The sequence below is a fragment of the Pantherophis guttatus genome, chromosome 1 (genome assembly GCF_059756535.1).
Source record: "Pantherophis guttatus breed Tessera chromosome 1, ASM5975653v1, whole genome shotgun sequence".
NCBI classification, from domain to species: domain Eukaryota; kingdom Metazoa; phylum Chordata; class Lepidosauria; order Squamata; family Colubridae; genus Pantherophis; species Pantherophis guttatus.
This window is the reverse complement of record NC_142063.1, coordinates 237,179,681-237,323,859: the sequence shown is the minus strand read 5'-3', so window position 1 is coordinate 237,323,859 and position 144,179 is coordinate 237,179,681. Positions and strand designations below refer to the sequence as shown.

The following is a 144,179-nucleotide window of genomic DNA, read 5'->3' as shown; positions in this document are numbered from 1 at the left end:
ATAAAAAGCAATAACAGAACCCACACTCTTGACATGCAAGAATAAAAGATGCTCAAAAATGCTACTTAGGGGATTTATAAAGGAATTCTAAAGCAACCTAAGGATGAAATTGAAAAAAATAGAACACTCTTTTATAGAGAAAGAAAGGAAAGCTTCAGGAAATTGTAGCACACTTCGGTATATTATCATCTGGGGAAAGTGTGGAGTAGGATTTGATTGAGCTTTTTTATCCTGAAGCAATTTCTGAGGTTGTTAAACTGATAGCGCTATTATGAACTGAAAGTTACAAAGGCAAGTCAATAGCCATGCCAATCTTTTCATAATACATTTTGATTAGCAAAGTGCAATGCTCATGGCGCAAGTATGGCTATTCACAAGCAACCCAAAATTTGACAGGAAGTGTTCTGCCAAGATAAATGTTTGCAAAGGTTTGCAATGTGAACATCCTACTCAGTTTTACTGTATTTTGATTTTTTTTTTTTTGCAACATGTTGTTTACTATTAGGCTTGTCTAATCTGTTTGTTTAGATTGGAAAGCGGTTATTTGGCAAAGTACTGCATGCTGTAAACATCCCAGTGACAAACAAGTTCTTAAATAAACGCATTTTGTAATCAGAAGAGTCCAATGCATCTTATCACTTCCCCTTCTGCCTGCCAGATTGGGTATGTTTAGCAACTTAACTACTAGATGTTTCAGCTGTATCCGATTAGTTCTCTTGCTATTGCCAGAAGGCTGGCAGATGATATATCCAGCATCTGCACATTGAAAGACCTATTCTTCCTGGAACCAGTTTGTAAGATAAGAACAGGCAACTGGTACTTCAGATGCCTACAATGACCTTCAAGATATTTTTTCCCCAGACTTACATATGTCTTGATTCCAAATGGTTGTCCTTGCTTTTCCAACATCTTAATTTCTTTTCCAAAACTGAGATGCTGACCCACCCACTTAGTGGTCTTTGCTCCTCCCTCAAAAGGAATAGTCCTTTGTCCAGTGGAGCCAACCAAGCTTTACATTCAATTGATTACTTTGTTATGCATTCTGATGTAACTGTGTTGCAGAAAAAAGAGTGTGATCCCTAGGCCACCTGAGATAAGAATACAGTTGAGGAAGAAAACCTTTCTTTCAGGTTATTTGCAGGACTGTATTAAAACATGTTGAGAAATAAATGCTTACTTGGTGGTACTTATGGAGCCCTATCCCCCTGGTTTAGAATCACTATTCTTGGATGGTTATTGGGATTCTAGCAGGATTTATCAATGACCCCTTCCTCTTGAGTCATATTTCCAGGTTTGAGCATCAATTTTTTTTATATACAAAGGTCCCCAGTCTATTCTACAGAACTTTTAAAACAGAGTCCTGTTTGATACCTAGAGATCTATTGTCAACACAGCACATAATGTAAGAGATGACAAGACCTAGCCCGAGAAAGGGGTCAAATGCATCATCAGTCAGAAGTCCCTGTGCACACATAAGAGCCCAGCCTACCATGAATTCCTTTCTATTCTTAATTCCCACTAATTTCCCTTGACTGTCGGTAGTTCAGATTCTTGTAGAGAGCTTACGCTTGCAATAAATCTTTATACTCATCTGAACTGCCTGAATCTCCTGATTTCCTCACTTTTGACATATAATGAGCTCACAGATCCATGATCTGACTTGCTAAAATTCAGCTTTCTATATTCCTAAATCATTTTGAATCCCATAATGCCCCAAAACAGTTCTACATTGGAGATATGGGAACTATACAGTAGGTGAAAATTACTTGGTGCTAATCAAACAAATGTCCATTAAGTCATATCACCAGCATACTACAGGACACCAGAAGCTATTATGTCAGGGAACTTTTTGGGTCTGGAGTTGTTTTTATTTTCCCCATGGCCAACTAGAATGCATAAATCAATTTTTTCTTATCAACCCAAGAGGTGCTGGAGGCCACAGACATAGACAGCCATGGAATCAGAGGTGGTATTCAGCCGGTTTGGACCAGTTTGCCCAAACCGGTAGCTCCAATGATCAGCTAAGAGCAAATTGGTTCTCTCCACCCACCTGTTCCTGCACTATACTCACCTATATTTCCTTTGTTTGAAGCCTAGCTGATTGGCGTGGCAGAGCGGATTGCTGCACCTCAGCTGTTTTACTCACCGGGGCTGCAGTTTTAGAGCTGTTTTCAAGCACGGAACGCACATGTGGCACACATATGAGCAAAGCAAACAAGTGCGCGCAAAGCACACACTCAGCGAACCAGTTGTTACACCGGTTGAATCCCACCACTGCATGGAATTGAGTAGTCATTTAATTATGGTCTCAGTCTACTGTAGAGGCATTGGGTTCTCCAGTTTAGCTTTCCTTTCCTTTCAGTCTTGACTAGCACTGGTCAATAGTTTAGAAAAATTGTAGTCCACAATATCTTCAGGGCATCGGGTGTCATTTCCTAGTTAAAAGCAATCGAAAACTGAATTATTTCCATGCTGTGAATCACTCATGTTGGTCTTGACTATCTGTACTACAAATCTGAGGAACTCTGAGAAACTAATGAAAGCTGCATTGATCTCTAACAGTCTAACACAAAAGTTGATGGAGCATCACCAGGAGAAGAAAGTTACTTTTGGGGGGGCACATAGGAAAGAATTTTTTTTTCCATGGAGAGCCCCTGTAGGAATTTATTGGTTTTATACACTTATTTATTCTGCAAATTCACGTGGTTGCCCATTTTAAAATAATTCTGGAGTGCTAACAAAAAATGTATTTATTTATTTAGAAAATGTTTATGGTTATCCATCTTAAATATATACAGTAACTCTGAGCAGCTAACAAATCATAAGCAAACAATGTTAAAAATAATCCTATTCAAAGAAAAAGAAAACAAAACATCAAATAACCAATTCACGAACAAATAAATGAATTAATAAAACACAGCATAAATAACCATCGACAACAATCAGCTTTAGAAAAGAATTATGAAAGGTTCCTACAGATTGTTTGAAAATAAAATTCACATATTGGTCTCCACTCGTACCAGGTATTCAAGGCTAGAGATGGATTTAAACAGATCTGACATTGCTCAGCCATCGTGACTTTGGGTAGTTTTCAGATATCTTAATCTAGTTAATCTAATTCTCTCAAATTCTCTTTTTTTTGAAGTGGGGGAGTGAAAGAAAAATAACAAGCATAAAAAAAGATGTTGAGACTCTAGATAAAGTGCAGAGGAGAGCAACAGGATGATTAGGGGACTGGAGACTAAAACATATGAAGAACGGTTACATGAACTGGGCATGGCTAGTCTAGTGAAGAGAAGGATCAGGGGAGACATGATAGCAGAGTCCCAATATTTGAGGGGCTGCCACAGAGAGGAAGAGGTCAAGCTATTTTCCAAAGCACCTGAAGGACAGACAAAGAATAATGGATGGAAACTGACCAAGGAAGATTCAACCTAGAAATGAGGATGAACTTTCTGACAGTGAGAACAATCAACCAATGGAACAGCTTGCCTTCAGAAGTTGTGGGAGCTTCATCACTTGAGACTTTCAAGAAAACTTTTCTTGACTGCCATTTGTCAGAAATTGTATAGGGTCTCCTGCTTGAGTGGGTGGTTGGACTAGATGACCTATAAGGTCCCTTCCAACTCTGTTAATCTGTTAAGTGTTGCAGCCAATGGGGGAGCAGAGGCAATTATGACTCTGCATTGCCCCACTAAAAAAAACATATGTTATCTGTTATCTCTGTTATCTGTAGTGCAAAACAGTAAAACAGTGTTTCTCAACCTTGAAGAATGAGTGGACTTCAAATCCCAGAATTCCCCGGCCAGGATAGCTGGGGAGATGAAGTCCACACATCTTCAAACTGCCAAGGTTGAGAAACACTGGTGTAAAACATTTCTAATTTGCCAAACAGAAACCTGTGATGGACATAAAGTAATCCAATACATTTCTTTCTCCTGCCACTTGGCTAGCGAACAAATGTGCAGTCCTCATTATTCAACTAATGCAACAAATGCAAAGAAATAACATACAATTTCTTATCTACATAGATTTCTTGCAGACTTTTTATACTATATAAACACCATGGAACATCCAAATGATTTAATCGTTGGCATATGAAACTGTGTAATTTTCTTGGCAATGATACAAAAGTAGTTTGTTGTGGCCAACTTCTGGGATTTTGTTTCCAGTTTCTCAATTTAGCTAAAGTCCTATGATTTCGGGGGGGGGGTTCTATCCAAGTATTAACTAGTCCAATCCCATTTAGCTTTTTCCAAGCTTGGCTAGATAGTTTGAATTCTCACACACTAGCTCATTGGGTAATTTTGATGAGCCACCATCTCTCAGCAAACCCTGCTAAAATACAAATTTCATAAGTAATTTATCGAAACATGTAAATGAAGATTCAATCATCCAGACCAAAAGTCTCTTAAAAGTTTAAATCATGGCAACTTGATTACTTGGATGTCTAACAGAATGTCTCGATTTTAATAAACTTTAATGCAGTTGCCATGATTTAACCTTTTTAGAGACTTTTGGCCTGGAAGATTGAGTCTTCATTTACATGCTGGTTTTCATTTTGGGGAGAAACCCCCTGCAGACTGTATGGCAAGAGCTGGTTCATTCCAATAACTCTCTGACTTTCTGCCTACCCAAAATTTTCATTTTGACTGAAGAAGTTACTTGGATGCAATGGTGAAATCCAAATTTTTTTACTACCGGTTCCGTGGAATTGGATTTTTATCTCTTCAAAGTTACTTTTCAAAGTCTTCTTTGCCCCCATGCTCCTTAGCCGCTATTACCTCATTAGGGGTCTTATAATTGTAAGATGTTTCTCTTGTTGTTATTCAAGCCTGAGTTGGCTGTCACTCACCCAGCTTCAAAAAGACTCCGTTCCATTCCTCTCTTCCCTCCAGCTCTACACTTAGTCCGCTTGTCCCAGCTTTGTGGCAGCCGCCATGGCTGCCGTCCCCCGCCACCGACTCACAGAGAGTTTCCTCTGACCTCCGAGGAACTTGCCTGTTCCTCTTGGTTGTCCGAAGTGCCTCTCTTTCTTCCCCGTCCCTACAGGATGGTTCCAGTCCGAAGACCCATTGGCAGTGGTTCGTCAGCCGGGGTTTTCGCAGCACTTATCGGAGCCTGCTAATTCCCCAACTGTCTCATCAAGATGCCAAACCGGAAGTCTCTGAGGCATAAAAATGTTGAATTCAGTCTGATTTCAGAAAGTTGTGCCTTTTCCGCAGCATTGCAAATTTCATCAAGCTGCACCATCTACATACAGTAGACAAATATGACCTTTGATACATCTAATGCAACCAAGAAAGCCAGGAGAAAAATCATACAGATACCTAGTCTCAAGCTTTTTTTTTTTAATAATTGCTCAGATAAGGCAGGCTAGAACATGATCACAACAGTGGAATCCTACCAACAGCCTCCTGAAAGCTGACTGCAAAGTTTGATTAGCAGTTTATGTTCCTTGATATGCTTTCAGAGTTATTTTAGGCTTGTATATCTGTTCAGCATCCCAAAAAAGAAGACTAAAACACCTGCTTCCTGCACAAGATATTTGCAGTCTCTGAAACAAAAGCCAGGATTAAAATAGATGAGAAAAGCAAACTGGTGTGTAGCAATTCACACAGTAAACATTGAGGTACAGATATTTTTAGACTTTCCTGTGATGGCTTATAGGAGCATAGGATTTTTTTAAAAAATGGAGCCTCTAAAGCAGCAGTCCCCAACCTTTGCAGTTTGGTGCGAAGGAAGGGGAACTGGGCAGTGGTGGGTTTCAGCAGGTTCTGAATGGTTCTGGAGAACTGGTAGTGGAAATTTTTAGTAGTTTGGAGAACCGGTAGTAAAAATTCTGACTGATCCCACCCCCATCTATTCTCTGCCTTCCGAATCCCAGCTGATCGGGAGGAAATGGGGATTTTCAGTAACCTCCCCCTGGAGTGGGGTGGGAATGGAGATTTTACAGTATCCTTCCCCTGCCATGCCCACCAAGCCACGCCCACCAAGCCATGCCATGCCACCAAGCCACACCCACAGAACCAGTAGTAAAAATTTTTGAAACCCACCCCTGGAACCGGGCCATGTGAGTGGTGGGCCAGCGCATGCACATGCACATGTAGCTTGATTTGCATGAGCAGTGGGACCAGCGCCCATTCGCATGCTTGCACAGCTCAATTAGCTCGCTGCTGACGCAAGTCAAGCTGTGTGCACATGCATGGGGGCTGGCCCACCACTCACACCGCCCAGTTCCAAATAGGCCATGGCCCAGTAGTGGGTCGCAGGCCAGGGGTTGAGGACCCCTGCTCTAAACTGAAGTTATATAATGTGCTATTCTGGTGGATTTTTTTCTCAAGCGATACTATTCACGAACTGGAAAGAAACCAAAAGACCTTTTTAAAACATATCACTAGCAGTAAAGTTAGGGCTATTGGTTAACAAATAATAATACTAAGCATGTATTAAGCCTGCAAAAATAAGTTAGCTTTCTTTCACATCAACACTACACATTTGTTTGTGTCCTCTGTCCCCAATTGACTGTATGGCTGGAAAATGAAAACGAGGCCTGTGGAAATTATTCTTTTCTGCTTTCTTGGACACAAAAACCATCAATAGGGGAGGAGAAGAGCAAAGAAGAAAGCTTGAAGAAATGGCACTTCCGTCTTCCATTACCATCACCTTATAGCAGAGCAGACATAGGCAAGCATCCAATTATACATACTGCTGGCAATAATTCCTATCTCTACAGTAATGTTTTTTCTGCTTTGTTATATTAGACTTACATTTTACTGATATCGCCTTGGGACTGATAAATGAAAACTTTACAAAACTGATGCCTATCAGCCTCTTTGCTGTCAGCTCCATCCCGTCGGGCTGTCACTTGCGGGGGGAGAGAGAACCAGCCGCAGGAAAAGACACTCAGAGCATGACGCCAATGTAGTCGCTGCATTCCAGCCACAGATGAGACCAGACTCATCCCTGAAACCCCGATACCATCTCGCTAGGCTGTGAAGTGCCACAGACCCATGACAAAATGGAATGCAGCCATTTCTTCTGCCGATTCATTGTTGGGAGGCGGCCAGCTGGCATTCGGTGCAATATGCAAATGACATTGATGATGCAGCCTCAGGAAATTGAGATGGCAAACCACCATTGCTGGCTGACACGAGGAGGCTGCGAGCAGGGGATGGCTGGAGGGCGGAGCCATGGGGGGAGCTGAGAAGGGAAGCGGGAACCTTTAAAAGGTGGTGGGGAGCACAGAGCAAACAGAGCTGACAATGTTTTCATCTTCACGGGTTGTTTGTCAGAGCGTGCCGGAGCACTATATAAAGAATCATCACAGCAAGCCTGTTTGAATTGTTTTCTTTACTGGAGCGTGCCGGAACCTGACATTTGCATCTTCTTCTATTTATTTGGCAATTCCAATATGAAGGGTAAAAACACAGCCATCACCAAAAAAATAAAATAAAAAGATGTTCAGACCCGAGGAAGAATGCAGAGAAGAGCACCAAAGATGATAAGGGGTCTGGAGGCTAAACCATATGATGATGGTTGAGAGAACTAGGTATGTCTAATCCAGGGGTGGGTTCTAAATTTTTTACTACCGGTTCTGTGGGTGTGGCTTATTTTGTGGGTGTGGCTTGGAGGTCATGTGACTAGGTGGGCGTGGCTAGCTGGTCAGAGTCATTTCTGGAAGGTCCTCATACTTACGACCAGTCCTCGCACTTATGATCTGACTCATTTGTTTGCTTTTAACACTGATCAGCTGTAGGACGGCCCTTTGAAGCCCAGTGGCAAGAGTTTAAACAGTTTTTTTCCCTCTAGTCATCAGCTGGGACTCAGGAGGCAGCAATAGATTGGGGGTGGGACCAAATAAAAGGTAAGAATAACGTGGGGGGGTCGGGGTGGGAGGGCGGGGGGGAAACCAGTTCGGTGACGTCATATCATCACCGTTACCGGCTCGGCCGAACCAGACCGAACCGGGAGGAACCCACCACTGGTCTAGTCTAATGAAGAGAAGGAGCATGATAATAGTATTTCATTATTTATAGGCCTGTCACAGACCTATTCTCCAAAACAACTGAGGGCAGGACAGGAGATAACGGGTGGAAGTTCGTTAAAGAGAGATCCAAGAAATCCTAGAAATAAGGAGAAATTTCCTGTCAGTGGAAGCAATTAATTAGTGGAATGACTTGCCTTCAGAAGTTGTGGGTGCTCCATCATTTGAGGTTTTCAAGAAGATTTTCAAGAAGAAACTGGACAGCCATTTATCTGGTATGGTGTAGGGTTCCTGCTTAAGCAGGAGGTTGGACTAGAAGACCTTTCATTCCAGTCCTGTTATGCTCTATTCCATAACTCCTTTTCTGTCTCTTTGAAGTTGCAGCTGGACTTGCAGGTCTCTTCTGTCCACTACCATCACTGCCTCCCTGTGCCATGAGGCACATGTGAATCAAATTGTAAATATTTAAAAAGTGCAGTTTTCCTGGGTGTTAATCAGCTGGATCCCAGGCAGTTTGTTGGAACCCACATGATTAAGGGCCTGAAGACTAGAACATATGATGAACAGTTGCAGAAATTAGGTATAATTTGTCTAGTGAAAAGAATGACCAGGGGTGACATAATGGCAGTGTTCCAATATCTGAAGGGCTGCCACAGAGAAAAAGGGGGTCAACTTATTCTCCAAAGAACCTGAAGGCAAGACAAGAAACAATAGATGGAAGCTAATCAAAAAGAGAAGAACTAAGGAGAAATTTCCTGATGGTGAGAACAATCAATCAGTGGAACCACTTGCCTTCAAAGGTTGTGGGTGCTACATCATTGGAGACTGGACAACCACCTATATGAAATGGTATAGAGTCTCCTGCTTGAGCAAGGAGTTGGACTAGAAGACCTACAAGGTCCCTTACAACTCTGATATTCTATAACATGCAGAAAGGTTTATCCTAACATCATAACGATGCAGTAATACTATATATTTTTCTGCTAGAAATATAGCTTTTAACAAAACTACATTAAAAAGAGAGAGAGAGAGAGAGAGCTGCTCTAGGCTCTTGTACAGCAGGCACTTTATCTGCTGAATTGTACCAAACTGTTTGGATTCATTCCCTATTCTGAACAATAGGAATTCCAAAATGTCTTTCTTCTTTCATCCACGGGCCTCCTCACGGGGTTACTGAAACATTATTCCATTCTGACTGTTCTTGGGAGGCATATTTTATTTGGATCATGGCTAGTTTAAAGAACAGTCTGCTGTAGGCTCATTCAAGCAAGTTGACTTGGCATTGCTGGAAAACTAGTGATTTCATTTTGAGGTCAGAGAGAGAAAGCCCTCCAAGCTGGTCTCTGTTTCCTCAAGTACTTGTCACGGCAACGCACAAAATCTTTGCACTGCTGTTTGTTCAGAATATAGTTCACATGGGATTTTATTGCTATATAAATGCACCCAGAAATACAGCCAGGAAGGAAGTTGGAAAGTGGACTGTGCAAATTTGGGTATACAAGAAGAAAAAAGGTCTGCCTGCCAGAGTTGTGTGCGCACACACATAGATGTACACAATACTGTACATATGCACACATATATCCACAGAGAGAGGAATTTGCTGACTCTCTGCTTGCAAGAAAAAAAGCTCTAGGTATGTAACAGAACGTAAACATTGCTTATACACATGCGGACATGTAATTTGAGAGAATAATGTTTGCTAAAGGACATGGGGAAGGAGGTGCTAGCCAGAGAAAATGCCTATTTTTTTCCTTTTAAAAAATTGTAATCCACAAGGGGAAATTATCTCCCATAATTATCTCTCCTCCTATTACCTGTCCTACTACTTCTTAGCATTCTTTTCTATAAACAAGTCCTAAAACCGGGTTTCAGAATTTCTGTTTTCATCCTTGAATGCAAATGTTGTATTGTGTGTGTTTGTGTGTGTCTGTGTGTGTAGATTCACATATTGCTTTTAATATCATAATTAGACTTCACAGTGCAATTAGAAATGGGGAATGTTGTTCTCACAGCTGTACACCCAGTTCAGGAGTTAACCCCATATACAAAACATCAGCAAATTGAGTCATTAAAATGTAATAATTCATAATATTAAAAATTAGGTCGTTTGCAATTTGAAATTTTAAATATCTGAAGTTTATCAAGCCAACTTAGCCACAGAACAGAAATGGATTTTCCAGTCACCCTCCCATGTCTTTCTCGCTCTCTGTCACACACAACCCCACACATGAGTGAGAGGCTCCAATGTCATCAGGGAATATCTTTTCCTACTTATAGAATTTTCATATAGTGTATATCATTTTCAGCTCCTCCATTTTCCCAGGAAGGAATGTGTGCTGTTGCTTAGCAACATCATTTCCTTTACTGTCTAATATACAGGAAAAATACTAAATATGTTTATCTATTTTGTCACCGATTGGTGGCAGCAGCATTTAGAGCAGCAGCATCAGATGGTGTTAAAGATTATGGACAATCCTTTTATGGTAGATGCCTATCATTTCTGGTCAAACTATATTAGTGGGGTGCAGACCCTGAGATATCACCAGTAGGCTTTTGGGTGAGAGATGGTTTAGGAGGAAAACAAATGCAGGAGAATTGCTACTGCAGCTTGGAAGCTCACAAGTACATCTCCAAGATCTTGGGATCTTGGGAGCCATCTTCCTAAAGACATTGAAAGCAACAGTCACTAGCTTTAAGAGGGCAGGTTCAACAAAGTGTGCCATCTGCATGGCATGCATATGAAAAGGGGAGGATCTCTACTTGCATGCCCACCATTTTGAACTCAGTGACTGTCATTGAGTTTCCAATTAAGCAACACATAGGCAAAAGCAGACTATAAATGTGCAGATCTGGTCAGAATCTTTGGGTCGCTGTATTGAATCATCACATCCTGTGGATTTAATTCAAATGTCAAATCAGTTCATCCCCACCAAAAAGCTATTAAGTCACTGAACAGATTCAGAAGGAAATGATTTCATCTATTGAGTCAATCCAAATCAATCATCTAATTCAGAAAGTCAGTTTCAAGATTCAGATCAAATATTTAGATAGATCTATATTTGTAGCTGACATTTACATTCTTCCTGCTATATGCCTCTTGCACAGATTCAAGCTCCATTAGCTTTTAGGATAGTTGGGTGGATGAACAAAATAGTAGATAAGGTAAGATCATATACATTGGCAAAACTGACATTTTTCTAGGAATTCATAATTCATAATTTTTAATTTTTTAACTATCTTAAGGAACTTTAGATGTACAGTACATTATAGATTTGGGGGTGATTTTGTATCTCAAAATCAACCAGGATCTGGAAGTTCCCAGGGTCAAGATAGAGCAAAATAAAATAAACTCAAAATCCCTCCAAGGCCATGCAGCTTTACATCAAGAGAAATATAGGAAAATCTGCCCCAGAAGTCACTGTCGGATTGCATTTCCCTCAAAGGAGTTGGCTAATAATTCAGAGGTCTTCTTCCTTCAGCAGATGAAGGCTTTTTATCTGGTGCTCCAGTTGCAACCATCCATGGTCCAGAGTATTTGAGTCATCATCCCTTGATGATTACCTGGCTGGATTACTTTAATGCACTCTGCACAGAGATAGCCTGGAAGCTGCAGCTAATCAAAGTCTAATGGCAAGATTATTGGCAATTTAACTCCACATTGAGAGCACTCTACTTTTACTGGAACCATGAATCATGATATTCTCTAAAGCAGTCAAAATTACCCCTTCCATTGAGCAATTAACCATCTCATTGCTAGAGGTGTCCATCTTGGGATAAGTATTTAGAGTTCATATATTGTTTTCTGTTTTTACTTTGTTGGAAGAAATCTCCTGTGTTCGTTCCCAGCTGGGACACACCACAGATGCTGAGAAGAAATGGATGCAGAAGCCAGCTGCCAGAAAGTGGAATTCTTTTAATGTAGGAAGGCAAGAAGGAAAAAGTGACATGGCTCGAGTATTCCTGGCTTGCAAGCCAACTTGGGAGTGTGACTTTGAGCCTTTTATGCTTAATTCCCCTTTGAAGCTCCTGCAGCTTGATGGGTTTTTATGTGTTTCTGATTGCCCTGGGTTTTGTTTTCCTGTTTTCCTGGGTTAGTCTTGGTCCCAGGTCTTTTGTTTTTCCTGTTTTGGGGTTTAATCCTGTCAGGGGAAGGGAAAAGGGAATTTCGGGTTACCTTGGAGAGTTTATTTTTAGCCTGATTCCCCTTATCTTAATGGCTCTACTTAAGTGTTTATCTGGTCAGCTTTTTTACTTTTGTAACAGCTGTTAGCAGGCTACTCTGAGTTTTCCTTTCAGCTGGTGCTTCTTAGTTTTCTTAAAGGGGAAGGGCTGGCTTAAGTCTTTTGGCACTGCTTTAGTGGTTCCTGGCAGTGTCCTTTGGGGTGCACTTCCCACAACTTTGTTGCAACCTACCCAGAGTTTTCTGACTGGAGAGGACTATAAAAAATAACAAATAACAAATCCTAATGTAGAATATAAAACCCCCAGAGAGCCCAATATATCTTACAAGAATGTTGTAGAAGAAAAACATTGAGAAAGCTCTAAATATTTCAAAAGAAATTTGGGGTGTCAATATAACAAATAAATAAAGGATTACTTTAAGATTCAGCCTAGGGCAGAAATTAATAAAAACGTAAGTAATGCCCTGCTGGAGCAGATCTCTTGCCCATCTAATCCAGCAGTCTGTTTCACAATGGCCAATCAACTGCTCAAGGAATTCCAGTAGATAACTAATAAACATTTATCTCCAGAACTTCCATGAATTGGTCCAACCCGAATCAAAGCTGGTAGCCAGCACCAAATCCCATGATGAAGAATTCCCAAGATTAATTTTAGCATTTTGGAAAGAAAGAAAGAAAGAAAGAAATAGCTTCTCTTTATCCACTTCATTCACACCATGCATACTTTTACACATGTCAATAAAGTCACCTCTCATTTGCCTCCTTGTTTACTCCTATTCTTGGCAATTATTTCAATTTACAAATTAAGTCATCATGGCCACCTAGAACAGCCAATTCCTTCCATTGAGCTAGTTATAACTATTATTATTCTTTACTATTGATTATTAATTAATATTATTAACAGTTATATTCTGTATTCGTAGAAGCGTTGACTGATGAAGGCTGACCATGTCTATGTAGGCCATTTTCTCCATTGTTTTGTCTCTCTACTTCTGTGCTTGTTTTTCTCTTAAAATATTGATTAATGAAGACATTTTGAGGCCTGCTGTTCCATTTGATTTTAGGATTCCAAGGAAGGGGGAAGCACATTTAGACTTGCAAGATTCTGTTGCTATAGCTGTTATGATAAAAGTACTCCTACTCTACATGGAATTGCTTTTTTAGTTTGATCTACCTGATACAGATCTAATTATAAATATATTTATATAAATGTATTTATTATGTTGGTGTTTATAACAAATGTAGATAAATTCAGAAAATCCGTGCCTGACGTTTGTGCATTGTATGGAAATGGGAAATGCTCAGATGGGTGCAGTGAGTGCCTCTGCTTTGTACTGCTTATCAGGCAAAATCTCATCAACTTGCATGCTGTAAAATGGCTGTTGTCAAGACTGATTCGGACTTTCGCCTACATTTTTCCTTTGCTCGCAGCTTAACAATAACAGGGAGGGGGAGGGATGGAATGCAGGGGTGGGAGAATGGTATTCAAGCATCTGTCAGCTTCCGTGAGACATTGCTGGCATCTCAAGAACACACTGAACAAATGTCCCAGCGTGGTTGGCTGTTTCCCATAACAAAACAAACAGAAGAGATTGGTGGATGTTTTGGACCAGGGCTGTCAAACTCCCAGCCTGCGGCCAGATGCGTCTTGTGTTGGCCGCGCCCATGCCTTAGTGAAGAGGAAAAAAGTCCCAATACATCACAGGACGCTGCTGTGACGACATGAGTTTAACACCCCTGTTTCGGACTGTGGGTTGCCTGTAGGGAAAAAGGGAATTAAGTATGCTTGCTTTTGCATAGGAAACCCAGAGCTGGTTTTGCTTCTTCTGTGCCAATGTGGTTTATTCAGTAAAGTTTTATACCCTTGGTAAAATAAGGTTCCAGGAGTTCCTTTTTCTAGATTCACTGACTGAACAGTTGACATCTATTAAATTAAAGAATTATAGATTTAAAAAAGATTTGGGGCAGGGTTGGAATTCTGATCACACTATTATCTTGCATTTAGTTTCCAATGTATTTAAAATATTTATATAAGCATACCTTTCTAGCAAAAGCAAATGTGCAGTTTAGTAAGTCAGTTAAAACATAGGGCATGCCTTTAAAACCAAGTTTCCAAAAAGGACAATATATTCCTCAGTATTGATTCTTTGATTCTATCTCATAGATCAGGGGTGTCAAAGTCACGTCGTCACGGTGGCGTCACATGACATATAGGGACTTTTTTCCCCTTTGCTAAACCGGGCATGGGTGTGGCCAGTACATGATGCATCCGGCCCATGGGACGGGAGTTTGACAGCCCTGTCATAGATGATCATTTGTGATCTGGTTACGCCCAGTGTGGCATTCATTTTTGTGAATAGCCAAGCCATTTCAACAGCTACTATTTTGTTAGAACACATATAAAGGTAAAGGTTCTCCTCGCACATATGTGCTAGTCGTTCCCGACTCTAGGGGGTGGTGCTCATCTCCGTTTCAAAGCCAAAGAGCCAGCATTGTCCGAAGACATCTCCATGGTCATGTGGCCGGCATAACTAAATGCCAAAGGCGCACGGAACACTCTTACCTTCCCACCAAAGGTGGCCCCTATTTTTCTGCTTGCATTTTTTATGTGCTTTCGAACTTCTAGGTTGGCAGAAGCTGGACAAGTAACGAGAGCTCACCCCGTTATGCGGCACTAGGGATTCGAACTGCTGAACTGCTGATCTTTCTGATTGACAAGCTCAGCGTCTTAGCCACTGAGCCACTAGGTCCCTTTTTAGAACACATATACCAAACTCAAAATTCAAAAGTAGCTGCTACATGAGTCAACAGAGTTTTTTCTTGAATTCTTGCAAAATTAGGGCTATTTTCATATAAAAGATACTGCCTAAGTGCAAAAGACCAGGAAAAATTACCTTCCTTAACATTTTATTATTCTAAATCAAACCACTTATCTGTGAGGGAAAAGAGCATGAAGGAAAGATAAAACTGAATATGTCAACCTTAAGATCAATCCACTGGGTTTTGACATTTATCTCATTTACATTCAAGAATACCAAAATTATAGTACAAAAGTACAAAGGAAAATACTATAAAAGTCTCTCCTACCTTAATATCTAGCTCCATTATTTGAGGCAGCAATAAACAGATCTTTTATGGAAGAACTTGAAGGCTATGAAAGACATAAAATGCCCTAATAGATCTTTGAGCAGAAATTCAACCTTTATTGAAGAACTTTAGTGTCTACAATAATGACTTGTCATTTGTCTCATTAAGCTTGTCTAGAGATTTATCCTGCTGGACAAGATCAGTGGCCTTCTGCTTCGTGGGAGATAAAATAAAGTTGTTGAACTGATCGCAGTGCTGTAGTTGGAGGAATTGATAAAAAAAAAACCTCCCAACTGAGACTAGAGCAAGCAAGGCAGATGCACCCAGGATCAGGGGTGGGTTCTACTTACCTTTACTAGCATTTCGCAGCGGGGCATGCGCAGAAGCGTTTTTATGACGTCGGGGTTGGTGGGCGGAGCCTCCCACCAGTTTTACTACCGGTTCTATAGAACCGGTGTGAACCGGGAGCAACTCACCACTGGCCAGGACTCTAGTGGTTGCCAAATGGAATTCAGCTCACCATAATAATAGAACACAATCATCCAATCATCTAATCATATGGGGAGGAAATGCCCTTTAATTTTAGTTCAACCTTAAGGCTATATCCCAAATTACATTTAATCCTGGCTCAGACATTCCTTGGCAGCTTTCTTCTACAAAGTACCTTCATCTTATCTCCAAACCATGATTGAAGCACTACCCCAGTTGTCCCTAGGAATACTGGGATTAAGATAGTATTTCCTTTCTCACTCCAGCATTCCTAGCAGCAAATGTTCAAAAACCATTACATTTTACCTACTCTTGATATTGCAGGGGAAAGTATGTGACTGGCAGTCAGAGTGACCAAAGAGGTACCAATTTAGGTATTTCTGGAAGAGGGACTTGACGCCTCTTCCCTCTGGTTCCCAGTCAGCATTTTCTACTATCTTTCCGCTCATCACTCCATGAAGTCCTGGACCCAGCAGCACATGACATGTTAAGAAAAGTACTTCGTATATTATATTGCAAGAATTTGAACTAGCTTAAGAGTGAAATAGTGAAATAGCACAGCCATCACCTGCCCTGCCTCGAGACCACGACACAAACCAATCCACAGGTTAGCAACTGGTGACAATACAGAAAAAGGGAAAGTGACAATAATAAATAAAAAGCTTATTCTTCAAGAATTATTGCTAGCAAACTAATTTTGTTTTGGATTATTTTTTACTCCCTTCCTTCCTTCCTTCCTTCCTTCCTGACTTACTTATACTGTATACTTCATTGTCCTACAGCAGGAGTGTCAAAACCTGCATGGTGAAGGCATCATCACATGACGTATCACAACTTTTTTCTCCTTCACTGAACTGGGTGTGGGCGTGGCCAGCACATGACACATCCGGCCCGCAGGCTGCGAGTTTGATAGCAACCCTCTGCTAGTGAAAACGGAGCTCAGGAGGACTGCATGCGGCCTTCCCGAGCTCAATTTTCACTGGCAGAAGCACCGCGGACCAGTCCTTTGCTGTTTCCAGGGCAACCCCATGGGCCAGATCTAAGTACCTCACAGGCCAGATCCCACCCCCGGGCCTTCAGTTTGACACCCTTGGTCTACAGTACTAGTTTCCATCTTGGTATCTTAACTTCTACACCAAAAGGCTCTCCTCTATTTACCATGAAGTAAATTCACAAGACCTCATTATTAGGCATATTTAAGATAGCCCTGATGGATTGCTGTAATTGTAGGGGAGATGCTTTACTTTCTTCCAATGAAACTTCTCTATAAATACCTCTATTAATACCTCCTCCTCTTGATGCCTTGTCTGGAGAAGGACTGTTTTTCTGAGTGGGCTGCCACTTTTTGGTAGGCTCTTTAACTGTTTCCCTGGGTTTTTGCTCTTTTTTCTCTTCTTTATCCTGAGTTTGGGATTTACCCAAGTCTGCTGTACGGACTTTAGTGGGCGTGCCTGTAGCCTGATGTTGTGCTTGCAGAAAAACAGCTATATCTTTTTTCAGTGTCTCTACATCATGTTGGATGGTTATTAGTTGCTCAAATATTGAAATCACCGTTTGTACTGTAAGAAGGCATTGCTTTGCCATAAACTCTGTTGTATTCTCCCACGATAAACTCTCCACACTCTAGTGGAGTTAGTTAACAACAAACTAATCCAAACTTTTTAGACTTTATCTCAGTCTCCATACCAACTGTAGCTGGACTCGTTGTTTGTGAGAACAGCTGGCTGTCATTTTGCTCCCCTCCCCCAAGATTGAGAAAGTCTAGTATCTGCTGTTTTGTCAAATCTCTTTGCCAGTCCCCTTCTAACCTCTCCAGATTGTTGGAAATGGAGGGGGGGATATTTTTATTTACAAATCTCTTGTCAGCAAAGTGGTCATCAATTTTTGGTTGTTTTGCATTCTTCATTGGTGGGAGGGCTCCCGGGCTGGTGCCATGGCGCTTCTTTCTTTTCCCCATGCCTTATTAGTCCTCATCAGGTGTTGTGGGCTATGCTGTTATCGTCTCCAAAAAATATTATTTAAATAAAAGGTATACTAAAAATTGATAAAATAAAACCAAGAGGAGCTGCTGCAAACATGTTCCGGCAGCAGCAGCAGCCCCCCGATAGCCCAGGTGATATCTGATTCTCCTCAAAATAGGATGACTTTTAAATGCTTGATTTTAATTTTGGCAGGAAAATGCTCTTTAATTTGAAATTTTGGAAATGTTCTGACACAAAGCTTGTCAATTGAATGGAATTGCTGGAATTTCATATTTATAGTTGGATTTACATGGAAAAATATGAGGGTGCTTCAATCCAGGTTATTAAATAGCAGCTAATAAAGCAGAACAGAGAAGCATTTATTAATCTGGTACCCTCCTATTGCATTGGACACTGGCATTCACATTACCGTTCAGCATGCCTGTAGCATTGAGAGTTTCTTCCAACATATATAAATCTCATCAATTTAAAATGTAGGAGAGTCTAATATCTCAGTGCCTGGAAATACACTATATAAAGATATAGATTACCTAAAATTGAGAGGATCTCTGCATAGTAGTTTGTAGCTACTTATGATGATGCCAAAGTTCTGAACAGTGTGTGTTAATGTCAAGTGCTACTATGTCATACTTGTGTTGCAATGCCCTATACAAGGACATAAGTGGTGTATTTACATCACAATATTGTAGCACCCAATTTAGCCATCCCCCTCTCCTCCAAGTGTAGAAGCCTTATAAAGGTGTTTTTCTAAAGCCGAAAAAATACAATATTTCATTTCACATTTTTGTGAATTCTGCAGTTTGATCATCAGAATATAAATTTGTTTGTTTCTAAAAAACAAACAAACCCTAAACTCTCCTCTCTTCACACATCTTTATTTTATTTTCTTAATTTTTCTATGTCTTAAATTAGGAAGACTTGACCCCAGTCCCATGGAAACTGCAATATTAATTTACTTTGAAATATATATTAGAGCTGTGCAGTGTTTTGGACTTAGAGGTAAAAAGGTGCTTTGGATTGTATGGAGGCACAATATAGAATCCGTCTGCGACTCCTTTAAGTAGCTGTATCTGTTCTCCAGATCACCCAACTGCCCTGCACTCTTGTATAACTATAGAAAAAATGAGCTTGGTTTAGAGTTAAGAATAGAATAGAATAGAAAGTTTTAATATTTATTTCCTAGTTTTCTTCTGAGGGGCACATATAAGTATATTCTCACTCTCCCATACAAAAGTCTGGAAATAAATTAGGTTGAGAGATAGTAAGCATCCAAAGGTCTGCTTGTAAGCTTCTTATGAGGGTTGTCATAGGTCAAACAAAACTTAGTCAAACAGACATTCTGATCAAGATAGTGCAGAATCTTATAACACTGACCTCTTAACTAATCTGCAATCAATCATCCAATTGAGTATAAAATGCCCTTTGGGAGATCAAATCAAGGTTCATTTAGTCCAGCATTTATTGGAGGATCTCAAGAAATAAGTAGACATTATATGGTCTACCAGAAGGCCTTCAAAGTTGCCCCAATTGACAAAATGAGAGTGTTGTGATGGTACAGGTATGTGGTCAGAGCTAATGTAGAATCCATCACTGGACAGGTACTTGCACTTGGCTGGTGGCTCCAAAGATGCCTGAAAAAGTGAAGAATGGGCTGTATGAAGACATGAGAGCCATAGGCATATGCCTAGTGAAATGCAGGCCGTATGAATAACACAAAGAACAACAAAAAGAAGATATGATCTACCAGTGATACGCTGCCATTCCTGGGTTTTTTACTTGATGAATTATTGATTGATGACATGTTAATGCTCAGGGTTACAGGTAGTCCTCAACTTAGAAACGTTCATTTAGCAGCTAAAGTTACAATATCACTGGAAAAAAGTGATTTAGAACCAATCCTCACACTCATGACCACTGTAGCAAGCCACAGACACATAATCAAAATTTGGGATCTTGGCAACCAGCATGTATTTATGACAGGTAAAGCATCCTTGTGTCATGTAATTACCATTTGCTACCTCCCCGGGTCTTCTAGCAACCAAAGTCAATGGCAGAAAATTGGATTTGCTTAAGGACCACGCAATTCCCTAAACAACTGCAGTGATTTGCTTCAAGGAGCAAAAAAAAGATCATACAATTGGCTGCAACTCCTCTAACGATCACCTTACTTAACAACAGAAATTCTGCTCCCGACTGTGGTTGTAAATCGGCTGCCATCTCCCAGGCAGGGACTTCTTAGATCCCATTCTAGACAAATGCTTCTGGGTTCTTCAAGTATAGAAGATGACAGTTCTGTGAGAAATGTCCCAAGAGCAACAATCCTTCCGAAGCAGCCTGGGATTCAGACTGAAAGTAAATCAAAGTAACTGCAAAACAACTTCTTGGCTAACTGAGAGCGCAAAGACATCCTGATCATAGATTTAGTACCCAATTTATATAGAAAATATTGGAGTATAAAGGCAGTGCACAAAGCAGAATGTGCCATATGGTCTACTGCAATCTTGAAGAATTCCCATATGCTCATTCTCCTGCTAACAAAGGCATCCCATGTGTTTGCAATAAGCTGGAATTAACTTTGACTTTCCCTTTTTTACATCTTTTTTTTAAAAAAAGAAGCCTCAGAAATCCAAGTAAGATGAGGGAGAAAATAAATACTTGAAACGCGTGCACTTTGAAGAAATAAATATCAAGGAGGTTGAATCTATAATTTCACACCAGGATAGGTTTATTGTATTAGATCTTTTAAAAGCCTGTCTTCACTTAAAGGTGCTAACTATCCTGCAGTTGGTTAAAACCCATTTTTGTGGCTTCCTATGGCAGCAGCTGCGAGAAGACCTCCTGCCATCTGGATCAATAAAGCTTACTTTAATAGCACTTTTCACTCCCTACCTCATAACCTCAAAAATTATTTTGTGCCACGATGATCGCTACTGGGTAGGAAATAAAAGGGTGTTGAAATCCATCAAAGTTTTCCTAGGAAGACAGGATTAGTTCAGAGCTACTCCGCATGCTAGCTAACATTGACAACTTGCAGTGTTCTCTCCAGCACTGCCTCTTTTTGGTTCGGCCTTATTTCATTTAATGAAGAAACAAAAGAGCACGTACTGGAAACAAAAAAAAGCTACATGGTGTTTTCAAGAGTCTGTGGGTATTCAAAATGAAACTAATAATTTAGCCTAGGAAACCTTGCCTCATAGTGGTGACATTAGAAATATTTCCAGCACAAAGGGGAAAGTGTTATTTTAAAGGAGCCCCTGCTAAACAGTGCCCTACAATCAGTGCGCTTGTCAGAAATCCTGACAGCCATTCAAAAAAGCATTTGCAGTAGAATTCCTTTTCATGCTCTCAACACTATTCCTTATGCAACCAACCTAAACAGATCAGGGCCGTGATCTCTGTATTATTTACTTCTGCATGTTTACATTGCTAGATACCAACGGGGCAAATGAGACTCCCGGACTTACCAAGTTGAAGGAATGAAAGATTCAAGCTCAGAAAGAATTTAAAAGAATGGAATTAAAAGAAGGCAAGGGGTGAGATGTTCCATTTGAAAGGGAGAAATTGAAGAGGAGAACATGTCTTCTTCTGTAACTTATACAACAGCCACAGCTCTTGGGCCATCGGTAGCAGGGAACTAGTCAGTGGTGAAATCCAATTTTTTTTACTACTGGTTCTGTGGGTGTGGCTTGGTGGGTGTGGTGTGGCTTGGTGGGTGTGGCAGGGGAAGGATACTGCAAAATCTCTGTTCCCATCCAACTCTGGGACCAGCCAGAGGTGGTATTTGTTGGTTCTCCGAACTACTCAAAATTTCCGCTACCGGTTCTCCAGAATCTATCTGAACCTGCTGGATTTCACCCCTGGAACTAGTTAAATGTAACCTCGTTTATTGAGCCTCCCCCATCTCGTATCTTTGGATGTATTTTCAAAAGTATCTGGGAAAGTATCAATTTCTAGATATTCTGGAAAGGTGTATTTTTCCACAGATGCTGTTGAGAAGGTTGGGCTAGCTGTGGTAGAAAACATTCCACTTTTCCACTTTTCCTTTTTTAATTTATTTCTTTCTTCCAGGTCCAACCTTTTTAAACTTCTCACTGGTTCCAACTCACTTTTTCTCTCGTCCTTCAGTAATTCCAGCTCCATTCTTTTAAGATCTCCCTGAGCTTAGAACCTCAGTTTCTTTAATTCAGGTGGCTCAAAGGAATCCAACACTGGGTGCTTGTGTTGGCTGTTCTTGACCACGATGGTCTTGGAGTCTGTTGCCCCCTGAGATATTTTCTGAGGGCTGGACTGGTGAGATGTTTTCTCATTTCTCAAGAACGTACAGGAAAACATGGCCCTGAATACTATTCTACCTATCATCTTTATAACCCTGAATCTAGACATAAAAATAACCGTTGTGTACATAAGTTTATTTAGGTTTCTGCTAAAAAAAAAAGAATATGAGAAAAAGAAAAAAGGGGAGAAATATTCCTCTTCTATCTGTTCAAAATAATCAGGCACAAAACAGTCATTTAAAAAAAAAAATCTTAACGGCTACAGTTTTATGTTCTGGGATGACCAAAAGAGCTGGCATGCTTAGGCCCTCTCAAATCTTATCCTCATTAGCCTCAGAGCAGGCGTGCCAGAGAATGAAATGAAAACTGGCTTGTCCTTGTGAAGTGCAGTAGATTGACAGGGGCTAAATACAACTGATATACAAATATACATAGTCAAATACAAAAAAAAAAAAAAAACCCATTCCATTTTTTAGCAGTAAAGCAGATTTTAACCAATCCATGGGTTTCCATTTCATAGCAATACAAGTAGTCTTCAGTGGTTCAAAGTTACACACAGTCTCAGAAAAAAGTGACTTATGACCCATCTTCTAAGTTAAGACCATTGCACCATTGCCATTGTGATTGCAATTCAGGCACTTGGCAACTGGATCCCACTTAGAACTGTTGCAGTGTCTTGCAGTCATATGGTTGTGCTTTATAACCTTCCCAGCAAGTTTCCAGCAAGCAAATCCATTGGGAAAGCTGGATATGCTTAATGATTGTGGTGATTCAGATAATGACCTTGGTCTGGTCATGTGATAAGTCACTTTACAACTGTACCGACTTATAATGGAACTTCTGATTCCGATTATGAGGACCCGGATTGTGGGAGCAATAAGATGACTTTGTATAAAAAAGAACACTGCTGAGGGGGGGGCAAAGCCCTACTAAGCAGGTATATACAAAAGTATGAAGGCTATTGCTTAATGCATTGTAAGCCTCCCTGAGTCTCCGGAGAAGGGTGGCATATAAATCGAACTAATAAATAAATAAGGACTGCTGTAATCTTTATCTTTTTTGACAAAACACTCCCATCTTAACTTTACCCAATTTGGAGAGACAAGGATCAGAATGCTCTATTCCTACTTAAATGATAATAAGCTATTAGTCTCTGCAGTTTCTATACAATCTGAAAAAAAGATCGTCATTCCTCTCCTGCATCTGTGTCTTTATTTTTTATTTTTTAAAAAAAGAACAAAAAATTTAAACTCTGTGGCCATAAGGGACCACTACCTCTTATTTCAGATCTATTAGATCACCTTCAGAAGGCATTCATTTTCACTAAATTGGGCTTGAGAGAAGCTTTTAATTTGATTCAGATGAAAGAACATAAATGCTTAATTGCCTTTGTTGCTCACTATGGCAATAATTATGTAATAATGCCCTATAGTTTCATTAACTGCCTTGCTGTGTACTCCGGATTTATAAATAAGATCTTCTCTGATACTTTGGGCAAATACGTTGTTTACCTAGAGGATATTTTGGTTTTTACAGAAAGTCCTTCCCGAACCATGTCAGGAATTTGTTGCAGCATCTACACAAAAAGAAACTCTGTGCTAAATTGGAAACACATACCTTTGATCTTCCTAAATTAAACTATTTGGAGTAGGGAATTTCTACCCAAAGGTATGTAGATAATTCCTGCAGATATTTATATGGCAGGTGGCTAGAAATGTTAAGAATCTTCAGTTTTTTTGAACTTTGACAATTATTTTGGATTTTGCCAATTATCAACCCTGACTGCTCTTTAGAAGGCCAGATCCTGAAGATGAAACTCAAATACTTTGGCCACCTAATGAGAAGGAAAGATTCACTGGAGAAGAACCTAATGCTGGGAAAGATTGAGGGCAAAAGAAGAAGGGGACGACAGAGAATGAGGTGGCTGGTTGGAGTCATTGAAGCAGTAGGCATGAGCTTAAATGGACTCCAGAGGATGGTAGAGGACAGGAAGGCCTGGAAGAACGTTGCCCATGGGGCCGCGATGGGTTGGACATGACTTCACAACTAACAACAACAATAACAATTATTATTGTTGTTGTTGTTGTTGTTGTTGTTGTTGTTGTTGTTATTTAGCATATGATGGGAACATGACAGAAGAGAAGTAAACATATACAGGTAGTCATTGACTTACAATAGTTCATTTAGTGACCATTCAAAGTTACAACGGCACTGAAAAAAGTGACTTATTTTCATACTTACAACCGTTGCAGCATCTTCATGGTCATGTAAACAAAATTTGGATGGTTGGCAACTGACTCATATTTATGATCGTTGCAGTCTCCCTGGGTCATGTGATCAACTTTTGCAACCTCCTTACAAGCAAAGTCAATGGAGAAGCCAGATTCACTTAATAACCATGTTACCAGCTTAATAACTGCAGTGATTCACTTAACCATTATGGCAAAAAAGGTCATAAAATGGGCAAAATTCATTTAACAAATGTTTCACTTAGCAACAGAACTTTTGAGTTCAGTTGTGGTCATAAGTAGAAGACTACCTGTATATACAGTCCATGTAATTATTAATAAAGCATCTACAGGGGTATGGCAATGGCCACATAAATTGGATGATCAATTCAACTGCTTATCTCTGGCATTGCTTCATGCAGATCTTTTAGGGAACCAGAAAAAGCATGTCATGGGAAAAGTTTGCCCAAGTTTATAGAGGATCCCCAATCCCCCATCCCCAATTTTCCATAGCACACTAGGCTGTGGAATTCAACTTCTGAGAAAAAGAATATAAATTTAAATGGACTATTCAGGAACAAGCTGCTTTTCAGAGCTTGAAGAGAGGTTTTTTGGGTGGGGGTCATCCCAGCTGCTACTCATATATGTAGATCTCAGCTATCCCTTTATTGTGCAAATTGATGTCTCAAATTTTGCTTGGAATCTGTTCTTTTTCAGGTTTTGCAGGTGGCAATGAGGGAAGGGCTTGCTGCCATGTTCCTTTCGCTCTAGAGTCCTTTTTGCAACTAAATGGTATTCTGATATCTTCAAGAAAGAGTTGCCTGCAATAAAAGCAGTAACAATTCAACAATGGAAACTTTCTTAGCAAGAATAATCCATCCAGTATGGATGGTTATGGACAGAAAACAAGAATTTGGAGCACCAACAGAAGGAATCTCATTCACTGTCATACTAGATAGGTACAATTTTCTTCCCAATATATATATCACCTACATTCCTAGTTCACAAAATAAACTACCAGATATTCAATCACATACAAGCCTAAATTTGACATTTCCTGCTCTTCCCCATCCATCTTTCTCTGTGACTGAAGGGCAACTGTTTCATGACAGTCGTATTTATAGTCCTTTTCCTATCAGGAAATGCATATTGCAACTTTGCTATAACAATAAAAGTGCAGGACATAGGAGAGAGTTCAAAAAGTTGCAGCTTTTGCTCAGAGAGCAAATGCCAAAGACTGCAGCATCCTGTAATGTCTATTGCTAGGCGAAGACCATTATTGCTAAACTGGCCAGTTCGCTCACTCCCTTTTCTTTCAGGTCAATGGAGCACAATTTTCCTGTATTTTATTATTGATTTTCCAGGACATGACCCTTTTGATGGTAGTAGAACTATTTAGGAAAAGAGCTCATTTTATTCCATACAAGTGCCATCTGTTCCAGAAGCTGCACAGCTTTGTTTAGACTATGTTTTTCAGTAGAGGAGCTTAGTCAATCATGTTAGATCAGAGTTTTCAATTCACATCCCAGTTCTGGATAGACTTCTTCCACCTGTTGGATATTTGCATTCATATCTTGTCATTTCATCCCTCAGAATCAAATGGGTAGTCAAAGAAGACTGGAACAATATAGAATAGAATAGAATAGAATAGAATAGAATAGAATAGAATAGAATAGAATAGAATAGAATAGAATAGAATAGAATAGAATAAATACATAAAAAGACAAGATACATTTGTCAAGAATCATAAGCTACAACACTTAATGATAGTCATAGGGTACAAATACGCAATCAAATCATACTAGGAAACAATCAATATAAATATCGTAAGGATACAAGCAACAAAGTTACAGTAATGCAGTCATAAGTGGGAGGACATGGGTGATAGGAACGATGAGAAAACTAATAGTAATAGTAATGCAGACTTAGTGAATAATTTGACAGTATTGAGGGAATTATTTGTTGAGCAGAGTGATGGCGTTCGGGAAAAAACTGTTCTTGTGTGTAGTTGTTTTGGTGTGCAGTGCTCTATACTGTTGTTTTGAGGGCAGGAGTTAAACAATTTATGTCCAGGATGCGAGGGGTCTGTAAATATTTTCACAACCCTCTTTTTGACTCATGCAGTATACAGGTCCTCAATGGAAGGCAGGTTGGTAGTAATTGCTTTTTCTGCAGTTCTAATTATCCTCTGAAGTCTGTGTCTGTCTTGTTGACCAAACCAGACAGTTATAGAGGTGCAGATGACAGACTCAATAATTCCTCTGTAGAATTGTATCAGCAGCTCCCTGGGCAGTTTGAGCTTCCTGAGTAGGCGGAGAAAGAACATTCTTTGTTGTGCTTTTTTCATGACATTTTTGATGTTAGGTGTCCATTTTAGTTCTTGAGATATGGTAGAACCTAAAAATTTGAAGGTCTCTACTGTTGATACTGTGTTGTCTAGTATTGTAAGAGATGGTAGTATGGGAGGGTTTATATCTGTTGTTATGTTTCCTATCAATATGACAATTGGCCTGATTTATTATCATTTGCATCTAACCACTCTCTGTATTCCTCAAGTGGTATGTTTTCTTTTTAAATAGTGTATAGATATAATCTTCACTGTATGCTCTTTAAAACTCTTGCTTCTATGGTTCCTTAAGACTCTTATTTTCTCCAGGAGAGACAGGCAGCACAATTCCTTGTAAAGCAACCATTAGATTTGGCCAAGTCTGCATACAAAAATGCAGCAGATGTACATAGGCAGAAAAGTGCCAAGATTGCTATTGGGGATTTAGTATGTCTTTCCACTGAATTTTTATTCTCCTCCCATCCATCCAAGAAATAGACTTGCAGTTCATTGGCCCCTTTCCTATCAGAGATCAGATCAGCCCATGGACTTTTGCTTGCAATTTCACACCTCAGTGAATATGCATCCAGTGTTTCACTACTCTCTCTCTCTCTCTCTCTCTCTCTCTCTCTCTCTCTCTCTCTCTCTCTCTCTCTCTCTCTCTCTCTCTCTCCCTCTCCCTCTCCCTCTCCCTCTCCCTCTCCCTCTCTCTCTCTCTCTCTCTCTCTCTCTCTCCCTCTCTCTGTGAGGGAGGGGACTTCTTGTGCTTTATGTTCAAGACCTTTTCCTTCCCTACCATTTCTCATTGATGGGAAAGAAGAATACAAGATGGAATGTATTTGGATTCTAGACAGAGGGAAAAGTTCAAATGTAGCAAAGTAATCATGTTATCAAGTAATCACAATCATGTAGGAACTGTTTGTGGAATCAAACAATTATCGTATTTAGTTCAACCCCACACTGTCACAAATGTAAAGCTACATACATATGAATGTATGTCTGTATTATCATAGCAGAATTAGTATTCCGGAATCCAATTTGTATAGAATATATGCAACATAAAGATTACTGTTTCTTGATTCTTCATATTTATGGAACAAGGGGGAAACTTCTGGATGGGGTATTTATCATTTTAGTCTTCTGAATTAATCAAAATGTATCCCAACACACTCCCCCCCTCTCTCTCTCCCTCCCTCCCTCCCTCTCCCCCTCCGTCTCTCTCTTCCATATTTATTTATTTATTTTATTTCAATCACCTCCTAACTTAAAATCCTAAAGTAAATTGGTTTCTATATCATAGCAATTATAATGATTTGACGGAAATTAAATATAGAAATTAAATATTCTTTCCTCATAAAGCTCAAAGGCATATTTACCTTTGTAGGTAAGAAAAAGGCAATTTAAACAACTTATGATTTATTAACATGAAAAAGGGGGAAAATGCCCGACTTTTGACTTTAGGATAGCATATCAGACCAGTTTTTGCCTCCATCTCATACATCCATCTTCAGGACAATTAATTGCAAATTTGCCATATTTGATGGATGTCAGTGCCTTGTCTCCAGATGTTTTCATGCTTCATGTAATTGCTCTTATGTCCCCTACATTCTGTACCACTTTTCCCAGCAATTGTGTATTGCCAAACTCTATGGCCACTTTCATTAAAGTTTTGTTTATTTATTTAGAAAAAAAGTTACAGCCACCCATTTTATCTATGAGCTTGGATTACTAATAACAAAAAAATGAAGACAATATAATAAAACCTCTAATAATCAAACAAGAAACACTGAATTAAAATTGTCCTAATACAGTAAGCAAGGCACTATGAATTCATTCAACACACCACAACTATGGTGTCAGTTTTGCCCCTTGTTTAGATTAGTATTATTTTGTCTGAAAGTTCTTGTTGCTTAATGTGAGCATTTGAAAGTGGACAGCACAGAAATAATCAGCCATTTTTAAAAAGTCTGTGACCAGCATTAGAAAGCAATTATGAAAATCTGTAAACTTGGGTTGATGTATGCTAAATCAGTGCAAATTTACTCCTGCACTAAACATGATCCAAGCTATTTTTCTGCCAAAACTCCAAGGACTACATCTATCTCTTCCTCTTAAGAGGAAAAGATGAATGCTTTTAACCTAGGAAAATATCAGTGACAGAAAATCCTTGAGATACTATAAAGGCTAAATGAAATGTGTCTAGTAGAATTTATCCTGTTCAATTTTTTTTAAGTAGATAGAGACAGACAAGCAGATGAAGGTATCATCAAGGTTACTCCTTGTGGCTCTTTACAACTGACAAGGAGAAAATCCCATTGGGCCAAGGACAAAGTTCTTACAAACCACAGCAAGCATCATCAAGTAAGTGGCAGGCAATCCCAGACAGAAAAAAGACATAGCACTGTTGTGCTCTTCTGCCAAGGCTTTTGCAAGAAAGAAGATAACAATGAAGAATCTGGGACATTTCTACACATTTAAGAAAGGTTCTGAACACTGATTGTCATAGATTTCAATTGGCTCAAGCAGAAAATAGGGTGGCAAATTTGCTGAAAGCAATTCAAAGAGGGTATGTCTGTGAATGAATGAAATACATTTTTTTCATTTGTTATCATCGTAATGTTTGCCATTACCAAAGAAGCAAACATAATTGTTGTATAGTGCCTTTCCTTATAATGCTAAGCACTTTTTGTCTGGAAACTCCTATTGTTACATCACTTACAGAGTTATAGAAGCAAAAAGGAATTAATTGTACCAAGGACTTTTTTGTTCTATGGATGAATTACTTCCATTGAATCCAACCTATTGAGTCTTGGAAAGAACATAGTGTGACCGTCCCAAAGGTGCTTTTTCAAGAGGCAACTGGACTTTCTGATTTTTCTTTAAAGATATTTTGCTTCTCATCCAAGAAGCTTCTTCAGCTCTGACTGAATGGTGGGGAATGGAATGATTTATACTCCTTGCAGACAGCTTGGTTATTTGCATCCTTTTAGTGAGTCGTTAAGGTCACCTGGAGGTTTATCTGTTTCATCAGGGTCACCTGAGTGGTGCAAATGGGTGTTCCTTAATGACTTGCTAAAAAAATGCAAATGACCAGCTGTCTTCAAGGAATATACTGTAAATCCTTCCATTCCCCACCATCCAGTCAGAGCTGAAGAAGCTTCTTGGATGAGAAGTGAAATGTCTTCAAAGAAAAATCAGAAAGTCCAGATGCCTCTTGAAAAAGCACCTTTGGAACAACCATGACCTGGATGATTGAGAATCTCCATAGACATATAAGGTGGCTATTGTTGTGGATGTGCTTCTGAGCTGCTTTTGGATAGTGTACCAGTGGGTTGCTCCCGGTTCAGTCTGGTTCTTGCAAACCAGTAGTAACGGCGGTGGGAAGCTCCACCCACCCACCCAGATGTCATCATGAATGATCTGTACATGCTCAGAAGGGCATGCGCGCGCTCCCGTTGTGAACCGGTAGAACCCACCCTTGTATTGTACATCAGATGAGGACTGGAGATATATATACTGAGTATCTGGTTATGGGCTTTGTTTTAATGAAGGATGATTTTCATCTAAGATTCTGCCTCAGTACTAGAAATTGGGGCAAAACAGGCTTCAATTCAATCATTATAAGACTGAGTGGCTTTGGATTTTACAGACCCCTGCACATTCCAAGGACTTTCTCTTATGTGTCAGAATAACATAATAACAGAGTTGGAAGAGAGATTGGAGGCCTTCTAGTCCATCCCACTGCTCAAGCAGGAAACCTATGCCATTTCAGATAAATGAATCTCTTCTTAAAAACCTCCAGTGTTGGAGCACCCACAACTTCTGGAGGCAAGTCATTCCACTGATTAATTGTGTTAGGATATGGTATAAGCCTAACAAGTTGTCCAGGCAATATATGTGTTCTATCACTTTAAATGTATTCTGTAACTGTAAGATGTAATGCTGAGTAATTGTACTGCTGAGTCATTGTAATGACTAATGACTGCTGACTGACTGCTGACTGCAATTATCCTAATCGTACTGTGAGTCATTGCACTGCTGACTTCACTTATCTTAAGTGGATAATTACTCGTGTAAACTGTATATAAGAAGGAAGCCGAGCTATAGACATTGTTGGACCTGCTCTCATCATTGCTTGACTTCTTGCTTGACTTGTTGGTTGGAACTGTTATCGCCGTGTGAAGAAGTGGATGGATATGCTATCATCGTGATTTGTTACCAGCGTTGAATTGCTGTTTATTACCTACTGCTGTTTGTATGGTAAGAAAATATCTGTAACTTCGGACTGATTTAAACGGCTAAAGACTTGGATTGACTAAAAGATTATGCAATTGTTTTTCACTACAAAGTAAAAGCTTTGTTAAACCAGTTTGTTTGTATTGTATTCATTGCTCTCAGTACCGTTTCTCTGTGCACTTACTCTGCTGGTTGGTAACACAACAATATCCTTAACAAATTGTACTAACTGTCAGGAAATTTCTTCTTAGTTCTAGGTTGGTTCTCTCCTTGATTAGTTTCCATTCATTGCTTCTTGATCTTCAGGTGCTTTGGAGAATAGGTTGACCCCATCTTCTTTGTGGTGCCCCTTAGATATTGGAACACTGCTATCATGTCACCCTTAGTCCTTCTTTTCATTAAACTAGACTTATTCAATTCCTGCAACCTTTCTTCATATGTTTTAGCCTCCAGTCTTCTAATCATGTCACTACTTTACAATCTGGATTGGTTTCTGGTATTCTTCCAATTTCAGTTCAAATGTGCTGAGGAATCACCTACTAAGCCCTTTGTGACACGAGGTCATGTTACTTGTGAGATTGCCTCTCTCCAATTATGTCTACCCAACCCATCAGATCTAGCAGGAGAAGCATATTATGGGTCCCATCCACTAAGAAGTTTTGGGGACCCAGGAAGCCAATCTTTTCTGTCATGGGACCTGCTCTATGGAATATAATCCCCACAGAGATTAGATTGGTCCCAACTTTGTTGGCCTTTCACTAGACCCTGAAAGCATGACTGTGTTCTCAGTTGTGAGGCCTGCTGTGTCAGATGCACTCTGTGAAATTGTTGTACTGATGGTTGTTGTTTTATGTCAGTTGCCATTTGTATATCTCTTTTGTGCTTTTTCCTGGTTTTTAACTGTTGTTAATTGCCCAAGATCACTTGTTTGAGATGGGTGGTCATATGAGTCTAAATAAATCAAGGAAGAAAGTTAAATACTCATTTGAATCAAACTTCCTTGACAACAAATGGGAAGTGGTTGTTGTTTACTGAAAGCCACTGTTTTCCAGTAAACTGTTTCTTCAACTTCCCAACCTAGTTTCTAGACCTGAGATTTCCTGATGGCCTCCCATACTAATACTAACCAAGTCAAACTTTGTTTTATTTTTATGATAACAACCAAGATCAGTTAGGCAATGACACTGAAACACAAACACTGATATTTCTTTCAATGCCCATGAAAGGTTTTGAGATTTCTATTTATCTCAAAAGGAAAGGAATTCTGTAACTGGGATGGAGCAACCATCCAGATCTTTGCAAACTTATCATATAAATTGTTGATAGCAAGGAAACATCCACTTCTGTTCCTTTTTGGTATATGAATTTTTATATCAAAGCATTCAGACGGTTCAAGCAGACAAATGCTATCACCCACAAAATGATCTCTGCACTTCGTCACTAGAATTCCATGTTGGCTGCACATTTAGTTCCCCAAAGCCCTAAAACCTATTGATTTGTTCATATTGGCATCCTATTTAAGGACTTTTCATATGAATTTCACAGACCACTGTAGGAAAAAGCATCCTAGGAAGAATCTCAACTAACAGAACTCTTGAGCTTATGTTCATATAAAAATGGGCAACATTGGATCATGTCTCTTACATGGAGTGGTTCTAGCCTGATAGATAAGAGTATATGAAAGGATACTTTAATGAACATAAATTGCTAGTGGGAGGCTGATTCAGAAGAAATGCAGTAATGCAGCATGTTTTCAACTCTCCAACTTTGCAACCCACCTATATATTTTAATTAGTTGTGAGTTTTCTTTCTCCTGGACAGATGTGCTTTGTACCTGAGAAAATATAAACATTTAAAAAGCTAACTCATGACCCGATTCAAATGCTCCTAGGACTACCAGCAAATTCGCCATTTGAGCTCATTTGTTTCCATGTTACTAGAATTGTAGAATTGTACAAAATGTTTATTGTCTCAACCATGAACCTGTTAATAAATAGCAGAATGGAATGGAATGGAATGGAATGGAACGGAACGGAACAGAATAGAATAGAACCGTGGAGGTCTTCTAGTCCAGCCCCCTGCTTAAGCAGGAGAACCTATACCATCTCAGACAAGTGACTCTCCAGTCTCTTCTTAAAAACCTCCAGCGATGGAGCGCCCACGATTCCTGAAAACAAGCTGTTCCACTAGTTAATTGTCCTCATTGTTAGGAAGTTTCTCCTTAATTCCAGGTTGCTTCTCTCTTTGATTAGATTCAAACCATTATTTCTTGTCCTACACTCTGGTGCTTTGGAGAATAATTTGACCGCCTTTTTTTTGTGGCAGCCCCTCAAATACTGGAATACTGCTATCATGCCACCCCTAATTCTTCTTTTCTTTAGGGTTATATTCTATATGAACTAAATTGGGTTAGAAGGCTAGCAACTTGATCTCCTCCCCATGAATCAGTAACCAAAGCAGGACTTACATTTCACTTTGTTCCTTGGAAGCAATACTTGTGGCCATCCAGATGTTGCTAATAGACAGACAATTAAACTACAACTCTTAGCGATCCTTGCTTTTAGTCATGCTGGCTTATTTACCCAGCTAATCTAACTTGATGAAGTTTTGAATTTGTCCAAGCAGGAAACCAAAATCAGGGTTTACTTCAACTCAGCTGTTCAGGAAATGTGCATTTATGCAAAATGCTATAATTTTTTTGTAGGTGCAGATTTCAATTGAACAGATGCATAATTTTTCCTGGAATGTAAGATCTTAATAAAATACTGAAAAACTTTCACTTTTATATATAGCTTGATGTCAGTTTTGTTTGCTTTAATTTGTAGTAAATCATACTTTGGAAAGTAGACATTTATAGCACTGTTCAGGAAAGGTATTTCAAGCCCATTCTTTTTGGTTGCGGCAAAGTAATCAGGGCTAGAACAAAAACTGATTTAATTTCTAATTTAATATAATACAATTAATGTGATCAATCACTGTATATTTCAGGGTTTTATCCTACCGCCCTTTAAATAATAGCACTTGGTGGCAACTTTTACATGGCCTAAAGGGGCCATATGAAGGATTTTAGAGTCCCCACCAGAATCCCAACAAAAAGCATGAGAAATAAATGAAGATAAATAAATGTAGTCCTTTGGGGTAGACTTCAGCATTTATCTGTGCCACCAATTTATTTCTGCATTGAGGATAAAATTGATTGTCATTTTAACAACGTTTTTCCACCTGATTCAGCAAAACTTGAATGCCCCCCTTTTTTTATATGCCCAACAGGTGTGCAATTAAATCTGCACTTCTTCTAGGACACTCCTTATTTATGATTCTTGAATTAAAACAAAAAAAAACCCCTTATCAATGCTCTTTTTCTTGCTTTTTTAAACCTTTAATTCTGCTGGCAAAAGATGATGACATGCTGGAAAGACTCCAGCTGGAATGCAGTAGATTTATTAGATGGTTCATAACCTGGTAACCAATTTGCATTCCAGTGATGATTCCCATTAAGTATTAAAACGCCCTCCATGTGCTTTTTTTCAAAATAGCCCGGTAATTGCTCCTCCAGATTCTATTTTCATCTTTTCTTTTTCCCAGATGAAGTGAAAGAGCTATAATTGCTATTGAACAATCTGTGTCCTAAATATGCTTTATATTAAAAAAATAAATTCTGGATATTTAATTCATCTGCATTCCAAAAATGGAGAGCTGAACTTAAAAAGTAGCAAACTCTTATTGCTACAGAGCAACTTTCTCAATCCATAGGCTTTCAGCATCGTTGAGAAGTCCCAGACTGCAGTGCCATTCAAGTTGGTAGGAAATTCTGGATGGACACAGTCCCAACATATTGTACTGTAGGGCATCAGTTGATCAAGGCTACTAGAAAACATCATATAGCCATCATCAGATTCCTGCACCAGATTCTAGGAAATCAAAAACTTGATTGGTATTTAAATGTATACATTGTGATGAAATTAATCAAATCAGTATGATTTTTAAGCCATGGTCTATGGAATAGCATTTTGCATTAATTAAACCATAGTGCATTATTTGGAAAATCACAATAGTACAATCATGTCTTAGCATGATGCTTATGGATACAACATTCCCAGAGCTCTATCCTAGATAGGTTTGATCCTATCAAAAAAGACATGTTCCTTTTATTAGGAAATAAAAATTTACACAGGACTATTGTAGAAGACTCTGGGATGAGGTTTTGTTCTTGATGAAAATTGTTACCAAATTAATGTATATAGCTGGGATGCTCCCTGCCTGATGAGAATTCTTATTTCACTTACTGTATATGAGGTTTCTGTTGAAAAGGTAAAGACTGAGTAAGATCTAAAGTTAAAACAATATAGAAATGTTGTAAACTTTCTCAAATACCTCTAAAATTCAACCTCTCTAAATTATACAAATTATAGCCTTTAAAGTTATTTCCCCTTCCTTGTCTCTTTTACCAAAGAGAGTCAAGGAGGAATTATCTTGAGTTTCTTCCTCATACTGTCCTAAATTAAGCTAATGTTTTACTATTGGTCGCCACATATTTTCTCTAAGATCATTTCTGTACTCCTCTATGGGGAGCTATATAGGATCAAATCACTATGGACGTACTGTGCATGTGTTTTCACTTTGTGGCATGTTATACTGTATGTGTTCCTTCCAGTGGTGGGTTGCTACCTGTTCTCCCCGGTTCACAAGAACCGGTAGTGGAAATTTTGAGTAGTTCAGAGAACCGGTAAATACCACCTCTGCCTGCCCCTGCCCCCAATCTATTCCCTGCCTCCTGACTCCCAGCTGATCAGCTAGAATGAAAAAATCAGGGCTCACTTGAAAAAAGAAGAGGGAAAAAAAACTAGACACCCTTGCTTTAAATTGAGAAGCCTCCCAACTGATCAGCTAGAAGGAAAAAATCAGGATGCTTCTCAGCTAGGAGATCACTTGGCAAAGAAGAAGGGGAAAAAAAAGACACCATCGCTTTAAATTGACAAGCCAAGAAGCAGCTGCTGGAAGAAGGTTCTTACCTGCAGAAGCGAAGTGACATTCAGCAGTTCATTTCTGGGTCAGCTGAACAACAAACTGGATAAGAGGAGGGATTCTTATATGGTTCTATGTTTTTGAAGTTTGGGGGTTTGTGCCACATGGGCTTTGTGTTTCTAAAAAGGTTTGGGCGATTTCCATTGTGAAATAACTTGTCTTGAATGAGTTTTCTGCCTGCTTGTAAATGGAGCCGAACTTCCGGCTTCCACTTTCTATTATCTTTAAGCACCGGTAGCTGTTTTCTTCTTACAAAGTTTCCTTTATGCAGCTGGCAGAAATGTGGAATGAGTATCAGGCTGGTTCCTTCTTAGCAGCTTGATTTTTTATTTATTTATTTATTTATTTATATGCCGCCCTTCTCCGGAGACTCAGGGCGGCTTACAGTGCATTAAGCAATTTTCCTTGCTTTTCTTATGAGTAATATTTTATTTGGGGAAATGAAGAGGGGGGAGTTTGATTCCTTCCCAGAGCAGGTTAATGGGGTGGGGAGGGAATGGGGATTTTGAAGTAACCTTCCCCTGGAGTGGGGAGGGAATGGGGATTTTGCAGTAATCTTCCCCTGTCACGCCACGCCATGCCCACTAAGCCACATCCACAGAACCAGTAATAAAAAATTTGAAATCTACCACTGCATAACTCCATCTTAATATGCTTGTAAGCACTCTTGTAATCTTTGACTTTTAGGCTTGCTGTCAAACATCAGCAATAATACTAATGACTGTTTTGAACAATAGGCAGGTTGTATTATATGAATGGCTATTTTATATGTGAAATTATGACCGAAATATTTCTGCACCTATATTGGTTCACACTGTCAGGAAGTTTCTCCTTAGTTTTAGGTTGCTTCTCTCTTTGATCAGCTTCCATCCATTGCTTCTTGTTTTGCCTTCTGGTGCTTTGGAAAATACATTGCCCCCCCCCTTCTTTCTGGCAGCCCCTTAAAAAAGCCTGTTGCCTATTACACTCTTGGGCAAAGCATGTGAACCATTTCCTCCTTTCAGTGGTCCATGAAAGTGCATCTATAGTATGTAGATAATAAAGTTGAAAAAAGGTGAACAACATTTTTACAGAACTATAGATACGTTGAGGCTGGGTGTGACAAGGAATGGCTGGGAGGGGAGGGGCCAGGCAAGGTACCCGTTGATGTGAGTGACTTGAGTTGACCACGCCTATGCAGTCACATGACCATCAAGCCACGCCTACTGTCACATGACCATCAAGCCATGCCCACAAAATAAGCCATGCCCATAGAACCCGTAGTAAAAAAAATTAGAACCCACCCCTGGTTCCTTCTCTCCCTTCACATTGTGTCTGTGTGCTTTGTATATAAGTGTGCATTAGGAAACAGACTGGAAAATTCAGATATACCTCAACTTACAACATTTGTTCAGTGACCATTCAAAGTTACAATGGAACTGAAAAAAGTGATTTATGACTGTTTTTCACACATACAACCATTGAAACTGCATTATGATCACATGATCAAAATTTGTATGCTTGGCAACTGGCATGTATTTAGGAAGATTGCAAAGTCCTGGAGTCATGTGATCACTTTTATGAACTACTGGCAAGCAAAGATAATGGGGAAGCCAGATTTACTTAACAACGGTGTTACTAACCTAACAATTGCAGTGATTCACTTAACAACTGTGGCAAGATAAGTCACAAAAATGGGCAAAATTCACTTAACAACTGCCTTACTTAGCAATGGAAATTTTGGGCTCAGTTGTGGTTGTAAGTCAAGAACTACCTGTTTATGTCACCTCTGGGTCCCACCACCAAGAGGGCTTAAAAAGAAGAAATCAGAAAGATGCCAATCACCAGCCAATTGGATGTACTGTATATGTGTTCTGCAGAGGTGCAATGGGTTGATTTCTCCTGGATTTTTTTAAAATCCATGGTGCCTGGTCGGATTTTGCTTCTCTCCAATTCAATTTGGTCCCGGTTCTATGTTTTTTCCACAGAATTAGCCTGCTAGTGGACAGAATCCTGAGCCATTTCACTTTAGTTAGTTAATAGCATTTGTACAGCACTCTAATCTGAGTGACTACAGGAATAATTCCTACCCAACATTTTGTTAGGTTCTCTTGGTTGAAAACATTCTATTAGAATCCTGAAAAATCAAGGAATCGACAGGTTTATTATAAGGGGAAGTCCCAAACACTGACTTTTTAAAATAAAGAAAATGGAACTTGTCATTCTGAGAGGCTGTATTCCATGCCTGTTATCATAACATATTTATGCTTTAATATGTTCCCATTTAATTGTAAAAGAGAATGTCATCATTGGCATCCTTCAGTCTCAAAAGACTATGGTATCGTGCTCTGGAAAGAGGTCCTAAAACAGCATCTAGTTGCTTCAGCCTGCTGAACAAGTGTCTCTTCGAATTGGAGAAGGCCATGCTGTGTCTTTAGCCTCCAAGCTGAATGATAAGAGGTCAAGGTTTCCCAGTTGTTAATGTCCATTCCCAGGGCCTTTAGGTCCTTCTTGTAGATATCCTTATATCGCAGCTGTGGTCTCCCTCTGAGGCGCTTTCCAGGGGTGAAATGTAAAATTTGTTACTACTGGTTCTGTGGGCGTGGCTTGGTGGGGGAGGATAATGTGACTGGGTGGGCGTGGCCATTTTTTTTTTTTTTTACTTTTCAAAGCATTTTTTCTAATGCTTTGAAAAGCCTCTGCCGATCAGGCAACTCAGCTGGGATCATCAGAGACTTTCCAAAGCATTTTTTTACCACCTCTTCAGCCAAGAGGTTGCAGAAAAAAATGCTTTGAAAAGCCTCTGACGATCCCAGCTGAGCCGCGCGATCATCAGAGGCTTTTTTTTTTTTACTTTTAAAAGCATTTTTTCATCGGAAGAATATCATATGAAAGGTGTTCAACTTTCTCTCCTGCCATGCGTACAGGGTCCAAGACTTACTGCAGTTCAAGAGTGTACTCAGGACGCGGGCTCTATAGACCTGGAAAGAGAATGTATACTGAAGTGGAAAATATTTCCTTTTATAGCCTCCTTTTCTGCCATATAACTTCATAGGAAATTGTTACAAATTACCTTCTATCCAGGAAGGGTCTGTTCTGTGGTTCAATTTTTTTAAAAAAAAAAAATTAAAAGCCCATTTTGGCTTAGGAACCATGTATCAGAATGTTCAGTAAATGTAGTTTTTGAGTTACTTGATCATGATCAAACATGTTTTCTGCCCTTAGAGTAGGGGAAGACAAATGGATGTGCCTTGAATATTCATTTTGTATGGCAAAATATTAATCTGAATTGTGTGTTCATCTTCCATCATGAAGACACACATATACTTCGCTCTCATCAGTCAAGGTACCTGTTTTTAATGGGTTTTTTAAAAAAAGCTGCATAGATGAATAAAAAAATGATATTATTTGTTTCCCTTTTATTATTTGGCACTTCTGTTAATGTTGTGCAACCATGATAAAAGGAGAGGTCTCTACTGTAAAAGGGGATAGAAAATGCTGCATTTAAACTAATAGTCTGTTCCAAGGGTGGGTTCTACTTACCTTTACTATCGGTTTGCAATGGGCCGCTTCCGCATGCGCAGAAGCATTCTGATGACGTCGGGGTCAGTGGGCGGAGCCTCCCACCGGTTTTACTACCGGTTCTATAGAACCAGTGTGAACCGGGGGCAACCCACCACTGGTCTGTTCTCATTGTAAAGAAAACAATCGAAAGCAAAGAAAAATTTCAAAGAAATTTTGAAACCCTCTGGCATCTGCAGCATAGAGGGGATTTTAATGGTTTTTATAGTTTTATTGGGTATTTTTAAAAAAATGAACTTTGTGTGTTTTATTGTTGTGAGCCGCCCTGAGTCCTTTCGGAGATAGGGTGGCATATAAATCCAACTAATAAATAAATAAATAATAAACACAATGAGTCAACATGGCAACACCTTAAAAGAAGGACCACCGTGAGTTAATTGTGTCCTGATGCTCATCATAAAGACATCGGATCATGACATTGGCGTGATAAAATTGTCATGCAAGCTTCATCATTGGCTCCTTTCATCCCCTTCCCCATACAGGTAGTCCTTGATTTACAACAGTCCATTTAGTGTCTGTTCAAAGTTACAACCTTTGCAGCATCCCCATGTTCATGTGATCAAAATTCATATGCTTGGTAACCGGTTCATACTTAAGACCGTTGCTGTGTCCCAAGGCCATGTGATTCCCTTTTGCGACCTTTTGACAAGCAAAGTCAATGGGGAAGCCAGATTCACTTAACAATTGAGTTACTAACTTATCAACTTCAGTGATTCACTTAACAACTGTAGCAGGAAAGGCCATAAAATGGGGCAAAACTCACTTCATAAATGTCTCACTTAACAGCAGAAATGTTGGGCTCAATTGTGGTTGTAAGTCCTCCAGGCATTAAAAGTTCATTTTTCCTGACAAGCTGGTCATTTTCCTTTTTCCATCTCAGTGTTATTGTGTGGAAGAAATGTAAAACTTGGCGGCATATTCATTTAGTTGAAATTTCATTGGCAGTGTCAAATAGTAAAGCCCAGGCATGTGTCTCTCAGCTCAATAAGCAATAAGCTCCAAATTACTTTATTTTTATCTGTATCATTTAAAATAAGTTATGCTACATTTCATGGATGTGGAAAGTGACACGCAATTTTAAAAAATGAATTTAAATGAAATAATATAACCTACTTCATATAAATGGAAAAACTGGGGATCAATTAAGACTTCAAAGCTATCAGGCAAAGATCATTCAACTAAAAGAGAAATATAAAGTAAAAAAACAAAAACAAAGGCAGGTCGGAGTCAGAATGAAATCTGGAAATAATAATGGAGAGCAACCTCTAAAACCCAGTGCAGTGACCACAACCCAAAATAATCATCAGTCTTAAGATTTTTCTCAGAAAACGTGTCCCTTATATTTCAGTCCTTTGGGGACCTTCACTTATAATGTGTCACTATCCTTTAAATCAGTAACATACCTGAATTAACAAGGATTTGCAGCACAGCGTTTTTTTCCAGAAACATTTCTAGTTAAAATGGTGATTGATATGTTTGTATTTTCCGTGAGGGTGTTTGAATGCATCTGAGTGAATACATGTGGGAGAGGAGCCCCCAGAGGTGCTTCTTTTCAAGAGGCAACTGGACTTATTTGTTTTCTTTGAAAATGCTTTGCTTCTCATCCAAGTAGCTGCTTCAGCTCTGACAGGATAGTGGGGAATGGAAGGATGTCCACTATCCTGTCAGAGCTGAAGAAGCGTCTTGGATGAGAAACAAAACGTCTTCAAAGGAAAAATAAGAAAATCCAGTTGCCTCCTGAAAAAGCACCTTTGGGACAAACCATGATCTGGATGACTGAGACTCTTTACAGACTTTTAGTGTTGGTGGCGGATCAGCAAAGGGGAACAGAATGGAAGATGGCAATTGGGATTATGTTAGAGTGACAGAACTAGAATATAGAACAGGAATATAGTAGAGCGCCCATTGTAATATTTTCTGAGGTAATGACTTATGAGGATGCTGCTACTAATTAAGGTCATTAGCTTGGAAAAGCCAAACATGTGTTTTCTAAGACCCTATAGAACAGAATTTGTGGCTACAGGTCACAAGTTTCTCATGTTGTTGAGAATGAATTGAAAAGCAACTATCAAAACATCAAGAATTGGAAGACAGCAAAACTGGATATCAGAACAGATGATGGAAATTGCCAAGAAGAGAAGTCAAAGCTAGGAAAGACAAAGTTATCAGGAAGGAATGTAATGAAGAGTTTCAGAGACTAATTATAAGAGACAGGCAATAGTATTACAATCACATCTGTAAAAATGATGAACATGGAAACAGATATGAAAAAGATTTCCAAAAGTTCTCTAAACTCATGCAATATCCCTAATTTCACACCATAGCAAGATACTGCTTAGGAACATCCATACTAGAGTCTTACATAGAAAAAAAATGTCCAGATGTTCAAGCTAGCTTTAGATAAGTTTGAGGAACACAAAACATTATTGCTGATGTATGCTGGATAATTGAGAAAGCCAGAAAATATCAAAGGGAAATTAGTATGTGCTTTATTTATTATAGAAATGTCTTTGATTGTGTTGACCACCTCAGGCAGTGGAATGTCCTTAAAAATATATAAATCCTAGAACATCTTCATACCATGATACAGTGATACCTACAAATATTAAAATTATGCAAACAATGGTTTTCCCAATGAAGCTGTATAGAAGTGAAAGTTGGAAGTGATAGTAAAGAATACCCAAAAGCTTACACCCTGCTGCAAAATGTAGCTTCCTGCAGACTGACGAGAACAATTATCACCAAATAATATGTATATTGTGAGAACTGCAGGTTTGCCACTTTTCTTCCAAATGGATTTAGATTTTCCAAATATTCTCTCTAAAGTTCTATAGCACTTGGATGTTATCTGTCCATTCAAAATAAAATCTGGCCATCTCAGGCAGATTGGATAAATGGTATATTGAGAGGTAAAGGCAGAGGTGAAATTCAGCAGGTTCTAACAGAGAATCGGTAGCAGAAATTTTGAGTAGTTTGGAGAACCAGCAAATACCACTTCTGGCTGGCCCCATGGGGGGTGGGAATGAAGATTTTGCAATATCCTTTCCCTGCCACACCCACCAAGCCACGCTCACAGAACCAGTAGGGAAAAAAATTGAATTTCACCCGTGGGTAAAGGGATGGAAATCAGAAACAATCCTTTTCTGCCAGATTCCCCTTTGGGAACTATCTCAGACGAAAAGAACCCTCACTCCATATTGATATTTGGGAAGTCTTTTAAATTATTTCATAGAGTTTTTATCATAGAGTTTGTATTGTTCTATTGCATTGTACACTAGCTGTCTAAAAGTTAGGACTGAGGTGACATACAAACAGTAAGTAATTAAAGAAAATTATGAACTTTACAAAGTGAGATGTTTTTTTTCTGAAAACATTTAGAAAAAAAATAGTCCTCAGGGAAAATATCCTGACGTGGTCTACCACCCAATTTGTTTTCAGCATGGAAGGTATTTTTGTGGCATGCATCTAAGAGTGGATTACAAATTAAGAAAAAGAAGTAATGGTATGGAAAGTATTTTTGTGAGCCTCAACTGCAGTCTAAAGAAGTACTTTACTGGCTTAATAGAGCTGTCAAATCCTTCAAAAGGGAAGCTTTTGAATGTGCAGGAGTATATACAAAACCCATCTTCCTAAACTATAACAGCCATATCATTATCCGTCTTTCTGTGCTTTGAATGCTTCATTCCCAGTTCCACACAGCTGGGCAGCATCAGGAAAGCAAAACATTGCACAGACTTCAATCAGGTATCTTTAATTCTAGTCTTTGGATAAATATAGAATCTTGAAACTGTAAGAGGACTTTCCGATTCTAATTTGGAGTGAATTTATTTGAGATTTGAAATACTTATTTCCAAATTCCATACCATCTGGACTGATGTGCCATTTACAACATAAGCTGCCTTCTTTTCTCTTTAATGTTTTATGTTTCTTCTCTCTTCGGTTATTTTCTCAGCCTCTCTGTGGCTCTTTTAATGATTTCATAGATGACCTTCATATCAGGGGTGAAATGCTCCCAGTTTGGACCGGCTCAGGCAAGTAGGTAGCGATGGCAGCGGGCAGTTCGGAGAACCAGTAGCAAAAATCCCTGTCCCCGCCTGCCATGCCCAGCTGAGCCATGTGATCATCAGAGGCTTTTTTTCTTTTAAATGGCTCTGGCGATCCAAGCTCTGATGATCCCAGCTGAGTTGCCTGATCAGCAGAAGGTTTTTTTAAAACCCTCTGATGATCAGGCAACTCAGCTGGGATCGTCAGAGCCTTTTGAAAGCATTTTTTTACATGGTTTTACATGTAAAAAATGGTTTTAAAAGTTAAAAAATTGGCCACGCCCACCCAGTCACATTACCCCACCACCACCAAGCCACGCCCACAGAACCGGTAGTAACAAATTTTAGATTTCACCACTGCTTCATATGCATCCCAATGCATTCCAATGCTCCTTGTTTAAGAATTTTGCATAGCCCTGATATTAATATCTTCCCCATTGTGGATTTCAACCTTACTGTCTTTTCTCGTGCAATATCATTATGTTCAACCTAGTCCTGCGACTCTGAAGTCTCAGTCCAGCTGGCTCAGCTATTCTGATTGGGAATAATAGTTATACTCCCAGCATATCTTCAGAATATCAGATTGGAAAAAAATATATATTTGAGCATTACAGGGTAAACTCCACAATTTAATGGAAGCTGCTCATGTTAATCTGAGGAACCTGAGGCAAGGAATCCAATCATAGAAGTTGAGAATGTGAGGCTACAGTTCATCCCCTTGTGTCAGCTTGTCCCTGATACAACATCTAGCCTTGACACAGTTGTGTATTAGAATATTCTTTTTTTCTGTAGACAATAAGACACCATCTCTTCTTATTTACTTATGTAGACTATTTTCCCTAAGAACAGGAGAGGGGGGGAGAAATGAGGCATGAGTACAGTTTTTGTGCATAGTAAAAGTTACCTTCTCATTTATTACACTCTTATTTTGATAGATTTTTGCACACATGCTTGGACAATTTTTAGAAGTGTCATCAATCTAAGACTGCAGAGCAGTTGCTCCCTCACCCTCTGTTCAGCCTGTAACTGAAATGCTGCTGCTAATAAATGAGGAACACAGCTGAGAGTCACCAACCTGCTGTAACATTTAATAGATATTCATAACATGCATTAATCATAGAGCGTTCTGAAGGGCAGTCATCCTGCAAGGTACTAGACACCTTCAGCTCCCACTTGTGTTGGAGGGGGGGACCTTAAATATGAAAGAGAGGGACCTCCTGAAATTATATTCTTCTTACTTACTTCTGTTGGCAATGTCATATTATAAATAATTCCAAACAGAAGGCAATGGGCACACTCTGAGCTATAAATAGTATTCAGGTGAGACTGCACTGATAGAAATTTTGTTCAAACATTTCTGGTCACTTGTTTTCCTATTTGGACTAGATAAATTGTTGTGGGGGGGAGAATCCATATTGTATTTGATTCCATTGCACAAGGTAGAAAGATTGGGAGAGAGGATCTTCTTATCTTTGTCTGAAACTATTTGTGTCTAGCCTTCCTGTAATGCAGAACAGGCAACCTCTTTGTGGTCACATACCTTTTGGAAGAAGGAGCAGAAAAGTGAAGTTTATGTTTTGCTGCTTTGTTGGAAAATTACTGCAGGTAATCTTCACTGCTGGTGTCAAGTAGCTTGCCCTGCCAGTGTTGGGTGTATGGTTTTCTCCATGTTAGTTCCTTGATTATGATATTGTTTTTTGCTTGATTGCTTGCCTTGAGTTAATGCCTGCTTATCTGGATGTTGGCTGCTGGAGAGGATGTAATGGTATATAAATACGGTTTATGTGTCTATTAATGTCTGATAAAGACTAACAAGGAGAAAATAGGGAGCAAACCCCACACTCACCAATATTGAAGAAGGTACTAAGTCAAGTAATGAAACATCTGCAAGAACACCCAAGCGAACAAGAACTCCACTTTGAGTTACAGATAATACTCTTCTATTGGTATCATTTGTCTGTCTACCTACTTATGTCTGTCTGTCTGTCTGTCTATCATCTATCATTTCTATCTATCTATCTATCTATCTATCTATCTATCTATCTATCTATCTATCTATTGGCACAAAATTTCAGACTTTTCCAAGGCCAACGGAAATTAGGATGAATAATTGCTAGTCAGAAAAAGTGGTAACAGACTCTGGGTTTTTTTGCTGACTAACGCCGCTAGCCTCCTATAAAGTCCCAAATGGGATGCCATTTGGTTATAGTTTAATCTTTTTATGTACAATTTGTACATTACAATGTGTTATGTTGTACAGCAATTTTATGTACAAAATTATGTACAAATACAAGCAGACTAGAGAGGGAAAGTGGGATACCTGGTGACATCTACTCTGCACACGAAGAAAACAATTTATAGACAGGGATGATGTATTCACTACACATTCCAATATGGGTAAAAATAGGGTTTGGAGGGGGGTGTTAAATTGTTTTTCATTATGATTTCCCTATTTTGGTGGTCACAATGAACCTCACTTCAATAGAAAACACCAGTCCATTGATCTTAGCATGGACAGAGTAGTTTTGCAGATCAATGAAGGCCATTCTAGAGGTAACATCTACCTCCATACCACTCTATGCTTTACATCTATGGATCCATAGATTATTCACCACTGTTATAATATAAAAATAGAGGTGAGGTATGGAGTAAAACATATGTCATCCACTGGGAATTCACAACCTTCCATTTTAGTGCTCAGAACTTACAGATACACTCCAGTGGTGGGTTCCTCCCAGTTCGGTCCGGTTCGGCCGAGCCGGTAGCGGTGACGATATGACGTCACCAAACCGGTTCTCCCCCCCTGCCCTCCCACCCACCCCCATCCACCCATGTTATTCTTACCTTTTATTTGGTCCCACCCCCAATCTATTGCTGCCTCCTGAGTCCCAGCTGATGACTAGAGGGAAAAAAACTGTTTAAACTCTTGCCACTGGGCTTCAAAGGGCCGTCCTACAGCTGATCAGTGTTAAAAGCACACAAATGAGTCGGGTTGTAAGTGCGAGGACTGGTCGTAAGTATGAGGACCTTCCAGAAATGACTCCGACCAGCTAGCCACGCCCACCTAGTCACATGACCTCCAAGCCGCACCCACAAAATAAGTCACGCCCACAGAACCGGTAGTAAAAAAATTTAGAACCCACCCCTGATACACTCCCAAAATGCTTCTTATTTTTTAAGAAGGTCACTGCCCTTTTGTTCCACATTCCATTGCTACCATTCTGAAAATTGCAGTATGTATGTTGTTGCCCTGCCACTTTGAATATTATCAATAAAGCATAGCAGCTTAAAACTGCAGAAGGGCAGACTAAAAGAACATTGATTCAAAAAGTAGAATAGCCTCTTGTTTCTATTTTGTAACTGATAAAACTACCACAAAGCCAATTTCAAAAGCAGGTCATCTGATTGTTCTTGTAATATAGTAAGATTTGTAAGAACAATAGCAAAACATATCCAATTAAAGTAAAATATTACAGTATAATTAAGATTAATGGGGGAAGGCTAGACTGAATTGTAACAGTTCTGCATTGCAGATAATATGGCCATTCTAACTATCAAGGTAAATTATACATTTTCAGGTGATTAATTTTGTTTCTTTCTTCACCTTATCTTTTAGAAAACAAAGTACAGATTTTTTTTCCCAAGGCTAGAAAGCAAAACATGCAAGATTCACTTTTAAATACTTTTAAATGACGTCATTACTTTTTTTTCTTACTTGCTTATGATGGATTTCTCTTGAAGCTCAACATATGATGGAGAGCAGAGCCTGGAGAACCATAAAACTCACCAAAGTCTGGATATATTTCTTAGGGCCCCTCAAAAATTTTCACTGAACTGTATGAGGTTTTCTTCTGACATAAATATTAAATAAATAGGGAGCAATGTGTTAACTGTATTTAATTAATGTAAACTTAATTTGTTTAAGACAATTTTTTGTCCTATCCCTGTTTACTTTTTTTATCTGACCTGTCTACTTTAAATTGTGACTCGCAGTGTGCTACTCATATACTTTTAAAAATAAACCCTTAGTCATAAAAAGCTTGACTTAAAAGTGGGACTTAAAAGCTAAATAGGGTCTTGCTTGCTTAGTCCTTGTTTAGGAATATATTTGAGAAAATCTATTGTCATTAGTTTAGTCCTTTTTATTTACAATAATTATATTTTTTTTACTGATTTTCATTACTAGAGTTTTTAGATCATTTTGTATTTTCAGTTTCAGAGTAGTATCAGCCACATAGCACAGATTACTGATGTTTCTTCTTCCAGTTTTAAAACCATGTTCTTTTCTTCCAATCTACTCTCTCTCAACTATATATAGTCCTTAACATATGATCACAATTTAGCCGAAAATTTCTGTGGCTAAGTGAGACATTTGTTAATGCTCCATTTTACTACCTTTCTTGCCACAATTGTTAAGGGAATCACTGCAGTTGTTAAATTAGTTACCCAGTTGTTAAGTGAATCTGGCTTCCCCATTAACTTTACTTGTCAGAAATGTGATCACATGATTCTGGGATACTGCGGGTCCTATCAGCCCAATTATTCGGTCTGGTGGGATACAGGAGCCTTCTCTGCCGTTGCACTTGCCCTGTGGAACATCTTACAATCTGGTATAGGTCAGCCTCAACCTCCTGACCTTCCAGAAGAACTTAAGACCTGGTTGTGCTAGTTAGCTTGGGGGCCCAATGGGAACTATCACTGTGGAGGTGATTGATCGATTAACAACAGATCCAAACTCCCCTTATTCTGTTCCCACTCTCCCCGACTTTTAATTGGGCCATGGTGTTCTAGATTTTATATTTATTTTTTTTTATGTTTTTAATTGATACGATTTTTATTTTTTATGATTGTAAGCCACCCAGAAGTATCTTGAGTTAGATGGGCAGCCTATAAATTTTATAAATAAATAAATATTGCTTCTATCTCTTACAGAAGTTCTTTGAAATTCTTTTAAGTTCCTTCTTGAGATCTTTGTCTTTCTTGGATTTGGCTTCTTTAATTTCCACCATCTATTTTGACATCCAGTTTACTTTCAACAAACATCCAATCTATTTCTTAGCTTTTGGCAATCTCTTTTCACATTCCTCCTTAACATCCTTTAATTCATCTTTAAAAATCTTTTTATTCTACAGTTCTTCCAATTCCCTATCAATGAAATTCAGGACATCATGTTCTTCTTGATATACTGGTCCATGACCATAATAAAAAATTGATTTGAGTTGACATTCTCCTTGAAAGTGGTGTGTATATCCTCAAAATTTTATCATAGAAACTATGATAACTTTACATTTTGGAACTGTGCACAGTCTAATTAATATTATTTGGTCATTACCCAAGTTTTACCTTGCTATACCCTCCTCATCAATGAAAACAATCCTGTTCCTTCTTTGTAGTTCATATCCTGAGTAGTAAAATATACGATTCAGATTTAAATTGTCCAATTCTAGTCCATTTCAATTCTTTGATGCCTAAGATGTCCTTGAATACTCAGTTCATTTCATCTTTTATTGTGTTAAGTTTTCCAATATTCATGCTTATGTTCCACTTTCCCACTGTAATTCTGTTTTTGCAGCTTCAGATGTTCTATTCCTGCCTAGTACCATCAGCAAGTAGACATCCCCAAAGCTTTAATCTAACTTTGTCGTAAACACCATTACTACAATGCAGACTCAGCTTTCCCTCAGTAGCATGCTGAATTCCTCCCAACCTGAGGGGCTCATCATCCAACACTGTATTATCATTCATTTTTCTATTGTGTGGCTTTTTGATCAAATACAGGAGTAATTTAGCACTGTCTTGTCCCATAAGTACAAAATGATGTTTTCCTACTCACATTTGGGTGATAATCCACCTCCAATATCTGAGGATTTTTGTCTGTTGCTTGTTTGTTTCAAAAATGCTGCTCAATTCGCCAGACTCTAGGAAACTTACACAGGTGAAAACAAAACTATAACAACACTCAATAATATATAATGCAAAAAAAAAGGTCACATCTAATATGACATATCAGTACTTAAAACTCTCACCAACTATTCTACAGATGATAACAGCTCCCAAGGAAAGTCAGGCAGGTGATATTCTAACTTCCAGGGAAAAGCTATTCCACAATAAGAGGACTACTGCAGCAAAGGTCAATTATTTGAATGTAGCCATAAATCAAGATAGATTGTCGGCTGTCAGTCTGAGATGCAGGGAGAGCTGTTTTTACGAGTTATAAATCAGTTTAGTCCGCATTATGTTGTTGCTGATACCTGGTTTAGGTTCCTTACATTGCAGCCTGAACTTTAAGAAACTAAAGATAAAGACACTAGGGAGATGTGAAATTCGTTTTTATCCAAACAGAATAAAGAAACATATCATATTTAATACAGAGATTTTTAAAAAAATGTCTGGCCCACTAATTTCATCTTTGTGTTAACTTGGCCAAAGCAAAGATAAATGTTTCTCATTCCCACTCTTCAATGAGTAGTTTGGAGAGCAGAAAATACGCATAAATAAATACAAGTAAAGTCAGTAACGTTCAGAAAAAGGGATTCCTGCATCAGTGGAGTTCTCAAGAGATAGAGATATATAACCATAAGGATTTTTTTGGTCATTGTTTTTCTGCTCTATGTTTGCATCTTTGTGGGACACGACGGTCATTCAAATTAATGCAAGAAAATGTGTTTTGGAGCCAACTCAACAGTATAAAAATCCATATTTGTTAAGTGATCTGTAAGTAACTTTCCTAAGATTCTCAGGGAAACAGAACACCCAACGCTCCTCAAATGAAATAAAAATAACTGAAACGAAGGATTTTTGAGTGAAGTGAGAAATTTACCGTAATAATGAGAACAATTTTCAGACAACTTTTAAAATACCCTTGCTTTTTACCTTTCAATGTTTCTGTTCTGAATTTACATGCATGATCATATATTAATCCTGTTTATCACTATCATAAAATGTCACATTTGATCCTACCATGCTTGCACCATGATCAAAGATTGGTTCTAAACAACTTAAAGACAGTTATTCTCTCATTGCGTACAGCTTTACGATGTAATTAAATAGGAAAATACCATATTTTTTAATCTGTTTTAGTTTCATCATGCAAATCGTCAGTGTTACACATCGACAATAACCGTGAGATAAGGAAGCCATGCAGCTTATAATAAAATATTAAAGACATTATATTATTTTTTAAAAAACACATACACTAAATGAAGGAACCTTGATATTTAAATGTATTTTTTATTTATTAAATAAATAAAAATTGCGGCCGATCTTGTCTAGCAGTGAGATCAGTGGTGAAATTCAATTTTTTTTACTACCAGTTCTATGGGTGTGGTGTGGCTTGTTGGGTGTGGCTGGGTTGGCGTGGCAGGGGACGGATACTGCAAAATCTCCATTCCCTCCACACTCCAGGGGAAGGATATTGCAAAATCTCCATTCCCATCCCACTCTGGGGCCAGCCAGAGGTGGCATTTGCTGGTTCTCCAAACTACTAAAAATTTCCACTACCGGTTCTCCAGAACCTGTCAGAACCTGCTGGATTTCACCCCTGAGTGAGATCCTCCATACTTAAAAGAAGATTTCTAATTATAAATAAATAAATTTATTTTAAAAATTACTTTAAATTTTAAGATTTTTATAAAACCTGTTCTTTTCAGAACACAATTAGGACTTTAAAGTTTTGGTTGCCACAATATATTTATGTCCAGTTTTGGTTGCCACAATATTAAAAAGATGTTGAGACTCTAGAAAGAGTAAAGAGAAAAGCAACAAAGATAATTAGGGGACTTGGAAGCTAAAACATACGAAGAACAGTTGCAGCAAATGGATAAGTCTAGTTTAATGAAAAGAAGAAATTAGGGGTAGCATGATAGCTATGTTCCAATATCTAAGGGGCTGCCACAAATAAGAAAGGGTCAACTTATTTTCCAAAGCACCTGAAGGCAGGACAAGAAGCAATGGATGGAAACTGATTAAGGAGAGAACCAACCTAGAACTAAGGAGAAATTTCCTGACAATTAGTACAATTACTAATCAATTAGTACAATTGTACACTACAAATCAGTGGAATGATTTGCCTCCAGATGTTGCAGGTGCTCCAACACTGAGGGGTTTTTAAGAAGAAATTGGACAACCATTTGTCTGTAATGGTATAGAGTTTCCTGCCTAAGCAGGGAGTTGGACTAGAAGATTTCCAAGGTCCCTCTGTTGTTCTGTTAAGTCCACTCCTATTCAAAATCATCTGAAAACAAGCCAAGTTATATTGGACTGTGGGCTAAATTTACCAAGCTACAACTCAGGGAAATAATCTATATGAGACCATGGATGTTTTCTTAGTTTTAATTAGGCCACCTATCTTGCTACTGTGATTCTGAGTGACTGATAATACATTAAAATAAAAAAGCAACCAAAAATACCCTCCTCAAATTTATTGCAAAAGAAATTACAATATCAGCCAGTAAATGATGTGCTAGCAATCCAAATAAATCATTTCATCTTAATAATTGATAAGAAGCAATAAAAGCTTGTACTTTCATTTAATTTTGAATCAGTCTTGACTCCTGGTGATTGCCTGGACAAGTTCCTGCAGTTTTCTTGGCAAGGTTTTACAGTGTTTTCCCATTGCTTTCTTCCTAGAGCTGGCCCAAGATCATCCGGTTGTCTTCATGCCTAAATCAGGATTAGAATTTCTGGTCTCCCAATTTCTAGATTGATGCCTTCAACCATTACACCAAAAACATTTATCATTTATACAGAATTTAATGACATAATTTTGGTAGAGCATTATATTACATAATTTATATAACCCTGTCATAAAAGTATTTATTACAGTATACCATATTTGCCACTATTGCATACAAAATCTTTGTTAAGTAAATGTCTTTATCAAGGGTGGATGTTTAGAAAAACTATCATATCACATTGAAAGCAACCTGCTAAAATCAGTGCAGAATAAGAAACCAAACTGGTGAGTTAAAGCTAATCATCCATTCTCGACCCACATGCTGCAAAGCTTTTTACAAGCAAAGATCAAATGGATTCAGTGTGTAACCACTGCAAATCTTATAGGCAGTACTAAATGAAATATACGAAAAATAGGGTACAGAGTAGTTCTGTGCTGAATTTTCTCAGGGCCTGAATTTTAGCATGAATTAAAATGAAAGTTTCCTGAATGCAAATACATCCACATCATCTTTTTGTGCAGCTACATAAAGCTTCATTGAGATATTATGTCAGTGCCTTTTTTTTTTAAAAGTATATCTTTCCTCTGGAATCAGTGAGGTCCTAGCAAATGATATTTTTTGTTACATAGTGAAAACTTCTAAAACTAAAATCCAGAGTCAAAATGGCAGAGATCCTGCCAGCCAATTTGCCAGACCAGATTTCTTAGATGTTTTTGAATTTGTGCTTCCAAATTCAGTTAATTCCATTTCAGTGGCTTCATATCACTTATTTGAAATCCCATGAGAAAAAAACCCAAAAAAAGTTTTCACTAGTTTGATACTTCTTTTCCTTGAAGCTGCAAAGCAACTGATCTCATGCCTGTAAAATGAGGTAGAAAATATCATATCTTGCTAGTTGAACCTCTCAGCATCCCTTACTATTTGCTGGCTGTGGCTGCTGGGATTCATTGTTCAGCATTATCTGGAAGACCAGAAACTGCCCACCAATGGATTATAGCAGGGGTGGGCAAATGTGGCCCTTTTACAACCTGTGGACTTCAGCTCCCAGAATTCCTGTGACGGCTGTCTCAGGAATTCTGGGAGTTGAAATCCACAGGTTGTAAAAGGGCCACATTTGCCCACCCCTGGATTATAGCAATGTCCTCACTGTTTCCCACAAATGGATGAAGTGAGCTTCTTTCATATTGCTTCTTTTTCTTTCAAATGTCATTATTCTCCGTTATATCATGTTGGCATTTTCATTTGCCTCCTGCTAACATGAAACTGTGATCTAAATCTACCCAAACAAAATGTAGGTGGGTTATTAGTTTGTGCTTTGTATTTAATGAATTCATAATTTGCCATTTGCAAAATTCTTTTAACTTATTCCTTTAGCATTAATTTAGTTGGATTTGATTGTGAGAGTACACTGATTTATTAAAGTTAATGACCCAGTGGTTTACAACACAAGACATACATCAGTCAAATTGATGATACTAATTGTTTTATTGAATAATATCAGCAAAATGTATATTTGCAATATCCTCAAGCAAAGCCTGTGATTTTATTAATGGTGAAAAGTGTGACGAAATTCATTTTGTATGTAACACTTTTTGTTTATAAATGTCGCTATAAGGGCAAAATTCAAGCTTCAAAGAAATACATATATCACATTATTCACATTGTGTCTCATGTTGCATTGAGAGGTTCATATAACTCCTGCATGCAAATTCATTTGCTGTGGCAAATAGAATTTCTGTGTTCAGTCTTCCAAAACTGAAAAATAAAATGAAACCTAAATATCAGGCCTCCTAAAATGGATACAGTGTTATAAATATTGAGAAAAGGCTACATGGAAATTCATAATAATGAATTGTTCGCTCTAAAAAAGAAAAGTTATTTATTTTTTTAATATTAGATTGGCAATTATAAATAATAAATATATATTTAGTCATGACATTTTATTATATTGCAATGACTTGACCTCAGTCAATGGTTATTAAGAAAATTATTGCTTTGAATCAGCAAAGTTGTTGGGTTAATCAAACAGAAATCAAAGGATAGGCTCATTAACACAAGAACAAGGAGAGAAATCTCCTTAATTGGCCAAATAAATATGCAATATGCAGTAAATAACAGATGAAATAATAACTAACTGATCATTAAAAATAATTTTGACAAAGTTAGAATGAGTGGGTGATAAATTAAATCCTTCTGGGTCAGAATGAAAATTCAGTTTCGTGTTCTTAATAAATAATAGTATGGTTAAATGTTTTTACGTCAGTCTAAGAGATGGAAAATGGTAAAGAATGGGGAAGGAGCTGGGAAGCAACAGACAATTATGAAAAACCAGGAAACATTGATTTCAGACCTGCCTGGGTAAACATGTCTCAGCAAAAACAAGAGTTGTGCAAAAAAATGGAACATCCATCTTCCTTTCCAACCAATCTAACCAGGAGAACTCAAACCATAGCTTCCTACTTCATGTGGAGCAGAAAATTGTTGTTTACTAGTTTTGGAATCAATTAAGAATGTAAACAAATTTAAAACTATGATTCAACAAAGTTTTGCAGCCTGTGTCAGGGGTGAACTCCAGCAGGTTCTGACAGGTTCTGACAGGTTCTGGAGAACCGGTAGCGGACATTTTGAGCACTTCAGAGAACCGGTAGCGGAAATTTTGAGTAGATTGGAGAACCGGCAAATACCACCTCTGGCTAGCCCCAGAGTGGGGTGGGAATGGAGATTTTGCAGTATCCTTCCCCTGCCATGCCCACTAAGCCACACCCACCAAACCACACCATGCCCACCAAGCCACGCCCACAGAACCGGTAGTAAAAAAATTTGGATTTCACCACTGGCCTGTGTTACATTGGAGAAAGAGATACCTCATTAACTATGCATTTCCTGGGCTAACTCCAGACTGCAAAAGAATGGAAAACAAGTCTAGATGTACAAATAATAAGGTAGTCATTCAAGTTCAAAGACACATTGTTGCACAGTTCACCTGTGGACATGAAGTGGCTCTCCAGTCCCTGTCTGGAAGCACAGAGTCTAGTACAATGGGGCACTGAAAGTCCATTGTGGTAATCAGGTGTTAGTCTGTGATGCCACTCATGGTTTTCTATCACTTTTGATTCTGTCAGCAGTACAGCTTCTAGTTCCCTTAACTGGATGTCACAGTGGTATAGGATTTCTTTGTAAGTGCTTATAAGATCAGCCTCAAGGCAGTGGTGAAATTCAATTTTTTTTTACTACCGGTTCTGTGGGCGTGGCTTGGTGGGCTTGGTGTGGCTTGGTGGGCATGGCAGAGGAAGGATACTGCAAAATCTCCATTCCCACCCCACTCTGGGACCAGCCAGAGATGGTATTTGCCAGTTCTCCAAACAACTCAAAATTTCCTCTACCGGTTCTCCAAACTACTCAAAATTTCCACTACCGGTTCTCCGAACTAGTCAAAATTTCTGCTCCCGGTTCTCCAGAACCTGTCAGAACCTGCTGGATTTCACCCCTGCCTCAAGGTCTTTTCCCTAATTCCAGTACACCATAGAACAACTGGTGGCATACCACAGGCATACAGCAATCATCCATTCTGATGATGTGTCCCACCCATCTATCTGGGCTCTGATAATCAGGGACTTAATGCTAGTAGACGTCCAAATCAAGACCTCCAGGTTGAAGACACAGTCTTGCCAATGAATGGAACAGGGAGGGCACATGTAAAATTTCTCCAGTTGTTTAATGTAACTTTGCTATAGATTCCATATTCATAAAGGAGGAAGGGATAACCTCAGCTCTATAGATTTTTAGCTTTGTGGAAATACAGATTGTGTTGATTGAATACTCTAGCACCCAGCAACTCCTTGCCATGCCAAAAAAAAAAAAAAAAGACTTGCAGTTTTTCACAGCCAATTTTTAAATGCCTGAATTTCAACTGCCATAATGGTCATTGCTGAAAACACTGGGATTTGAAATCCACACATCTGGAAGTTGCCAAGATTGAGTTTTGGGCTTGGGGAATCATTCATATGATAATATCTTAAAAAATAAAGTTGCATGAAAGCCATCTGTGTGAATCTCTCAGCCCAATTCATCTCCCAGGATTGTTGTTGTGGGGAAAATAGGAGGTATGTTGGAGTTATTTATTTAAAAAAGAATAAAATCAGGATTTAAAAAAACAGAATACTGGTAATTGGTACAGGGATTACAGAACAATAATGAAAATAGTTTCATCTCCTGCTTATGAAACTCTCAAAATTATCTATGAAAAAATAGAACACTGGACCAAGATGGTCTTTGGCCTAATCTAGCAACGCTAATCTTATGTTCCTATGGTATCTTTAAGATGTATGCTTCACCTTAATTTTGTGTGAAATATATACATAAAAGAATACATTGCAGACCATGTGTACATCATATGCTGTAAGGAAACCCATTAAAATGTTTGTCATTTTTAAAACCAAACCTCTTATTTCCCCATTTGGCAATTTGCTATGTTCTTTCTGTATGCTTATTAGTGCTTTTTATACCAAGCTTAAACAGATAGAGTCATGTCAGCTATAAATATTCTCATTACCTGTGAAGTCTTTGGAAGCTCCATTCCTTTGTAATTTACAAAGAAACAATAATCAGGGGGTTTATCCACATCCCCATTTCAAAGCCACAATAAACAGTGGCTCACTCTGTAGGACACTGGCAGGGTGTCAGGGGTAACACATCATGCATCATAACACCACACAGTAAGAATGTAGGAAGCACAGCATTTTCTTCCATACCAACTGTGTCTACCTCATGTTGATAGTCTAGTTGCAAAAGCCCAAGTAAAATTACTCCAAAAAGTTATAGCGACATGTATCATTTGCAAATATGATGTAATGGATGAGAGGGGGTGGGGAGAGAGAGAGAATGAATGAGAATTACATGAGAGCATGACTGAGAATCTCCATAGACAAGATGTCAGGTTAGCAGCATGCATGGAGCTTAGGAGAAAATATTTGAGTTACTCTGAACACAAAGACCTTCAGATAAAAATTAACCTTCATAGATACCTGGTATCTGGTAACTATGAAACTAAAAATAGAACTGTAATCCTACTCAATTGTGCTGAAAGAAAATCTGTGTACAAATGTTATACAACAAGCATGAAACTAGTCACTTCAAAACAGTGTTCATGAGATGTCAGCCATAGTTTTGCTATTCATTCCAGGGAAGCCTCCATACCCATAATCTATTTTGACATGGCATTATCTCTCTACCAGATAAATTAAGAAAACCATGTATAGTATCTATGTTGACCAGGCTCCACAATCTAGGAATCATTGCTCTGCATGCAGTCCAGGGTTCATAAATTTGTGTTCTGCTAGATGTCAACTTCCTTGTTGAAACAGATAATTAGATAAACCCAAGGTGGTTGTCATACATGACTATGAATTCCACAACTCAACTTTCTCACCCTAGGCTGGACTGTGTATATTGACTTGGAATTATGGAAGGCACTACATTGGGGAAATCTGCTGTAATCTAGCAGAAATGGCATGTGTACATGCTTGAAAATAGTAATTAATTCTCTTACCAGTTCCCTTCAGTAGCTTCTCATTTCTCTTGTTGACCAGAAATTGGTTCTAGTAATGTTCAACAGAGAAAAACTCAACCATTCGTAATGATGTACTGGATTTTGGAGGGAATTCAAAACAACTAATTTGGGAGAAAAAAGAAAGGAGTGTAATGGATTATTTTTTTAAAAAAAACACAGGACCATAGAACACAAACATCAGCTTGTGATCTCAAAATCCATCTCAGATAATTGACATTTATTTGATTGAAACAGCAGGGTGTCCTCCATCACCAAGGGAAAGGAACATATGGAAGAACAGTGTGAGTGAAAATAATGCCTGTCTGTTGAGTGTGTCAATGTGTTTGGAGATTATTCATAGGGCTCCAGGGATTCCTCTATGGTAATGTTGCAGCTCAATTAGAATCAAATTAATTGCTCTAATCTAATTGAAAGACAATGTTTATCAAATTATTGCTCATTCACTGCATGATATTGCAGAGTCATTATTCCTTGAGCTGGATTTTTTTTAAAAAAAATAATAATGAAAAGGATTTCTCACAGCACATCTGGTCAAGAGTATTGGAAGATTACTGAGCCCTACACATGAGCCTTAATGCGGCTTGTAACTCTGTGAAGTAACAAATTAGAGCCAAAGGTTTGTGGATGATAAATCTGCCGTCATAATGGGAAACTGCTTGTTGTTGCATAATGCAGCCCCAAGTTAATTAAAATGTTTTTGCAGAGCTAAGTTTCATTTCATTTTAAGTAAAGAATATTTCTTCACTGAAAATTAGATGTTTTTTTCCCAAGGTTAATAGCATTTGGGGGAAAAAAACCCTCTAAATTAAAAAAAATATTTTTGTTCTGCTACATTTAGTTTTATCCTGCTTTAATTTTTTTTCCCCCGCACCAAATGAAACTTTCCAATTTTACTTGGTAGATTGCTTCTGAAATTTTGCAACAGATCAACGGTGTTAGGGTTTTCAACGGAGGTGAGAAAACTGGTTGTTCAGATCAAACTGCCAGCTATCTGAAAATCTGTCCTAAGCCAAACAAAATTGCTTCTCTGAGGCTGCTGTTTGCATTTCAAGTCAAGCCAGGGCAAGGTTGATACTTGTGGGAAAATACCTTTAAATACAAGTAGTAGCTTGTGAGGTTCATTAAGGAAGTATGGGGAGAATACATACAGAGGGATAATCTACAAGTATAAACAAATATACTTATATATGTGCTGAGTTCTAGAGTACTGTGGAGGGTCAGCAGCAGGCAGAGGAAGGGATTTAGAAAATCTGTTCCTGCCTGAGTACTAGAAATTTACTTCAGGGCTTCATTCTTAGCTACGTGATTGATCTCCAGTCAAAAATATGCTTCTGAGTCTGTCAAGACTCTCTTATAGGTTGCGAAGATACACAGTGAAAGCTACCCTATTCTTTACTCTAGAGGTGGGTTTCAGCAGGTTCTGACCAGTTCTGGAGAACCGGTAGTAGAACTTTTGAGGAGTTCGGAGAACCGGCAAATACCACCTCTGCCACCCGAGTCCCAGCTGATCGGAAGGAAATGGGGATTTTGCAGTATCCTTCCCCTGAAGTGGGGAGGGAATGGAGATTTTACAGTATCCTTCTCCTGCCACACTCAGCAAGCCACGCTCACCAAGCCACACCCACAGAACCAGTAGTAAAAAAATTTGAAACCCACCACTGCTTTACTCCCCAAACATGTATGTCCCTCAGTCCAATTTTATACAGTATTTAAGCAATGGACATACAAGAACCTAGTACTATTTCATTGTGATTTTAAAAAAATTATTTCTGCTAAGCAAATATATCTTCTCTTCTCAATAACTTTCCCCTAGAGAATGAGGCCACCCTTCTAGCCATTTCCAATTGAGTATAATAGGTGTTTCATGAGAAATTTCCTCAGCTTCTTTTATTTACTAAAACTCTTACACAATAATTCCTGCATCTAATATCAAGAGCTAGATTTTGTAATAGACTTCATATGTATCAATTCCAATTCTGATGTTCCCCGCATATGTTGTGTTGTAATTCTCTTCACGTTTGCATTAGGATAGAACCACGTGTACAGCTTCTCACAGCTTTCCCATTTCCTCTTTCTCTTAATTGAATGCAGCCTCCCCAGACAGTTTACATGCAAAGACCAGACTGATCGACAATTATGGATGATATTAAGCTACTAGATATGGGCTCCAAAAATCCAGGCAGACACCAAATAGCACCAAAGCATTACAGTTTTTGATATCCCTTTGCTGCCATGATCTCAGGGTGATCCAGGTTTTGCAGCCCCCAGTGCAGTAGCTCTACAATGGTTCCCAAACCATTTGAAGGGTACTAGGTTAGGGAAGGTTCCTAGGATACTGTCTTTGATATGATGAGTCATTTCATTGAAGAAATGTTCTCCCCATCTCTTATTCATGAGAATAGCAATAATACCATTCCTTTCCATCTTGATTCTCCAGTCCCAAGCTGGGACATAGTATTTGTACAAGTATTTGTATCCTAATAAGGTAAGAACCCCTACCTGCTTTGGCTGCTTATACAGAAAGCTCCCAAGAAATTGCTTCCATTAGAAAAGTAGAAGTTACAGTGACAAGATCATTCTGAGGGAGGCTTGTGTTGTGTTTTTAATTTGCATTTCTCATTTTTATGATGCACTCGGTTAACTTAAATATCTCATTTAAATATACTTTATTATTTGCATTCTTTACATTCTTCACTGCAGTTATTTGGAAATGAATCTGAGTGGCTGCAAGAATATCTAGAGAATTGTAACAGATGGCAGGATAGGGAAAACACATAGAAAGCCCATTTATAAGGGGAATATATAGCTTCATCTTTTGTCAACACCAAGAAAAGAAATATGCTGCTGTGCAGGTGACTTTGTCAGGCATCAAATTAAAAGATTTGCAAACTAACATCAAAAGTGGCCTTTCGGAAGGAAAGGATTACTTGAAACTTATTACTTATTTTAAATTGCTTTTTTGTGTCATAAATGCACAGTGAGCTTTTCAGGCCTGTGAAGCAATAAAGGGTAGTTCCTGATGCAAGAAGCTTTTGCCACAATTGTGATTTCTGATTTTTAAAAAAAAAAAAGCACTCTGCCATACGGGTTGGGTCAAACAGTTTTAGGAGCAAGCCTTCAAATGCCAACAGTCAGGTCAACCAAGCTGTACCCCATTTTCAGTTAAAGGTCAGTTGTTATAATTCTACTTCCAGCAGTACTAAATTTAACCTTTGATAAAGGCTACTGTTGTCCAGCTTATCTTTGGATATTTTTACATCACTGGTCTTACCTCTCCACATTGCATAGATTGATAAAACGTTATAGATGAAATGAAGCATCAAGGCTGCAACCCTGTGCTCCCACTTACCTGGAAATAAATGCCATAAAATTACCTTTACGTAGAAGTGTAAAGGACTGTACTCGTTAGTGCAGAAAAAGTTAGCTTTCAAAGATGGAAGCCTGCCTCTGTTCATAGACAGTAACATTTGTGCCTATATATTCAGATATTATGAATCTCTACCATTTTTCCATGAAATGTGAGAAGCTGAGCATTATTATTTTTAATCTCTTTTTTTACTCTATTCTATTACCTTTTACATAAACAAGAGTTGTATACCACTCAGAGTCCATATGGATTTGAGTACCCTGCAAATGTTGTTAATTAAATGAATCACTGAAAATGTGATATGACCTTGCTCCAAAACTTTCAGCTGAACCTGAATTTTTATTGCTTTGAGGAGATGGACAATTTCTGGACAAAACCACAGGAAATCCCATTTCTGGAAATCATGAATGCAAGCCTCAATACTTCAGTCGTAATGCAAGGAAATTATAACCACACTGGAATTATTCTATACAGATAAATCACATCAAAGCCTATAGTGTTATACATATTATTGTAATTATGGGACTCGTGGAAAAGAAGACACCTGTGTATCCCATCTGTGTATCTTGTACAGAATAAAAAACTGAAATAAAACCTATTCCTGTATCGATTTGTTCTTTATCACTGCCACAGATATGTTTTCCTTATTATGAGAGGTAATTGTAATTCTATTATCAGCTTATCAGCTTCCCTATGAAATCAATCTATGATGAGCTAGCCAGGACTTCTTAAAGGGACTAATTTATAGCTCCTGTAGATTTTTTTATTTTATTTTTTTATGGAAGGAAAAGAAGTCATTCTTCCTCCCTCGTGATATCGTAAATATCAAAGCTATGTATGAAAATGAGTAACTTTAGTCTCAAAGTTGGTCATTTTAATGGCAGATGAGCTATGACCTTCGGCTTGCTGATGCTGGCATGTATGAATGATTGTCAATTTCTTTTATTAATTTACCTCCTGATCCCCTGTATAAACTAGAATATTTCCTTTGCTCCCTCTTCTCCTGCACTTTCCACCTTAAATGTCTTCTGCATCAGTCCATCACGTTTGCCTAATTTGCAATTTTGCATCATGCTTTACAAGAGAACTGTAGAAAATGTATTTTAGTTCCTGTCCTTTCCTGCATATTATAAATGAGGGCACATAGGTGAGTTTTCAGTTAACAGCACTTTAGTTAAGGTCATGGAAGGAGGTTATCATAACACTTCTATTTATTGAGTGGCATCAAGAGGAAGGTGATGAATCATTGTGGCATAAAAGCAGCCTCTGGATTCTAAAAGGTCACAACTAGCATTGCATTAATTAATTATATTCTAAGACATCAAGCAAATCATTCAGGGTTTTGGATAGGCAGCAAGCAAATTCTACATCTCTAATATCTTCTAGATACAGCTCTCCTTATAGGCGAAATATTCACAAGGATCAATATAATTTTATAGCTGTAGTATACAAATGCAATTAACAATAGCAATAGCACTTAGACTTATATACTGCTTCACAATGCTTTTACAGCCCATTCTAAGCGGTTTACAGAATCAGCATATTGCCCCCAACAATCTGGGTCCTCATTTTACCCGCCTCGGAAGGATGGAAGGCTGAGTCAACCTTGAACCTGGTGAGATTCGAACTGCTGAACTGAAGCTAGCAGTCAGCTGAAGTAGCCTGCAGTACTGCACTCTAACCACTGCGCCACCTCGGCTTAGCATAAAATCTATGAGTTTTTCTTGGCCAAAATTTCATCTTGGCATGTAATTCTTTCAATGAAAGAAAATAGAACTCATAAATACAAGTATTCACGCATAATATTTTGCCATTGGAGCCAGTTATACTATTTTGAAAGCCTATTTTTCAGTGTGCATGAAAAATGCACTAACTAATGTTCCATTGGATCAACTGATTTTCAACAAATCTTTAAATAGACAAATTTCTCTGAAAAGTTCTTAACACCAGAAAACTGGAAGAAAGAAGAGCTGAATATAGCCATATGGTCACAGGCATAATCCACATCAATTCAGAAAAAAATATTACTATTATTTCTCTCAGCCAAGCAATGCAAATCAATATCATTGATAAATAGACATTATAGAATGTGTGTGTTTGCACATAGATGTTAGATATTTATAAATATATAGTTACTTATATGAAAGAAGTTTTATCAGCTCTAGTCTGTTCTATTTCCAATGGAATACTAGCTTTGTCTGTTCAGAATTATATTAAGAATTCAGAAACATATTGCTTTTAGATCATTGCTGACAGATAGATAGATAGATGATAGATAGATAGATAGATAGATAGATAGATAGATAGATAGATAGATAGATAGATAGATAGATAGATGATGGATGGATGATAGAATTCTTTATTGGCCAAATGGGATTGAACGAGAACACAACAGCAATCAGACCTATTCTTCATGAATATATGTTATGCCAATATCTGTGACAGCAAAATCTTTAGGTTGACATAGGTAACCCCTAAACATCTGAATTTTATATTTATTCATAAATTGCTTACCAGAGGAATATGGAACATCTTAATGTTCACTACCTCACACATAGTCATATATAGTAGTCCTCTATAGTAGTCCATGACTTACGACCATTTGTTTAGTGACTATCTGAAGTTACAATGGTGCTGAAAGAAGTCCAGTTCTCACACTTAACAACAGATCCTTATACCACCCACACATGGTCATGTGATCACAATTCAACCTCCTGGCATATTTATGACCAGTTGCAGTGTTTTGCACTCTTGTGATCACAATCTGCAATTTTTTTTTGTTAGTTTCCAATAAAAATGTCCAATTGGAAGATCAGGTTCACACTTAGGACCCCAATGTGCACTTAATAACTGTGATGATTCACTTAGCTGCCATTGTAAAAAAAATGGTTGCAAAATCAGATTTGACTTTACCTGCAAATGCAACACTTTACAATGGAAATTCTGGTCCTAAATTGAGAAGTGCCTAAGCTGAGTGTATTATGAACACTAATAACAATACAATAAGAGAATGTCTACATCAGAAGAACAGAAACATTGATCTTTCTGATATTAATGAACTACAACTCCTATCAGTCCCCACATTTCTGGCTGGGCATATGGATTGATGAAAGTTGGGGTTTCAAGAGTATCTGAAAAGGCACAATTCCTTTCCCCCAAATTTATTACATAAAGCTCTGAAAAAGATTTTTTTTTTTACAAAATCAAAAAAAAAGGTGAAAAATCATCTATCTCAACTCCAATGTTACTTCTGCAAGTTTAATGGTATAATTTAAATAATTTGTCCATTCAAGAGACTATACAATTCACAACAAATGTAACAAATACTAGGAACAAGCCCTTCTTCTCAAAATCTGAAGAGCTTGTGTACCAGTCTTTGCAACTTAGAGACTTGTGCGTTAGAATCCAACCTGTCAGTTCTGAAGTGGCCCTGTGTCCATTTTATTTAATTTTATCTAAAAGGGTTTCTCTTTCCTTCACACGTGAGAGAACTCACTATATGTTCATCTCTGTGATCTTAGTTAGACTGCAGCTCTGGGGTCTTTAAGAAAAACATGCATCAGCATTAAAGTCACAAATTTAAGGCTTTACTGCAACCATTTTATATATCACAATAGCACAAATGGGTCATTAAACCAGCTTAATCAGCCAACAGATAATTTACCCAGCCTAGGGAATCCTCAAATTGCATTGGGGCAATATGGGATCTGGTTGTTTAACTCAAATTTATGATCCATTTTCATTGGCTTCAACAAGGGCAAGCATCTTGGTCACTCATGTTAAGTTAGCATAAAGTGCACCGCATTTGTTCTCCTAAAAAATTACTGAATAATCAACTTCTAAAAGTGTTAATCCCACAGGAAAAAGACTGATAGAGCTTAACAAGCATAGCATTCTTCAATATGAACCCCAAAATCTACAGAGTATCTAGAGGAAATCTCTTAATTAAGTGAATTGTTAATTCGGTTCCTCTTTTTTAGGTCTTTCCTCATGGGAGTGATTGTTACTGTCATTGAACATAAGGAAAAGAGTTACACAAAACTTGAAAACCTTCTACATCGTAACGATTTGATACAAACGCATACTACAACTACTTCAAGAACATTCAGAAGGGATGTAGGTAATTTTAAACTCTGGATTTAATTGTACTTGGGGAAAAGGAGGGAATGTTCTTTAGATGATAATGTGTTATTGCTTCATTTTCTTCAAAAGGGAAATCCTATTGCATTGGGGATTCTCCAGCTCATTTGCTGAATGATGCTTTAGAGATCTAGCCCAAAGTCTTGCTGTGATAGCATCGCTGAAAATACTGAGTATTACACAGTTCTGGTAATCACATCTCAGGAAGGACATTATAGAACTGGGACAAGAGCAGAAAAATGTCAGCCAAAATGATTAGAGGCCTGGAACAACTCTCTTTTGAGGAAAAATTATAATACAGAAGGTCATTCAAAAGTAAGGAAAAAAGTAAGTCATATAGAGTTATCTTACAGGACCATGAAATGATGAATAGCTTAAAGAAAATCAAGTGAAGCTGAATGGTAAGAGATTGATGTGGATGAAAAAGAAGGCCTTCACAAAAAAGGGAGAGTTACCCCAATTATAAAAAGGAATTGGACCCCAGCCATACACAGTATGGCTATCACAGTCTTTCCAAGTTCAGGACTATACTAAATTATATTATATAATTATAATTATAGTACAGATAGTCCTCGACTTACAACAGTTCATTTAGTGACTACTCAAACGTATAACGGCAGTTTAAAAAAGTGACTTATGACCATTTTTCACACTTACAACCATTGTAGCATCCCCATGATCACATGATCAAAATACAGATGTTTGGCAACTGCTTCATATTTATGATGGATGCAGGGTTCCGGGATCACATGATCCCCTTTTGCGATCTTTTTACAAGCAAGGTGAATGGAGAAGCCAGGTTTACTTAACGACAGGGTTATTAGCTTATCAACTGCAGTGTTTCACTTAAAAACTGTGGTGAGAAAGGTCGTAAAATAGGGTAAAATTCATTTAACAAATGTTTCGCTTAGCCACAGAAATTTTGGGCTCAACTGAGGTTGCAAGTTGAGGACTACTTGTATATGCATTATATCATTGCCCTCACCCAATCTTTTGGGGACCAGGGACCGATTCCATGGAGAGTTTTACTTTCGGACCAAAAGGGATGTGTTTTCATATGCTGCCTGCATCCCACAGATGGGGCTTTGCTTGTTTGGGTGGCCCAGTTTCTGGCATGCCATGGACCAGTGCCGGTCCACAGGCCGAGGGTTGGGGACCCCTGCATTATATACTAAATGTACAAAAGTAGGAATGACTATTGCCAAGATGCCCCATTTTTGATCTGGTTGGTCTCACTTAAGTAATGGGATTCTGAACTAGGGGTTTTTAGCTTAACTTAACACAACTCGATCTCTTGTTCTTCCATGGAGCATCATCTCCTACAAGTTAAACAAATTCAGTCTTAAAAGCATATTAATGAGCAAAATTATCTAGTCGTCCTTGCATGTTGCTGTCTTCATGAAAAATGAGTGGGTTGAGTCCCAGGCTGATGAAAATCTCACGCCCTGGTGAGATTATACTCTGAGTAGCCTGAGTAAAAGAAATATCAGCAGAATCAAAGCACTCGTTTCTATCAAAATACCCTCCTTAGAAGCAAATTATAATTCAGATTGTAACTGGGGCTTAATTATACTATCTGTTTTTATTAATTTAATATCTGCAAGGTGCACACCTAAGCAAATATTACACTGAACTATTAGTTGTCAAGCAAAACAACATAATTAAGTTGTATAAGAAACAGCCCACATTGTGAGTAAATATTTTCTTTTTAATTATATTATTACCTGGTTTTATGCTACTAATTACCGGAATTTGTTGTATAATTGACTCAGCAAGGAGAAAAAAAATTATCCAACCAGCTCTGCTTCAAAACAGCATGAACATGGTAATAGATTTCAGTAATTTTAATCTAACAACTCTGGTCTGAATAAAATTTACTATAGTCACAAGTTTAGTTTATCATATTCAAATTAAGTATTAAATCGATGCCTGGCTCCTTTGGGAGAGTGTTACAGAAAAGGGTAAAGCAACTTAGCCTTTATAATAGATTCTGAACATGTACAGGAAATTTGGTATCAGGGAAACCATGAACAAACAATGTAACTTTGACACCTGCATGTTGCCTTAGTTCCTTTAAGGTGCTTAGTTTCTCAAGCAGCAAAACCATCCTTATTGGAAGCAGATACAGAGCAGCCTAGCTCAACCTAGTTTCCCTTCCAAACATGTGGATTACATTTCCCAGAATTCCCCAATTATGATTGAGAATGCTGCTGGCTTTCCTCAACCCAGATCTAGTGGCTCTATTTTTGGAGAGCTGACAGCTGCATTTAACTTTCAGGGGGACCCCAAGAGCTACAGTGAATGGGATTACGATACATGCAAGTAAGGCTGGGGTTTTTGTTTTAGTTCTCCTGGGCTTGCAGATTTTTATTTCTTTTAGGGGAGTTGTGGCATATTAATTCTATGGCTTATATTATGTTTTTCAGATATTTCTTGTCTGAAAATTACATATAACACATCATAATCAAAATTTAAATATCATAATCACAGGGACAAAAAGAAGTTTGGAGGTAATACAAAATTGGGGAGTGAACCTTGGCGGTTTCAAAGTCTAATTCTAACTTTAAAATGCTCTCGAGGACTATTATCCTATAATAGAGATCAAATCAAAGTAGGAGAGCCTAAAATCAGTGGTGGGATTCAAGTAAATTAACAACCCGTTCTCTGCCCTAACGATTTCTTCCAACAATCACTTTGCCAAACTGCTCAGAAAGTTAACAACCGGTTCTCCCGAAGTGGTGCGAACTGGCTGAATCCCACCACTGCCTAAAATCAATATTTAACCCAATTCTTAAGCATAGTTATTTAGAAATAAAAGTAATGTTCTTAACAAACTCCAGATTTTCAGTATGTTTACATATAGCAAGTAACGAGGCACTGTTTAAAATTCACCCTAAGGCATGATTATTCAAAAGGAATGGAAAGCATCCAAAGCTCAAGACCTCAGTATCTACTCTGGAGATCAAAGGACTTTTTAGAATTCAATGAAAGGAAAGTTGCTTCAGATAAAAGGGCTCACTCCAAATGCTATCAAAGGCACAACAATTGATTGAAAGTGTCTGAAGTGCTTCAGTGCACCCAGAAATGTCCTGAAGGTGTACAAAAATAAATGCATTTGTTTAATTCACAGAATGAAGTCAAAACCTGATGGAAAAGACTTTCAGTATAAAAAGTGAAATTGACTGGATGAGGTGATCTTCACAACCCTTATAATATAATTCATCTATTTAGGCCCCATGGAGGAATACTACAAAAGCCAGCAGGATTTTTAAAAAAGAAAAATCTGGCTCATTGCCTGAACGTTGAAAGACCTACCAATGGAATACAGTATCACTAACTTCAGCCAGAACGTGATATTATAGAAACATTGTAAATATTCATGGAAATAAAGAATAAAAGAAGATGTCTGGCAACAAGATGGATGGGATTGAGTTAGAGTGGTGATAAATGCACCGTTGGAAGTCCTGAAAGACCAGATTAGGAACAGATCATCCTGGAGAACATCTATCTCTGTGATCGCTAACAGTCAAAAATAACTTCATGGCACGTAATCAATCAATACTCAGTTTCCAGCACTATTCCAGGAAGACCAACCTTGAAGGTCTACTAAGAATCCCTTATACAGGAACAACCAAGTGGCCAAGTCTGGTTTCCACGTTTCACCCTCCAGTTTTTATACAGATTGCCATGTATGACAGGAGGAAAAAACTAACAAGCCCAAGCTTTCCCCTTTCCTGAAATTCCATCCCTGCCTATCATTAAATGGTTCTGAAAACAGAGACTAAGTCAGGAAACAAGGCAGCTAATTTAGCCTTTAAGAAGTCATGCATGGGGAAAGGAGGAGAGATCCCATCAAGCTAGAAGTGGGTTTCAGCAGGTTCTGACCAGTTCTGGAGAACCAGTAGCAGAAATTTTGAGTAGTTCAGAGAACCGGTAGTAAAAATTCTGACTGGCCCTGCCCCCATCTATTCTCTGCCTCTCAAGTCCCAGCTGATCAGGAGGAAATGGGGATTTTGCAGTAACCTTCCTGTGGAGTGGAGTGGGAATGGAGATTTTACAGTATCCTTCCCCTGCCATGCGTGCCAAGCCACACCCACCAAGCCATACCCACAGAACCAGTAGTAAAAATTTTTGAAACCCACCACTGCATCAGGCTAATGAGAATTGGGGGGAAATATGATCTCTCTCTTCAAATCATACTTATCTTTTGCCCCCTAGGAGTCAGTTATATGTTTTTATCTGAGAGGAAAAAAAAGTTAGGTCTGAATTTCGATTCATTCCATGTCAGTATATAACCACCCAGTAATAACAGGAACATTTAGGATTCAATAGCTGAAAAAAGATATTGCAAAAGATCCAGACAATTAATATAAGGCAGTGAAAGGGTAAGGGTTAGCATTGCATATCCATAGCCTTCCTATCTAGAATCCATAGTCAACCCATGACCCATTGGGCCACCCTTATTGCCACATATAATATAGCATTGTTTCTCCTCCCTCAAAGCCTTCAGCAAAGCCCCACTGAAGCCTATTCCTTCTCCTCTTCCACTGACACATGGAACTGTCTGACCCATGGAACTTTGTTTCAGGAAAGAACGACTAAGGGAGCTACAGACCACCAGAAAAACTGCACCCCAACTCCCCATCACAGCATGTTCCCAAGAGCTCTCTCCCTTCAGAGAGAAAAAAAAAGGCTCACTTGTCAATCAATGATGCTCCTCAGCCGACCCTAGCTGGCCATCTGGAATCCAGGTCACTTCCTCATCCTTCCCTTGCTACCCACCACCATTAAGAGGTTTCAGACTTTAGCCTTGGTTCCAAAGCAGCCAATTGACACTCACCCATCAGGCCTTGCTGCCAGCTGATTGAGCCCAGAAGCCAGATGCATGGGGAAAGAGGACAAGGATGCACCCTTCCCAACTTCCATTGAGCCATACAAAAAAAGGTTTCTTGGGAGTGCGGTTGGAAATCACAATCATGTGAGCATGGCTAACCACAGTAGCACTACTTGGCAAATACAACCAGTGTGAATATCCTTGAAATTTCAGTTACACGGGAGTAAATGGATGCAGGATTTTTGATGCATTCTTTAAGTTAACCCATTTTAGGTGCTGTACCTTGATTCAAAAAATGTTGCCCTGTTTTTCCCAACTGAAGGTTTGAACAAGCAGACACACAGAAAGCTTTTAGTACTATATAGACTAATTATTTAGATCAGACTTCCTGACCTGAACTGTGCAGGTTCACAGCCAGCATGGCCACTGCTTGGAAATTTACATATCTCAAAAGTTCCAGTTTGGGGAAGGAATATGTGGTTCATAAACTATCAGTTAAAAGAAAACACTGGAATCAAATGATTCACAACTGCTTTCTGGCATAACATTTGGCCGAATCTTTTCAAAATTAGTGCTAGATATGTAGAAAGCCTAGTGAGACATAAGCAGACTGAAAGTAAAGGTGTTGTGTTCACATAACAGGCAGTACCAAAATAAGAAAATTATATTACAGCCTAACATAATGGCCTGGTTCACACAATATGCTAAATAGCATTGACCTTTCTAAAAGGCTATGAGCTACAAACTTCCCAATTCCAGTTTAACCTACTTTAGCTTTATGTGTAAATCCAGTCCCAGTGTAATTAGTTACTTTTCCCATTTGAACTGGTTGATTCCCCAGCTTTGGGATCCTCCAGATATGTCAACTTCCATTTCACAATGCTGAGAATTTTTGGTATCTGGGGTTCACACATCTGGATGGCCCCAAGATTGGCAGACCAACCATATGGAATACATCCACAATCCTTGTCTCCTCACTGCTTTCATTAGAATGATAAAAGCAGTATCATGCCACCAGCTCTGCTCATTTTTGTGTGTATATGATTTCATAATGCACATAGAAAAAGGGCAGAGGTTGCATTGCAATGCTGCTTTCATCAGTTTAACCTCTATCGCCTGCCTAGCAGATGCCACTATAGAACATTTTAATGTGAGACACCTTCAACTCCCAACATTTTTTAAAAATTTTGTATTTAACATTCTTAACATACATAGTTAACCCAAACAATTTTCAAACTGGAAAGAAAAAAAAAACTAAGAGAAAGCTGTAAACAAATCAAGCATACAAACTAAAAACAAAAGAAAAAGAAACTATATTTTATACATTAATAGTCACTGGTTTAGTAATAAACTACTGTAATACAATGAATAAAGAATATTATTGTAAAATTTCACAAAAATCTCTGCCATGGTACACAGATTGCTGCATCCTTTGACTACTGAAAGTACTATCTTAAATTAATTAATTTAAGACAAATGGAATACTCATGAGTCTGATTATCAAAACCAAATTGATGCCTTAATATAGCCCAAAGATATTTCACCATATATATTTCCTGCAAATAAAATATATTTTCTACTATGTGTTGTTTCAACTACATGTGATTATTATAAAGGAAATAAAGAATAACTTTCCAATATAGTGCATAAAGGGTAGTATTCAACTATGTCTTCATTCCACATGCTAGTAGATGATAAAATGTTGACTCAATGATATGTTTGCAAGTCGGATAAATTTAAAACACCTTTCTCATCATCATAATTTCAATTTAGCTAAGGAAAACCTTGGTGGTCTACTGTCCCAAATAAATTTCCTAAATAACTTATCAATCTGAGGGAAATACCTATTTGGCACTAACATAGGAATACTACTAAGAACATACATCAGATGAGGTAGAATATTTGTTTTATTAACATTAATTTTAAACCACAATTTTAAAGGAATTTTGACCCACCTGTTAACACCCAGTTCAACTTTCTAGAAATTTTCTAAAAGTTTCAGCATATTTCATTCCACATGTGTACGTATATTTTGGGGCTATATAAAGTCCCAGATATTTAATCAATAGAAATCACAAAACCCATTTTTTACTTAGCTGCATTGATATGTTATGCCCCAAGGGATGTAAACAACATACATCCCAATTTATCTTATAACCACAATACTTTTCAAAACACAATATATTACTTTTATAATATTAGCAGAGAGGTAGAGTACTGCTAAAATATCATCAGCATACAAAAATAATTTATATTCACATCCCACCTAATATCCTTAATATCCAAACAGTATGTGGCGACCAAAGTTTCAAGGATCAAATTAAATAGCAACGGGAAAAGTGCACTGTCCGACTATTATCACACTATAGGTCAAAAGAGCCTGAAATCATTCAATTTGTTATATTCAAGTCCAACTTGATTGTAGTGAAGTAGCAGTTGACTGTACATCCTAGCGAACTCCTTAGCTTTTTGCCAGTTCAGTTAAAAGTTGTCTTTGAAGAAGCTGGATAAAAATTGGGTTCTGATATGACATGGAAATGGCTTAGCGACAATATGAAGCTTAATTCACTTTTCAGGCTGTCATATTTTATATTATATTAACATGACTACATGTTAAGCTCTCAAGTTAATTTACCTTTCAAAAAAAAAAAAGTGCTCCGAGAACAATTTGAGCTTGTTCCTGGCTAGTACATGACAGCAGAAAATAAGACAGATTCGCACTATTTTTATTGTATTGCAGGATTTTTTTTAATGCTAGTAGAGCTGCTTGTCCCCGTGCACATGACAAAATGAACATGTGAGCTGGTGATTTCGAAGCCAAGCAGCAAAAACCCCAACAAACATGATGGCTTTATAAATTCCTTGGCGCCAAGGGCAATTGCTGCCAAGGAAATCAAAGCCAGCCATATATTCAGCACAATCTATCCCCTGCTGCACACATGCAGAGCTCCCCTCTCCAATATTCTGAATTGCTGAAGGACTGTGGTACTTGGTAGCATGTATTGTTTAATCGATAAAACAAAACAAATAAATATGGAGCTTGTCTACTGTGAAGGAAATGACATGAGTATGAGTCTTCCTGTTACTGGTCTGCACTTCCTCAGTGTCAGAAATGCTACCGTGTATTCAGTCCTTGGTGGATCACATGCATTGTCAACTACTGTATTCTTGTCAAGCTCCACAGGCAGCATTCCTGCTGTTTGTTGAAATAATCTGAGCAACACTGACTGGAAAAAAAGTTATTATTGGATAATTTAGGTCTGGGGGAAGAATGCTTATGTTACCTGAATCTGGTATACAGAGTTAAGAGTTGGTATCAGTGGTGGATTTTGAAATTTTTTACTACCGGTTCTGTGGGTGTGGCTTGATGGGCGTGGCATGGCTTGGTGGGCGTGACTAGGTGGGCGTGGCAGGGGAAGGATACTGTAAAATCTCCAGGGAAAATCTTCCCTTCCCAATCCAGGGAAAGGTTAAAGGTTACTGCAAAATCTCCATTCCTTCCGATCACCTGGGACTCGGGAGGCAGAGAATAGATGGGGCAGGGCCAGTCAGAGGTGCTATTTACCAGTTCTCCGAACTACTCAAAATTTCCGCTACCGGTTCTCCAGAACTGGTCAGAACCTGCTGAAACCCACCTCTGGTTGGTATGCAGCAGAGGTGAGGTCAGGCAAGTGATTAGGGTAATCCATTTAATGGTCTTAGAGCTGTACACATCAAGGAAATTTCAAGTAAAAAAAGACATGGAGATAGATAAATAGACAGACAGACATATACATAATGTGTGTGTGAGGGGGGAGGGAGAGAGGGAGAGGAGGAGGATTGAATATATTGTGTGTTTGTGTAATATTAATGGCTACAGCTCTCAAGCAGCAACCATCCCAAAATGTGTTAAAAGCATAATGCCAATGGAAATCATCTATTCCTTTCATATTTCCTCTCGATTTTGCTTCTTATGAAGACATACAATAAATCATTCAGAGTGTTTGGTTAATTGCTGCTCATAATCATACAAATAAATTCAAGACAACACATACAAATTCATAACACATCTGTATTAAAATCCTCAGAGTAATGAGCTGAGGCACATTCCCTCAATAACCCTTCAGGTTGCCCTGTAGAAGCATTGATGGGTTCATTTAGTATTTCCTTCACTGCAAAGGAACTATTCCATCAGAAAATCTTGCTGATCTCCTGCAACAATTCTGGCTCGTGCTTGAAACTAAATGACCTCTAATTTCTCAAGAAAAACAAAGTTTTATATTATCCTTCTCTCAGAGACTGGTTTACTGGATATAAATCCTTTAATTTTGAGGGTAACTCCAAACATGAGGGTATGAGAGGCTCCAACAGCAGATTCATTTCAGATAATACATCAATCCCCCAGTCTTAAGTTTTTCAATGTGTGATTATAAATTTAACATCTTATTTAACATTTATCTCACTGATGTCTGTTATTGTAAACTAATGAAGTGTGGGACACTCTTGAGCAACAGATTTCCAATTTAATTGAGCTATAGCCAGATGCTGCCATCATAAGAGTGGGAAACTTTATCAGGAGACTTGGAAGAAAGGGTGAAAAGCTACTTGTATTATTATTGTTGTTTATTATTATAAGTAGTCCTTGGCTTGTGATGGCAACTGAGCCTGGAATTGTTGTCCTTAAGTGACACAGTTGCAAAATGTGGTGTCACGCGACCATGCTGCTTAGCGACAGCCACTTTGGCAGTCCCTGGGCCATTGTTAAGTGAGGCCTCACATGACCACCTTCCTGTTGGCTTCCTCGTTGATTTTCCTTGTAGGATGCTAGTAGGGAATGTTGAAAATCACGATCATACAATCATGGGAATGCTGCAACAATCAGAATTCCAAGGACCAGTCATAACTACCACTCATTCAGCACTATTGTAAGATTAAGCACTTGCAGAACAAGTCATAAACTGAGGACTACTTGTGTTATTATATTTTTATCCCACATTTTTTTTAAAAAAAAATGATCCACTAAAGGCGGCAAACATACCTCCTTCCTCCTATTTTCCCCACAACATCTCGGTGAAGTGAGGATTGGCCTAAGAGAGAGTAACTGGCTCAAAGTCACCGAATCATCTTTCATTCCTAAGGGAGGCGTAGAATTCACACTCTTCTGCTTTCCAGCTAGCACCTTCACTACTCGCTCTCCACATGTATGCTACAGCAGCTTCCATTTGTCCGAAAATTACAATACCAATTTTTATTCTTACAATTCCCCCCAAAATATTGCAAAAATTTGGGGAGCTCAGCAATTGTTCAGATTACAATCTGATAATAGAACAGAACAGAACAGAACAGAACAGAACAGAACAGAACAGAACAGAACAGAACAGAACAGAACAGAATAGAATAGAATAGAATAGAATAGAATTTTTTTATTGGCCAAATGTGATTGGACACACAAGGAATTTGTCTTGGTGCATACGCTCTCAGTGTACATAAAAGAAAAGATATATTTGTCAAGAATCATATGATACAACATTTAATGGTAGTCATAGGGTACAAATAAGCAATCAGGAAACAAGAGCAATATAAATCTTAAGGATACAAGCAACAAAGGTAGAGTCATGCAGTCATAAGTGGAAGGAGATTGGTGGTGGTTATGATGAGAAGATTAATAGTAATGCAGACTTAGTAACTAGTTTGACAGTGTTGAGGGAATTATTTGTTTAGCAGAGTGATGGTGTTTGAGAAAAAAACTCTTCTTGTGTCTAGTTGTTCTGGTCTAGTGCTCTATAGCGTCGATTTGAGGGTAGGAGTTGAAACAGTTTATGTCCAGGATGTGAACTTATGTGTAAATATTTTCACAGCCCTCTTTTTGACTCGTGCAGTATACAGGTCCTCAATGGAAGGCATGTTGGTAGCAATTGTTTTTTTCTTGTTATTTTGATGAGTGTTTAATGAACATCTAACTTCCAAGAGTGCAGAGGAAAGCTTTCTTTCTTTATAGTTCAACCAACCCTCTCAACTCCACTACTACCCATTCAGTGAGTACTCAGCCATAGCCACTATTAATGTTTGCAAACACAAATATTAAATATCCAGGGTGTCTTGCTTAAAACTTCATCCAAACAGAAACCACACACACGCATGCAGAGACGGAGAGGGAGGGAGAGAAATGGAGGAAGGGAGAGGGACAAACATAATTCCAAATTCTAGTTCAACTATAAAGGTGTAAATGTTATGGAAAAACAAATTAATCTCAGACATACAGAACCAATATTTCGGGCTCCCTCAAACTTACTATAATTGATGAAAAAGTAATCTAAGTTACCTTTAAAGAAAAAAATGGGGATGCAGAAAACCAATTGGCCGAAACATGTCCCAATGATTAAACAAAATAATTCTGCAGAATTGGGCATTCTATTTTGTACTTTTTCAAAACAGGCTTGAACAGACTATTTTAAAACTTAGTTTAGAGAAGACTCCAGATCTAGCTATAAAACAGTCTTCATAGCACTCCAAAGACTTAGCAGGCTGAGTTGTGGTGTCTGATTTTGAGATTGCTAAATTTATTATGCAGTTAAAACAAGACAAATTTTAGAGGCTACCTAATCCCTGCTGAATTATTGAAGGCAAGTATCAACTCATGATACCAGTTCTAGCAAATCTGTTTAGGGCTGTATTGTACATTATATGTCTCAGAGTCCAAAAACGTATTTCTCACTGTTCCACCATATAAAAAAGAAGACAAAGCTACTTCTTCAAATTACCTTCCTATGAGCCTGTCAAAAGGTTAAGCTATATGCCAAAAATTGAGTGCCTGGCTGCAGTAAAACAATATTATGATGGAGGAACATGCTGGCTTTAGTGAAGAACATTCAACAGTCCTTCAACATTCACCAGAAAAGTACACCACAAATCTAATCTATGTGGTAAATATTATGGGGCCTTTAAAGAAACTGTTCAATCAAAATTTCTAAAGGCCTAATTCTTCATGTCCAAATGCTTCTTAATATTTTTTTTATTTTAACTGATCTATGCATTATATTGTTTTTATTGATGTTTTTTTAATTGTTGATTGAGAGCCACCTAGACTTCAATATAAGATAAGCAGCTATATACATCTTTTAAATAAATGAAATAAATAAAATCTTCACATCTTTATTAAGCGTAGACATAAGCTTATCTTTGTTAAAATCCGACACTGACACTCAATTGGCCCATACTAGATTTCTTTGAAAATCCTCCAATTTCTTTGATTCTACAAGTTATTTTTATTCGTTCGTTAATTGAAATGGAACTCAGTTTAAAACTCTGTGGATTTTTCGTGCAATTTCTGTTTTGGCCAACTTTAAAAGTTCTGTCAGAAATAAAGCAGTGGATTCTTGATTTATATAAGCTATATTCAAAAATGGTATAATTTAAGCAGGGTAAGGAGACTACATACCAGTGGTGGGATTCAAAATTTTTTACTACCGGTTCTGTGGGCATGGCTTGGTGGGCGTGGCATGGCATGGCTTGGTGGGGGTGGCTTGGTGGGGGTGGCAGGGGAAGGATACTGTAAAATATCCATTCCCTCCCCACTCCAGGGGAAGATTACTGCAAAATCCCCATTTCCTCCTGAGCAGCTGGGACTCAGGAGGCAGAGAATAGATGGGGCAGGGCCAGTCAGAGGTGGTATTTACCGGTTCTCTGAATTCTCAAAAATTTCCGCTACCGGTTCTCCAGAACTGGTCAGAACCTACTGAATACCACCTCTGCTACATACAGCAGCCAGATCTCCTGTTAGTATTTTGTACCAAACACAGAGAAGAGCTTTTATACTAGCCAAACTTCATGCCTTAACTTCAGCTGTTCACTGTCCCTTTTATATAAATTGGCTTAAAGATATAATTACACTTCTTTTAACTATCAGAAACAGAAAAACAGTCATTCTTCTCCCAGAAGAATATTATAGCTAAATTCTACTTAAATACTATTTTAGTTTATCATATGATCATCTGCCCCATTTAGAAGCTTGTGGACCCTCAGTACACAATTTTAAAACTTTCATTTTATGGTTTTACAAACTTGACTAATAGTGAATTTACATTTGTTTATTAATGCTTATCTACTTAGAGCTATCACTTAAACAGCCTAAAATTTTAATTACTACTGAATTAAAATTTGAGTATTTTACTACACTTATTTTTAGAAATAACGTATGTAACTTAATAATTTAGTTCTTTGTCTTTCAGTTTTATTTTTATCTTGGACAGAAGGGTGGTGCAGTGGCTCAGCAGTTAAGAGATGTGAGCATGATGGGGTGAGCTCCTGTCCTTGTCCCTTGTCTTTGTCCTTGTCCCAACTCTTGCCAACCTAGCCATTTGAAAGCACACAAATGCAAATAGATAAATAGGTACCACTTTGGTGGGAAAGTAATAGAGCTCTGTGACGCCATGCTGATCACATGACTTTGGAAACAGTGAGGGCTCAATAGCTTTGAAACAGAGATGAACACTGCCCCATATAGTCAGCAACAACTAGCAGAGTAAAATCTGTAAGACCCCTTATTGTTCACAAGGTTTTTATGTTGAATTTATTCTTTGAGTCAGTGTTGAACATTCCTGGCAATTGGCTGGACAGGTCCTTGCAGTTTTCTTTGCAAGTGTTTGGAATAGATTTGCCATTACCTTCTTCCTGGGGCTAAGAAAGATGACTGCTCCAAGGTCACCCAATTGGCTTTGTGTCTAAGCCAGGACTAGAAATTATGGTCTCCCAGTTCCTGGCTTAGTGCCTTTAACCACTACACTAGAAGATTCAGTCTTAAAACTATACTCAACTTTAATCACTGACCATAGTAATACACTATTTTCAAAATGGGAAACTAGCAAGTACAAGACAACAATAGATTCAGTATAGTCATGTATGTGAAAAATAAATCCATTTAGGCATCCATTCTAATATGCAGAAGATGCACTATGTACTACATTCCCTGTAAAAATTAAAAGGAAGTATATAATATAAACAAAGGAAGTTATTCCTGAAAGAGACATGTTTTCAGAATTCATACAGAACAAGCTTAAATGATATATTTTAACAATAAAGTCTTTCCAGTGAAATCTTCATATCTTGGGCCAAGTCCTGCTGTCCATATATGAATGAACAAACATTTTATTACAATCAAGACCAGATCACAAAAGTTAAACCAACTAAATTCTCCAGATATAATTAGTATGACATTTTAAACATTACATTTTTAGAAAGACGCATCTATTGATTATGAAGATATATGTAAAAATCAAGCACATCTGTCCAGTGACATGCTTTCACTGGAAAGCCATATAGCATATTTTTGCCAAAACACATATAATCTTCCTATAACTGCTATCCTGTTTATGCTGCATCATAATTCAAACCAACCTGCGAGTTCAAAGAAAGACGTAACTGCTGACTGATGCCATCCTGTATTTATGTTTATTTATGGGCAGCACTTGGTTACTGCTTTTCATTAAATAATGATTAAAGCAGTTTATTTGGAGGAAAAAATATTCAGGAGCCCTGATGTGTTTATACTTACAAAAATCAGAAAAATGCAAGCAATGGTATTCCCTGTAACCTTCAATAGAAGTAAATGTTATACTTTGAAAAAGAAACAGGATAAGAAGAATATTGACATTTTTGAAATTTGTTTCTGTAGAAGACTCCTGGGACTACCTTGGGCAGCCAGTAAAACAAATACAGATAGTCCTTGACTTACAACATTTACATAATTTTGAACGTTTAGTGAACGTTCAAAGTTATGGCGTCACTGAAAAAAATGCCTTATGACCATTTTTCACACTTATGACAGTTGCATCATCCCCCTGGTTATGTGATCAAAATTCAGATGCTTGGCACCTCACTCATATTTCTGACGGTTGCTAGGGCCGTGGCATCATCTTTTGCAACCTTCTGAGAAGCAAAGTCAATGAGGAAGCCAGGTTCCCTTAACAACCTTGTTACTACATAACAACTGCAGTTATTCACTTAACAAACGTGGCAAGAAAGGTTGTAAAATCAGACAAAACTCACTTAACAACTTTCTCGCTTAACAACAGAAATTTTGGGCTCAGTTGTGATTATACAATTGAGGACTACCTGTAAATGGATCATGAAATAAATGAACACAGAGTTCTCCCTTGAGGCACAAATAACCAGGCTTAAATTTTGTTTTGAACATGTCATCTGAAGACCTAGCTCTCTGGAGAAGGCTAGGAAGAAGGAAGAAGGATGAGCAGAAGGATGGAATCAGTTACAGTGGTGATGGATATACTTTTGGAAGATTGAAGAACCAGGTTAAGATACAGATTGTCATAGAGAAAATCTATGTATTTTTGAACAGACAACACTGATTTGCTAGCACATACATTAGAATTTCAACCATAAGAAATTGATAAACAAAATACAAAAAGATGAAAACCATGAAGCCCCAGTCTTCCCATATGCCCCATTATAAATCAGACAGCAGCAGAGAGACACAGACCCTTCTAAGTCTTTTACTCTTCAGTCAAATTCAGACAGTTTATTTTAAAAATGTATATTTATTATTGAGTCTTTCAAGCAATATCTCACACAATGTTGCATGCTATCTGAACAAAAGCATTTTCAAAACTAGCCATTTTTACAGAGAAGATCAATATTTTAAACCCTCAATTAAAAAAAAAAGCTAAATACAAATCTATATTTATGATCCCTTTCTGTTTTTAGGTGTATTTCTTAATGTGTCCTCATGAATAAGATATTAAGTCTGCTTTTTATTAAAGGCAGTACTTGAGGATAATGCCAGTTTAATTGCCTGCCCTTGAAGATAAGAGGATGCTTTTGTATTTTACTAATTTTTATTCATAACTATACAAAAGGAAAAATTAGTTACTCATTTGTTGATATGATTTCATGGTTTAGAAGATCTGAATGAAAGCCATCTGGTAGAAATCCTTATGTATTTCTATAAATGTGTACAAAAACAGACACAATGATTTGAAGAAAAAGATTCTTTTAAGATTTATGAAAATAAAACTGGGCGCATTCAGTGTCAGTAAATTTAATTTGAATTTTTGCACTCTAGGCGGTGTTGAAAATCATTTTTTTAAGCTGTTGACTAGAAATAGAACTGAGCAAATCACAAATTCTGTTCTGTATAAATGTTGTCATATGCACTCTGCCATGCTGTTACAGTATTGCCAATTATGAATGTGGTCTTTTTCTTATAAGGATCTGCATTAACTTTGTCAAAATTTACAGGATTCTACATGTGTATAGAGAGAGACCAAAAATGGAAAAATTAAAGATATGGCTTCAATCTTGATTCAGAATGTATTTTTAAAGACATTTGTAAAAGATTGTTCTTCCTCAACCTTAGCACAAAGGATAGGTGGCAGTATGATGTGGTGGTTAGTGTTTGACTGGTACTAGGAAGACAAGGGTCAAATCCAACCTCAGACATGGAAGTAATCTTTGGTCCAATCACTCTTGTTCATATCATACCTCAGAAAGTTGTGGTAAAGACTGGAAAGCGGGAGTGCTAAGAAGAGGTGAGATATAAATCCAATCAATCCATCTATACGTAAAAATAATTGCAATAATAGTAGTGGTGGAAGTAGGGTTCCCATCTTGTGACCATATTTATTTATTATTTATTTATTCGTTCGATTTATATGCCGCCCTTCCCCGGAGACTCGGGGCAGCTTACAATGCATTAAGCAATAGCCTTCATACTTTTGTATAATCCTGCTTATTAGGGCTTTCGGCCCCCCCAAGCGGTGTTCTTTTTTATACAAAGTCAGCTTATTGCCCCCACAAACCAGGTCCTCATTTTAACTACCTCGAAAGGATGGAAGGCTGAGTCAACCTTGAGCCTGGTGAGATTTGAACTTGCAGTAATTGCAGGCAGCTGGCAACTAAGTGCTACTTTAACAGCACTTAGTCCACTATGCCACCAGGCTCTTAATTATACTACATGAGCATCCTGAACACATATAGGCTTTTCTTTCAATTAGGGCAGGAGCAGCTATGATTGGTTGATCACCAAGAGCAATCCCAGTCTTCCTATAAGCATGCATGAGGCATTTAGTCTGTTTTCAGACATTCCTAACCCTGCAATGCCTTACAGAACACTTGTACACCTAACCAGAGGTTTCTGTTTTGTAGAAAAGTACCCAAAATTATCATTACTCTTGTGGTGCTGAAATCTTGTTTTATAAATTTGAATTGTTTTTATCTCATGATTCTTGTCATTTTATTTCTACTGCTTTGGTTTTAGGTCATGATTTTAAATGCACATTGAAAACTGACCTGAAAAATAAATTCTTTTAAGAGCAGATATGAAATATAAATAATCTACAACAATACCCAATTATCCCCAATATGCTATTTTCATTAAATAGGGAAAGGTGAAGGATCCCTCAGGTTAAGCTTAACTTCTTGTGGGCAGAAATATGCAATGTCTTGCCATTTTCATAATTCAGTGATAAGTAGATGCTGAACTAGAAGCTGGTTGATATCAAGTCAATGAACATAAAAATGTTAAAAGTACAAAATGTAATGTTCTCAGGGCAACTGTAATTTTGCCATATGGAGTATCATGTTTGACAGAAGCTTCACTTTGGACTAGCCTGTTGTATTGAGATAATGAATACCTTTATTAGCAGATATAAGAGCTCTTGATGGAAAGCACATAGGAGGATTTGTGTTTAGAAGTAAGGCTTCAATTGTACCATCCTTGCACTGGGCTTTTGAGAATGAAAGAAAAGAAACCAGAGCCAAAGCATTAACATTAGGCAAGAGTGAAGAACAAATACTGACTCCCTCAGGACAAAGAAAACTAAGGTTAAGATTTTTAATTTATATCACAAAAGGAATGTCAGATTATATAGCTGAGATATTATCCAAAACAAATAACTTCAGATTATATACTGGGAAATAAATATGTTATACAATTCTGTTGTTGACTTCCAGGAACTTCCTTATTTTGAGGTGATAGTAAAGAAGTGGTAAGTGAAAAAAATGCAATTCACAAACACAACCTTCTAAGGGTACCAATATCTCAATAGCAGAGAGATTATCCTAAACATTTTGATCAAGCATAAGATTTCTCTAGATAATGATTTTCCTTGAAATGGATTAGAAACCAAGTTCTATTCAGCCAGAGGTTTTTTTTTTTAAATCTCTCTAGTTTTAAACAGCTTTCACATTCTGTTTATAATCTGCAAGGGATCCATTCTCCCAAATTGGGTTCTATTTTATTACTGCATTGAAAAATACTCTCCAAAAACAAATACTTCCTAAACTTTTATTTGTACGAAAAATCAATATTGGCATGGTCTTTCTAGTTGACATTCACTGTTCATGGGTTTTTTTAAAAAAATGATTAGTAGTGTAACTTTTATTCACATATTGTTGTGGCCCGCCAGCAGCCTGCGCAGATCGTGGCTGATCCCGACGACGAGGAGGCTGGTGTGGTGTCGTGCCAGCAGCCTGCACAGCCGGCGCTCGCATCAGACAGCGAGGAGGCTGAAGAGGATGTGGTGCCAGAGGCAGAGACTCAGCCAGGGCCTTCAGAACCTCCAGAGGCTCCTTCAAGTGGAGAGAGCGAAGTGGAGGAGCCTCTTCTCAATGCTGGAGCATGCAGGGCTGCCAAAAGGTAGGAGTGGCTACTCAGGAGGAGGAAGTCTCCTCGAGAGTAAGGCTTGAGGATAATTGGCCACTCCCTTAGCCTATTTAAGTCACACACCGTTAGTAAGTTTCTTGCTAGAAACAACTTGTAATTATCATCAGAGCATTTTTGAAAAAGTCTTATCTTGCTTTCTGGGCTGGTTGCCAACCTTTGCCTGACTTTGGTTTATTCTTGCTACTGTACTTAATAAATTTGATAAGGACCGTTGGTGTGTGTCTATATCCTCGGGAATCTGGAGCTGGGGCAGAACACATATATATGCTACACAACAATGGCCATGCTTTACTTTCTCCGAAGAATTGGTATTTAAATAATCTGATCATCCAGCTCTGCCTACAGTTTGAATAATTCTAAGGGTTGTTCACAATTTTAATCCATTTGAAGTTGCTCCACTTGAAGGTGTTTCATCTTCTATGAGCAATGTGCAAAAAACACATTGCTTTCTGGGCTGTTAACTGCGTGTGTGTGAGTGCTCTATAGGATGATAAACAGGTTTTCCTATCAATAGGTATTCTAACAGTGTTAAGTGTCCATAATCCAATTGCCTGTCTAGTTCTATGTTTTTATTTTTAGAGGCATTTAAACTGTCTACATAGTCCCATCCTCTAAAGAAAAGTATAATTATAAAGTATAAGGAAAAGACTCAGGCAAAACAAACTTGAAGGTTTTAAAAGCCATTGAAAATTCAAGATGCCATTAACCAAAATACATCTTAATAAGATGGGATTCCTATTGTGTGTGTTGAATTAATTCTGATAAAACAAAAACAGGAAAGGCAGGAAACTGATATAAACAATTTTTATTAATAAAATGTTTATTTTGATTTAAATTTTATATTTTCTTATGAACATCAATACTTTCATTTATACTGCTGCAGATGTATGGAAATAGATTCTTTGCAGAAAGCCAGATGCAATATTTAATTAATAATCTCTGTCCAAAAGTGTGATATATATATTTCAAACAGTATTCCAAAACATAGCAGCCAATCATCTAAATAAGCAATTTAAATATTCTCATGTGGAAATTATGTATAGCTTCGGTATCAGCTTTTTGAAAGTTTAGGATTTTATTTTACACCTAAAGTTGACATTTCATGACATATGAACATCAATATTTTTAATGACAGATTTTTTTATATACATTATTTTGTGATCTTTGAACTCTTCATATATTGAAGAACATGAGCAAAGTATTATCCTGGAAAATTTGGAAAGGAAACCATATTTAGGATCTGGTTTTTCAGAAACAGACTTGACCCATCCATAATGTTATGCCTGCAGGACTTGAACCTGGAAATCATCAACATGCTTCATACAAACACATACCTTCATGCATAGATAGGTCCATAACCCATCTGGATTCAAGCATCAGAATGCTCCTCATAAGGCACCAAGACATAACAAAGAGTATATGCTGAGACCAATTTCCTGGAGATAATTTTCCCAGGTGAATAACTGCCTCCATGAATCCAACATTAATTGTTTCATTACTGGAAGATAATGGATCCAAACAATCAAAATTCCCAGGTGGTTATCTATAGACAGGGTTATATTTGGGAGGTTTAATCTATTAAATGAGAGAACTTCCAAAATGTGCTCACCATTATTTTCTTGTACTCCTGAAATCCCTTTGGGTAGGTATTGATGGAACTCAAGACAATGTAGTCCTTTCACATTAATCGCTGTATGAAATGAATCAGGCTGTCATGTACCAGTGATTATAATCATGCTAACCAAGTATAAATGAACTTTAACATATTTTTATAGATTAATTACATTCTGATGAGTTAAGTGTCATTGGATTACAGTGGGATATAAATGCAACAAAGAAACTCAAATTTAGGATTTCACTCTGCAGTCTAACATTAGAGAATGTTGTGTAACTGAATTTATTTAGTTACAAGTGGCACAATTTCTACTCAGTCTGGAGAATTATTATCCTCACAATCTCACTACCACTGCTTCAGAATTATAAACTGAAAAATTCTAATACAGAAGTTTTCTTCTTTAATATTGCTTCTTGTCTAGGAAATTTAGTATCTCAATATGGAAGACAGGCTGATTTTATTTTACTTTATTTCTCATCTAATATAATGAACAATTTACGTTGGGTGCTGGTGGTGTTGACTCCTGGTGACTGCCTAAATAAATTCCACATTTTTTTTACAATAATTATCTTCTTTCATGGGCTGAGAGTGAGTGAGTGACTGGCCCAAAGTCACTCTGCTGGTTTAGGCATAAGGCAGGATTAGCACTCAAATTTCCCCACTCATAATCCAATATCTTAATCCCTAGACCACAGGTCTTGTTCAACTTTTCCTTTCTTAGCTTCCTGGATTCCTCTGATATCAAAAAAGATGCAAGGCAAGATTCCCTCCCAACCAGAGGCGGGCATCACACACTGTAACAACCAGTTCACCCAGCACCGGAAATGTGAGCGCACGCCATCCATGCATTCATGTGGCATCACAAAACATAGCAATTTGCGCGCATGCACCATCCACACAGGCACGCGATGTCAAACACAGTGATATAGGACAGGATTGTGCCCAGACAGGTGGGCAGGTCACAACAACCGGTTTACCCAAACTGGTCCGAACCAGCAGCAGCCCACCATTGTTCCCAACCATCCATTCCTATCTCCTTGGCTGATTTTCATTTTCTGCCTCCAACTCTGCTCTTTTTCTTCCTTCCTCTCCCCCATAACTATTTCTTCTGCTTACACTTTGCTTTTTAGGGCAGATGCAAACAAATGTCTTCTTTGTTTTAAAGAGAAACTTGTTCTGTGATGGCTGTGAAAATATTTACGGACCCCTCGCATCCTGGACATAAACTGTTTCAACTCCTACCCTCAAAATAACGCTATAGAGCTCTGCACACCAGAACAACTAGACACAAGAACAGTTTTTTCCCGAAAGCCATCACTCTGCTAAACAAATAATTCCCTCAACACTGTCAAACTATTCACTAAGTCTGCACTACTATTCTTCTCACGTTCCCATCACCCATCTCCTTCCACTTACGACTGTATGACTGTAACTTTGTTGCTTGTATCCTTATGATTTATATTGATATTGATTGTTTCCTGATTGCTTATTTGTACCCTATGACTATTATTAAGTGTTGTACCTCATGATTCTTGACGAATGTATCTTTTCTTTTATGTACACTGAGAGTGTATGCACCAAGACAAATTCCTTGTGTGTCCAGGCCAATAAAAAAGTCTATTCTATTCTATTCTACTCTACTCTACTCTACTCTACTCTACTCTACTCTACTCTACTCTACTCTACTCTACTCTACTCTACTCTACTCTACTCTATTCTATTGTTGCCCATCTCCATTCCTGTCCCTTTTCAGACTCAGCAAGAAGGCCTATTGAAAACAACTACAGTACATCTGACCCAATATTGAATTTGGAAGGGAAAGGGAAAGGTTTGAGCAATAGTTCCCATCGGTTCCTTAAAGGTTCCCTTTGAAGAAGTGAATCTTGAACGGGCCTTAGCTGGATAGTCCTCAGTTGACATATGCAGCTGTGCAGGTCCAGTTCAAAGATCCTTCACTTGAATTCAGGACCATGGCTAGCAACCCTATAGTGAGTATACGGTAATAATAGGTACTGGTAACATCATAATAGGTAAGAGACAGTCAATTAGTAATAGCACTTAGACTTATATATCACTTCACAGTGCTTTACAGCCCTTTCTGAGTATCAGCATATTGCCCCCAACAATCATTTTACTGACCTCAGAATGATGGAAGGCTAAGTCAACCTTCAGCCAATCAAGATTGAAGGAATCAAATTCCTGGCAATGTGAGCAGAGTTAGCCTGCAATACAGCATTCTAACAACTGCGCTACCACAGCTCTTGATAGGTAAGGTTCCAAATTCAACCCAAGACCTTCCTGAAGCTCCAGAACTCCAGTAGCTTTTTCTCCATCTTCTTTTATGAGAACATAAAATTAGGTCAGAAAATTCTCCAGAATCTTCCTCTCTGTTCTAGGAATCCTTAAACAAATATATCTGAATTCAAGTTCCAAGCTAAAAGGCTCAACATAATGATTAATAATTTTCTTATAGTTACTGAAGAGCAATGTGAAAATTTTTGATCCTGAGCAAATAACAAATGTGTGATATGTGTGATGGAATAACTATGAATATAGGTAGTCCTCGATTTATTACCACAATCGAGTCCAAAGTTTATGTTGTTAAGTGAGACATTTGTTAAATGAGTTTTGTCTCATTTTACGACCTTTCTTGTATCAGTTGTTTAGTAAATCACTGCAGTTGATACAGTAAGTTAGTTACCCGGTCATTAAGTGAATTTGGCTTCCCCATGGACTTTGCTTGTTAGAAAGCTGCAAAAGGGAATCACAAGACCTTGGGACACATAAATATGAACCAGTTGCCAAGCATCTGAATTTTGATCACATGATCATAGAGGTGCTGCAAAGATCGTAACTTTGAAAAACAATCATAAGTCGCTTGTTTCAGTGCCGTTTCAACTCACTAAATGAACTGTTATAAGTCAAGGACTACCTGTATATTGGTGCCATCTTTGCCCTGAGGAGAAGAGTTGAAAGTACATCTGTGACTTTTTGCCTTCTCTAATTTAGGCTTCAAAAATGCAGGACATTTTATGCTGCTGAGTGTAACTGAGCTGTGATTGTTCCTGTCAGAAGTACTCCTGAATATCTAACCAACTAAACAAAGAATGGATACACCTTTGACAGGTCAGTAATCTCAGAAAAAAACAAAATTGAAATGTGAAGCATACAGTACTTGTTTATTACTAATCCGTGTGAGGTATTCTGTGCTGACAGCCCAATTTGTAGGGGACAAAATGGTGTTGGCTAATTGTCCAGAATCCAAAACTGAGAATTGAGAATATTATAAACATTTCAGTGTAACAATGTTCCTTTCTTCCTATTCCCATCACCAGAATTCTCCCTTGTGATTTTTATAATTGTGTTGTCTATCCTTAATCCACTTGCCCCTATCAAAAGTTGTGTTTTTCTTGATCCATATAGTAACAATACAAGTAGTCTTCGGTTTACAAACCATTTATTTAGTGACCATTCAAAGTTAAAACAGCACTGAAAAAAGCGACTTATGAACGGTTTTCACTTATGATTGTTGCAGCATTCTACACAAACAGAATTCGGGCACTTGACAACTGGCATGTATTTATGACAATTGCACTGTTGCACGGTTGTGCGACCACCATTTGTAGCCTTTCCAGGTGGCTTCTGACAAACAAAGTCAATGGGGGAAGCCAGACTCACTTAACAACCGTATGATTTACTTAATTGCACTGATTCCCTGAACGACTTGTGGCACAAGAGGTCATAAAATGGGGCACAACTAACAATAGTCTTGCTTAGCAATGGAAATTTCGGACTCAATTGAGGTCATAAATCAAGGACTACTTGTATCATATGATTTAGTAGTATTTTGATATATATATATACTGTACATTTATCACCACATTTTATAATACCGTAGTGCTTTATAGCACTCTCTGGCTGGTTTACAGTGTCAGCTTTTGCCCCAGTGATCTGGGTCCTCATTTTACTAACCTCAGAAGATGGAAGGCTGAGTTATCCTTGAGCTCGTCAGGATTGAACTCCAGACTGTGGGCAGCATTTGCCTGCAATCCTGCATTCTAACCACTGCAACACCATATGTACGCCAGGACAAATTGAAACCTTGCCTTTGCATTTGGTGAATTACTCTTCAAAACTTCTGATGCAGGACGTACAACTAACAATCACAATGAATTCAGTTACACCCCTTCCCAATAAGCATTTTCAGAATTTCAATCCATATTTCCAGCAAATATTGACTGCATTTTTAAAAAAATCTTTTCCACAAAGAAACCTCTGCAAATGAAAGTTTTAAAAATTAAAAAAAAAAGTATAAGAAAGTGTTGCAAAAGGCTTGTAACAGAATCTATAATCAATTTACAAAATAAAAACAGCAACATGGTGATCACAGTATTTTTCAGAAATGATTAATTTTTCAAATGCTCTCATTTAAGAGTCTAAAAATGGGTTTCAGAACAAATGAATCTACAAGAAGTAAAAAGTTAAGTAATCATGGTACCACAGTACCACCTTGTGGGGAAAATAATGAGCTATTTCCCACTCAAAAAGAAAATGGAAATCAATGCAATTTCTGTTTGTTATATTTTATTTAGATAATAATAATGTAGTGTAGTACATTATCTGAAATGCCTATTTTATTTGAAAAGTCAAATTTAAAGGAAAACTAGAAGCCTAAACACATAGGCATTCCCTTTAATTAAACATATAAAACCCAGGGGTGATCTCTTTTTTAAACAACTATGTTTCTTACCATGAAAGATTTATTAGATTGCAAAACTTGCTATATGAGATGAGAATGTGAAAGGAAAATTTATATTATTCTTGTTTTCAATATGTTTTATTAGAGTCTGCAGGACCTTTTAGAAGTCTCGCTCTGCCAGTAATGCTTGATGCAATGGAATCAGATATGCCAGTGCACAAATATTCAAGCAGCAAGACTAAAATGGTTACAGGTGGAACGTGGGCCCCACAGAGAAGGAACATGTTTGTGTACATCGTGAAAACTTGCCACTTTTACTCTCTATTGGCATGGAAGGGGATATTTTCTACCTCCTCACAGAGATGATTGCAGCCAACTACCCTTTGAGAAAGAGTAGCAAGACCATCTGCTCTAGAAGTAGGATAATAGAGGTCATCTGGGCTTCCATCCATGAGTGATTCATGTCTATCATGGCTGTTCCCAGTAAAGATCTTAGCCATCAAAACTCAGAGGTTTTCTTTGCCTTCCTTTCCTTTTTCTCTCCTATCTCCTCTCAGATTAGGGGCAATTTTTTAAATTTTCTGATGCAGAGGTGGGTTTCAGCAGGTTCTGACCAGTTCTGGAGAACCGGTAGCGGAAATTTTGAGTAGTTCAGAGAACTGATAAATACCACGTCTGACTGGCCCCACCCCCATCTATTCTCTGCCTCCCGAGTCCCAGCTGATCGAGAGGAAATGGGGATTTTGCAGTAACCTTCCCCTGGAGTGGGGAGGGAATAGAGATTTTACAATATCCTTCCCCTGCCATGCCCACCAAGCCACGCCCACCAAGCCACACCCACAGAACCGGTAGTAAAAATTTTTGAAACCCACCACTGTTCTGATGGCTCATGAGTCTCCACAGCAACCCTCTAGAATGACAAATTTCAGAACCTTTGTTGCTTGTTTGTTTCTGGTATTAAGCAATAAACTGGGTGCTTATCTTTGCAGACGTCCTGGAAAAAACCCAATACATACATACTTGGGCTGAATTCTCAAAAATGTTTACACACAAGGAATCAATTTTCTCCTGAAGCTCATTCCAAAAGCACAAATTCTTAAACAAAAGACCTAAAGTTTAGGCCCACACATTTCACTGACCACATTTCACTGCAGGCTTGAGGAGGAGGAGGAGGAGGAGGAGGAGGAGGAGGACAAATTCTACTTTTCTACTGTTTCTACTGTTTTTATATACTGTTGGAGGTTATAGAGAGCTTTAAGGCTATGTGAGAACTGCTCTTTCTTTAACGAAATAAATAACCCAGTCATGGCCAATTAATGACTTTCCTTAATAAAACTCCAGATATTGGGTAAGATCTAGAAATTATTCTGCCATTGACATAAATGAGAAGAAAAATAACTGTCTACATAACATAATCCAATATAGTATAACGTGGCATTATGATGTGCAGCAAGACCTATACTAAGAAACTATATGTCAGTTAGAAGGTACACAGCATGGGGGTTTGTTATTTTAGGTTCAGGTCATACTTTGTTTCAATCTCACAAGGCAGAAAAGTATATTACTGTGGCTCTAGCAATTTGAATGGAACAATTCTATGTTCTAGAACAGGGGTGTCAAACTCACGTCGTCACAGTGGCATCACATGACGTAGCAGGACTTCTTCCCCCTTTGCTAAACCGGGCGTGGGCAGCATGTGACACATCTGGACTGCGGGCCGGGAGTTTTACAGCCCTGTTTTAGAATGTGACCCATGGTCACTCTGACACATATGGACATTCTGACACATATGGATAAAATTCTGGTAACGGTGCAGTGTAGTGAATTTTCTCAAGGACCACACATACAATTTCTCAAAACATAAAATAAACGATTTAATTAACACATGCAAATAGAAAAGTGCATAAGAATCAAAGTATTCAAATGTTCTCTTTGGGGAAAATTAGCAAACAGATTTTCTTCTGGAGTCAGCTCATTCCAAATAAACATTCAAAAGAAGAAGAAGTATGCAAATAAAAACAAACAGATAAAACTAACAAATAAAGACAGAGTCTATGTTTGAATTAGATTACTTGGGGTTCAAGAATCAAAATCCTGATCTTGTAGTAGGATCATAAACTGAGCAAGGCTTGCTATAATCAGAAGTGTCAGTCACTGTAATGGCCATTTCTCATTTTGAGACATAAATCTGAGGAAATAATCTTAGCTACTGAAGAGACGTTCCACCCCCCCGCAAAAAAAGAGGGGGGTGTTTCTGCATTAGTCATCTTCATCTTGCCCCTTAGGAGCTAGTTTTGTTGAATTTTTTTTTTTTAAATTGCCTTGTGAAGGGATATAAAAAATTTCCTCCAAACCAGATTCTATTACTTGATGAATCAGAATCAAGCAAAACAGAAGTTCTGGGTCCTCTGACAGCAACTGCACATACAAAAGGTCAAACTTATATAAAAGGGCTTTATGATGGCTACACATCTCATAACTCTGTAGGAATGCAAGAATTCAAGGGGAAAAAAGCTTTATTCCCCCACCCCCAAGAGCCAGAAATGAGAAGCAGTGCATGCTTAGCCTCAACTTTGGAACATTGTTTATCAATCTTCTCCTTCATCACACTGACTCAGGGACCCTTGTTTTCTTGAATCTTGCCTCTTTTCTTTCAGGATTTTTATTGTTTTTTTTATTTTTATTCTACTCTCTTGATGTTGCCACCCAAGTGAGGAACTTTTCCTGTTTAACCTCTAAGTCAGGTGGCTCAATTTCCTTCTCTGCATCCACAGCTGGCTGATGATTTGAGAGCTCCAAACCTCCAGCTTTCAACCTCCAATAAGTTTTGCTTTTTCTGAGCTCCATCTGCAACTATCCAAGGCCCACTTGCTTCTAAATGTTGAAGTCAAAACTTCTTAAGACCTGCTCCTTTAATTCAGAACGTCACTCAATAGACCCAAAACTGTCTATAAATTGGTATGTTGGGGAACATGACAAGGAAATATTGTTCAGTTTCCACTATGGTCCAATAAACAAGTTTGCCAGGTTTGTCTGTCAGTAACTGCTTCTTTGAGTTCTTTTAAGCTGACATTTATGATCATAATAGGATCTACCCCTTTAGTCTTTGCTAATTTTTATATTGTCTTTGATTATTGTGCATGTTTGCAAAAATAGTTAACTAAATTTTCTTTAACTTTCTTAAATATATTGCCATTCTAAATCAATTGTATCCTCAATTTCTTTAAACTGCTTAATTGGATATATCTCCATCGTTTCTTTTTACTCTTCTTTGAAAATTAGCTAGATAGTTTTTCCTGTCACCATTTCATTTTGTTTTTTGCCTTTCCTCAGCTCTTTTCACATTCAAGAGATGAGCTACAGTCAGTACTGGACCTTGGTTTTCTTGAATGAATTGAGCTCCACATCTTTGTTTGCAAAATATGTAGTCAAATGAAGTTGCTCCTGATGATGTCCATATGGAGAGTAATACTTAAGGCTGTTCAAAAAAGGTATTTTCTATAATCATGTAAGCATCCTGATAAAAGAGTAGTATATTATCTGGTTTGTTTTGTATGCCAAGATCACATTTGCCCAATTCCAGATTCTATTTAATTTCCATTAAATTAAATATTCCATTAAATTATTAAATTAAATAATTTAATTTATTTAGGATAAATATAACATCTTTGATATTTACCTTTCAAACAAAAATTGTTACAATTGTTACAATATTACAAATAATATTCATCCCATCAATCCCGTGGTTCTACGAAAGCATTGACTTTAGTATTTATTTGTTAACAATTATGGCTACTCCATTTATTCTATTATTTTCTTGTCCACAGTAAAAGATTTAGATGTCACCATTCATTTTTAACGTTTTTGTTCTGACAACATCAAATTTACCTTGATTCATGATTCTGATATTCAACTTATCAATTGTATATATAACTCTGAAGAACTGGATTTTCCTTTTGCCTCTTAGCATATCAGTAGTTGGATTCTCTTCTGGATTTAGCCCAGAAATGTCAGTTTTGGTCCCTATTTTTTTAGATTCCTTCTTGCCTTAATTTAGTGTTTCTCAATCTCAACCTTGGTAACTTTAAGATGTGTGGCTTTCAATTCCCAGGATTCCCTAGCCAGCAAAGTTGGCTGAGAAATTCTGTGAGTTGAAATCCATATATCTTAAAGTTGTGAAGGTTGAAAAATATTGCCTTAGCTGTTATCTTCCACTATTTTAGTTGTAAATATTCATTTTAATTTTTGCCACCATACTGAAGTGGATGGCCATTTTCTCCTCCAGTAAGAAGGAACACCCTCCCCTCCAAAAAAATGGCAATTTTAAAATATGTAACCTTGTGATGAATTTGTCAGTTTGGCAGGAGTTCAGCTTCAATTTGCTTATCTTTGACTAGGATCATTAATAAGTCACTCATGAAACTGTGTTCAAGTTTGCTTAAATTAGTTAACTTCAGAGATAAGTCAGAGATAACCCTGCATATATTTTATACTTTTCACAATCTTTGATTAAATAGGGAAATTATTCAGGCAATGCACTGACAAAAAATCCTTTGTGTCAGGACATAAGCAATCTATTACCCAGCAAGTACTCTATGACATTACACACACACACACACACACACACACACACACACACACACATATAAAGTATATTTAGAAGAATGCATTTATCTACCATTACTTTCATTCCTATGGAACCACAAATTCAAATTTAGTATAATATAATATATATGTTTTTAAAAAGAATTCAAATAAAGTAATCTATAATTAAGTACGGGGAATATTTCTCTCCATTAGTTACTCTTTAGTCTTATAATTTAAATTTTACAGTCTTTTTCCCAACTCAATTTACAAGACCAACCTCCCCGGCTGTGTTTTGTAAATGAGTATATTTTGAAAGCAAATCTTTCTTCCTTGACATCCGAAGTCCAGCATGTTGACAGATGTCTCCTTATTAGGCAAATATGTTGAGGCAAGTTCTCATCTTCATAGGAACAAGAAATCTCTAAGAAACTGTGATCTGCTCCATATTTTATTTGAAGTTTCAGTGAATTTCAACATCAGGTGGTTATTATATTCTAACATATAGGAATAATGTTGATATTGAAATCATAAACAACCCATATAGTATCTGTGCAATAAACTAGCTTTTAAATTTGAGAGAGAACCAGAAAATGCTAAAACAATTTTACATGGATATTCTACAGCAGGATCACACAATTACATCTACTAAGTATTTAAACAGCAGGACACCTGCCAATGATGGTGCAGGAACATATAAAATCCATTAATTATTAAATAAGAAATCCCATGGATATATAAACAATAACCAACTCAACATTGAGCTCACTAGAAGACTTTAGCTCAATTAATTTCTTTCAATTAATCTGCCTCTCAGTATTGCTACTGTGTGGATAATATGAGGAAAGACCCCTATTTATTCCTCTTTGAAAATTCAGAGAAAGGCATTATTTGTGTAGGTATTTATTTATTTATTCATGCATTCATTCAATCATTCATTTTTCAAATTTCTTAACCACCCATCTCCTCATGGTATGAAAGAGAGAGTGCATGTGTGCATGGAGAAGCAGCATTTGGAGCTCTTCAAATGAGTTAAAATTACAATCCCTATGCCTTTCTAGTCGGCATTAATCCTAGAACAAACTGATTGATGGAATGTGGGATTTGTGACTCAACACATTTGAATGGTAGCAGATTCAGGTCAATTATTATAAACATTAGCAGCTAAAGTTACTGAAACTTTACTCCTAATTTTCCATTCCTCTCCTCCATAGGAGCCTAAATGTTTTTCTCTAGTTCTCTGCCGCTTCATTTGACTGTGGAAGGTAAAGAAACCAACAGCTACTTAGCAGGGATGACTTAATCTACATTTCTACATTGAGCAGATGGTTAGACTCAGAAGCCTAGTGGTCCATCCAGCTCTGAGACAATGAAATAATTCTACGTGTTCTTAAATTATTTAATAGTGAATACAAGGAGGCTCTGCAGCTATTCGACTTTCCTGGTAGAAGCACAACCAGGAGTACTAGCTCTATTTTTATTTTAAGTGTTAGAAATTCTATATATAGCCCTACAGAACAGACAGTGCACAGTCCATATGTGCTTTTCTGCTTAACTGCACAAGGAAGCAGGAAACTTTTATTCAGAGAAAAGAGAGTATACCATAGATGCAATTGCAAACTTATAAACACTGCCATCTACTGGTTGAAGAATATACTGAATATATTCTACTGGATACTGCTGTAGTTATACAAAATACATGAAAACTGTATTCCAATATTAAGACAGAACTTTACATTAACACAATTTTGCATGACTTTGCATTTCTCATCCTCCTTTAACTTTCTGGAAAACTAGATAGGATCCCTTCTAAAACACTTCCAATGCTCCCTTCTCTTTCTGTAAGGATATATCTCTGATATATTTTATCTGATGGTGAGTCTGCAACTCTTCTTCCTATCTCCCAAGGTCATTCCCACTTTCCACTTACCATTACAGCAGCTAAGAAAGTTTGATTAGGATTTAATGGGAGAACTCCAGGAAATACAATGGTTGAAAGCTACAGTGGAAAAATAAAAAATAACTAGAACAAAGCAGTAACAACCACTTTCTAAGAGCATGCTTGAGTCCCATATAGAGAGTAAGAGTTAAATTCCATTTGAAGGAAGCTTTAGAGTACAGTGGAATGAAAGATGCAGTCTTTTCTAATCATACATAGCTGCTTATGCCAACTTACTGCACCCAATGTTAACAGCAAGCATAACCATTAAAGTTTGAGTTATCTTCAGAATTATATGACTATGATGGGAGTGCTTTCAAGTTAAGCATTTATAATTGTACAGCCTCATTAATTGTACAGAAGATCCAGGTAACACAGATTTTTCTGTCTTTTTTTCCCCTTACCACAGTATTAAAGTGAATTGTCAACAGAAGAAAAGGTGGAAGAATTTTTGGTTAGCAGTCCTAGGAATTTTTCCATCAGAAAGAATGGAGGCTTATAGTTTTATCACAGAATCTCAGTATTATTTATCTGGTACTACTGACACTACTGCATTTTAAAAATGAAAGAATAAAGAAAAAGCTATTGTGTTACAGACTGACTGGGCAACACAATTATATGTTTGTGTGTGTGAATTGCTTAGAAAACAACTTCAAAGATATCGTGAGCCTAAATCATAAGTCATGACATGGCAATTTTGTTGGTTCAAACCAATTATCTCTTTCACAGCAGAATGGAAGTTGTTGAAATTCTCTGCTACCACCAAAGATGATATTTTACTCACAAACCAAGAGAGCGCATTTTCAAGCAGTTAGTAATCTCTCTGGAGGCCAATTGTTGGTTTTTAAGCACTCAGCACTTTGTGGCTCTTATTGACCATTATGCTTAAAGGTGAGTTTTGTTTGTTTGTCTGACATATAACCCTCAACAATTCAACCCACTTGTCCACAAAGGATGCCCTGTGTAAAAGCTCTCCTTCACTGATATAAAGTGCTGACTCCGTGATTTCCAGCTGTATAAAAAGATATTACAAACAGCATGTCAAATAAGTCTTTACAAGAACCACTGAGAATAGGGCATAAGGCCACTTTTTTTTAATCAGCCTATCCAATAAATACACATAGGCTACTACCAGTAGCATAAACAAAAAACCCTTTTTGTTCTACCCAATGTCATGGTTAAGATGAAAAGGGAAAACATTGTAAAATGTATGAACATGACCATACATCCTGTTTGTACTAGTACATAAAGAATCACTGTTGAGCAGCAGCAAGAATGGCATTTGCTCAACTGTGGAAAGATGCAGATACGCCCCCTGACCATCTGATAATAAACAAGATTCTCCGATGTGCTGAGATGGACAGGCTAACGTATATCTTAAAAGACAAGAAAGATTCAGTATATAATAGAAGTTGGGACAGATGCTTTGTCTGGCTCAAAAGAAGGTTAAACCTAGAAGGGTGATAAGATCGTCTAATTAGATTAACTAGATATTTACTAGCAGGGTGGATAAAAATCAATGATTTTTTTAAAAAAATCAAAAAAATCAGATTTTTTTATTTAAATCGGATTTTTTTGATTTAAATCGAATTTATTTTAATAAAAAACTTTTGGGGTAAAAATCTATCGTAAGATAGTTTTCTATTTAAGATACATAAATAATTGAGTTTATTCAGCATGAAATGGAGCTTAGTTATGTAGCATGAGGCTGTATATTCTGCAACACTGGGACTATCGGTGAGTCAACAGTGGGTCAAAGGAGTAGCAGAGATGACAGTTGCTCTTTAAAAATTATGATTTAAATCGAGTTGATTTAAATCAAGCCTTTTTACTAGTGATTTAAATCATGATTTAAATTGTGATTTAAATCAACTCGATTTAAATCAAATCCACCCTGTTTACTAGGCTATATAATTCTTTATAATTTTGATAATAACAGGCCAATTGTTTTGTAGATAGTTAAAAGAACTTGATTGCATTGAAATGTTTGGCTAGGATGATTAGTTAATATTAATTGGAGAGTGAGTTTAACTCTCGGTTAGTCATGTTTGTTGTCTCGTTTTAGTCTTGTGTTTATGTGTTTCTATATTTCACTTCTTATATTGCTTTCCAATCATTATTGTGTGTTAATTTTACTGTAAAAATTTAATAAAGATATTTTTTAAAAAACAAAAAGAATCACTGTTGAGGACTTTGGCACATAGTGCTAGCCTCAACCCATCCCCTCAGCTTACCAAAATATAACTTCTGCCCGTTTTTCTTCCTCTTTAAAAGGGTTTCAGCTTCTGCCACTGCAAGCCAATCTGTTGCAAATCATTCTGAGTTGAGGAGGGCTGCCCTGTGCCATCTCACACTATGACAAATATGTCCCCTCCAGGTCTTTGTCCACAAATTTTTAATGTTGTCTGCCTTTTGGCAGTGAAGAACAGTTAGGGCTCTTCCATTATGGCAAAGCACCATGACTTCCACCTCCATGGCCAGTCCTTGAAGCAAGGAGAGGAAGACAAGCTTTTGTGCCACTTTGCCCCACTTCTCTTCCCACAAGAAAATGGAAGTAGTGTGGACACAGCTTCACATTATTCTAACACAAAGACAGGCATTGTTCTTTACTAGGATACAATTAAGTAATATGCAGTGAATTCCAACTGAATGGAAGATTTGGGCAAGGTGAATCAATCCAGATATTACTTTGTTTTTCATACTCCTCTTGGAAGATCTGCCAGTGCAGCAGAGTAGATAATATATTGCATTAGGACTGGGAAAGCCCATACCATCATACTAACTCCCCAGTTGGTCAATGGATATAGCCCTCTATTTTGACTTGGGCTACGATACCTTTTGCTTACACAGGGGCATCTGCCTGAATATCTGACCCTTGAGAAATGATACTATCGTGAACTCTTCTTGCACACAAATCTACCAATCTTCTTTTAAAACCCTGCCTTTTTATTCAGCTATCTTCCAAAAAAACCAATATCTCTGAACAAAATCAAACTCTGGAGGTGGTTAGTAAACTAAGAAGATCCCACCTCCATTTTGTTTATATATTGGTTCCTTTCTTAGCTAGGGTTTTTTTTTTTTTTGTTAATTTTAATGTTTTAACTTTTAATGTTTTATAATGTTGTAAGTCGAAGTCATTCTATAGTAAAAAAGAAAAGGAAAGGAAACAAAGAAAGGGGAAAAGGGGAAAGGAAAGGCTAATACTGGGGAAAAGATCTTGCAGTACAAATTTTTCACTTGTTGCGAGGAGGTTCCCTAAGACCATTCTCATACCAATTTTATTATTCATTGGTGATGGGACCAACACCATTTGGGCTTCTCCAATTTTGGCACAAAAGTACATTGAGTTGCCAGCTCCATCTTTCAATTCTATTGCCACAGGTCTCAAAGTGCAGTTGAATCTTTGCTACATAGTAATGTATTTCGTAAGATTGATAAATCAATGTCAAAAATGTTAAAATAGTTGGGGCATGGGAGGGATGTGGAAAGCAGCAGGATAAAACCCTGAAAATAGGTTTGCAAACCCTTCCCACTCGATAGGTTACTTTTCCCTTTTTTTATTACAGGGAATATTGATGTTAATGCAGGTATAGTGTGATCTTCAGAAGGTTCCTATTCCTGGAACAATTTATCTCCTGGCTTCCTTGTCAAGAGAGATGCAGCAGGGATTTGGGTGTGATGGGAGGAAGGGGCTCTGCTCTTAAGCCTACAATCCATCTTTTGCTCCATTTTACACTCTCTTTCCTGTCCAGGGCCATCCCTACTCGTCTTTAATTCAGCAACTGTAAAGGTTACTACAGTACACTTTTTGTCTCAGGCGCACGTCCACAGTCCCCAAGCAATAGAAAGCAGTCGACCCTTTTTGCTATTGGCGGTCGATACAGGGAGGGCGGGAAATGAAACCAGGGCCTCAGCCAATCACTGCACTGAAACCCTCCCACGTTGAATCTGTAGGGGACTGCTCTCCTCAAGGCTGCGATGGCCGCGTGGTTTAAGTTGATGCGCTTTCTGCCAGCTCAGCAGCTGGCGGGAAGGACCAACAACGGAGCAAGAGCGAAAAGGCCTTAAAAGTTTCATCTCCCTCGACCAGGGACCTTTGAGCTCTCTTTCCCTATCAGTCTCCCCGTCTTTTTTTCCCCACCGCATAACGTTGTTGCCGGGAGGTTCAACGTCCACAAAAAAGCCTCTCTCCTAGCTTTTTAAGTGAAATGCAATACAGAAAATAAAGCCGTTTGATTGCCATTTCCGACTGGGGGGAAGAGAGAGGCAGCGAAAGAGGCGGGAGGATTTTTTTTTCTTTTTTTCCTTCTCCTGGCAGCCTGGGAGGAGTGAAAAGTGAAAAGCCACGAGAATGGAGCACGGAAATGGGAGCTTTCATTTCTGCATTGCATTCCTCGGAAAGTTCCTTTTCCCTGCACAACCTCGTGGCTTTTCATCCCTCCCCGGCTGCCAGCAAAAAAAAAAAAAATTCCTTCTGCCTCTTTTCGCTGCCTCTCTTCCCCTCCAAACAAATGGAGCTTTCATTTCTGCATTGCATTTCTCCGAAAGCTCCTTTTCCGTGCTTTTTCCATTATCGTGGCTTTTCACTTCTCCCCGGCTGCCAGGAGAAAAAAAAAAATCCCTTACGCTCCCCAGTTCGGAAATGGCAAACAAGCGAAAACCGAGACTCTCGTCCAAAGAGGTGTTGGAAAAGCGGCAGACCCTCGCCAAGTCTCTCCCCTCCCGAGCCAACCCGCCGAACAGCGGCGACGGCTTCTCTTTTCTGCCGCCTCTCGCTTTTCGCAGCCTTCGCTACCGCCGAAATGGAGCCTCCCCGGCTTCTTTTCCAGAGCGAGGGAGCGGCTCCGGGTATTCACAATCGCGTTTCCCGCTCCCGACTTCCCTCGGCGGCCTTCTGGGAGGTTTCGCAAAGGAGGAAGGCGGCGCAGTTTCAGGAAGAGGGAGGCGGGGAGGGAGGAAGAGGCGGGCCGCCGCTTCTGCTACCAGGCCGCGGTCCTGGTCGGGCCTTTTGCTGGCGGAACAAGAAGGGGGACCGGAGCCCCAAGAGTGAAGAGAATAGCCGGCCCTTTCCCATGCAACTTCCCCAATGTCAGACGCGGCGGCAACGGCGGCGGCTCAGCTCTGAGCGGCGGCTCCCATCCTCCCCATTCAACTCTCCCTCTTGGTCTCTCTTTTTTTTCCCCCCTGCTACAGGGGCGCGACTCCCAAACTGCGACCCCGGCCTGCCCGGTTAAAAAAAAAAAAAAAGAGGGGGAAAGAAGAGGATCCGTGGGTGGTTTCCAGCGCGAGTCGCAAAAATGACGAGCCGGGGTCCCCCGGCCTGGGCTTCCCGGCGGCCCCAATAAAGCCCGGGCGGAACAGCCTCGTATGAGGCTATTCCGCGGCCCAGGGGGTGCCTCCGCCAGGCTGCTGTGGTGGTGGTTGCTGAGCAGAGGAGCCGGAGACCCAGGCTGGCGAGGGGAGCCCCTCGAGATCCGCCTGGGTCTCTTCCGCCCAGTCCCCTGTCAGACGCGCCCCCCTTCTTGCACCCCGTGGGAAGGGAAGGCATGTCTTCTCCCAGCTCCGTGGACATGATTGAAAACCCCCCGGTGCTCAACTTCGAAGAAATCGACTACAAAGAGATAGAGGTGGAAGAGGTGAGAGGGTCTGCAATGGTGGGAGGGAGGAGGAAACCGCGTCCCTGGGGTCCTAAGCGTAACTCTTTTGGAGAAACTCCTGTATTTCGAAGAAACTTCCTCGGATGTCTGTGTGTATCTCTGATCCTGATTTGGAAGAAATGTCTACACGGGATATTGGGGAGAAAGGTAGCATTGAAAAAGTGCCACGGCTCAAGTCAAGATGCCTTCTTGACTTGAGTTTTTTTCTCAGTTATTCCGAGATGGGAGCAAACCAATTGTTTCCATTGGTGAAGAAAAGATAAGTCAGGATAAGGGCACTGCCTACGGTGCAAAATGTTGACCGCAAGAGGAAAAGATCAAGGTATAAATTCACACTTGGGAAACTCACTGGGTAATAGTGAGCCTCTGTTTCTCAGTTTGACAGAAAAAAATGGAGTTTTTTTTTTCTAATGCGACAAAACCACATGTCTAATGGTTTTTATTTAAGTGCTTAGGGCCAGGCTTTTATCCTAAAATCTAGTTTTAAAGTTCACCTGTTGCAAATTGATATGACTGAACAGACAACAACATATTGCAGTTGCAGCTCCTATCATGAAAATTGCTTCATCTTGCAGTTACAGCATATATCTAAAACTTATAATTTTTAAAGAAAAGTCTGTTACATTTAATATAATAAGAACAAAACAGATGTTTGCTTTTAAAGAAGAAAAACTTCTGGATCTAAATGGCCAACCAAATGTATAGATCATACATTACCAGTAGAAGTTATATGTACATAGAATTTTGAAAATCACCCAGGATAATAAACTCATTACTAAGACAGTACTTGTATGTCCTACAGAAATAAGTGACAACTACTTAAAAATATATCTGCATGCTGGTTTTAGCCAATTTAAAATGATTCCAAAACTATGAGTAGATGTTTTTTCAGACAGATCTAATCAATATCTCCAAATCTATTTTCTACAAGGAAAGTGATGCCAAGGAAAATCTTAGTAATAGCATAAGTGAAGTCACACTTATAGATAAGCTGTATTATACGTATCTGATAGTAAATCTTTTAAACAGTGTACAATATTGTGGAATTAACAAATGACATAAGAAAAGCTTGTAAAGCTTTTTTATATAATGTTTTGAAAGGTGCAGATTTGACTGGTTTTAACACTTAAAATTTGCAATTTATAGTGTTACTCTACAATATTAACATTGTTAAAATTGTATGTTTATATTATAAACCACTTTCAGAAGTTCAGAATAACTCAGCTTCAGAAGTTAACTAAGAAATGTTTTAAATAAATTAATGCATATATATGCACAGCCCTATAACTTGTTTGCCGGTTGTGTTACCTTCTCTATATTGAATTTGGAAATGTTAGAATCATCTAAGCCCATATGAAGAAATAATAACCATGCAGTTATGTTTTATAATAATGGCACTCCCCGATAAAATCCTTTTAATTTGTATAAAAAAACTTTTGGGGATGTTTTGCTATGTCAAATCTGATGCTCCTTTTGCTGTAAAGATACACTCCTATGAAACATTTTTGGTGAGTATATCCAGTGGTGGGATTCAAGTAATTTAACAACCGGTTCTCTGCCCTAATGATTTCTTCCAACAACTAGTTTGCCAAACTGTTCAGAAAGTTAACAACCGGTTCTCCCGAAGTGGTGCGAACTGGCTGAATCCCACCACTGAGTATATCTCATTAAATTCTGTGGGATTTAACTCTTCTTTCTGGGCTGGATCTGGCTAAGTACACATCATCATGCTAATTTTTTTGGATTTCATTTTATAAGATGTGAGAACCAGGCCAATATTGTTTGTTTGATAAATTATGGCTAAGTTGGTTTAATATGAAATGTGAATATAGTATTAATTTCACACTATCTGAGTTGCAGTTTTCCACAGGCATACATTTTAGACTCTCAATAAACAATGGCTAACAGAAATTAAATATTTTTGTGTTAAGCTTCCACACTGCAATGGATAAGAGAAAAGGAAAAGGCCTTGGTTAATATATTTCCAGCATGCTCCTCTCTTCTATGGTTCTTTTTGGGTTTGTTTCTAGACATCATAACAGAATCCTGCAAGTTATTCATCCCATCAATTGTGTCTAAAAGTTAAGTAAAAATCTCATGATTTTGTTGCTTGTCTTAGACTACCAAAACTGAAAGTTGTCAAATGCTTAGCAGGCTACTATAAAGAGCTTCTCAAGGTTGACAGATTATAAATTTGGACAGACCTTTTGCAGAATATAAATATGTATTTTTCTATGACATTGTAGAATATTAAGAAAAGTTGCAAGTTGTTTTTAATAGTTGCTTCAAAATTTCCAATTGTCTTTTTATTCAGGTTGTTGGACGAGGAGCCTTTGGAGTAGTTTGCAAAGCAAAATGGCGGGGAAAAGATGTGGCCATTAAGCAAATAGAAAGCGAATCTGAACGGAAAGCCTTCATTGTAGAGGTATAATTTCATTCTAGAATTTGTTCAAAAGAATTTGATAGGTACCAGAATAATTTAAAAAAAGATGTACAGTGAAAATTTTACTGTCTGTAAGCTGTAATTAGAACTGGTATTCATGGATTTATTCAGGGGATATATATATATATATACTGTATATACATAGTGTTTTTGAAATGAATTTGAGTTATAGATAAGAGGGTGAACTGGGAATAAGAATTCAAGAGTTCACTGAACTGTACATTCCCTGTGTACTTTCTCTTTTGAGGAATACTGCATTTTCTAAGTGATATCAGCATGGACTCAAATAAGTGTTCTGCTTCCTTGGTCATATTGACCCAAGCAAATTAATATTTTCCCTTTTGTTTTCAATAATTGCAGAGATCTCCTCTTCCTCCTCCTAGTGATTTGATATGCTTACTACTAGAACTGAACATTTGTAACTAATTCACACAGAATGTATGAACGTGACAGTATTTTATTTATGTTATAAATAACAAATGTCATTTTTTCAGAGACTCCATTTAGGATCACCATAATCATAATTTCAGGTACACCTGAAATTGTTCAAGCAGTTTATCCAGAAATAAATCATATTTCTAACATACTGCTTAATATCTATGAGTGACCTACTTTCTTTCCATAAAATGTGGAGTATATTTACATAGGATTATTGCTATTTAAGTTATTGAGCAGAGACATTATTTGAAAATACATTAAGTAAAAAAGTTGAATACATTTAGGTTGACATTTAGGGGCAGAACTTTCCAATGGGAAATACTAATACATACATCTTACTCTTAAAGCTATCCAATAAATTCCATTCCTTTTTGTCTAATACTTACGAGTATTTTATTATCGTATCATTCAGTTAATTAATATTCTAAAAGGATTAGGACTATACTGTGCTTTGGATTTGAAAATAAAATGTTTGTACAGAGGCAGAAAAATAGCACCTTTCTGTAACTCTTAGAGCAGCTATGGCTAGTGTTTGTCTTTTACAAAGTTTTAAAACAACACACTCAAAAAAGAATTAGAATAGAATAGAATTTTTTTTATTGGCCAAGTGTGATTGGACACACAAGGAATTTTTCTTTGTGCATATGCTCTCAGTGTACATAAAAAGACAAGATACATTCGTCAAGAATCATAAGGTACAACACTTAATGATAGTCATAAGGTACAAATAGCAATCAGGAAACAATATCAATATAAATCGTAAGGATACAAGCAACAAAATTAGTCATACAGTCATATGTGGAAGGAGATGGGTGGTGGGAACGATGAGAAGATTAATAGTAGTGCAGACTTAGTAAATAGTTTGACAGTGTTGAGGGAATTATTTGTTTAGCAGAGTGATGGCATTCGGGAAAAAACTGTTCTGGTGTCTAGTTGTTCTGGTGTGCAGTGCTCTATAGCGTCGTTTTGAGGGTAGGAGTTGAAACAGTTTATGTCCAGGATGTGAGGTGTCTGGAAATATTTTCACAGCCCTCTTTTTGACTTGTGCAGTATACAGGTCCTCAATGGAAGGCAGGTTGGTAGCAATTGTTTTTTCTGCAGTTCTAATTATCCTCTGAACTGTTCCAGAAACAACATACTATATAAAAGAAAATGCATCCCGCAGAGGCTCCGTCTCCATTTTGTTCAAAATCTGGGAAAATAGCTAAATCTTTAAAAACTTCCTGAACATGGCACATTTGGATCTCTGTGAGGATATCATCCCAGAGGGCAGATATTGCAACAGGAAAAATGCAGATATTCTTGGTTTAAGGAGTTGCAAATGGAGTCCATAGTGTCATCTCTTTAAAAAGCAAAAAAAAAAAAAATGCTTTCAAAACTAAAACCTTTCATATTTCTAATTCATATATACATATATAACAAAATCAACAACGTAAAGGTTTATTTTAAATTATGTGAAGCAAATTGCTGGATCCAAGACACATGTCTCTTGTTAGCATCTTAAGCTTACAAATTCAACATCAGCCTGATGCGGCTGTATGCGAGTTGATCTGTAATGTTCATTTGAATTGATCTAAGTCAAAACTGATTGCCTGAGTGTATCTTTTTTTCCCAGCCATAGTAGGGATCTGTAGTTAACCTTTTTTTTTTCCATTATAAAAGATAGGAATCAGTCCTTAATTTTATTTATAATCATAAAACAGTGAGAAGGGTTTTTTCTGCTCTAAAAGCCTCAAAAAAAAATAATGGAATTAAGTTGCTCCTTTCTTAAATCTTTTGGCAGTCTGAAAGGTGCCCAGTCCAGTAGCTTTCTTTGTATTTGAGTTTGCAGAAGCTCAGAATTAGGAGTATAGTATTGAAGGAAGTGAAAGGCAACCATTCTACCTTAAAATTATCTGCACTTGAAAAGAAGGCATGTGGTCTGTCATTTTCTCTTGATAACAAGCCAAGTATTCCCAGTCTTCCAAATTCCAAATTCTTTGTTGAAAATTTGTGGATGTAGGAGAGTCTTTCTAAAAGATGCTGTAGTTTATAAAGCAATTGTACTACAGCATTATCTCAAGATAGAACTAAACGTATTTCTGGAATCAAGTGTAGACACTGTTAATTATCCTGATGCTATGCTCCCAGCATAGAGAATAGATTGAGAGCAGCTGAAAGACATAGGGAAGATTGTTGAACTGAAATACGAATCAAGGTAATATCATCATAGGCATTTAACAATCACATCTGATAAATTAGCATACCCACATCCACTTATAGTGAGACAATTTGCCCAGTAATTTTTCAGAAATTCTTTTTAAAGAATTAGCCAATATACTCTGACTAATTTAAACATGGAACTGACATGCTGCTCTTATGCTGCAGAATATATATATATAATTAATCTGCTTTTTATGATCATTTATACAACGAAAAGTTTTATGTAAGAGAACTTAAAATACATTGCTTTTTAAAATTTCAGCTTCGACAGTTGTCACGTGTGAATCATCCTAATATCGTCAAGTTATATGGAGCTTGTTTAAATCCAGTAAGTAGCAACTTTTGGACAGTCTCTTTATTTAAATGAAATATTTGGCTTATTTACATATTCTAAGTTGAATTTTTCATTTATGAGAAAAGTAGTCCTTTCGCATTCAGTTTGAAATATACAGGTTTCCAATTTCCATTCCAGCTTTGTTCTATAGATTTATTGATCAGTGTTTCACTACTCTATTCTGGTTCTAAATTAAATGAAGAGCTTCTAAAATTTATTTTCTTTATCAGCATGCATAAATGTTAACAACTGAAACATATTGTAGATTACCACAAGAGTATTACCAGGATTTTTAATATCCGTTAATGTACATACTCAGTTGAATAAAGCAGAAAAGAAGAAGAAAAATAGAGCAATTACATCTCTGACCAAATCTGTACATGTAGTTGTTTCTGCACAGTCTAAGGATTAAAACAGAATTACTGTATTTTTTGGTGTATAAGAAGCACTTCCCTCCCCCAAAAGTGAGTGGAAATATCTGTGTGTCTTATAGAGCGAATGTTGCTGAAGCCCCGCCCATTTGCCAGCCCCCACCCTTCAGCCTCTGCCTCCCAGCCATTTGCCTCCTTGCAGCAAACAGCCTGGTCAGCTTCAGCACAGCCTGATTTAGCACCAGCAGGTTATTGGGGTTGGATCTGCCTCCCGGAATACCGCCTATCAGCTGTTCCAGGCTGTGGGGATCGCCACCGCCCATCGCTGCTGCCACCTTCCGCCGCCTCTGCATGTCCCATTTTTGGCCTCCCGCACGTGCACCCCATTTTCGGTCTGTTCCAGGCAGCGGGGATAGGCGGCAGCAATCCCCGCTACCTGGACCGGGCCAAAAATGGGGTGCATGAAGCCCAAAAACGGGACTCACGGAGGCCAAAAATGGGGCACGCGGAAGCGATGATAGACATCAGCGGTGATGGACAGCAGCAATAAGCGGTGGCGATCCCCACAGCCTAGAACAACTGATAGGTGGTACTTCAGGAGGCAGATACAACCACCAATCAACTGCTTGTGCTAAATCAGGCTGTGCTGAAGCTGACCAGATTGTTTGCTGCAAGGAAGCAAAATGCTGGGAGGCAGAGGCAGAATTTTATGTCTTGTTTTCCTCCCCAAAAGCTAGGTGTATTTTATAATTCGGAGCGTCTTATAGTCCGAAAAATATGGTATATATTATTAAAATAAGATGGAAACATTTCATAAGAATACTTGTTCAAATACTTATTTCATATTAAAAATAATAATAAATTGGTCTTCTGCTTTTTTCCTCATTAGGTATGTCTTGTAATGGAATATGCTGAGGGAGGTTCTCTCTATAATGGTGAGCATCATTTTTGAATTGCATTGTCTAGAACACTGCCTAAAATGTTGCCATGATGATCTCTGGAGGGCTCGGGACAGGGGTTGCTCCTCTGTCCTGGTCCTATTAGACCTCTCAGCGGCTTTTGATACCATTGACCATGGTATCATGCTTCACCGGTTGGAAGAGTTGGGGGTGGGAGGCACCGTACTAAGGTGGTTCTCCTCCTTTCTCTCCGACCGGTGGCAGTCTGTGTTGGCAGGGGGGCAGAGGTCGACCCCAAGGTCCCTCATATGTGGGGTGCCACAAGGGTCAGTCCTCTCGCCCCTCTTGTTCAACATTTATGTAAAGCCGCTGGGCAAGATCATCCATGGTTTTGGGGTGAAGTACCACCAGTATGCTGATGACACCCAGCTGTACATCTCCACCCCAGACCATCCCAACGATGCCCTTAAAATGATATCCCGGTGTCTGGAGGCCGTGCAGATCTGGATGGGGAGAAACAGGCTCAGGCTCAACTCATCCAAGACCAAGTGGCTGTGGTTTCCTACGTCCCGATATAGTCAGTTGACGCCATCGCTGACTATTGGGGGCGAATCGCTGCCCCCCCCACGGAGAGGGCTCGCAACTTGGCATCCTCCTGGATTCACGGCTATCTTTAGAAGAGCATTTGACGGCCGTGACCGGGAGGGTTTTTCATCAGGTTCACCTGATTCGCCAGTTGCGTCCCTTTCTGGATCGGGACTCCTTACAGTCACTCATGCCCTTGTCATTTCCCGCCTGGACTATTGCAACGCTCTCTACATGGGGCTCCCCTTGAGCACCCGGAGGCTCCAACTGGCGCAGAGTGCGGCCGCGCGGGTGGTTATGGGAGTGACATGGCGCTCCCATGTAACACCTCTCCTGCGCAAGCTGCACTGGCTCCCGGTGGTCTTCCGGGTGCGCTTCAAGGTTTTGGTTACCACCTTTAGAGCGCTCCATGGCTTAGGACCTGGCTACTTACGGGACCGCCTACTACCACAAATAGCCTCCCATCGGCCGGTACGCTCTCATAGAGAGGGGCTCCTCCAGGTGCCGTCAGCCAAACAGTGTCAACTGGCGGCCCCCAGGGGGAGGGCCTTCTCTGTGGGGGCACCCACTATCTGGAACGAGCTCCCCACGGAGATACGGAGGATCCCGGATCTGCGCACTTTCCGCCGGGCTCTTAAGACCTTCCTATTCCAGCAAGCTGGCCTGGCCTAACCTTTTTCCCCTTTTCTTTTAAATTGAAAATTTTAAATCTGTTTTAAATTATTGGGATATTTTAAATTTGTCTTGGGCTAAATTGTTTAATCTGGTTTTATTTCTGCTTTTAAATTTTGTATTTATGTATTTTATTTTGTGCCTGTTCACTGCCCTGAGTCCTTCGGGAGTAGGGCGGTATATAAATCTAATCAAACAAACAAACAAACAAACAATCACATTTCATGTTAATATATTATTGTATAAATGTCTTATTTATTATAATAATTTTATGACACTGATTGTTCTGGGTTAAATTTTATTGTTACACTTTTGTTAAGCATTATGGTCTGCCTCATAGAGCAAGTGTACTGGATGGATCGATGGAGAAATTTAGATTTTTACCCAATTCAGGCTGTAAGAATTCCTTTAAAATAAAGCTGACCATTTTTTTTCCTGTTTGGGGCTGAGGGGCATTCTTGATCTTGTAGTGATGACTCAGCAGCAAATGAGATTGAGATAAAAAATTATTCAAATGTTATTAACATGCTCAACAGATACTGCAAATCAGTTGTAGTACAAAGAAAGGGGAAGTCAGAAATTAAATATTTACCTAGATTACTTTTAAGAATTTTTTTTTCTTTTTCTCTGTTCTATATATAAACAGATTATTTCTGGTCACACAGTTAATCATTTTCCCTTTAAGTCATACTAAACATTACAATTTGTGGCAATGTTTGGAGGTCTGTGATGGGTGCACCCAAGATTTTTGTTATAGAAGCATAGGAACAAAAATAAGTTCTGTTGTGTACTTCGTACGTCATGGAGCACTTTTCAGAAGTAGCATTCCCATTTTATATCTTCTGTAATGTACAATAAAATTCTTTTTAGTTTGTACCTTTGTTTTTCAGTCCTACACGGTGCTGAGCCTCTACCTTATTATACTGCTGCACATGCAATGAGTTGGTGTTTACAATGTTCCCAAGGAGTAGCATACCTTCACAGCATGAAACCGAAAGCACTCATACACAGGGACCTAAAACCACCAAAGTAGGTTTTCAAGAATTCTGTAAGACACTGTCATTCTTAAAGACTTTTTTCTAATAAGCCTAGAGAACATTGTGGTTTGTAATAGTAATTCTCAGATGCAGTATAAGTTATTTGAACGTTATGTAAATATTTACTATATTTCATCAGCAGGAAAGGCTATAATTTTTATTTTTTTTAATGAAATTTATATGCCGCCCATCTCACTATCAAGCAGCCTTTGATTATCTTGATAATCAGCTGTAATAACTGCAGGAGAGCTAAAGCTTGTTACTCTATGATATTGTGATTAAAATTAATAACACTGATGTATTAGACTCAGATAACAAGCTGGCAGTCTTTCAGTTAAAATATGAAAGGAGGAATTAGTTACAAAGGAAACACTGCTGAAGTTCAGGTCTATACTGGATTGTTAAGAACAGTGGGCATCTGTGATCTGTTAAGCAAAGTTACCTTGTTTGTGAAATACATTTTTATTATTATATTTATCATTCGGATAAATCACTTGGACATATTTTCCATGTCACTCACCAAAATAAAAGCAAGATAAAATAAAACATAAAATTATTCTTTTAAAAGTAAATAGAGTGGGATGGACCCATCAAATGATTCATTGTCACCAGGTGTGGGGTGCTTTCACTAGAAGGGGGGTGGTATTGCTTTTATATTGTTTTTATATTGCTTTTTTATACTTTATATCTTTGTAAGCCAGCCAGAGTCATTGAGAATGAGTTGGGCATATCCATTTGAATGAATGGATGGATGAATGGTTAAAACTAGATATGGAGCAAAATAGTTGTTCCTGTAAAATCAGTCTTGATCTTTATACATTGCAGTTAAGTTATTTTTGCATTCAATAATGAATGGGTATAAACCTAGTTGCTCCATTCAATTTGATTGTGCTGCACAGTAGAATAAAAATTCCCTTCTCTCTTATGGCACTAAAGCACATTGTGATTTCTTCAGTGTTGACCTCTGTCTTCCCAAATTCACTTTTCTGACTTTTTTTTTTTACAATTACTAATAAAGATTGTCTACTTATTCCCTTTAAAAAGAAATATATTGCTTTTAATTACAGTAAAAATCTTACATCTACTTTTCACTTTTGTATATTAAATCTACAGACACTGTACATAAATTGCTTAGAGAATATTTTCTGTAATTCTTAACACTTCTGGCAAAATACATATTGTAATTAAATTCTATTTGTTTTACAGTTTGCTCTTGGTGGCAGGAGGGACTGTTTTAAAAATATGTGATTTCGGTACAGCTTGTGATATTCAGACTCACATGACCAATAATAAGGGCAGTGCTGCTTGGATGGCACCTGAAGTTTTTGAAGGTAACAAAGTAATTTTGAAACTGACTACCATTCTCATGTGTATTATCAGCTTTAGTAATTTTTGTAGTAATTTTGATACAGAGATTCATTAGGTGTAGATATACTTTTTGCTGTTGTTTACAGGGTGGATTTGATTTAAATCAAGTCAATTTAAATCACGATTTAAATCATGATTTAAATCACTAGTAAAAAAAAGGCTTGATTTAAATCAACTCGATCTAAATCATAATTTTTAAAGAGCAACTGTCATCTCTGTCCTCAGCGGCTCCTCCTCTGACCTGCTGTTGACTCACTGGCAGTCCCAATATTGCAGAATGTACAGTCTCATGCTACATAAAACTAAGCTCCATTTCATGCTGAATAAACTAAATTATTAATGTATCTTAAATAGAAAAATATCCTTAGATAGATTTTTAGTCCAAAAGCATTTTATTAAAATAAATTTGATAATAATCAAATCCAATTTAAATTTTAAAAAATGATTTTTTTTTATTTTTTTTAAAAAATCGATTTTTATCCACCCTGGTTGTTTATAAAAGTATTTCAGAAGCCAGTAGAAAAGACACAATCAACTGTCTAGTACCGTGATGACGAACCTATGGCACGCGTGCCACAGGTGTCATGCATAGCCATATCAGTGGGCATGCCAGCTCAGCTCTGGGGTGCATGTGTGTGCCAGCCAGCTGATTTTCGGGTCTTCTGGGCCCACCAGAAGTAGGGAAACAAGCTGTTTCCTGCTTCTGGAGGGGCTGGGGGTGGGGAAGGCCCATTTTTCTTTCTTACCTGGCTCCAAATCCTCTCTATGCATCTGCGGAGGGCAAAAACAGCCTTTCCCACTCCCTCGAAGGCCTGAAAGGGCCCATTTCCCAACTCCCGGTATTGTCCCCAGCCTCCAGAGACTCCTAGAGAGGCTCTGGAGACTAGGGACAGCAAAAAACGTCACTTCCTGTCCCACCAGGAGTTGGAAAATAGGCCCTTTCAGGCCTCTGAGGGAGTGGGAAAGGCTGTTTTCGCCCTTCCCAGGTGCATAGAGAGGGTCTGGAGCCAGGTAAGAAAGAAAAATGGGCCTACCACGCCATTGCATGCCAGGAGCGGGAGGGGGGGTTGTGCGCGCATGCGCAGGGCACGGTGCATAGAATTATGGGTGTGGGCACACACACGCGCGAACCTCCCCCACCCACCCCCTCTCCTGGCACACGATGGCAAAAAGGTTAGCCATCACTGGTCTAGTATGATGTGACTTAAATTTTTGAAGGCTTGCCATTTGAATTAATGCAGTTTAAGCATCTGCATTATATATGAAGAATCTTATATATGAATAAAGGAATCTGTTTCTGTTGTAATGTATACCTGTATGTAGCCCAACAGTCATTGAATGCAAATATTACACTTGCTCAAAACTATTGAATTACAAACTTTTCTTAGCACTGAAGTGCCTTTGACTAAATTCTAAAAACTAAATATATTTTTTCAGTTCAAATAATCTATTAAGAAAAAAATCAATTGTTATACTGGAAAACTAGAAATATTACAAAATATCAAATAAGATATTTGAAATCAACATTTTTCAAGCAATGGAATGGAATGGAATGGAATGGAATAGAATAGAATAGAATAGAATAGAATAGAATAGAATAGAATAGAATAGAATAGAATAGAATAGAATAGAATAGAATAACAGAGTTGGAAGGGACCTTGGAGGTCTTCTAGTCCAACCCCCTGCATAGGCAGGAAACCCTACACCACTTCAGACAAATGATTATCCAACATCTTCTCAAAAACTTCCAGTGTTAGAGCATTCACAACTTCTGGAGGCATTTTTCATTAATAAGTTAAATTGATGTAAAATTTAAATCAAGTGAAAGTTGTATAAGGGGTTTTGCATTACAATTAAACAGGGTTATAATGGCAATCAGTCAGCATATGATCATAAAATTCCTCTCTTTTTGTACTTTGAGGTTTGATGCTATGAATCACATTGTGTAATTGAAGAAAAATAGAGATGGTTTTTCATTGAACAACATGTGCATGAATATGTAAGTCATTGAATTCACACCCGTATATTCTGTTAGAAAGCACATGTTTAAATCAAACTGTTTTATAGTATATTGAAGAATCAATTATAGAAATGGTTACAGGATTAATTTAATATTTTTATTATAATTAAGACAACACCTATAATCTTGTTAGAAATAGAGCATATTTAATTTTTTTTTAAAAAAAACCGTATAAATGATCCTTTTCAGGTAGCAATTACAGTGAAAAATGTGATGTATTCAGTTGGGGTATTATTCTTTGGGAAGTAATTACTCGCAGAAAACCTTTCGATGAGATTGGTGGTCCTGCTTTCCGGATCATGTGGGCAGTTCATAATGGTAAGCTCAAATTTTAAGTGATGAACAAGTGTCTTTGTGGAAAATGCTGCTGAATTTTGCCACTGATTTTCTATATAATAGTCTAGATGTGCTGATGCAAAAAATGACATGTTATATGTTTGCTTGCCTCCTCCGTCTTCAGTACATAACTTTGGTTGGCTAACAGATATATAGGGCTCCCTTAACATCCTGCCCTAATACCTGACGAAACTGACAGGTTTCAGTGGCCTTCTGAAAAGCCACTCTAGACATGTTGATGTAAAATCTGATTAAATTATTATTTGCCTCAGTTTCATAGAAAGCAGAGACTAAAGTTTAATAGAAAAAAAGATGAAATGCAAGCCCCTCTTCTTGCCTCTTGTTATTTTATTTAATACCCCATCTTCCTGCTTTTGTATAGATGGGGGGGAGCTAAATATAGAAAGGAACACTTTTTAATAGGGATTGGAATGAAACAGAAACTGGCTTTTGTTTTGAGTTTGGGGCAAAACAACCCCATTCAAAGTCTTCCATTGATACATGTCTATGTTGGATCTGCTTTGAAGAGACTAACTGAATATTTTGAGTGTTCATTCCAAGATTACAAAAATAAGTGGGATGGTGTTTGTTATAACTACCATGTGTTCTTCCTTTCTCTCTCAAAAACATTAGAAGGTCCCCAAATGAAAATAGTGAAGTGGTTTGGGGTGGGCTGTTTATTTATTTATTTTTGCTTTTTCTCATCTTACATGCACAGTTAGCCAGTTTTTCTCCTTCATAGACTTTTGTGCCTATTTGTGCTACTCTTATGGGAATAGCATTAGAATTCATTAATAAAACATACTGTAAATAACAATTTCCCCTTGATTTCAGTTTTAAAAAGGCAATAAAATTTCTTGCTAGACAGCAATGCTAAACCAACCAAAAGCAGGTTTAAATCTCCCCAGGAAAGTACACAAGAGGACACACAGAATATATACTCTAGCATATAGGAGCATGAGTGGCGTAGGAGGCTAATGCCTCCTACTAAGGCAGCATTTAACATCCAGCTGCCTGCAATTACTGCGAGTTCAATTCTCACCAGGCTCAAGGTCGACTCAGCCTTCCATCCTTTCTAAGGTGGGTAAAATGAGGACCCGGTTTGTGGGGGCAATAAGCTGACTTTGTATAAAATATACAAAAGTATGAAGGCTATTGCTTAACGCATTGTAAGCCACCCTGAGTCTCCGGAAAAGGGCGGCATATAAAAATAAATAAAAATAAAATAAATAAATATACAAACTGAAACCAACAAGCTTTCAAATCTAATACACTAGTCTTTATATTTATATAATACATTCTGAAAATTCAGAGATTAGAACATGAACAGAATACAAACACAGTGCAGTCTTCATAAATACAATTCATTACTTGAAAAAAGTTAACCTTATTAGAAATATTTATGTAATGCACATAATGAATGCATGTAACTTGCCTAAAAACAAAAAAAAAGGTACATCAGATATAAATAAACATATAAAACACTACCCATTAAACCTAAATTCCTCAAAGTCCTTCTGGACTTTGGGCTTGAGGTCGAAAAAAATTAAACTTTGATTTTGGGTTTTGCTGATTAAATAGATTTGTTGTTAGAGAAATGAGTAGTACATATTCCTATGTAAAAGTAAAAAGTTAACGTTATATGTTATTACCTTATTCTACTGTGCTAAAAAGAGTTGGAATTCAATGCTTTTCCCTCTTTTTTCCTTTTACCCTACACTTTTTCTTCTTCCTTTTTTCCTTTTCCACTTTCCCATTATTTTAATTTTTTTCTTTGTATTTTATATTTCGATAAAAGTTGACAGGTTCAGAAACCTAAATTCCTCAAAGAAATATTTTTAAAAAGCAGTAAGCCTATATTTCCAGGCATGCTGGCTGTTGAAGTTAGTCTTTATCAGTGCTTATTTTGGGATCAGCCTGACCTACTTCTAATGCATGTGCAGCCTCCCAACTAGTTTACGTAAATTGATGGCTGTGATATAGCAGTGTAGTAATATTTTCTTTTAACCATAAATTTAGACACTGCATTCAGCCCCACCGCTTTATCACTCCTACCAATCTCAGCCAACAATGGCCAAGATGGAGCCTGTCTCTGCTGCTCTATTGGTTAAACTAGAAACACTTTGAGGGGGGAAACAGCACATTCATAGTATTGGCATAGCCTGAGCAGTCTAACTGCCTTCTTTTGAGTATAGGAGAGAACTATTTTTCCTCAAGCTTGGGATAAAATATGGAACACAGGTTCATCTTGCTTCAAGGTTGAAATATTGAAATGTAGTGCTTATATCTGATATAATAATCCTGATATAATAATATAGCCATATTATGCTTATTTTTGTTCTTCATATATGAGAGTAACAGTTTGAAAAAGAATGCATAACAAGTAAAGTATTTCTCCAGACATTATCAGACTCCTACTTTCATTAATTCTAGTTGAACCAGCAATAAGAATTGTAGTCAAACAATGCCTAAAGATTAAGCATTGCAAGCACTGCTAGTTTAGAAGAGGTCTGGCATTTGCTCATTTGAATATGAATTCCAGTTCAAATTTTGTTTGGGAAACTAATCTCTTCTTCATCATGAGTACGTCAATAAAGGGGTAAAATATCTTTTTATGTTCAGGATTATGACAGGTTTTAATGTGTAAAGTGGGCTAGGGAAATAATAGTCTCAGCAAATATTTTATTGTCCTAAGTCTTCAAGGATAGGTTAGTTCAGTCAAATTAGAGCCAAATAATTTCTTTGAAAATGCATATAATTCTTTAAAATGTTACTGTTTATAAACATTGTATATTTTTAATAGGTACGCGGCCACCACTGATAAAAAATTTACCTAAGCCTATTGAGAGCTTAATGACTCGGTGTTGGTCTAAAGATCCTTCACAGAGACCTTCCATGGAGGAAATAGTCAAAATAATGACACATTTGATGCAGGTATAATATTTAAATCTTAAATATTGCTGAAATAGACTGGTTTCTAGAAGGAATGTAAAATAGAATATATGAATTTGATAGAGTGAAGACAAATTTTGGAAGTGAGTAGAATATCTTTCATGGCCTTCAGAAGGACCTAAAATAATAAACCCTCTGAACTTTGCAATGATATTTAACCAGCATTTAGCAAATTTAAAATACATGGCATTAACAAACACATTCCACAAAACAAAACACAATCTAGTGCTTTGTTTCAAAATCAAACTTGTTTTCTTATTCCTGCCCTTTCTTTCTTTCACACAGTTGTAATGAGGAATGCTCTAAAAGTATATTGAAGAAAGGACAGGAAAGTGTTATATGGATTTTTTTTTTAACTAAGTGTAGTTATGGTGCTATAGTCCAAAAAATTTGGAGGATACCCAAGGTCTCTACCTATGTTTAACATAAGTGTGGCTTCTTAAAACGCCAGAACAATAAATGATTTTGGTTAGAGAGGCAAATTAACCAGAGATACCCTTGTTCAAATGTAGCTTTTCATTTGTAGAATTAGAAATTTCTAATTCATTATAGCCATACTAGAAGAAGAGTGTATTTTAATTGATACAATAAATATCATTTTTTCAGTGCTATAGATAAAAGAAAAATTGCATTTGATTTAAAAACAAAAGTAATATTTTAGCCCTTTTTGTTAAGTACCTTTTGGTAATTGCTTATCCTGGTTTGGCTTTTCATGTTATAATTATTAAATAATAAATTCATTGACTAAATCACAATTTACAGCATTATCTTGGAAACAAATTGAATTTAGCAGCTTTTAGGTACTTTTCTTAAAAATGGTCTTTGTAATAAAGGAAATTACAAGATTCCAGTAATATATTTTTCTTTCATTGCAGTATTTTCCAGGAGCTGACGAACCTCTACAGTATCCCTGTCAGTATTCTGATGAAGGCCAAAGCAACTCTGCTACTAGTACAGGTAATCAGATTATATGTTTCAGACATCAAACCAGTAGTGAAATCCCCCCCAGTTCTATCCGGCTCGCCGAACCAGTAGCACCGGCGGCTGGAGGCTCCACCCACCCGCAGGGACGTCATTACGTCCCGGATTTTTACGCACATGTGCTTCCGCTCCCGAACCGGTAGCGAAAGTAAGTGGATTTCACCGCTACATCAAACTCATATTTTAAGTATTTTAAGCCAGGAAAGATAATCTTTTATTCGCAAGGAAACACATTGTTAGAGGGAAGAAGCTTCAGCACTGCAGTGGTGAGGGAAAGGATACCAGATACCAGGGCTGTGGCACAAGTGCACAGAGCTGAGATTTTTCAGCGTTTATCTTTTATGGGTACATTGAGGATATTACCAGTTTTTTAAGAGCACATAATCATAATTTTAACTAAAAATATTTTTAAAAATCATAGGTTCATTTATGGACATGACTTCTACAAACACCAGTAACAAAAGTGATATCAACATAGAAGCAAATGATTTTCAAGGAACTGCTACGAATGATACCATTAAACGTTTGGAAACAAAATTGGCCCAACAGATGAAAAATTCAGCAAAGCAGGTGGTAAGAATGTAGAAATTTGTATTTGAGATCATTTCCTTAGAAGCAAAATGGTGTGATAATCCTTTATTTATAAAGTTATGAACAGGATGGCACCCTCAAATATTTTCCATCCTTGAAATCAGACTGCCAAAATTTTGGTAACTTTCTATCTATTATTGTTATTTGGCCTTAGCCACCCAAAACTTCTTCAGATTCCCACAAAACACAGAAGGAAATCCTAACTTCACTCATTTCAAGAACATTACCAAAACTTTGCTTTATCCATTGTGGTCCTTGTGGCAACAAAAGAACATTTTTTAAAAAATGCTACAAGCAGAAGGTGATTTGCCCCATGTATAAATGATATTAATAATCTTCATGACTTTTTTTAAAGCTTAGAATGAAAAAAGAAAGTATATATTCACAGAGTTTTTCTGTGATAATAGTAGGTTTGCAAAACGTTGAAAGCTTCCTTACAGGCTTTCTCTTCCTGTGTTGTAAAGTTTATAGGTTTTCATAACACTTTCAGCATTAAAAAATGATAAATAAAAAATTATTGTAAATATGCAACTTTTATTTCTTAAATCAGGGAGAATCCGGCCGTTTGAGTTTACCTCCATCTCGTGGTAGTAGTGTGGAGAGCTTGTCAGAGGTTCGTGGGCGACCACAGTCAGCTCATGTTTCAGGAGAAGGCAAGCGAATGAGTGCTGACATGTCAGAAATTGAAGCAAGAATTGCTGCTTCTGCAGGTAAAGGTATTATTTTTAAACTTCCCAATTGTTTTTAAAGAGCACTTTTGGCATTTTGAGAGCATATTGTGCTCCTGCACAGTAGCTACATTCCATGGCTGTTGCCACAAAAACTTGCCACCCCATCTCACTCTCATCTCTCCAAAACAAAGCAGTCAAACTAAAAAGAGATTAAGTTGTTGCAAAATTGAAATATGAATTGCAAACCAGATAACTTTTTTTTAAGATTGCAGCATTCTCCTTTAAATGCCAGTTTCACAGAAGCAATGTGATGAGAGCCAGAGACCAGAAACTTGATGTGGGAAAAGAACAGAGTTTAAGGCAAATATTGGGGTAACATTCCAAAATGCCAAATCTCATCTTTGCCCCATCAGAAATAAGCAAAATCAAAATGCTTGAAGAAAGACAACGGACAAAATACATGAAGTATATTTGAAAATAATGATGGTACTGGAGGCCTATATTCTGTAATGTAATAGGTTTTAAAGAACTTGTCCATGGACATCCTGCTGCTTGCAAACACCACATTATAATTTCCATCAGCTTCTAAGATTTAGATAAGAGCTAAAATAAGGAAAATCATACACAATTCTCTGCAAGTCAAGTTTTAGATTGCATTTTATGTTAATCCCTTCCCAAATGTTACAAAACATTAAGACCTTTGTGTGAACAAGGGTAAGCACATTGCCCTATAATACTTCCAGACATTGTCATCCTCCAATATAAACACTGACTTTTTCAATGGAGACCTTTTTCTTTCCATGAAGCTTCTCTGTGTGAATTTCATCTCTTGATTTGATAATGCTCAACAGTTTAAGAATATCCCATAAGCCTTTGGCACAAAGGAGGGAAGGAGATGCATTCTACACAAGAAGCAAGGAAGCCACTGAAATTTTCTATTTTTTGCATCAATAGGATATTTGTACTGAACCAGGCATCTTCCACACTCCTCCTGTCCCTGAGTAGTAGATTATGGTTTTTGTATAACATTTTTAATTTTGCAAATAATTGTTCATATTTCACTATTATTTGTTGATTAATTGACTGACCAAATTTAATGGATTGCCCACGTTACAAGAAGTGACTCTAGGCAGGGTACCTTTATGAGATAATTTTATCAATTGCTTTTGATTTAAGAGCTATGTATTCCTAGTGTTAATTTATTACAGCATAAACACGACTTAATTTGATGGCTATAATGTTAATAAGGCTCAAAATTACAGGCTACAATATGAATAACAAAAATCAAAATTAATTTATAATAATAGTCTATCAATCTGTGTGGTGTATTTCAAATGCTAGACAATGTTCAAAATCCATTAACATGCCCTGAATAAGCAATCATTTCTTTTTATGAAGTAATCTTTCTCTTTTTATGTCTAATGAACTATTGGCCAAACTTTCTAGAAGTTAATTAAATCTCTATCCCAGAGATTTAGTCTTTTCTTTTTATTCTAAGCATTACAGTAGTGGGTAAATACTTAGAATGTCTTCATACTTCGTTCATGAGCAGTCAGTGATCCTTGTATCAAGTGCATCACTTAATCAAATCCTGCTTGTAATTGATTGAATTGGGCAAGATTAAATGATCCAACTTCCCAAGGCAGCCTGCTGAATGGGAAGAAGAAAATAGAATATTCTGAAGAATGAGAGAACAAGGGGGTAAAAATTAAAGAAAAGCCAACAAAAATTGGTTCTGGACCTGCCCCTTCATCTCATAAGTCCAATTGCATTGCCACGTTTTGTGGGTCCCAGACTATTGTTAAATAACTCAACTACCTTTTACCTGTGTTGTAAAGTCATACACACACACACATTGGAACTGTTTCTGGTTTCTCATTCATTTCACACCAACTTCTGACATCAGTGGGATATATATAGTGAAGATGAGAAGCAGTATTTTAGTGTTAGGATTGGGCAGTTTTGGCAACATAAACAAGTATAATTATCAGGAGAAATTTCCAGATAAAAGGATTTATATTCATATAAATCTGTTAGTAAACAAGTTTCTTGAATACTGCTTATCTAATAAAAAACATGCTCAGATGTGCAAAATAAAACTTATTGTAGCTGGAATATTTTAGGAATAAATTAAATTGTATTAGAAGACCAGTGGAAGAAGCAGATCTCACTTGTGTGCTATTATACAAATTGCTTAGAGTAAAGCAACACACCTTAAATCTGTAACTGCAAGATACAAAATTTGTTATTCAAATCCATTCTGCCAGTTCAACAATCTTGCCCAGAAAAGAGTGTCCTTAGTAGGTCATGTTAGGACTTCCTTAGGAGATGTTATTATCAGTTGCCATATTGATAGCATTTGCCTAATCTATAACAGGTTCTAATTTAATATTTAAACATCACCTCTGTATATCTTTTTATGTTAACTGGTATCATTAACAGCTATATTTAATTCCAGAGTTTACTTCTAGCTAGTATTTGTACTCCTTCCTAAATCTATTAATTATGTGATATTATCCTTAATATTATGGCAATAGCTGATTGTGCCTCTTTCACAAGAGAAACAGATTACATTTAAAATGTCAAAAATATTGAATCTAATAATTTTCAAATTTTTTCAAAAAAGTATAGTCAAACTATTTGAGCCATAATATGTAGCTTACATTTTGTTTTTTGCTTTTTAAAAAAGAAGTTGAGTTATGTTAGTTAACTACATTTATTTTGCATCCCAAATTGTGAAAAGCTATCTATGGATTTAACATACATTTCCAGGGCAATCAGTAAAAAATTCTAGTCGCTCATAGTTAGGGTTTGTTGTTGTTTCCTTGTTACTCTTTCTACTCTGTTCATTTGAATTTTGTGTCTCTAACTATAACTAATGATGTATTTTGTTATATTGTTGATCCTAGTTATGAATGTTGCTCTTAACAAATGCTTTACTGTTTTAAGCATGAATGGAAAGCTATGCAGTTCAGTCTGCATGTCCTTTGTTTGCATGTGTTTAACCAAATTAAATTTATAAAGGAGTAGTTCTAGTCCGAATGATTTTGTGTTACCATTATAGTCGTTTTGCATGTGTATTGTATGTGTATATATGTTTTTTCAGCCTTTTCCAAACCTAAACGAGGCCATCGTAAAACTGCTTCATTTGGCAACATTCTGGATGTCCCAGAGATCATCAAACCAGGTATTGCATGCCAGCTGTGTGAATCTATTGACACAGATGCTGGAGTAATGACTAAACCTTTAAATACTTTTTGCTCCTGTTCATGGGTGATTGATTACTTACTGGCCAAAAATAATTGAGGAAAGATTTTTTTTATCACATGTTTATCTTTCATATTAATGAACAAATATGTAGCAAGATTGGTTTGTTTGTTTGTTTTTTCTCAATGTAAGAAGATCTCGTCAGCATCTTTTTTCCCCCTCTGGTATTGTGATCAGGCTGGAGGTCCAGAGAGCTTTGAAAATAAAGGATTATTTAGAGTGACTTGGGTGTCATATGGAGTGTACACAGAGATAGTGAACATGCTTGTCAGTGGCCTCTGGTAGAACAGTTGCAGCCCTGACGATCACATGATCACCATTTGCAACTTTCCTTGGTGGTTTCCTCAGAAAGTCAATGTGCCACTTGTACACCCTACCTAGCCCTCACCATGCCTTCTGCATACCTGATTTATGTCTGTTGCATAATTCCTGGTACCTCTTTCATCTGACCCACATCACATCTCATGTGTTCTCCCTAAACCACAATTCATCTCTCATGCATCCCTTGCACACTCTTTCCAACCCATGCCAAATCTCTCACACAGCTCCTTGGACCTCTCTGACCTACCCTGCACTCCCACAAACACCCTCCCTCTCCCAGCAATGCCACTTCGGACTTGCGACTTCCTTCCAGCTTCCCCACCAACATTGGTCATGGGAAGCCGGCAGGACGTCGACTCACCTAATGACCATGGGATTAGCTTCATGATGGCAACTGAGACTGCAGGGAGTACCATTGCAAAGTAACGAGGTCACCCCTTATGGTTACATCACTTAGCAGCAGAATTTCACAATTGCCATCATAAGTCAAGGATTACTTATACATATTAAAGTTGTGTGTTTTTAGCAGGTTCAGTTATTCAGTATTTTATGTATATCATCCATAATCAGAAGCAAATTTTTGTGGGAGAGAAAACTTAAGGAACAGTTTCCAACAGTATAGGAATTTCATTTTAGAAAAGAGGCTCCAAAATCCTGATGTGTTTTATTTATTTATTTATTAAAAGTATATGCTACCCATCTGAATATGTCAATCTTGAAACATTAATCCAGTATATTTCATACAGTATTCTTACCCCAGTATTGTACAATCAACTGGACTTGAAATATTTCTTTTTACCATAGTCATCTTGGGTGTATTAATACCATTGTTTTAAATTCCATATGTAAACATTAAAATAAAAAATCACTTTCAAAATTAGAGCAATGTTGTAATTGAAACTCTACAGTATAGAAAGTTGTGCTTTTAAAGTCGGATTCCTCAACAATTACTATTGATTCAGGAGCAACAAGTATTTACTGTATAGATATTCTGTTTGTTTGGCTGTGTTTGAGCTGTTTGCCAAAAGCCTGTAATAGGTAGCAGAAATGAAAATGCTTTAGCCTAACCACCTGCTTCAGTTCATTCTGTTGGTTTGAGTTTGTCCTTTAAAGCAGTTCAGTCTGCACTTAGCACAACTTCCCTGAATGAAAATATATGTTTCCATTTATAATTCTATTTTAATCTGACTATTATTAATATTATTTGTGAGCATGATAAGTGTTTCTGCAATTCCTATTTTAGATTCTCTAAATTCAAAAATGTTATTAATCCAAGCTCAGTTTGAATATTCCAGCTACTTTTTACAAATTTATTTCAGATGAGCTATTTCTAGAAAGAGTGAATGTGGGCATCATTATTATATTAGTAATGGACAAGTCATCTTGAGGTTTTTCCTGAATTGCTAGGTTCTGTAAATCTGATTAAATCACCTTGAGGCCCATGCTGAATTGCTCAGACTGCAGAGCATTTGCATAGCTCTGCTAATGTTCTACTGCTTTAATAAAAAAATGTTTTATGTATCAAAAAGTATAATATTTGGGGGAGAGGGGTTGATTTAGTTGCCGGAAAATGTGAGTACATGTCTTTCTTTATAGTTCTTCATACTTTCCAGAAGTTTAAATTTTGAACCCATATGCAAATTTCCCCATATAGCCAGTAATATGCATTGCTTTAGCATTTTGGTGGAAAAGTAATACACAATTTTAATCTATTAAGCATAAACCTAATGTAAAGTCTCGTAAGGGTTGGAAAGCCCTGAGCTTTTGTACTTATTTTATGTATCTTGTCCAGTCAAAATCTTTTGCGGAAAATGTGTAAAAGGCTGCTCATACCCACAACTAGGGGACCAAAAAAAATTCTTTATCTCCAAATTTTCTTCAGTGTTCTCCAAAACAAACTGACGGCATCTGACTCAACACAGCACCTTAAATACTTTGTAGCCTGCATTTGAAAAAGTAATTTGATTCAATCCCCTCCAATTCATACTTTCAAAGTTCTGCACAGGTTAAACTGAATGAGCCGAGGTGGTGCAGTGGTTAGAGTGCAGTACTGCAGCTACTTCAGCTGACTGCTAGTTCAGCAGATCAAATCTCACCGGCTCAAGGTTTACTCAGCCTTCCATCCTTCCGAGGTGGGTAAAATGAGGACCCAGATTGTTGGGGGCAATATGCTATTTAGTATACTGTATTTGGTATAAGCCGGCCAGAGTCCTCGGAGAGTGGGTGGCATAGAAATATGAGAGAGAGAGAGAGAGAGAGAGAGATAAATTGATTGCTTATAGGAGTAGGAGATGTGCCCCTTCCATCAATATTTTCCCACCCATCTTGTCCTTCTGGTAGCTCTTCAGTACCATATCCTGGATAGGGAATGTGGTGACCCAGAAGGTTAAAACACTGGGCTGATGATCAGCAGCCTCATGTTCAAGATTGGTTGCTGCTCTGGGGCGGGGTGAGCTCCTGTCATATACACCAGCTCCTGCCAACCCAGGAGTTCAAAAGTGGGCAACTGCAAGTAGATAAATGAATGCCACTTTGGTGGGCAATTTCATGGGGATGTGAAAGGAGCCCTCAATTATTCATCCCTCAGGGCAATGCTGATGTCATCAGCAAATCCTTTCACCATGGAAGTACTTTCGTGCTTCTAATACGGAAGTATTTGTATTAGTAGTACCCTAAAATTACATGATTTAAGAGTATTCCCATCTTGAATTAATTCTTCATATAACAGGAACAAAGCTTCATCTTGACCTTGGAGGATTTTCGAGAGGGCAGAGAGATAGGAGGATAAGAAAGGAACAAATTTACTTTTCCATTCTTGCATCTATTGGACACATTCTAAAATATTAAGCAAGATATTGTTTATTAAAAAAAGATATTTAATTGTTTACGGTACTCAAGCTTCCATTCCCTTCATCTCATTTAATGTTTTATTTGAATTTTAAAAAATACCTACACAGATATATTTATAGGTGAGTTTAAAAAGTAAGCCCTTAATACATTTGTAAAATGTTTTTACATATTTTAGAAGTTAGAATATTTTAAAAATATTTTTCAGTAAAGTAAAAGGAAGTTGTACATTGTGAAAAGCTGTATGAGGAACATTGGGAAATCATGCAAATGATAGCCATAATTGAATTCCTTGCTAGAATAGTTGCTACTGGTCTGTTCATGTAACACAGTCTTCAAAGACTAAGTTTCTAGAGAGTTATGTCAGCTGTTAATTGCAACTTTGGGATGTTTTCTTTTTGGACAGCTGATATAACATCCCAAGAACAAAGACCATTATAATACCAAAAGGCAGAGAAAATTTTTCTTTGCCTTGTCAGTCATCATATTTTTTTTAATGGATCTGTTGACAATTTTTTTTAATACATTTGGTAATATTCAGAGCTGTGACTAAAAGCAAGTTAGCTTTTTAAAACTTTAGTGCAGATTTGAAGAGCTATTTCTTTCTGCATTGGATCCAATCAGTGCAATGGATTCTTTCTCAAATAAGAAATCTAGGAACACCACTAGTTGAACAGAAATCAAGTTGACATCTCGTAAACCATTTTTGAAGCTGCATTTTTTCATTGATTAACCAAAGAAACTATATAACTGGCAACCTCACATGAGAAATCCCCATAACGTAACCTCCTTGAAATAGATGTCATCATCAGTGCCAAAGCCACCCCCACACTTGCCCATCTAACACTTAAGCCTATTAAAGCACAACTGACAGAAGATGGTGAAGAAAAGCGCAGAAGTTATTCATGGGACATGAGGATTTATTGCCTTAGGATATGCTTTCTGTTGACAAGCTGGGTGGGTAGGTGTGGCAGCTGTCTCTGCTCTCCCCTCTCCTTCCTATATACAAACAGACTCTTTATCTCCTTGCTGGATTTGTACACACTCTTGCAACATTCTTACTTGATGTAAATTCAGTAGTTTCTTTTTCCTTCTCATCCTAGCAGGCAACGGACAACAGAGGCGCAGATCCGTTCAAGATCTTAGTGTAGCTGGAACAGATTCCAACCAGGTAAATGCACAATGTGGACAATTCATTTAAAATTGCCTGAATTTTATAAATTTAAGAAATGTATGTCACCTATCAAATTGAATATCTAAAAATTGGAATATATAAATATATCTAAGAAGAACTAGGATTGGGAATACATAATGTAAATTATGAAAGCTTTTTTCCTTTCCATTTAACAAAAAGAGTATGCAACCATTTTTCTTTCAGCTTGGCCTTTACCAAGTTTATAATTCTGTTAATAATCCATTGAAAGATATACAAGAGTTAGTTCTAGGTAAATTATATTTAAAAGACTACATGATTTTCATATTGGAAATCCCAGATATGGTTATCAAACTGTTGTGGACTATGTATTTCTTGGATTCAGTAAAGTTTTGATCTTTCTCTCTTGGAAATATATGCAAATGTGTTCAGTGAGACTTGTGTCAAATAAGGATGCTTAGAACTACAACTTTGATTAATTTAACAGTTGTGTTTCTTTACTGCTAAATACTAAGCATTGATGTATATTGAAAGTGTTACTAGGACTTAGTGGTTAAGGAAAATAAATAAGCTAAAATGTTACAAAATTCTATTTCTTACATGAATGTGTACAGATACAGAGTATCTCATTTGTATTAGTTGATGGTTGAAAGTGAAAGCACTGAAGGAAGAAGAGTAAAACCGCTATTATAGACAGTTCGTTTTTATATAGAACTTACGCTTTCGGTAACATTTTTAAATGGTAATTTTTAGAATGTGAATGCAGGGTTTATATGCAGTTATATGTGGATGTGACTTTGTAATTTCATGATGAGTAGGGATTAAATTTGAGATAGGAGAGTGTCTGTGTACATATATTTACACTCAAAATCCTGATATTTTGATTTAACAAATCAAGAATAATAAAAGTTGCAGTAGAAATCAGATTCAGCATATAAATTTAAAAACGGCTCTGTAAGCCTTCAAAACAATGTGGCTACTTTAGTGCTTCAGGGAAAAAAAGTTTTGTTTATGCCCATACATGGTGCAAAGTACCTTTTTCAGGTTTGTTTGCCAGCCTGTTATATTTATTAAGAAAGTAGCCCTTAGATTAATCAAAATCTATTTTAGTTTAGAATGACTGTGGCTGGTGACATAATCAACCAAAAAAAAAAACCCCATACTTCCAGTGGCAACAATTCAGATGGCAAAAAAAAGAGTGTTTCAGATAAAAAGTCGAGCCACTCCGAATGCCTGACATGCAGAGTTCACCATACTGTTGGTAAATCATCCCATGACATGTTGCCTTCCCTGCTATATCATGTTCATTTCAGTGCTTATTACACACTTTTTTCTCAAAGTCTTGTTCCTTTTATTTATGCAGTGTTAAACAGGTGTCAAGACTTAGGGCCAAACTAAACATGATAATAATCTTTCTTTAATGAGTTAATGCTGGGAGGCAGGTCCACCCCTTGGTGCTCCTCCCACACTCATGGTCACTGTTTTAACAAGCAAGTGGAAGCCATGGCTAGGAGGGCTTTTGCTCAGTTTCAGCTGGTGCACTATCATTGCTGTACCTGTGTTACCTGCCCTCATCATCATTTTTCTATAGACTATTATATTTTTTTTAAAAAAATGAGAAGCTTGATTTGGTGCAAAATACAGTGGCACAGGTGCTCATGGGCAGTCACTGCTGAGAGTATGTGACACCAGTATTACAGGCCCTGCACTACTTGCCTATTAGTTTCCAAGACTGATTTTAACTTCTGATGCTAATCTATAAAAGCCCTTATTGCCTAGCTTGTAGGTTATTTACAAGACTGTATCTCCCCATTGGAATCAGACCAATGTCTATGATCAGGAAAGGCAGCTTGTTGTCCTGCATTATCAGGAGACTGGGGGGGGGGGGGAAAGGGGGGGGATTAGCACCATTTTTTTGAAATGGCTTCCCACTTCAGATAGCCCCAATCTTCATTGCCTACTGGAGGAAGCTAAAGTGTTGTGACCTGTCAGCCACCGGCCTCTCCAGCAGCCACATCAGAGGAGGAGGCGTGGGAGTCAGGGTCAGCATCAAGGCAACCTGAGAGCTCCGAGGGGGAAGAGGGAGTGGAGCTGGCAGAGAGAGAGAGAGAGAGACGAAACCTGGGCCGTCCCTCAGTCCTCAGATGGAGAGTCAACAGCCCCCAGGTCTGGAGGTGGCTGATGAGGAAGAAGAGAAACAGCCGAGTCCAGTGCCTGACGCATGGATGTGCAGAAGGCAGAGGAGAGAAGAGCGGTGGAAATCCGTGGGCCAGTCCTTGGGAAGGAAGAGCCACTGCTGTTAGCGAAGCCCCACCCTAGCTCTGGGGATAAAAGGCAGGGGGTGGAAATGAATAGATGTGGCAGACAACTATTCAGCTTCCGGCCAGATGGACTTGTTAGCCTGCGATGAGAGAGAAACTTTTTGCCAGGGCTGCCATCACTCCTAATTAAAGGAATCTTTGAGTTCACTTCAGAGGGTTTGTTGGGTTTGGGGAGCTGGATCAAAACATAAAGACTGAGCTGTTCTATAGGCCCAGATGAATAGGAAGTCTATATTTTTTATCTGTTTTCAGTTACTTTTCATATTTTGTTACTATGTCCATTATTTCTAAGCTTCCAAGAGTCTGATTAAAATGCAACAAGGTGACAGTCTAATAAATAATGAATATATACTCAGTGGCAGTGCTATTTAGAACATGCTGCTTTTGAAGCTGGTATACAGCCATCAAGACTAATAGTCCTTAGCAACAGCAGTCGCACTTAGACTTATATACCGCTTCATAGAGCTTTACAGCCCTCTCTGAGCGGTTTACACAGTCAGCATATTGCTCCCAACAATCTGGCTCTTCATTTTACTGACCTTGGAAAGATGGAAGGCTGAGTCAACCTTGAGCCAATGAGAATTTAACTCTGGCAGTTTGCAGTGGTATTCTAACCACTGCAGCTCTTTCATGAATTTTTCTAGTCTCTTTCAAAACTAGTAGCCATCAACATACCTGATGGGAGCAAGTTCAAAAAGTTCAGCATTTTTTAAAAGTTGTTCCATGTATTGGTCCTGAATCTCCCTACATTTAATTTCCATGAATAAACATATTTTTAGGAGTCAGATAGAGAGAAAAATTTCTATTTACTTCTTATCCTTATTTGATTTTATGCACTGTGCACCCTCTGGCCCAATTTCCTTATAAACTACAAAGCACCAGACTATAATAAACTTCCTGAATTGGTTTTCTCTTCCCCCATTTTGGTACTATGCAACAAAGCATAGCTATACTACGCAGAAGTTCTAATAGACGGTCACTAAAATGTCTGCATTGCTAAGTCACTTTCCCACCGTGTCCAATTTGAGGAGCTTCTAGTCTTCCTAGGGGGGTTGTAGCCCCCCTGGATCGACCAGTATGTGCTCCTCTTGTTGGTTGTCTCTGCAGGACAACTTAGATCACAAAGGACCCTCGGACATCGGGGATATCGATTACTCTTTAGGAGCCCCTCTAAAGAGTGCGTCGTGCCACTGTTTTGGCCACGCCCACTCTCTTGGACCACAGTTTGGTTTTGCTTTTAGGTGAGGTAAAGATAGCAAAATCTTTGTGTGATTAATTAATCCACAGAAGAACTTTGTATTTACAGTATTGTCATTTGTTTGCGTTAATAGTAAGAGTTTGTTTATTTATAATTATTGCTACAGAATAGCAGAAACAGCAGTAGATCATCTAGTCCTAGTGTGAGAATGATCACTACCTCGGGACCAACCTCAGAAAAGCCTGCTCGTAATCTACCATGGACCCCTGATGATTCTGCAGGTAAAACAATCCCTGACCCTATGGTTGTTTATCATTTAATGCTTTAAGGAGTATTGGTAATTAACATGGTAATGTATATTAACCCGGCCTGAAAAATTACAATTTTAGATTATAACTCTAAAGTTGTTGATAAACATTGCTGAACATCTGTCATAGGGTAAATTAGGGTAAATGAGGATATTGCTATAGCCGCACCATCTTTGTTTGGTTCTTGTATGCTTCACACCCCTGTAAACAGAGTGCAAAAAGTAATGACAAGTGCCATCATGTACTATTTAAAAGTCCCATTGTTACTCATAGTCATGAAGAAAGATAAGGCAGATGCTGACCTGCTCTTTTACAAATGGTGCTGCATCATGAAGGGGTATTTTAAGAGAACCTGCAAAGTTATCTCCCAAATTTTGAAGTTAGGTGTTTACTTTTTGTTACAAAATATATTTGGTAAACTACATTGCATTCAAAAAGTCTTCACTTTTGTCAATTTTGTTATGCTACAGCCTGATTCTACAGTCGTTGAAATTCATTTTTTTTCTCTCATTAATGTACAAGTGTTGTTGCAAAGGGTCTGAATACTTATGCCAATGTGATATTTCAGTTTTTTATTTTTAATAAACTTATATTTCTAAAATTCTGTTTTCTCTTTGTCATTATGGGGTACTGAGTATAGATTAATGAGAAAAAAATGAATTTCAACAACTGCAGAATCAGGCTGCAGCATAACAAAATCGACAAAAGTGAAGGGGGTCTGAATACTTTCTGAATCCGCACTATTTTAACAAAAGATAAGCAAAAACATTGATGTATGAATTAGAATAATTGTATATATTTTCATTTAAGGCAGACTAGAAAGCAGTGTTCATGCAAAGTTCATGAATTTTTCTCCATTGACAGACATAAAATCTAGTATTAGAAGTTATTGTTTTATATTCTGTCTTGTGATATAAATATTTATATTGAGTACAATGAAACAAATTACATCTAAGCTATTTCAAGTAACAAAATAGTTTCAAGAATGACTCTTAATAAAAATTGACCAACACAGAACAATAGAAGACTGGTGTTAATTAACATCATGAAGACCAATCATTGGGTAATTAATAAGTTTCAGAAAAATGAATCATGACATATATTTTGCTGTTTAATGATTTAAACTTAGACAAACATTCCTAGCCCAAAAGCACACCATTGGGATTTGTGGAAAGAATCATTTTATTGTGGGCTTTGGACTTCAAAACATAAACGAAGGTCAAGCACCTTTTCGGAATTAGGAGGTGCAATTTCTTGTTCGTTCATATGTCCCTTTGAAGCAGTATGGGAGCAATGAGTTTCCCACTTAGCATATAAGCAACACAGAAACCAAAAAAATAGAATCCTGAAAAATATACAGGTTGATAGTCAAACATCCTTTTCTTTTTTAAAAAAAATAATCAGATTTGCCCCCATAAATATCTTTAAGATAAATGCTTGTTAAACAGCTTTGAGAAACAGGATGCAATTGCTGAAAACATCTGATGAGCTTATGAAAATTTCAGATTTAGCCTTGCTTTTATTCTTTCCTGAAGAAACTTGCATTACTTAGCAACATATACAGTACATATACAACATACAGCCCTGCAGCTGAAAAAAATGATTTTTTTTTGTTCAAAAAATAATTTAGTTTCACAATATCAAATCCAAAAGCCATATGTTGCATGTTCAAAAGATACTTTAGCACCGAACAGAAACTCATTTGAACATATGTATAATGGAATGAAATTAATGTATTATGCCCATTAGCAGGATGCATGTTTTTACTGTATATGTTTAAAATAAAATATATCTTACATTGGGTATAGATAAAAGTGAAAACCAATGTTTAATACCTTATATTTCCCCTTTAGCTATCTTCTTCAGTTACCATTCTAGCTCTTTATTTTTCTACCATAGCAAATTCTTCATGGTAACTAGAACTATATTGTGCATCTAGTGAACTGTCATTGGTATAATAAAAATTAACATAGTATATTAACATAGTACATTCAATATTGCCGCACTTCAGCTATCATATTGTTTTACGTGATTATAGTAGTTTAGTTACTAATTAGCACAAGTACTTATGGTAGACCTGTGAATGTATCATTATACAATAAGAGGACAAGTAGATGTGCCTAGCATGTTTTTAAACACTACAATTCAGACTATCTGTATTTTTCCAACAGATACCAATGGGTCTGATAACTCCATCCCAATGGCATATCTTACATTAGATCATCAGTTGCAGGTAAATTACTATGTTATTTCATTGTCGAATTCCCTTGGATAGTTATATTAATTTGTATGTGTAATGCAATCCTGATGTGAGGTCATCACAGTTTTTTAAAAGTAATAATAATAGAGTGCATACTTTTAATTAGTTTGCTTGGCACAGAAGCTAACTATTGACAATGTGATTCCTGTGTTAAGTCAGAATTAGTGATCTGATAGAATGAGTTGCAGTTTTAATTTAACACCTCCCAAGATCAGGTTGCAACATGCCAGCATTGCCACAGTGCATCTCATACTCCGAACTCAATACTTAACACGGTTCACTGGAATCTGTATGGTGCTCCATTCCAGGGAAAGAACAGGAAACCTGTGGTGAGAGCTGCCCATTTAAAATGCATTTCTTCAAGAATGACAAGTTCAAAAGGAAAGGTTTTGTCTAGCTACTTTTGAACTTTTTGCTAGAAACCAAATGAAATGCTATATTAATTTGGGGATTTGACAGTTAGAACTGCTTATGATTGTAGAAATACTTTTTAATATTGAATTTTTATATTTATAACTATTGAAAAAGTTATTTTTCTATTTTTTCATTATTCATTTGCATCTTCACCTCCCCTATTTTCTTTTTAATTCTTTTTTCTTGTTTTTATATTGTTTTTTATATTTTATATTTATATGCAGAAAGGTTCAGACAGTATCATGTTTGTCTACCATTACATATTATATAGATCATTTGATACTCTTTGCCTGGGACAGATATTCTTTCATTAATAAAGAAATACCTTTATTTTGCTTGCATTTCTGGCAACAAGATATTGTCAGGGTTCCAAGTAACACCCCCAACAAAAGAAGAATCCGAGGCTAGACGTTCCTCAAAGTTCCATTTTATTAGAGATGTCATATTGGCACATCTGGGAAAAGCCAAATCTGAAAGCTTCCAGGTTTTCCCCACCCAAAAGAAAGTCCAAGACCCTGCTCCAGCACCCACATATCCATCAAATGGTCCAATCAATGCACCATCCCAACTGGAGATGCCTCCCAGACACGCCACTCCAGATGCAGGCCTGAATGTCCTTGACTCTCAGAGAAAAGAATGTTATGGCTAGATATCTCCCCAACTCCATACAATCCCCCCCCCTCCCAGTTTCCCACAGCACTAAATGTGGCAGCCCTGAAGATCCAAAGTAAAAGATGGCTTCCAGGGCTGACAGATATATTATGGACAAAGTTTAATTCTCAAGCTTCCAAAAGTTGGAATAATTTATTAAAAACATATTTACATGTATGTTCATATTAACAGTTGATTTGGTTTTTAATCTGTATGTTTGATTTTATTTTCAGCCTCTAGCACCATGTCCAAACTCAAAAGAATCTATGGCTGTGTTTGAACAGCACTGTAAAATGGCCCAAGAATATATGAAAGTTCAAACAGAAATTGCCTTATTGCTGCAAAGAAAGTAAGTTTTAAAATATATTCAATTGTGTTGGTAATTTCATTCATAAATTTGACAAAACACAACATTTTCATTTCATGGTGAGCAAGATGTATCCCCACTAATCTGAAGGTGCCAGGTTCAGGAAGGCCAATCTTATGTTTGAAATTCTGTTTCCAGACTCATAATGAACCCTTGTTTCCAAAATAGAAAATTTGTTTTACTATTTTCATAACATTTTCCTCAGTTCTCTTCACTCTCTTTCAACCATCAGTCTTAGGCAAAGTACATTACATTAATGTATGACTGATGGGAGCAGAAGTACTTTTAACTCTTAGTGTAGTGAAAAAAGAGTTCAGCATTCAAATTGCTTGCCAGTATTTCCTGTTTTTATAAGTAGGTTCCCCAAAATACATGGCTTAAGTGGACTGTGTACAAGGTGTCTTGGAGTCCTAGAGAAAACTGAAATAATTCAACACAGTTCTACTAGAAATATTTAGTAATCTAAAATAGAGAGTTAAAGTGTTTTGAATGCTTACCTCATCTATTAAATGAAGGGACACTCATGAGGGGAGAAATCAACATGACTCTTACTTTTGCTATTTTAGCAACTATTCATCTCACCATAGAACATAAGCTATTGTAGGAATGGCATAAAAATGACAAAACCTGAATGTGTACCAAAATAATTCGATATAGATAGTTAGGTGTCCTTTTTAGCAGTTTTGTGAAAACATAGAAGTGTTGAAGGCTGTCACAAATTTTTCACTGATATAATAGGAAAAATATTTTCTATTTTATTAAGTATTTCATGTCATTACGTAAAATGAATCTTTCCATTTATCTCAAGATAATGTTACTTCCAGTAATACTTTCATCATGTTATGATTTCCCATGTTTCTCTGTCAAGCATAATTTCACTGAGGCAGTTATTCCTTTACCCTATCTTTCTCCACACAATGGGCTCAGATAGGAGGAGGGAGATATGCATACATTCACACAGACAAACACAGAGATACAACACACACACACCCCCAATTAAACATAAAGCTACATACTAAAAGGATACTAGGAGATTGCAACAAGGATGGGTATCTTTCCTCTTTTATTGTCAAATATTTTGCATTATGCATAGATTACTGCACACATAGATTACATACACACAGAAAAAAATATGTGTGAATATGTTATGTTGCATAGCAGTCTGTTGTATTCTAGTTACTCCTGACTATAGTTCCTACAGTGCTTGTCATTGGGTTGGCTAAAAATGACAGATGTTAAAAATTTAGAGGGCATTCAGATACATAAATATGTAGGCAAAAATAGGTATTTGCACCTTAATAGGTCTGTGATCCAGCCTGTATATCACACATCTAGTGTCTTTTTTTCTGGCAAATAATCAATCAACTTATTGAATTTAGCTACCAATGAATTTGCCAATGAATATTTGTTAATATTGTGAATTAATTAAGTAACCTTCTTATTTAATATAGGCAAGAACTAATAGCAGAACTGGACCAGGATGAAAAAGACCAGCAAAATACATCACGTCTAGTACAAGAGCATAAAAAGCTTTTAGATGAAAATAAAAGTCTCTCCACCTACTACCAGCAATGCAAAAAACAGTTAGAAGTCATCCGAAATCAACAACAGAAACGTCAAGGGACATCATGATTCATGGGACCCCAGATTGACAGTGAAGCACAGGAACTTCTTTTTTTTTAAATTATCCCATAATAATATGACAACTTCCTTATTGGTGTGTGCTGAATGTGTAAGATATACCTGCTGCTCTTCCAAAACCAATGCAGTATGGTTTTCTTTGGGTGAACATTGAGTTGTTTGAGAAAGTTAAGAGCGGCTACATGAATAATCAACAGCACTAACCATGAAGCAAAATATAATGAACTCTGGCTGTTTGCATGCCCCTTGTGTGATGGCTATTCTACCAAAACTGATTAAGTGGCTGCTATATTGTAAGATCATTAGGTTTTCATGCAATAGGAGCAGTATAGAATTTTTCTATTTTTAAAATGTTTTTGTTCTTCTTTCCTTTTGAACTGTTTGCCAAAGCAGTCATTTTCCAGGGCTCCTGAGTACATCATGTTCAAGAGATAATGCTGGTGAAGCAATGCATTCTTCTAATTGTGTTGTTCTTCATGCATTTGGCTCCTCTATATCAAAGGGATTTCTTAGGCATATCTCTTCTTAAATATTCTGATGCAGTGGGAGAGACATCAAGAGGTAGTCCCTTTCAGGCCCTCCCGGTTCTTTTATATGATCCCTTCCTTGATTTATCATCATGAACAACCTTCCAGACCTCTAGTTAGCGGTTGACAAGAATAGTAGTTTCATCGTCTTATGCTTTAGAAATTAAGTGAATTTGCTTGCAAAATCCAAGCATTTCTGTTCCATCTTTTGGAAGCAATAATTAGAACTTGGTTGAAAAATAACTTGTGTTAACAGCATACATCCTCAATTTAGTAAATTCTCACATTTACCTTCTTTTTTTGTTTCTTTTATAACAAGACCCACAACAAAATGAGGATTTCATATATGACACTGTGCCCCAAATTTCAAAAGTACTGTGGAAAATTACCATAGGAGTTTTGCAAATCAAGTCTTTGAAACAAGTCTAATTAAAAAACCAAATTTATCAAATAATTAAAAATATACCTATCAATCTGTACTTAGAATTGTTTGATAGAAATACATTAAATTTCATCTTCAGATGCCAGGGGTAAGCAATTTCTTGTAGCCAGAGATGCCACTTTTCCTTGTTTAAATATTTTTCCCTCCTATATGGGCTGGAAGGAACATGGCAATCATAACACAGGCATAAATGACATTTTTGGCCTGGAATGTTTGTGGGGTGAGGGGGAGGAATATTAGATGGAAAATGTATTAGGTCTAATGAAACCTTAAGTATACTTTTGCTTTTTTTTCATGCCCACCAAAATCTTATAACTAAAATTTTGGCAGCACAATCTGGACTGGGCTTGCCCCTGGTGGAAGTTACAAACTCAAATGTTTACATTGAAAGGTAGCTATGAGTAGCGGGAGCTATATTTTTTGTTCTGTATGAAATATGAAGCCAAGTCCTTCGCCTGTTCCTTGCAAATAGGACCTGCATTCAACACAGCCTTTTCTCATGAAGAAAATATATGGTTGTAGCCTCAACATGGCAATACATTTCTTAAGCATTTGGAACAACTTTGGGTATTGAATGACTTGAAACTTTACAGTAGTGATTGCTATTGTTAAACTACCCAAGCGCTCTTTGAAATCTTGGTGTTCAGTTCAGATTTGCATCATATAAAATTGTCCTTTATAGAACAATCTGAAACATTTGATCTGTGTTAGCTATTCTCTCAAAGAATGAAAGAAAACATAAGATATTTCAAATCCACATGTTGACCCTCAAATACTATTTTAATGTAACTTTGGCTTCACAAAACTGTGGTATGCATAGAGTTAGAATGTGACATTCTATTGTCTACTCATCAACAAGTACTGCTATATTTACTAGAGCCCAGTGGTTAGAATGCAGTATTGCAAGCAAACACTGTCCATAGCCTGGAGTTTCATCTTGACGGGGCTCAAGATTGACTCAGCCTTCCATCCTTCCGAGGTTGGTAAAATGAGGACTCAGATTGTTAGGGGCAATTGTAAACTGCCCAGAGAGTGCTGTAAAGCAGTATGGAGTGGTATATAAGTCTAAGTACTATTGCTATTACTAGGCTCTTTTCCCCCAGTAAGAGTTTGTTCATATAGAATTGAAGCCTTGCTATCTGGCCATGTCTGAACTCAGTAGAGCTGACATAAGAGTAAGTAATTATAGGATTGCAATATTTTCTCTTGTGTGTTTCTTTAAACTGAGAGATTGCTGAAAAACATCAGGGTCTGTGCTTTGAAAACAGTCTTTAAAATAAATTTATTCTTGGCAAGTTATAAGAGGTAAAACCAAAATTATTTTACATAAATGAAGGACAAACATAATTCCTGAAACCCATATTAGCAAATTTGATTTGGTGGCTGAAATAGACATTGCTATCAATTTAAGGGTATGCATATTTATAGTCACTGGCAAGGAGAAAACAAGAATAGGAATAGCAGAAGCTATCTGTAGCACTGCTGTTTACTGCATATATCTCAGGTTAGTCAAATGGATGCAGTTGTGATGCTCTGCTTTTCCAAAGAGAAAACATTAAAGCCTGACCTGTTACATCATAGGCTACAATTACAAGTGAAGATCTGCAATAATCTTGTCTATTGTGTGCTATGTGTTGGGCTATACTCACTATATTGAAAGGAGGAAAACTAGAGTCACAGTTTTGTGGTCCACAAGGAATGACTGCACCATTGGTGAGAAATTATATTCTAGATTTTCAGAAACTGTTATATGCCAGTAGAACAGAATTGGGAGTCTAGAAGACATAAGAAATGGAATGAATGAGGACAAAGGCCGATTTTGCTCTTCTGCCTCTAAGCAAGAACCAGAACTTTGTATCTCCTTCGAAAGCCAAACTAAAGCAAAAATAAAAATAGTATATATTCTTTCATTCATTCTGGGTCTGTAGCCCACTTACATTTGTTTCCAGCTTGGTCACCTAATTCTAAGTAAACGAGTGGAAAACGCTAGTTATAATTCTTGATTTACAAGCTACTATGATAATTCTCCTAAAATAGTCAGCCAAAACAATAACATAAGGGTTCAGAGTTTTGTATGAATCAAGTCAGTTTTTAAGATAGTCACAATTTCTGTATTGTTAATGCTCTCAATGTGGTACACATACAAAAATAAAAAGTATCCTCTTTGCCAAAAGACTATTTGGCTTGAAGATTGCCAGAGCTAATCCTTGAAAGTTTCTACATGGCTAACCTTGTCTGGGTAAGAAACAAAGCGGACTTAACCCTAGTTAACATTTGGATAACCAACAGAAACTTTCATGCCTATAGGATGAATTGGGAAATTGAAAAACAACCAGGAAAAAAATAATTGCAAACCAGCCCTGTATTTCTACCACAAAACCTGCTTGAACAAATCAGTGAAGGAATTGTGCTTGACTCAAAAGAAATTTTGATTTATATTTAAAATGCACTTCAAGGTACAGTTCATTTTTTTTTCAATTTGATCTTGGAGAACGCAAAGATTTTATTTTATGTTTTCTTCCATTTCTTACCTCATATTAGCCCTAAAGAAAGGCTAATAAAGCACATGCCAATAGGAAGTAAGATTAAGCAACCTTTGATTCAGAGAAGGGCAACCCTCACCCCCAGAGATATGTGGTAATCCTCAAGCCTCTTTCTGGAGTGAGAAGTTATCTCAGCTTCAGACAGGAAGCCTATGCACTAGACTAGAACAATTGTTTATTTTTTATTAAACTTTTTTTCCCTAAATGAGAACATATTCCACTGAAACCAATGTTTTCTCACAGTAAATGGAAAGAGATTTTCACTTCAGCTTTTTAAGTTTCTACATTAATTGCCATGTGACAGAAAACATTAAATATTCTTTGTTCTGAGTGTTTAGAGGTTAACGGTAAAATCTTGAATTCCAGCATTTATTAAGAACCTGAGGAAATCAATTGCTTCAAGAAGTTTGTACTTTATTTGTCTAACAACCTTTTTTTCAATACTTGTACTTTACTTACTTTACTGACTAGAAATGTTTGGAAGTAAGTGCTGCCCCTCCCAAAAAAAGTAAAAAAATTCAAGGGGCATAAAAGAACAAAGAAATGTTATAAAAGGAAGGAAATAATAGTAAACTCTTTTATTACAATAATCATTTAAAATATTAGACGTGATGGAAGAAAGTAGAAAGCAACTGTATCACTTTTAAATTTTTAAGTAAGTGAATGAAAAGTTCTTTGGTTTTAGTTTCAATTTTAAATAAGTCTCATTCACTTACTTATTTCATAATTGTATTTTTTTTAACAATTTTTTTTCACATATTTTGTTTTGAGGAAGGATTTTTTTTTTCTGATGTTAAGGCATTGGTTTTTTAATATAACATAGGGATTCTGAATCCAAGCAGAACCAATGATTCCTTTGTACTGTAATTTGTCTGTGAGCCAATGTTACTTGCCAAGAGTTAATAGCTAGTAGTTATCTGATGAATGGCTGGGATATTTAATGTTCCACAGAGAATACCTTGCAATGGAACTTTTACATATGGTGTAGATTATTTCAGTGAATAGCTTCAGCACTTTGCATATGCAGACCAATATGTCTGTAGATTAAGTGGAAATGCAGTCTCTTATTCTCCCTCTCTCTCTGTCTTTGGCCAATATAAAGCCCCATTGGTGGTTATCAGCAGTGGTGAGAGAAGTCTAAAATATAACATTGGACCAAGTGGATTAGTTAAAAGATAAACATTTCTCTCCCACAACTTTAATGTCCAAAAAGCCTTAAAGAGACCATTTCCAAATGGATTTAGAAATACAAAAAAGAATGAATAAGGAATAATCCACAGTCATAAAAGAAAGCTCCATTCTATTTTGGAGTTTTGTGCATTTCTACCCCCTATGGAAACTGCTTTCATTGTCTATCCCTGCAACTATTTCCCTATTCCCTGAATGATGAAGGATCCTCCTGAACAATGAGGTAGAAGGATACACAACGGAGGCTTACTTTGCCTTCAGCTGCCATGATCTGGTCTATTGTCCCCAACAGAGAAGGTGGTTTTGTATTTGCAGAAATATTTTTTGTAAAAACGTGTTTGGCCACATCGTAGTGATTTCAACCAAGAGGACTTTTAATTGAATCCTATGGTGGCTAGAAATGAAAATTCTCAACTGAGAACTTCAAATAAAGATTGTGGAAAGTGAAAATGTTGCTGAAAATGAGTTTCTTAAATCACTGAATGAAGAATCTAAAAAGAATATTGGAACACAAAGCCTATTGCCTTCCTTGCCTATGCACTAATATTCAGAATGTGAGAAGTAAATAAGATGAATTTGAGTTCTTAGCTCAGAAAGACCAAATCAAGTGGTGGGATGCCCACTATGAGTCGAATTGAAGGATATTATGCATTCAAAAGGAACAGGAACAATAGAAAGGGAGAAGTTACACTGCATGTTTAAAATATCCATTCTAGCTCACAAACTAAAATGAGTGAATTAGACATTACTGTAGAATGAATCATCTGGAATATAATCAATGGAGGAAAAATAAAAGCAAAATAATTGTTGCTTTCTACTATTGCCTGTCCAACCAAAGAGAATTACCCGCTAACGCTCCATCCATGTTACCGGCAGGACCACATTCCCTTTTAGATTGCTCAGCAGGAACAAGTCCAAGATGCTGTTGACATCTTGTTGGCATATGATATTCAACTAATCATTATCAGGAGAAGCAGTCTAGACATCATAGCTCATGATAACCTTCAGTTTAAAAGAATTACTCCTTTGTAATCAATGTAGTAGTTGTTCTTTCAACCATTATTCCACTAAGTGTCCATTAAATACCATCTGATGTCTCTGCCAAGAATATAATAGGCTTAATATTCAAAATAGCACATTTGCTTACATATAGATGTTCGGTTTCAAAACACCAAAGACGAATAGGGCTTCCAGGATTGAAGGTGGACTTTAACCCAGGTTTCCTCAGTCCTGAGCACCTAGTTCAAAACCTAATTCTTTTGACATTAACCATGTTGCTCTCCTATTAGGCTGCTTCCCCTTTGGTAAATCTAAACTGGTATCTTCTAAATGAGTTGAAGCAACATCTCCTGAAGTTTCATCTGAAGCAGAGGAGGACTGTAGGTCCTGGGGTTTGCGGGAGATCACGCAAGTTCATCCGACTCACTTTGAGCAGCAACATAGTTCCCCCCAACTATCTCTGTAGCAACCACAGGAATGACAGAGAAGATAGCAGTTATAGCACCAAGTCCTGCTGTCTTGAAGAATCAAGTGAATATTTCTACACATGCACAACATGCCTCATGGGCTTATAATCGGTGGTGGGATTCAGCCAGTTTGCACAACTTCAGGAGAACCGGTTGTTAACTTTCTGACCAGTTGGTGAACTGGTTGTTGGAAGAAATCATTAGGGCAGAGAACCAGTTGTTAAATTATTTGAATCCCACCACTGCTTATAATACATGTGCAAAAAGTAACTTTCCAGATTTAACAGACACCTGTTGAATGGTCTGTTAAATTGCTCTACAATCAGGTTTTAGTCAAGTGTTTTATCAAACATCCTAGATAAGCAAAACACGTACACACACACACACACACACACACACACAAAGCTTTGAGCAAAAATTAACAAGAGCTCCTGGATGTAAAATTTATGAATATGAAGCTATACATCCTTGGACTCAGTGTTTGAAGAAATAAAGAAAACTAGGTTTTATGTGACTCCAAAGGTGTAGAAGTATCATTGCTTCCTGAGCAGGCCATCCACAGGAGAATGGCTACCATTCATATGGTAGCCATGACAATGAAAATGAAGTCACCAGTGACTTAAGTAGATTAGTGGGATTCTTCCTTTCAGATGACACTCCTATGAGCTATTGAATGCTCCGAACATCTCTAACTCTTGCATAAACATTTACATGCTCTTATTGCAAAAATGTTGTGTTCCATTAGGTGGAAAACCCCGAGAGCACAGTCTTTAAAAAACTGTTTAACAACGAGAATGCCAATGCCTGAGAGCGCATTAGCTCTATAACAACTGGAAATTGTTTTTTCTGGGGTTGTGCGTTCATTGAGAGTCATGCAGTTCTTTGAAACGAAAGCTGGTTTCAAGTCTACTCAGTTCAACCAATGGACTGACTGATCCCAATCGGTCTCTTCAAATTTCAATCATGTTGGAAGGACAAAACTGCTTTGCTTTAAATTTTAACAATTGTTGCAAAAACCCATGTAGAAAATATAAATGCACCAGTCAAAATGATCTTGCAGTGCGAGTCATAGCCTCTATTAATGCATTCCCATTTGTAATTCTTTACACAGTATGAGATTGGAAAGCTGTGATTAAAATTAATTAGGTTAAGTAAAGTTTACCTTCTCTTCCCTCCACCCCCGCCCCGAACACTGCTATTTGAAGGAAGG

General features: G+C 37.5%; 1 protein-coding gene and 1 long non-coding RNA gene across 24 annotated transcripts; both read left to right on the top strand.

Moving 5' to 3' along the window:
* Positions 1 to 87,349: 87,349 nt before the first annotated feature.
* Positions 87,350 to 90,480, top strand: LOC117660896 (uncharacterized). Its single transcript, XR_004589835.3, has 3 exons — positions 87,350 to 87,544; positions 88,286 to 88,402; positions 90,121 to 90,480. It is a non-coding gene; the product is annotated as an uncharacterized LOC117660896 (long non-coding RNA).
* A 10,744-nt stretch (positions 90,481 to 101,224) lies between these two features.
* MAP3K7 (mitogen-activated protein kinase kinase kinase 7) lies at positions 101,225 to 139,945 on the top strand. Of its 23 annotated transcripts, none has more exons than XM_034408996.3 (17): positions 101,420 to 102,134; positions 104,470 to 104,580; positions 107,501 to 107,566; positions 108,833 to 108,878; positions 110,990 to 111,128; positions 112,343 to 112,467; positions 114,714 to 114,842; positions 117,664 to 117,794; positions 118,688 to 118,769; positions 119,215 to 119,363; positions 119,935 to 120,094; positions 123,162 to 123,242; positions 127,597 to 127,661; positions 131,329 to 131,443; positions 133,642 to 133,703; positions 135,029 to 135,144; positions 136,614 to 139,945. In XM_034408996.3, exons 1-17 carry the CDS (start codon positions 102,045 to 102,047, stop codon positions 136,792 to 136,794), a joined length of 1,848 nt encoding a protein of 615 aa, XP_034264887.1. In that variant the 5' UTR covers positions 101,420 to 102,044; the 3' UTR covers positions 136,795 to 139,945. The 23 variants fall into 23 exon arrangements, with proteins under 23 accessions (XP_034264889.1, XP_034264887.1, XP_087738692.1 ...); XM_087882566.1 differs by having other exon boundaries at positions 127,594 to 127,661; XM_034408991.3 differs by having other exon boundaries at positions 119,935 to 120,100; positions 127,594 to 127,661.
* Positions 139,946 to 144,179: the final 4,234 nt, after the last annotated feature.

What these genes read in the sequence shown, in the direction of transcription:
- MAP3K7 (XM_034408990.3), top strand. Translation starts at nt 102,045, where the DNA reads ATGTCTTCTCCCAGCTCCGTGGACATGATTGAAAACCCCCCGGTGCTC. An exon ending in CTGGAACAGATTCCAACCAG is followed by an intron (nt 127,662 to 131,328) that starts GTAAATGCACAA and finishes TTATTGCTACAG; the next exon opens with AATAGCAGAAACAGCAGTAG. An exon ending in CATTAGATCATCAGTTGCAG is followed by an intron (nt 133,704 to 135,028) that starts GTAAATTACTAT and finishes TTTTATTTTCAG; the next exon opens with CCTCTAGCACCATGTCCAAA.